Consider the following 143585-nt stretch of genomic DNA (forward strand, 5'->3'; position numbering starts at 1 on the left):
CAGTCATCATTTAATGGGACTGCTACCAATACCCTGCCTGACAGGGTGTCAGGTTGTACTCTGACTTTGTCAGGGTTTGGAGTTTGTTTCTTTGTAGTACTGTATTTCTATTTTAATTTCCCTAGTAAAGAACTGTTATTCCTAATTCCCATATTTTTGCCTGAAAGTCCCTTGATTTCAAAATTATAATAATTTGGAGGGAGGGGGTTTACATTCTCCATTTCAAAGAGAAGCTCCTGCCTTTCTTAGCAGACACCCGTCCTCCAAACTAAAACAGCAACTTTTCGTTCTTTGTCCATATATAAGCCGCACCAGATTATAAGCTGCACTTCGGGTTCAGACCAAAATTTTAGTCAAAATGGTGCAGTTTATAATCGTGAAATTACTGTACTTGTCTTTACATGTTAACTTAAAGCTGTATCACATTCTGTCTTAAGAAGTAATAGCCTTTTCTTCAAGTAGCAAAGTAATATTTTAGGCTAGATTTACATTATTCACAGTACAAATAGAGAATATGCTGTTGTCATTTTGATGACCTTAAAATACAGTAATATTGAAGACAGTAAACGTTCTATTACACCTTGTTTTGCTGAAAAAGTAAAATTCTGGCACCAAGTTCTCTTTATTGGATAGGATGCAGATTCTTATCACTGACATTCTTGCTGAATTTCATTTTTAGTAGGGGATGAAGTTTTCACCTCACAATAGCTAAAATCTTGTCCATAAACTAGGTCCTTCTGAGCATGTGGTTCATGAATTGCGACAGCATTCCACCTGTTGTCCTTCCTCAGGTATTTATGTAAGAGTTCTCTCATTCTCCTGTTTTCTTTGGCTGTGGATTCCCACATGATTTCAAGTTCTCCTTCTGTTTTCCTAGGAAAAAAATGAAGAGAAATCTTAATTTTACCAGTGTTTGAGCAGTACAGAATTACAGTATGTGGACAAGCAAATTAGAAATGGTCTCTATTTAGGTGCTCGAAATGATCTGATTGAAATTAATTCTGATTTTGCTTTTGAAAAGCTAATTAAATATAACGCTGAATAGGATATGACCAGAAAATTACCCATTATTGGACCCATGTAACAAGTAGGATTAAGTCTGCACACAGAGCAGTGCATGTGAGACACAAATACCATGATTAGCACTCTCCACTGACTGGGGCTCTGCTTCCTACATAACACTGCCCCTCCTGTCCAGAGCACTGCACTCTCCACTCAAAGGGTCTGATCAGAGTGTCACACTGTGCTCAGCTAATGCATCTCTGTGGGAGCCAAACTCAAGTGGTATAAACTTAGAAGGTAGACAAGCCTAAGAGCTCAGATTTCCTTTGACTCCTAGTGTATGTTGACTCCAAAATACAAAATAATAAGGAAATTAAGATCTATTGATGTGGAAAACATAGCTGTCATAGTTGTTGCATGGAAAATGAGCACACATATTTTAATACTATAGACTGATAGAGTCCCCTTGAGGGCAGTCCTGAAGCATTGAATAGAGCTAGCCTTCTATATCAATTGTCCCTAACACCAGTCTCTAAAAATGAGAAACTAATCAATGCAGAACATAAATATGTTGAGATGAAATGCTGTCAGTCTACATTGTGGGCAAAAGATATACAGTAATTTCACGACTATAAGGTGCACCAGATTATAAGGCGCACTTCCGGGTTTCGAGCAACATTTTAGTCAAAAGGGTGCGCCTTATAGTCATGAAATTACTGTACACTAGGAAATTTCAGTGCATCTTAGAGAATCCTGTGTGGTCAATAACACTGAGAACGACGTGATGAAAAGTGGTCCAGAATTTTTGTTTACCAGCCCACTTTGTGTTTCACCTTATGACTGGATATATAGATGGAAGATAAAACTTATGGAGAAAGGCTTAAAATAATTCTTATACATATTGCTTGGAAGGAACTTTTGTAGTGGAGATCAGTAACCATTGAGAATGGAATTAAAGCAAAAGGTGGAAGGTGAAAGCAGTACAGTTGGCTAATAGTTCAACACTCTGTCCAACAATGAGCAGCCACAATCTCTCATTTTGGAAACACCAAAACAGCAGATGACTTTGTTCTCACAAAGTATACTTCTCCTTGAGATGGGATAAAATTTTCTAATCCTACCAGTGCTCAGAATATGCTTCAAAATGTTTTGCACAATGGCATTTACCATTACCTTCAGCCTACATTTGGGGGAAATATGAGGAATATGTATTATTTCATGACTGAACTCCCCCAGCTGGCAGTTCTCAGTTTCACTCATTGGTTGAACTCTATATTGTGATCTTGGAACATTTTCAGCATCTTGTTTTTAAGTGAACTTGAATATCTTGATAGGTACACGTCCCTGCCCTCTGTTGTCCCTTTAGGAGTCTTCAGGCGCTATGCCAGCACTCTTTTTTTGACAATTAATAGAGGAGAGCTTAATCTGGCTTATCATTATTGTAGGACAGACCATTACCCAGGGTTTATTTCATCCACTATTTTCTGAAATTGAGACTTCTTTGGCTTTTTGAGGTTGTTTCTTTGTTAATGTTTGCATGAGCCTGAGGCATAGAATACTTGAAGTAAGATTATGAAACCAAAGATCAGCAAGCTCTGAATTATACTTCAGTGTTGTCAGCATGCCTGACAAATAGGATTGCCATTTTCAGTCCACAAATTCAGTTTAATGGCAACTGCTTATATTTTAGAAAAAAAAAATTAGTTCAAAGATGTTAGTTTAAAAGTGTCCTCATGGTTAAAATTACTTCAGCAGCAAGAAACCAGATGCCTTTACAGGTTTATCTGAACTCTCCTTGGAGAGCTGAGAGATGCAGAGCCAGAGAATGCTGACTGACTTGGCTTTGGAAAGAGCACTCAGAGCACACTGGTGTCAAAGTGCACGCTGCAGTCACATCTAAGGCTTTTCAGTGGGGCACAACTGCTTCACAGTCCAGCTGTTTCCCAGGTGAGCATCTGAGAAGCAGCAGTAGCATCCCACGTGTAGTTACACAAGGGGATTTTGTTTCAAAATTTTGACCTGGTTGAAATGTAAAAATGCATTCAGTGGAATGGGTTGGAGAGAGGATGTCTTCATTCTTGCTAGTCACAACCTCCCTTCCCCTAAGGAATTTGGATTACAGAGCAGCTTGGTTACTACAGCTGCTGATGCTCTGTATATTTTTCTCAACAACAAAATTTCCTTGCTTCTACAGCTGGTTTGCCTCTTAAAACACAAGAGGCAACTTGCCACCTGGGATTTAAAACTAGATACATGCTCAGTTTAGATACATATGCTGGTTCCAGGCGTCTTTAGATAAAAATCATTAAATTAATTTCTTATTAATGTAGGCTATGGCTACAGTAATTTCACGACTATAAGGCGCACCCTTTTGACTAAAATTTTCCCCGGAACCCGGAAGTGCACCTTATAGTCCAGTGTACCTTATGTGATGGACAAAGTTCAAAAACTTTGCCTACCCGAAAGTGAGAGCTGCGAGCCACAGGGGGAGCCGGCAGGGCCATGGTTGCCAGGTGGAGGCGGGGCGGAGCAGCAGCGGGCACGCCCCGGCCCTGTGCAGGCGGAGCCGCCCCTCTAGAGGCACCCCCCAGCCCCATGCAGGCGGCACGGCCCCATACAGGCATCCTTCGGCCCCGTGAAGGCGGAGCCGCCCCTCCAGAGGCACGCCCGGGCCCCGTGGAGGCGGAGCCGCCCCTACAGAGGCACCCCCCGGCCCCGTGCAGGTGGCACAGCCCCTCCAGAGGCACACCCGGGCCCCGTGCAGGCAGCACAGCCCCTCCAGAGGCATCCCCCGGCCCCGTGCAGGCGGCATGGAGGGGCGGTGGCCATAGCCTGGCCCCGGAGAAGCAGCACGGAGGGGTGGCGGCCATGCCCCAGCCCCGCCAGATACAGGCGGGCCTGGGGGCCCGCGGCACCGCCCTTGCTGGGTTCAGGCGGGCCCGGGGGCCAATGGCTGCCGGCTTGAGGCAGAGCCTCGGCCAGCAACAGTGCAGAGGGAGCTGGCGGCGGAGCCTCGCTGCAAAAAAAAAGTGCGCCCTATAGTCTGGTGCGCCTTATCTGATCTACAAAGTTGCCAATTTTGCCGACTCCCGGGGGTGCACCTTATAGTCCAGTGCGCCTTATGGTCGTGAAATTACTGTAATTAAGTAAAAATAAAAATTTCTGTCAACCCCTAACCTTGCCAAAATGTAGGATTTTATAACTTGTTGAGAGTAAGCAAAATGCCAGTGCCCCACTGATGTTTGAAGATGAAAAAATTACTAGAAGTAGGTTCTGAAAGCAGATGCTTCTTTTAAAAGGACAGTTTGCTGCCCTCATTGAACTAAATTGATTCAGCCTTAATCTCAGAATTTTATTTGGGCTGCCTCAAGAATTCATTTTTATCAATCCTGTAACAGTTTATTTAAATATTCCTTATCAAAAAGGTCAACAGTTTTTATTAGGATTATAATTTTGTATGTCACCTCACAGGTAAGAGAGCTCCTCCCCCTTGCCTATGCACAACTGCAAAGCTTTTCTGCTGTTGACCCTCTTCCAAGGACAGTTTAATGTACTTTCAAACTTACATTCTGCATCCAAAGCACAGCAGCTGTAACTACCTTGAGGTAGTTTCTCTGTTTCTCTGCAGAAGTCTTATGAAATCAGCTCTGACCTAGCAAACTCATAAAGGTAAGTGTCCTGTCATATAAGACTGGAAAAATTCATAAACATGGTTTTTTACCCTAGGATCACATCATAAACTTTGTTTATATCTCAAACATCTTATTTAAGGAAATGTATGGGATACTGATATCTCTTATCACTCAGTGACTAATAAAAATGTCATTATCAGCTGCCTGAAGAACAAAATCCTACTGCTTTTTGTCACAGTTGCTTTTGGTGAAAGGTTGCTGTGAATTTGCAACATTGCCTAGCAAAGGCCATAATTACTGAGAATGTTCTACAGAGCAGCTTCCAAGGAAAGGAAATCTGCATACCTTTAAAAGCTTTTATTTATCAAAAGTACAACTATATCTATATGTGTTTCTTTTTGAAAACCAAGTAGAAAATTTCTCATCCCTTGGATGCAATGGGTAAGCAGTGGAACTTCTGATTTTTGTTATGAGGTGAAAGAATGCAGGAGGGCAGAAAATTAGAAAATTTCAAAGGCAAGTCACTGAAAGCTAGTTTGGATGTAGACTTGTTAAAAACAGAATGAGAGAAACAGCACATGAATACATGTCTTTGTCTACACATTCCTTCTGATCATGCTGTGACTGCAGCAGCTCAGCCTCTGGGCACACAGGCGCAGCGCAATGTGCTTTGACCTGCCAGCACTCAGCTGTGCTGTGCTCCTGTTCACACTGATGAGGTGGGGCTGTTTATCCTGGGCAGGGTCTCACTGACACAATGCTGCTGTTTCCATCCAGATCTGCAGTGGGATTTTCCTGGTTTATCCTGTGCAGGGTCTCACTGACACAATGTTGCTGTTTCCATCCAGATCTGCAGTGGGATTTTTCTGCTTTATCCTGGGCAGGGTCTCACTGACACAACACTGCAGCTTCCATCCAGATTTGAATGGGATTTTCCTGGTTTATACTGTGCAGGGTCTCACTGACACAACACTGCTGTTTCCAGATCTGCAGTGGGATTTTTCTTTGCTTTACAAGAAAACTTACCAGCACAACAGGCATAGAATGCTTTTATGATAAAGAATTTCATAGTGGTAGCTGAGTCAGACTTGCCCAAATTTCCTAACTCTGTATTATTAAACTAAATGCAAGAGAAAAATAAATTATATTACAGTAATTTCACAATTACAAGCCGCACCTGATTATAAGCCGCACTTCCGGGGTGCCAGCAACGTTTCGTTTTTCCTTCATAAATAAGCCACACCGGATTGTAAGCCGCACTTTCGTTTGCAGCGAGGATCCGCATGCAACTTTCACAAAGTTGCCAATTAGTAACAGAATCGCGGGATCACGGGGTTTACTGGCTCGGCCCTGCTCGGGGCAGCCACCAGGGAGCGGCTCCAGCCCTGCTCGCCGCTGCCGCTGGGAGGCAGGGGAGCGGTGTGCCTGGTCAGTGCCACCGGGAAGAGGGAGAGGGGCATGCCCGGCTGCTGCCGCCGGGAAGAGGGAGAGGGGCATGCCCAGCCGGTGCCGCCAGGAAGAGGGAGAGGGGCATGCCCAGCCGGTGCCACACTGTGGCCCCCGGGGCCGGGCAGGCAGGCCGTCGCTGCCCCACTGCCCAGGGCCAGGCAGGCTCCACCTCGGCTCAGGGCTGCTGCTGGCTCGGACTTCCAGGTTGGGAAATTTCCAAAATTTGTTCATATACAAGCTGCTCCTGAATGTCAGCTGCACTTCCGGTTTGGGAGCAAAATTTTAGTCAAAATGATGCAGCTTATAATCATGAAATTACTGTAAATATTTTTCTGTCTTCACCTGCTTAGAGTGAGTCATCATACCTTCAGCTATATTTTAAAGTAAACTGGTTTTTCTGATTAAAATGTGGCACGCCAATCTCATTTCCATCATCCACAGTGAAATTAGAGAATAAATTAGAAATTAAATACTTACTGTATGCATTTATCTTAATGTCTATGTAGGCATTTTACACAGAAACATCAGCTAGACAATATTATGGACTAAAACTCTACTCCACAAACAGAGCTGGTTACAATAAATCTAAATGTTTGGTACTCTCCTGCCACTGACTTTGGTTGCCAAGCTACAGATAATGAGCAACACATGAACTACAAATAATTTACAGTAATTTCACAACCATAAGGCGCACTGGACTATAAGGCGCATCCCCCGGGAATCGGCAAAATTGGCAACTTTGTAGATCAGATAAGGCGCACTGGACTATAGGGTGCACTTTTTTTTTGCAGCAAGGCTCCGCCCCCAGCTCCCTCTGCGCGGTTGCTGGATGAGGCTCCGCCTCAACCTGGCAGCCATTGGCCCCCGGGCCCGCCTGTACCTGGCAGGGGCGGTGCTGCGGGCCCCCAGGCCCACCTGTATCCGGCGGGGCTGGGGCATGGCCGCCACCCCTCCGTGCTGCCTCTCCGGGACCAGGCTGTGGCCGCCACCCCTCCATGCTGCCTCCATGGGGCCAGGGGGTGCCTCTGGAGGGGCCATGCCGCCTCCACGGGGCCAGGGGGTGCCTCTGGAGGGGCGGCTCCGCCTCCACGGGGCTGGGGCGTGCTCGCCGCCGCTCTGCCCCCCCTCCACCTGGCAGCCATGGCTCTGCCGGCTCCCCCATGGCTCGTAGCTCTCACTTCCAGGTAGGCAAATTCCTGAACTTTGTCCATTATATAAGGTGCACCAGACTATATGGCACACTTCTGGGTTCCGGGGAAAATTTTAGTCAAAAGAGTGCACCTTATAGTCGTGAAATTACTTTAATCATTTTCCCTTCCTTACTCCTGTGACTGTGTGGAGGGAAGGGAGAGAGAAAATAACAAGCCTTGTAAAATCAGAAATAAATGGCCAAAATAAATGTGTCATTTCTGCCTGATAGGCAAAAAAGAGTAGATACAGATTTAGATTACCTTGGGGAACTACTTTATATTGCAGTACTTGAGAAGAATAATGGAATATGAAGAAATTAGTTCACAGAACAGTATCAGCCATGGTGCTACTTGGTTTTACTGAATTTGTTTCATAAGCATAAAAACTTATAATTTCTTATATAGGTGTAGAATTCAGCTGACTTCTCAGTAACATTTTATTTTTTTTTAAATCTACTTTTTTTATACAGTAATCAAAGGAAAATAGTGAATCATGAGGTTAACCAAAATACTACTTGGAAGATGACTGTAAAAATTAGTTTTTACTTTTAGAGTTGTGTTCATCATATAAGATCATAAGATTTAACTATCACCAGAAAAAAAGCTTGTTACACCATTCAGTGATGTTGGAGACCACAGAAATGAAAGCCATATCTTGATGGGGTTCATCTTGGGCTTGTTTCCATAAACTACACAGTTCAATGGACTACAATGATATAGAGTCACAGGTACAGATCTTGTTTCTTAAAAAGGTAGCTGCAAGTATTAATTGTGTGTGTTTACTGAAGAAAAATTAATTAATTTAGACTGAAAAGGTAAAAGTGATTTAATATACTGTATGAAAAGTGTAATTAATTATTTTACACATCTGTGTCACATCAACTAATTTACCTACTTTGGGGTTAAAGGGTAAATTTTGAATGATCCGTATTATGGGACTTCAAGCTATGCTCTATCCTATCTTGAAAAAACCCACCCTTTTTAATTGCTGTTCTCTACAGTAAAAAATTGTAACATGAGCCCGAGAGATGAAAGTCATTTAATTACAGTAATTTCATGAGTATAAGGCGCACTGGATTATAAGGCACACCTCTGGGTGTCGGCAAATTTCTGAACTTTGTCCATATATAAGGTGCACTTTTTTTTCCTCCCCCCCCACAGCGAGGATCCATGCACAACAAAGTAACGAATTAGTAACGAATCATGCTGAATTTCCAAACCTTTGCAACAGAAAAAGGATACAGAAAGAATCGCATGAACGTGGGTTTACGGGCAGGTGCTCAACTTGCAAACCTTTGCAACATATGGGCGTAGCCTTTAAACGCGGCCTAAAAGAACCAAAACACTAAAAAAAAATACAGAGAAAAATCACTCACTTCTATGAAACTTTTAAACAGCTTTATTTTTCAGTTGGCTCAATTCATTTTCCACGAAACCTTTGAACTCTTCATCCTCTGTATTGGAAATCATCAATTGGGTGATGGCAGCATCCAGCAAACCCGAACCCATATCACCCGTATCTTCATCCTCAGAGTCATCAGTTTTGGTACTTTCGATGCCGTCGCTGGTCAGTCCAGGAATGATGTCGGCCTTCGCGAACCCTTGGATGACAGTTCTGACGGATACTTCATGTCAGGCATCCACTATCCACTGGCACACAGTGAGATAACTTGCCTGGCGTTGCCTCCCGGTCTTTGTGAAGGAGTGCTCTCCTTCCACCATCCAGTTTTCCCACATAATTTGCAGTTTTGCCTTGAAGGAATGAATGACACTTATGTCCAGAGGTTGCACTTCTTTGGTCAAACTACCCGGTATTACAGCAAGCTCCGAGTTCATCTTTTCCACCAGGGTTTTCACACTTTCTGTTTTGTGGGCACACATGGAGTCGTAAACCAACAATGCCGGCAACGCACAAAAAAATCCACCCGGTCTCTGAACATAAACTACTGATAGCCAATTCTTCATTATCTCTTCATTCATCCAGCCTTTCAGATTCACTTCAGCAATTATTCCAGCTGGAAATGTTTCTTTAGGCAATGTTTTTCTTTTAAAAATTACTATTGGGGGTAATTTCTGCCCATTTGACAAAACACCGAGAACTACAGTGTGGTGGGAATTGATACCGAGGATGTTCTGGTTCTCTCGACAGCTCGGGTCGGCGGTGTATCAAAGGTGAGGGGGACTTCGTCTCCATGTTGATGATGTGGTCTGGTTGTATATTTTTTTCAGGGATCTTGCTTTTGAAGTAACTCCTGAAGGTGGCTAACTTTTCCTTGTAATCTGCTGGCAGCTGCTGATAAATCATCATCCTTGTATGGATAGAAAGCTGTCGTTGTTTCATGAAATGGAAGCACCAAGACAGCCCTGCTTCAAAGTCATTTATACTCATTTCATTTGCCATCACTTTGGCTTTTATCCAAATGGCAACAGTTGAGAGGCTTCTGCCAGCTGCTCTTTGTTTGGAAATCCATCGGTCGAGTCTGTCTTCTAGTTGCGGCCATCTCGCTTTATTTCCACGGAAACTTTTGTCTTCTTTGCAAGACATAGGTCATCTTCTTGCTTTCTCCACTCGCGCACCATGGACTTATTAATGTTGTATTCTCTAGCTGCAGATCTATTTCCATGTTCTTTCGCATGGTTGATTGCTTTCAATTTAAAATCTGCATTGTAAGCAAGCCTCCTCTGTGGAGCCATTTCGAAGTTACTCTCCCCGTTAACACCCACCCTCAGTAACACCTTCATCTACGGGTAAGCAAGAAGCTTTTCTCTGATTGGTTTATCGTGGTCAGAAACGTGGGATTCATCTAAATCACCACACTCAATACCCCAGTCTAAACAACACAAGTGACTCGACTTGGGAAAGGTGTGATACAGTGTCAGCTAATAGTAAATTCTCAAATTTTGTCCATGTAGAAGTAGCACTGGACTATAAGGCACATTTTTTTTTTACAGCAAGGATCTGCACACAACAAAGCAACAAATTAGTAACGGAATCGCACGATCACGGGGTTTACTGGCAGGTGCTTAATTTGCAAACATTTTTCACAGATTGACATAGCCTTGAAACGCAGCCCCAGGCGCCCCGCCCTCCCTGTGCCATGAGCCCCGGCGCTCCCGCCCGCCCCCGGCGCCAGCTGGCGCGGCACATGGCTCTTGTGGCTGGCACGGCATGTGGCTCGCACAGCTGGTACGGCACACGGCTCGCGGCGCGGTGCTCCCGGTTCGTGGTGCAGTGCTTGCGGCTCACGGTTCGCGGTGCCCGCAGCGCAGTGCTTGCAGCTTGCACTTTTGGGTTGGCAAATTTCCAAACTTTGTCCATATATATATGGCACACCAGATTATAAGGCGCACTTCCAGGTTTCGATCAAAATTTTAGTCAAAAGGGTGCACCTTATAGTCGTGAAATTACTGTAGTTAAAAATCCTGAATAACTATTTCCAGAGAAATGTGGACCAGTTCAATCTAGTTTTTAATGCAAATTTCAGAGACTACGGGAATGTTCATTGTACAACTTTGCTGCTTACACCTGCTTAATTGCACTGTATTAAGTAACTGAGAGGGATTGTGCTGATATAAGGTAGATGATGCCAAGCCCTGTCTTTCTACTGTCTGTTAAAATCTATTTAAACCTATTATTTCACAATGGTAGTGATGACTTGAGAAATTACTTTTCTTCAGTTGTTAACACTTTTTCTTTTACGCTGATAATGTGAATGGGCTACGAATCTTTCCACCAGCAGAGGGAAAAATACCTTTAAAGGACTCTCTCTATATTTAAAGGATATTTCAACACTGCAGTCACAATCTCCTATAAATCTGTTAAATTTTCTTCTCTTTATTTTGCACATAGCCAATCTAAGTCACTTATTAACAGATCAGTAAGATGGATTCAAAAGAAAACAGATCTTTGGTGTACTCATTAGATTCCCTTCATTTCCTACCATTCTGAAGACTGTTGAGGGGTGTGAATGGGAAAGTGGTCAGCCTTTAGCAGAAGATGCTATTTAGATAAATTAATATGTATCTCGATTCACAGAATCCTTTCAAATTCTCAAAGATTTGCTCAGACTGATATCCTGCTCAGACTGATACCCTTCTTAAGAAGTCGTAAGAACATCAACAGCCATACCAAATAAATTCCTCTTTCAAAAGATCTTTCCAGGAGCTGGGAATCATGAGCAAGGTTTCAGCATTTTCAGAATAGCCAAAATGAGCAAGAAAAGCAACCCAGATCACACCACAGGAGACTCTGCCGGAAAGGGAGCACTGGAGGCTGTGTCAGCTGCTTTCCCTTGTCCCTTTACCTGCCAGACCCACCTAGATTGCTCCTGCCTGTGCCCCACTCACCTGTTTTGCTCCAGCACTTCTTTGAGGGTTTCCTGTTTGTCTTGCAGCAGATGCTGCAGGTGCTTCTTTTCTTGCTCGTACTGAGCAGTTTTCCTTTCAAATTCTTTCTCCTGCTCAGTCATCTTGAGACTGATATCTCCAAGCTTCCCAGCTGCTTTCTTTTTATACATCTGTAAGGGATAAAGTTAATAAAAAAAAAGTGGGATGACAGGACAAATAAGGACAAGTTATTACCAACAAAAGAAACAGAGATAATGATTTTCAGTTGAATCTTTACAACAGCCCTGCCTTGCTTAATTATGTCAGGTAGGTTACAATATGGAATTTCTTTAACCTGTTTGTTAATTTGAAGGTATCACACTTCATTTTGTTCTGCACATAAAACTAGTATGTACAATCAATACCATACCATATGTTTGTTTGAAAGTCACAATTACCTGAAAAAAAAGCTTTTCCAAGATACAAAGCTACACTTTACAGAACATGTTGCTGAACAGTCATAATAATCAGTACATACCATGAAAAAGTGTATCTGTTTTGTTAGCTGTTTATTAACACTAAGAGAAGAAAAGAATTTGCTTGTTGCTTCACACAACAGTCCTCTTGTTCGGTGAAGCGCCAGTGATTTTTGATTAATGGTTATAATAACTAAATGATAACCAATGCGTGGTCTCATCTCAATAAGAAATTATTTTAGTACAAAGTAACTTTGCTTTCTGAAATAACATCCCCATTAAATTGCATAAACTGAAAACTAGTTTGTGTATTGTTACACATTTCTATATGCTGCTGCTCTTGACAATACCAAAATCCAGTGTCAACTTATTTTTCTCATTATTACAAATAGAATGCTAAAACTGTTATTTTCTCTGCAGACTGTGATGTTTCCTACAGGCTACAGAACAGAGTTTTGGGATGGAAACATCTCTTTTAATAAAATTGTAAACTAATTTAGTGAAGCTTTGAAAATACTGCTATTTATGTCTTGCTAATATAAAGTTTTATCTCAGGTGTTAGTCACTAACATCTGAATCAAGGCAGAAAGATTTGAGTTTGCCTTTTGGAGGAATTAGAAAAAAGGCATTTTTAGACATGCTGTATATAAGGCTATATAATCCTTTCCACAAACTGTTTCCTTTTTTGTTCCTGCAAAATGTGTCATTGTGAAATTTAATTTTCTAGAGGTAACAGGATAATAAGAGATAATATTTACCTGGAATATTAGTAATTCAATATTTAAAGCTGACTTACACAGGGTTTTTGTCTTAACTTTTCCCTGACAGTTCTAATAGAAGAATAAGAAGTTAACCAGTAACATCACTCAACTTTTCAGATTCCCAGAGAAGTCTTCAAAATGCAGAGTAATGTTATGGAAAGCTAAAAGTAAACAAGTTCCTCCTGAACAGAAGGTTGCTCAGAGCCAGCCTAGAGGAAGAGCACAGTATAAGGAAACAGCTGAACCCTCTCTGTCAGCAAAAGCTCCATCAGGTGCAGCCTGGGTGCCGGACCTGAAATGGCCTCTGTAAGTTAGATGCCCATAACTTCAAAGTACAAGTGAAAACTTCCTCTCTCCATTTTATCACAGAAAAGGCTGGTGAACTGTAGCATTGGTGAAAGCCTGTTTTCTATCACGTGGTCACTGACCAGCTACAGGGTGGTCTGTGTTTTAAGCTGAGGTTTGTATTTTAAGCTGCACTCTGCCTTGAGGCTTCAGAACTCTGGCTCCTCCATATCCACAGCTGCCTCTGTAGGCTCTGCAATCCCACGGTTGCAAAGTCAGAGGACAAAAGTGCACATTTTTCTTATGGCCATATGGCAGTCTGAAAATAGGTGTGAGTTATACATTGTTCTGATCTTGCCTCTACACAGAATTCAGTCTGTGTAAAGTGCAACCTGGGCAGGCTGGGATGGTTCTGGACACACTGATACATGCAGCTGCTGGCACTTAAAGATCTTTCACAGCAGGCTGCTACATTTTAATTGTTTGAGATAACCTATTAATGTTCTCTAAGTTAAGCACATAGCAGCAAGCAGACTGGTGGAGATGACAGTTTTCAGGAAGAGGATGTTAACACAGAGGTGGAAGTTGTAATATTTTCCTCTAGAGCTGGACAGAGTATGCCATGCCCAAGGTCATGGCATCCCATGTACACAATAAACAGGATGAGGAATGATCACGGATGCAGATGCTGGTACTGCAGAGGATGTACTGTTTACTCTCATCTGAAGTTGTTTCAGGAAGGTATCCTCTTCATCACCATATTTCTGTTACACCTTGCGTATTGAATTTTGCTGACAGTTGGAGAATTCTGAATAAAGAGCCAACCAAACATTATTTCTCCAAACATAGGCTTCTGGGTATGATATATGTATGATCTGGTCATTTGTTGAAATAACAAAGCTATTTTCTGTCAATTGTGTTTTCTCCCATCCTTAACCAGTAAAATTAGTATTGTCCCTTCCAAAAGAGAGGAAAGCACTATCTGAAGAAAACTGTCCCACTTCTCTAGAAAAAGTGTTATAAGTCTGATCCTCACAGAATAGCCCCGTAATGTGAGTACTGATGAAATTTTTACTACAGTGTGCTACAGAATACTGCCAATTTTCTCCCATGGCACCTAAAAACTTCTCAAATACTTTAATTAAGATCACTGCCAATTATGTTCACAGCTGTGTAAAAAAATTATATATGGGGGCTAGGGGAGGAAATTCCTTTTTAGTAGTAAATGATAACAGTGCTTGTACCTATAACCTTCCCAGTACAACTGGACTGTGACTGCAGAAAAGGGACAGTCTATTTATTCAGAAGGTTTGGTGAAAGTTTTGTCAGACAGTATTGTGGTGTTAATAGGAAATAAAATACTTCCTCTATTCTCAGTGAAAAAGATGCAGGCAAACTGCAGAAACTTTTTAATTCAAAGCCAACAAAATCAATGTTAATGGTTTGGGAAAAAGTTAATCTGTAGTATTATGGGCTATGGTTATGCTTTCTGTTTTCTACACAAACATGGTTGACTCTGGGAAATAAGCACTACCTAATACACAAAAAAAATAGTGATATACACCAAAATCATTTAGAGATTCTCCATATACATCATCTAACATAACAAAAGATTTTGACCACATGAACGAAGGGAATTAAGAGAATTAAAGGGAAGGGAATGAATGCAGGGGAAACAGGTGTTTGCAATATTATATGCTGTATTACATGGGCCCTTGAATTTCCTGATTGGTAACTTAGGACAAAAATAGAGGTGAATTCCTGCCCTGATAATTAGAAGATTTGGGGAAAAAATAGTCCATCATTAGGACTGACAAAACAATGGAAGTAGTTTCTGAAGTGGCTGCATTTAAAAAAAAAAGCAATGTTCCACGAATTTTCAAGGGGTCCCAGAGTGGAAAAATCTAGAGTCTAACAAAGCAGAATGAATACTCTTAACAGAAAAGCCATGTATGCAGCAAAATTTAAATCAACCTATGGTCTCCTGATTTCAGACACAAAACACCTTCCCCTAAGTCCAGATTAATGTTGATAGGAACATGGCAAAGAACACTGGTGATAGGAACATTGCCTTCTTCAAATGTGCTGCCATCAGCAGCTGGTTATACAACCAGGAAGCGGTGCAACGAGTACACCAAGTTATGAAATACACAGCTGCTCATGGAACCCTGAAGCCTGGGAGTTTTGAACTTTCTGTGCTTGTTGAGAATGACCCCCAAGGGAGCACTACTTTTGATTTGAGGCCTTGGAAAAGGCTTCAAATTTAAATGATGGAGCTGAACAAAAGTGTGTGGTGGCACATGGTGAAGGATTTGGAATTTGGGGATTTTTATAATACAGTAATAGGTATGGGACAAGATGGAGTTTCTTGGGAGTTGCCTCTTTCTGCCTTCTTTCTTCATAGTTTGAGGCAGTAGTTTTTGTTTGGACAGTTAGTGTTGCACTGAGGGTCATGAGTTTGGTTATTGGATCAAAAGTATAAATAATATAGATGTTGTTTCTTTAGTGGGCTGCTTAGCTTTAAAAACCTTGTGACTAGCTAGATCCACCTCCATTTTGCTCACTTTTAGCTGGTAGCTGGAAGTGTGGCAGAACTCTCTGTACTACAGGTAAGATTTAATGAACAACTGAGCCCAAACACAAGAAAATTCCTCTCTTGTGCATTCTATCCTGACTCTGAATGAAGGCAAAAGAAAAAGAAGACAAGCCACTAATAAAGTGGTGCAAGAACATACAATCAGGAAGTGGTAGGAACAAATCTTTACTGGTTTCTCTTCATCAATAACAATTTTGTACTCTAAATGCAATAGGTAGCAAGATGGCAGGAAGAAATTAAGGCTGAATTAGTAAACTTGCATGAAAATGAGGGCAGTGATAGTAAGACATGTTAGATATCTTCAATACAAAGGTTGTTTCTGTTTTTACTAAAACCTCATGACTAACAAAACTATAATAAAGATAAATAAAGATTCAGAATCAACCTGTAATCTAAGTTCTTTTTTTCAGTGTGTGCATAATCTGAAGATTAATTACACTTGCACGGAAGGAAAGGAAAAGGTGTCTAATAATGAACTGGAGTGCAAACTCTGTTAATCATAGATTTACTATTCACAGTTTTACGTCCAAAACCCTGGATTGTTTTCACAGAATTTGTACTACCTGCTTGAAATTAAATACTTTAAAAAAAGACGGATTGTCTCTTTTGCATGAAGCTGAAAGAGTCCCTGATGAGACAAACATTATGTCCAAGCTCATATTAAAAAGAGAAAACAGTGTGGAAGAATTTTTTCTTGAAGTATGTCTATCCTTTCTGCACTCCTTTGTTTCTAAGGGCTGCTTCTCAAGGAACTCTCCAAATCAGTCTCTTGAATAGGCTGAACTCTGCCCTCTGGAAATCCAGTGTGGAAGACTTGTTGATGCCCCTCCTTGTTTCACTGTATACTGAAAGCTGTTATTTCATGGTCACTGCCCCTGCAGCCCCCAACACCACATCTCCCACCAGCCCTTCTGTGTTTGCAAATAGCAGGTGTAGAAGGGCCCCAGCCCTGCTCAGCTGGCTCACCAGCTGTGACAAGCTATCCTCCAGACACTCTAAGAACCTCCCAGACTGCCTCTTTGCTGTGTTGAGTTCCCAGCAGATACCTGGCAGGTTAAAGTCACCAACAAGAACAAGGGTTGGTGATCTTCAAACATCCTCCAGCTGCTTAGAGTAACATACCCAGCTCTTCATCCTGGTTGGGTGCTCTGTAACAAACTCCCACCAGCATGTCAGCCTTGTTGGCCTCCCCCATGAATCTCACCCATAGGTACTTGACATTGCTGCCAGTACTCTCAAGTTCCATGGTGTTGAGAGCCTCTCTAATATGCAGAGGCACCCCTCCACCTCTTCTCCTTCTGCAGAGCTTGTACCCATCCATTGCAGACTCCAGTTATGCCAGTCATCCCACCCCACACCTTCACAGAGACTCTGCCATAGCTGTACCATGGCTCCCAGCTCCTCATGTTTGTTATGTGTGCTGCATGCATTAGTGTCCCTGCGCTTCAGCTGGGCTGACTCTGCCTCACCACCCTTGGGTTTGATCCAGGACTTGGTACATATTCTCTAAGGGCACCTGGGAAGGTGATGGAGATCAAGAGGGAACTTTATTACCCCTCTAAGTGTAGGCCCCTTTTCCTTCTCTCCATCTACTAGGTCCCCTACTTCTGCTTGATGGTAAGTGCCATGGGGCTCCTCTGATTCCTGCAGGGCTTCTCTCAGGGTTGGATGGGTGTAACTCCAACAGTCTATTTCTCTTTCACTTTTCCCAACACTCCTTAGCCTTTCCACTTCTTCCTCAAGCTCTGCCTGCAGAGCAAATCATTCACCTGCTCACACTGCACACAGGTGTCTTTTGCACTGTCCTCTGATATTAACACCAGGTTCAGCACTTCCTGCAGCCAGGGCTCTGGACAGCTGTGTCCTTCCTGGGGGATTCTGCTTGTTACTACACTTCAGCTAGCAATGGCTTTTGATCATTTGAAAACTATTGCTGTGAAAAAAAAGAGAAGAGGGGAAAAAAACCCCCACAACCCATCCCCAGGACAGCAGCTGCAACCCTAACTGTGCTAACTGCTGAGCAGGATTTGATGTAGGAATAGCAGTGGAGATCTTGACTGGCAAAGTATAATATGGAGACTCTCTGCTTCAGGATAAATTGAACAAACTTGACTTCATACAAAGTCAAGTAAAAAAGCAATTACTTGATATATTACTTGAAAGTAATATATGCATTACTTTCTAGATGTAGAAATCAATATACCAGGTATCTTTCTCCTTTCTTTTTTTTAAGATTACAGTAAAAACAATTATGGTAGCACCAAAGATGCTGAAACGTAAATGTTTCAAATTTATTTCACTGTTATATTGCAATTACATACTCTGCTTTTTATTTGCTTAGAGAGTTGTAAAGGTAACTTATAATGTATTCTCTAACTAGGCTGGATGTTTGAACATCCTCTGAGTTTCTCAACTTTCTACCTATGGTCACAAGAAAGTACTTGATGGTAACTTATACACTTGAGATAATGCTTTTAATTCTTCCAAATCTAACTGTAATGGACTTCAAGTTGAAGGAGTGGTACAGCTTCAAAAAAGTAGAAAAAAGAATACTTGGGTTATATTATAGAGCAAAAAATGAAATACAAATAATATTTAAATATTATTACAACTAGTCATAATTCTCCAGGTAATGATGTGAACATGATGATCTGGCAGAAATGCAATGCACAAATACAATGGAAGAGGACACTGGTGAAAATTATAATGATGATCAATTTTGGTTTTTCAAAGTTTTTAAAGACAATCTGTACATAAGTCTTTCATAAAAACATTGACACAGATTAACTACTTTTCTCATTAAAAACCCCAAACATTTCACAATAGATATTAGGTTAGAAACACTGCTTACCTTAACTTTTTCCTCCAATCTTCCTAGGCGTAGACTGCCTTCTACAATTTTCTTGAGAACACCATGATTCTCCTTTTCCAAACATCTGGCCTGCAACCATGCAGTAACAAACATGTAACCGTTCTGTTTGTTTGGCAGGGCAGACAAAATGCATACACTGAGGGAGACACAGTAATTCCAATTTGAACTCCAACAGTCTGAAGAACCAACACAATAAAGAGACCTGGAAATTAATCTCATATGGCTCGTTAATACAGTAATTTCATGACTATAAGGCGCACTCTTTTGACTAAAATTTTGGTCCGAATCCAGAAGTACACCTTATACTCCGGAGCGCCTTACGTATGAACAAAGTTCAGAAATTTGCCAACCTGGAAGTGCGAGCTGTGAGCTGCTACAAAGAAACAAACCTTAAACACTGACAAGGTGTCTTGGGTTACAATACAGGATGTGATCAAAGTATCTATTCTATCAATATCTGTTGTGATCAGGTGGGGCAGTGATCTTTATCTCCGTGGGAGATATTCTGCTAATGGGCCACCCCTTGAAACCAGTAGGGCATTGTTCTTTATCTTTGCACAATCCATCCTTCCTCCAGCGAGTCATTTTCTGCTAATGGCCCACTGAGTCCCACTGTGTGACTGATAAAATTACTGCATCTCTTTGTAAGTTGCTCCAGCCAGGGGGGAGAGCCAAGTCTATTTTACCTTGATAAAAACTGAAATTCTAGGACACCGAGTAGCCCTTTCTCTACTGGATTCTAGAAAAAAATGAGACTTCTCCATATCACTACTAGACTTCTGGAAGGAAACTGCACCTTCTACAAGACCACTGCTTCAACTAAACGAGATCTGTCACTGCAAGAGGATGCAGCCACCATTTAATCGAACTGCTACCAACACCTTGCCTGACGGGGTGTCAGGTTGTACTCTGACTTTGTCAGGGTTTGGAGTTTGTTTCTTTGTAGTACTGTAATTCTATTTTAATTTCCCTAGTAAAGAACTGTTATTCCTAATTCCCATATCTTTACCTGAGAGCCCCTTGATTTCAAAATTATAATAATCTGGAGAGAGGGTGTTTACTTCCTCCGTTTCAAAGAGAGGTCCCTGCCTTTCTTAGCAGACACCTGTCTTCCAAACTAGGACACAAAGTCAGAGCACAACCTGACACCCTGTCAAGTGACACCCATCAGTCAGGGTGTTGGTAGCAGTCCCATTCAATGGTGGCTATAGTTCTCCTGCAGTGACAGATGTGGTTCAGTTGAAGCAGTGGTCTTGTACAAGGGTGCAGCCTCCCTCCGAAGGTCCAGCGATGATATGGAAAAAAAGTCTGGTTTTCCGCTGGAGTCCAGGGAAAAGAGGGTGACTTGGTGTCCCAGAATTTCAGTTTTTATCAAGGTAGGAAAGGCTGGGCTCTCCTGCCTGGGTGGAGCAACTCTCAATGGCATTAAGTAATTTTATCAGTCACACAGTGGGACTCAGTGGGCCACTAGCAGAAGATAACTCCCTGGAGGAAGGATGGGGGGTGCAAAGATAAAGAACAATGCCCTACTGGTTTCAATGGATGGCCCACGAGCAGAATATCTCCCACGGAGATAAGGATCACTGCCCCACCTGGTCACAACAGATGGTGATAGAATAGATACTTTGATCACATCCTGTATTGTAACCCAAGACAGTACGGCTGGCGAGATTGTTACGAAGTCATTACTTTGTTGTGCGCAATCCTGGCTGCAAAAAAAGAAAGCGCACCTTATAGTCCAGTGCACTTTATACATGAACAAAGTTCAGAAATTTGCCGACTCCCAGAGGTGCGCCTTATAATCCGGTGTGCCTTATAGTCATGAAATTACCGTAATTTGTCAACTCACTGGGAATACTTTGAAGCAGTATTATTCTGAAATGAAACACACTGCAAACCCAGCCAATTCTGTGCTGTTTTTGACAGATACAGGGATGCCATTTTAATGCATGAGACATCCTTTGGGTCACATTTAGCAATCTGCTCTCAAACAAGCCCTTGAAACTGGCAGAGGTTCAGGCAAGGATATTTCTAACATGGTGTGCTTAATATTTAAAAGTAGATATCCCAGAGACTGAGATCTAGGAACCAGTTCTCTCAGTTTCTAGGAGCCATTTATTATAAACTGGCATTCACTGTCACTCTCACAATCCTGAAGTCCAGTTGTAGTGGACAAGGATTTGAGCTGTGTCACCAGACCTCCTCTTCTAGAATTAGGAATTAACTACTGTATGTTTTTATCCAATGCTGATGACAACCTGTCTACTACCTGAACAACAAGTAAAATAAGCTTTACTTCAACAAAGTGTTGTGAAATTATTTCAGATTCATTTTGAAGACAAGAATATGAATATGAAAAATTGAAATTGTGCTCAGTATCTTGTAAGAGAAACAAAATGGGCTTGCAAAAATCCCAGAAACCTGCATGTTAGGCACTTCCACTGAACAGAAGTTGTTCCAAAACTCTCAAGCAGCATGTCAAAATGCCTGCTAACCAATAAGGAGCAGTAATGTGCATATGCATCCACAGCAGAAGGTCCATAGAGATCACTTCAAGGATAACAATCTGCCTTTAAAACTCAAAACCAAGTATTACAATTTTATGATTGTGTGCTATTTTTAAATGCATGTTGCTCAACATCAACTTCTGAAACTAGGCTAAAAAAAATCTTTTAAACTTGGTAAGTGCCATTGCAGACCCTAATGCTCATGTGAATTAAGGTTTAATTATATGACCTCCAGAAGTAAGAGTAGTTGCTGTTAATTACTCCTCTAGAAAAAAAATCTTTCATTGCTCCTATCCTATTTGCTGAAGTCTACCTAAATAGAGCTAAATCCTTAAACTGGAATTACAGCTTTATTCTTTGATAATTCAGTTTAATAGTAACTTGTGCCAGGAGCATGATAATTGTGTGAAATATCAATTAAGTCATATTAATTACTTAAAGGTAATTACCAAAAACACAAGATGATCACGTTCCTTAGCTATCTTCTCCACCAGCCCAATAAGGTTTGTTAGATAGTGATGGGCTGCAACTTCTTTTTCCATTGCTTCCTCCAGCTGCAGTTGCAAAAGCCCTATTTTCTTCTTTAATCGTCTATAAAAGAGAAATAGAAAAAAAGGATTGAGAATTAGTAATGGCCTTAAAAACTTGTATCACATGTGCAAATCAACATATACAAGTCTCACATAATCATACACACTGCTAAAAATGCACTGGCTCAGAATATTTGCAGCGCCAGTATTATCATGTTTCTTTTTTACAAAATGTTATCTCAATAACAACAGTAACAATCATTCAAAAGAACAGTGTATATGAAATAGCTACAAGCTCATATTCCTTAAGTTATAGAACAATTAATATTGTCTTTATATTTAAAATACTGTGAACTCATCACTAAGCAACCAGGTGCATGAGATCTGCAAATAGTGTTAAGTCTTATCCTGTTCTAACTGCAAATAGTGTATGTCCACTCATTTTCAGCTGAGTATATCTAATGATTAATTGCTATAGCTAACTACTAACTACTAAATTAAAGATACATTCTTAATTTGCACAAAGACACAGAAAAGTGAGCATGAAAACATACAAAGGTTAGCAAAACTTGACAACCAGGCCTCTAGACATGACAAAGATATGTTTAGGAAATACAGTTTATTTTGCAGTAGGCAGAAAATACCTACTAGGAAGTTAAACAATATTTATATGTTGTTTTTAGAAATAAAAGTATTTCTGTAGAAGAAAATGAGACTGATAAGACCTGTTTGTCTTCTGAGTCATTTGCATCTCAGTTTGCAGGATCTTCTTGTCAGCCGTGAAGTTCTCTTTCTCTAAGAGCAGTTTCTTGTTTTCAGCTTGCAGTGATGCTATCTTTCCCACTGCAGCTTCCACCTCACAGCGCTTTTTCTCCTGCTCCTGTTGTAAACAGCTGCAAAAACCAACAGGGTAGAACAGGTTGTGTATAGATCCACATCAGTAAAATGCCAAGTTACAGGAAGATACCCGTGTTGAAGTTATGAATAAGATACTCCGAGAATGTTCAGTGTTCACTGGTGACATCAGACATACAAACTCATATCAAAATCATGAGTAAATTATTCAAGTAATTCCTTCTGACTGCACTTTATTTAACTCATAAAAATACATAGTCCAAATATAAACCCTGAGTGGTTTTTTTTTCAAAGAAATTACTATCTACACCAAAATACAAGGTCTGAGGACTTCTGAGGATGGCACTGTACCATGAAACAGTAACCTGCACTATCCAAAGGCTTGAAAGCACACAGATTTACAGGATGTCTTCATGGAAACATTGCTCTGCAGATTGTGCTGCACAGCAGCACTTTGGAGTTGTGTTGAGTAATTTCCACATTGTAACAACTGAAGGAACTTAGAACTTCTAGTTCAGAATTACAGGATTCTTTAGACATGTTCCAAAGATGTGAACACAAGAATGAGAACATTTTATATGTTGCATTGATAGAAGTAAATAAATTTGACAAAAACAGTAATTTTAATTATTTTTTTATTATTTAAAATGGCACAATTAGCAGTAGGTACTCTATGGTAAAAACGCTTCTACCAATGTTTCTAGAACAAGGATTTCCTTTCATGATTTTAAATGTCTCTCAAACTTAAAGACAGTCTTTTAAAAATACTTCTTTCCCTTTCTTTGTGCTCTGGTAGTTACTCTCCTGGATTACCAGTATAAGTTTCGACTGGACTCCTGCCTAAAGAGTGCAGCTCTGGTCACATGCAGGCTTTGCAACTGTGTTCCTCTGTGCACCATATGTGAACTCATACCTCTTTAATTCATTCACCAAAGCCAAGTGCTCCTCTGCTGTTATTCTGCTATCCAGCTTGGCTTTCAGCTCTTCACATGTAGAACACAAAGCTTCCAGCTGCTTCTGGTACTCTGCTATTTCTTCCTCTTGACTCTGCTTCTTGTCTTCTAAGACTACTATTTGTTTGGTTAACTTTGAAGCTTTTGGAAGGAGGAAAAGAGAAAGTCAACTGTATATAGCAAAACTAATTCAACCACTAAAGTGAAACTTTCAACAAAACTATTAATATGTTAATTCTTTGTTGTTTACAACGTTATGTACCAGAGGATTTGTCAGTTTGTGTTTTAACAGTTTGGACTTGAATTTTTGCTGTCTCAAGCAACTTGTTTCGGAAAAGTGCAGAAATGTCAGGAGTATTTCCTTTCAATGCTATAAGCTCATTGAAATGTCATTTTACCCAGAAAAATTCTGACTCAGTTTAATGTGCTCTTCAATTATGCAAATGAATGTTTTGCTGTTTAACATTTCTTCTCAACTTTTCAGAAGTAAATCAAAATTGAGTATTTTTTAAAATGTCAAAAATATTTTTTTAAAGTATCAGCTGACATCCAGAGTTTGATATCCTATTAACGTTACCTACATTCAAGAACACTTTTTAGGCACACATGAAGTTGCAAAAAAACCCCAGTTGACCAAAATCAAAACTCCACCAAGCTTGTCAAAAAAAAAAGTGACAACAGAAAACAAAAATCAAAACCTGCAGTACCATCTTTACTGTAATTCAGATTACTAGCAACAAATTTTACCTTCTTGAACATGCTGTCTGTGACTATCTTTTGCTTTAGCTTGTTGAATTTTGAGTTGTTCCATCAACAATCCATTTTCTTCCAAGACCAGTTTGGCCTGAGTTTGCAGCAGCTGCCTGCAATGATAACTGCCTTGTAAATAAAATGTAACTCAAATGTTAAGTTATGTTCAAAGAACGAACACAACTGATTTTCAACAGTGTAAACTTAGAAAATCATATTTTAACCTCTTTAAAAAACAGGTTAAAAATCCTCATTGAAAGCAATACTAAATCTGGGGTAACCAAATCTATAGATACTAAAACCTGCATTTCTGCCTCATTGAAAGCAGGTCTGTGCCAGTGGGCGAATCTGCAGAAAGATTTAAGATTATGATTAAGATGTGGATGCTGTTCCAAAACCTGTTACACTGATTGGGAATTATCTTCCATTTCCCACTTTAAGTTTGTTTATGGTGAATGAATACCCAGCTGTAGCTCTAGCAACACTACCCCAAGTATCACAATTGCAGCAGAAGAATTTTCTATATATGCCATGTCTCCTGTTCCTGCTGCACATACAGAGAGCAACACTGTCCTTTTTCAGCCTTCGCAATATCTAGGACAGAATTACATGGGCTTCCAGTGCAAAACTCCACATTTATATTGAATCTTTACTCCAAAACTATTTTCCAGGTACTGCACATCAGCATTGCTCCAACATGACAATCATGACTCGATTAATTCTTCAGAAAAACAACGTTAGAGGACAAAAAAAATTTTCCTTAAGATCTGTAATTTTAATAGTTTGCAAGAAATAACCAAAATAATTTTTAACTTCTAAATTAATTTTGAGTAAAATAACTTGCCATTCTGTAGGGGTAATGAAGTTATTTAATTGCTCATGCAGATCTTCATTCTCCTTCACCAACTCTTCAACTCGTGCTTTGAAATTCTTCATATCCTCCTGGGAGACAAAGGATTTAATATAAAATTCGTTATCACTATTTTGCTTTAATTTTTATACCAAGAAAAATTTTATAGGTACAGTAATTTTACGATTATAAGCTGCACATCCGGGTGTCAACAACTGTCTTGGGTTACAATACAGAGTGCAATAAAAGTATCTATTCTACCACCATCTGTTGAGGGTGGGGGCAGTGATCCTTATCTCCATGGGAGATATTCTGCTAATGGGCCACCCATTGAAACCAGGCAGGGCATTGTTCTTTAGCTTTCACAACCCATCCTTCCTCCAGCCAGTCATTTTCTGCTCATGGCCATTGAGTCCCACTGTGGGACTAATAAAATTACTTCATCCCGTTGGAAGTTGCTCCAGCCAGGGGGAAGAGCCCAACATTTCTTACCAAGATAAAAACAGAGGTTTTGGGACACTAAGGGAGCCCCTTTCTCCACTGGACTCCAGAGGAAAACCAGATTTCTCCACATCACCACTGGACCTCCAGAGGGAAACTGCACCTTCTGCAAGAGCACTGCTCCAACTGAATCACATCTGTCACTGCAGGAGAATGCAGCCACCATTTAATGGGACTGCTACCAACACCCTGCCTGACAGGGTGTCAGGCTGTACTCTGACTTTTGTCAGGGTTTGGAGTTTGTTCCTTTGTAGTACTGTATTTCTATTTTAATTTCCCTAGTAAAGAACTGTTATTCCTAATTCCCATATTTTTGCCTGAGAGCCCTTTGATTTCAAAATTATAATAATTTGGAGGGATGTGGTTTACATTCTCCATTTCAAAGAGAAGCTCCTGCTGACACCTGTCCTCCAACTAAAACAGCAACATTTTGTTCTTTTTCCATATATAAGCCGCACCTGATTATAAGCTGCACTTCTGGGTTCAGACCAACATTTTAGTCAAAATGGTGCGGCTTATAATCATAAAATTACTGTACACATGATTAGATGCCTTCTAGTTCTTGTTGTAATATAATAGAATAGTAGTCTCACTACTCACCCATCTCTAATTCGGGTGTGAATATTTGATTTCTAAATGGTTTCACTAATATAGTAATACTTGATTAAAAATAATACTAATATTGTGCCACATTTTTGCAAGTCATAGGCCCTTAGAAGATAGGTGTAAAAAGCTGAATTCTGGAAATTACTGGATGATACTATCCATTTTCAGTAAGTAGGAGTGACATGGATTTGAATATGGTAAGACAACACAGTGACAACAATAAATTCTTGCTGTTTTCTGCTTATTTCATGGTTTAATTTTTTGAAAAAATTTAATTTATTTTTAAAACCTAGGGAAGTTGTACTCTGAAGTAAGTAGCTATTTTTCAAAGATTCAGTAACAAAAAAAACTTTGAGAAAGCAAGAGTACCCATTCTTTTAATACCTAGAAGTAAGTACTCTTCTACAACAAAACCCACAAGCAGCTCCCAGAGCAGCCACACAGAGCGCTGAGTTTCCATTATGAATGACACTCAAATTATTTCTACCACTCACTAGTTTCTGGTTTGCTCTATTTTTACAGCACATCTTACATATCTCAGTGTAGTGCCTACTCCTAAAGGTGAACAGGCTGACAAAAACAAGCAAGCCAAGTAGGATAAGACAGCACAATAACTATGCATGGAAAAGTAAAACCAAGTCACTTTAAATGTTAGGAAGAAAACTAGCAAATCCCTTAAAAAATTCAGTAATTTATTTCTGCTTTAGTGCATATTTTTTATAAATGACAACTTGCCTCATGTTCAAGAATAAAATCTTCCTTTTCTCTTATTCTGTCTTCATATGCCAACAGAAGAGGTGACAAATACTTCATATCCAACTTAAAAAGAAAATTTTCAAATAAATACATGTAAATTAATGACAAGCCATAATTTCATCCGTATTCTTTACTTCAGCTATAGATTTTTAGTTGTGAAAGCTGTTAAAGGGGTTTCATATATGACTTGCAGACTGAAGTGCAGAAGTTAAACAAGCATGCAGACCACAATAAGCAGAACAAAGCTGCAGAAAGATTTTATTAGTGCTGTGCTAGCAGCAAGCTTTGGAAAGGAAAAGACTGCATGCTTCACTTGCATCTTTCTTCTAAAAAGCAGCTTTAAGTTACTGCTATATGTAACACAGCAGAATATCAATGCAAATGAATACAAAACAAGATTCAAACACTATAATGAGTACTACTGCTAAAAAAAATTATCACAGGTTCATTAGTAAGTGGGAAGGGAATTTTTTAACCCTCAAATCTGCATTTTAAGACTAAATACATACATATGTGATTATGGGCTATTTTGGCTAGAAGGAGAGCAGGAGAACTTTCCCATTCTGTACAGTTCTCAGTAACAGTGAAGAAGGAAAATGAAAGATCTAATTAGTATTTCAAGGAGAAATTGTTTTACATATTACAAATGCATTCCCTTTCACAGACTATTTGCCTTTCCCTTGCCAGAAATTCTCAGGCTACTACTGGATCCATGACCATTCCTACAATCAGATATATTCTGTTTTCTTTTAGAATAATCTTTTAAAAAGTAACAGCAGAAAATTGACAATTAAGATTAAGAATGAAGCAATAGATCTTGAAGCAAACTATACGCTAGACAATTCTAAGTGAAGATGGCATTTATGATTCTCAGTGTAACAATATTTTTCAATAGTTCAAAGTTGGTGACTATGTGCAGTTTGTAGCTTACTACACATTCAACTGGAATTGCACACGTTCATGACAAAGTTCTGACATACATATTTTTCTGCAACAAAAGTCATGTTTATAATATTCTGTTAGTATGTGATAGTTCAGCAGAGTAATATCTGAATACTTTGATTCTAGTAAAGAAATTCTACTACTTTACTTAGAGAGGAATGAACAGTTAGTGAAAATATTATTTCACTTACCAGCCAAGGTGGTTGTGGTCCTTTCATGGGCAAGCTTTTCAGCTTTGGAATCTAGAGGACATATTTTAAAAGATACCAACATTACTTCCTGCTTTTTGAAGCCCCAGCAACTGTCCACTGCAGTCAAAATCACCCCAAACAAGCCTATGCTTTTATTACAGTAATTTCAGGATTATAAGCCGCACCATTTTGACTAAAATTTTGCTCCCACCCCAGAAATGCGGCTTACACTCACAAGCGGCTAATATGTGAAAAATTTTCTGATATTTCCAACCCCAGAAGTGCAGCTGAGGTGCCAAACCAAGCACCTGCCAGTAAAATCCGGGATTTCGCGATTGTTACAAATTGGTTACTCTGTTGCACGGCGGGTGGAGGTGGGCTTAGTGCCAGCAGCGCGGAGTGGGGAGGGAGGGGGGTGCTCCGTGCTGCCATCCCTGTGGCTTGAGGGGGAGGCAGGGGCTCCATGCTGCCATCCCCATGGTTCAGGGGGGAGGCGGGGCCTCCGTGCTGCCATCCCCGCAGCCCGGGGGGGGAAGTGGGGGGCTCTCGCCCCTGCCTGCCGCCACAGGAGCAGGCAGGCTCCGCCCCCGTCTGCCACCACGGGAGCGTGGGGGCTCCTTCTCCTGCTGCTGCCGCCGCCGTGGTTGCTGGCACGCTCTGTCCCCGCCTGCCACCGCAGGGCAGCGCCGGGCTGGGGCGAGCGAGCCCGGCAGCAGCGGTGGCCGGCCCTGAGCAGCCCTGCCGAGCGGCAGCGCTAAGCTGGGCCACCTGGCCCCATCGGCAGCCCCAAGCGGGCCGAGCTCTCACGGCCCAAGCCGAGCCAGTAAACCCTGCCATCCCACAATTCTGTTACTACTTGGCAACTTTGTTGCATGCAGGTCCTCGCTGCAAATGACAGAGCGGCTTATAATCAGGTGTGGCTTATATATGGACAAAGAACGAAACGCTGTTGACACCTGGAGATGTGGCTTATAGTCAGTGCGGCTTGTAATCGTGAAGTTACTGTACACGTGTTGCATATGTAACACACACCCAGTAGAACTGAAAGTTCAGTATCTTACTGATACAAAACGATACTGAATTCATAATATTAAACTTAATGAGAAATGCTTATTTTAAATTCTTTTAAATTTCAGAAAAGCCCGTGCAAGTTGTAGACTTTATGGCAAATTTGGAGAAGTCATAAAAACTCAAAGATGAAATAACAGACAATGGGACACATCAGTAGAAGCTGCCTTGATAAGCAAGATTCTCACCTCTTCTTGGGACAATGACCTGAATTTCGTTTGATAGCGACTCAATTCTACATTTAAACGATGGACCGTCATTTTCAAAGCATCATTTTCATCTACCAGTTCTTGTGCTTGTTGTCTGAGAGAAAGTAATTCTGCTGCCTCCTCTGTTAAAACAAATATCCAACAAGTTCCATTAAAACTCAAGAAATGTTCACAACAATTTGTTAACTGTAATTTAAAAAGATAAATAAGCTAGAACAATAACCAGTAACTTCTGTCAAAATACTCTTATGGAAAAGTCCCATTAAAAAAACATATTTCAAATAACAAGTTGTTGGGGTTTTTTTTTCTTAACATGTACTTATTCACTGACAAAATTTCTATAAATATAAAAAATACTGTTTGGAAACTACTTCTGCATGCATACTTGCCTAAATCAATTACTAGAAATATACTGCTAGAGGAAAAGGTTGTAAAAATTAGAAAAATCAAAACAAGATAACTACAGAATAGCTTATATGTTTCTCCCACCTTCTCTATGTGAGTTCTCTGCAGCCTCTTTAAGTTTTCTGTTTTCTTTTTCCAGTTTCTTCAGCTTTAATTGCTGTTCTTCTAATTGTTGTTTTGTTCCCTCAAACTGTTGCACCACAGCTTGGTATGCCTTGTTCAGAGACCAGTTTTCTTGTTTCAGTTCTCTGAACTTTTCTTTGCTTATATTTTCCCATACCTGCCTTGCCCGAACTGACACATCTGTAACGCCACAGAACAAAGTATTTTAAATGGTATCCAGACTGGAATAGGAGTTTCAGCAAATTACAACCCATTTTTTAAAAAATTATCATTACATATGATTGATACTTTATACGATCTGAATCAGCTCATGGCTCCCAAAGATAAGACCAGAAGGAACAAAACAAGTGGATTTGTCAAGAGAGCTGTGGAGTGGCTGCAAGTTCCCATCTTTTCTCTCACACACTAAAAACATTCCTTCTTTTAATGGAAAAGATAGTGTCAGCAGATCTCTCTCTCCCAAACATCAGAGACTGGAGAGGTAAAACTGAAATGTCCACTGCAATAAGCAAAGTGTTTGTACCCTGCATGGACTAGTCACTATTCTCGATCCCTATAAATTTTAACCATCCACACAATGAAAGCTTTACATTCCTTCCCACTGAGCAGCTGCAGTGTTACTGAACAATTCTTACAAAAGTAAACTTTTAGATTATCTGCAAAACTGTGGTATATTTTGCATCCTGTAATAATGGATGTCACTTCCAAGTTTTCCTTTCCATCTGTATAGAGTGAATAGCTGAAGTGAAGACAGATTTTAACGTTACCAGCACAAGCTAATCTCATGTAGATTGAACTTAACGTATTGGAGAGGTCCAACATGATTAATTTCATTATATCATTTCACAATGTTTTATTATTGGAAAATAAAAACAAGTCTAAACCACCTAGTCTAAAAAGCCTGAAACTACTGTTTTTATACGTATCACTGAGCACTTCCTCATTTCCAGGAAAAAAACTTACACACACACATGCAAATTAGGCTTAGAGAATACAAGCAGAAAAATGTGTTTTCATACACTCATGCATATTAATAAAGTGAAAATGTGTAGTGAAGTCATGGAAAAATCAAAAGTACCTGGGGATGGAGGGGGTTTGTCATGTATCAGATTTTCAGCTATTAATTTTTCCTCCTAGCAGAGAAATAAAAAATTAGACAATTTGCTTTAACAGTATCACTGCTGGAGAATTTAAGAAATAAAAATGTTGAAGGAGTTTCTTTTATATCAACAAAATTGAAGGCTGGATTCACTGCTGACAATACGCAACATACCTCATCTAGACATCTTTTTGTGAATTATCACCACCATCAGTCATTTGTGGACACCTGAAAATTGCTATTATCTTTAGCAGTCAGAAATGTAGAGTTCTCAAAACAATGTTTTTATGGCTGACATAAAAATCACATAAACACAAAGCTTCCTGACAAAACAGGAAGGGAGTTCTTCCCACTTGTGTGGTTTACATAGAGTAAGGCTTTAGACCAGTCAATTATGTCAGTCCCTGGGTATCAGCAAACCAACTAAAATGTTTTTCAAAGTTGAAGAACTTTGTTCTTGCTTTGCTGGAAGAAAACACAATTATTTGTACATTTTCAGCAGTGTCATGACAGTGACAGTGTCATTTATGCTAATGTATTTACTTGTGGTGAAGGTGATATAAAGACTTTCTCCAGGTTTTTATGAGACAGCAGTGAAGTTTTCTAAGGATATGCTGTCATGTTATTTAAAACACTGATGCTACTGAGTCACACCAGTGACTAAGTAAGACAAAACTCATTAACAATTTCAAGGAAAAAGATATGTGGTTAAGAACTTGTAGAAAAAAGTTATGATAACAGTGGAAGAACTGACCATTTTTATAAACAATCTTCTGAGAAGTTGATCAGAGAAACTAAAATTTTGGGTATTCCTTTTCAAGCTTATCAAAGTAGTCAGATCAGCTCAAATAGAAAACTATAGAACAATGTGGTAAAGTCAGGTTCAGAATTTGAAAATTAACAGCATGAGTTATCTCACACTATAAAAAAACACTTTTGTATGGCCCATTACCTATGCAGTTGCATTTTTTTCAAAAGGAATGATTACCCATTCCTGTACCACAGAAGAAAAAGATTCCATAGCGGTAATAATTAGTTTTCTTAAATGCATTATAAATCAATCTTTATATAAGCCTTACCTTTAAATTCAAGCCCAGATTTTGGTCTTCTGTTAAAGAAAAACAGATCTTTCAGTCAATTGGAACAAAAATTACTTTAAGTCCATAAGCTATAAGGGTTCATAAGGATATGTATGCACACATATTATACATACAATAAATGTAAGAAAGTCCTCCCCAAACCACAGATCAGACCACTAAACTTTCCATTAATTCTTTCATGGTGTGTCTTACTGATGTGAGACCTCACTTTACCTTACACTGGATAGGTGCAAGTGTGGAAGAAATGAAGCTGTATTGTAATGAGTTTAGAATTTGACTGAAGAACAAATGAAATATCCCTATACAGTAATTTCATGACCATAAGGCACACCAGACTATAAGGCGGACTTTTTCTTTGCAGTGAGGATCCACCCCCAGCTCCCCCCGCGCGGTTGCTGGCAAAGGTCCCGCTTCAACCCGGCAGCCATGGGCCCCAGGCCCGCCTGTACCCGGCGGGGCCGGGGCATGCCTGCCGCCACTCAGCGTCACCTCCACGGGGCCGGGCTATGCCTGCCGCCCCTCCGTGCCACCTCCCAGGGGTGGGCTATGCCCACCGCCCCTCCGTGCCGCCTCCCCGGGGCCGGGTTATGCCCACCGCTGCTCAGCGCTGCCTCCATGGGGCCGGGGCATGCCTGCCAGGGCACCGCAGGTCCCTGGGCCCCCCTGCATGCAGCCCCACAGCCCCACCTCCACCCAGCAGCCGTGGCCCTGTCAGCTCCCCCCGCGGCTCATGGCTCACACTTCCAGGCTGGCAAATTTCCGAACTTTTGCCCATATATATAAGGTGCACCAGACTATAAGGCGCATTTCTGGCTTAAGGTCAAAATTTTAGTCAAAAGGGTGTGCCTCATAGTCGTGAAATTACTGTACTTTTTCAGTTTAATGCCTTTACTTCCCAAATGATTTTATCATAGCAACCATTCTTGCTGAATATTGTTCTCTACAAAAATTGTCAATTTACTCCACTGAAATAATACTGAAAAAATGCTGCGATCCAACATAAATAAAATTTTGAAAGACAGAATTTTTTCAAAATTGACTAAGTTTTGCTTCCTCTTTCCTATCCACTAGCTACAGAGTGCTACTATCTGTGGGAGATAAGAAAAATCTTATAGAATAAGGACCTTACAGGCCTCTGTCCACTTCTGTTCATTTGTCACTTCTGCTCACCACAAAGCACTTTGAGAAAGCTTCAGCTAACAGGATAGCAAAATACAAGTTCCACAACCTAAAAAACCAAGCTGTATTACCAGTGTGTGGTCACCTGGTGTTTGGGATTCCCAAGGTACACACAGACACTGCATGATCCAAAAGGAGATTGGGAAAAGGAAGGTGTGAGCAGCAACACCTGCAGTGCAAGGCACCAATGCATGTTTGTTTTAGTTCATGAGAATGTACACAGGTAAGAGTTTAGTGTCTGAATACAGCACAAAAACACCTGCTTTTCCACAAGAAATTATTTTCCTTTGCATCTGCCAAGGGGAGTCCATGTTTTTCATTCATCATTGTACAACCATCCTCTGTAAAAACTGCATTTCCCAGCTCTGAAACTAATTCTTATTTCCCAAAACCTGATTTTAAAATAACAGACAAGATAATTATGCAAGAAAACTGTTATACCAGTAGATTGGTCTTGCTCTATTGTTATTGTTACATTTTTCTCCACAATATTTTATTGTTATAAGAAAATAACCTAACAACAGATCCAGTAACAACCCAAATGTCCCTAATCTAATGAAATTACTTACTGAAAGAAAATTATTTGTGAAGCTTAACAATTCAGTGCTTAGGCTGATAACCTGAGACAGATGATCATGTTTACGTCTCTGTTCTGAAGAAACACCCTCACAGCAATAATGATGCAACTTTTGTAGAAGGTATAAACAACACTACTATCATGCCATTTCATTATTTAAAAACTCAAGAAGTTTTTAGTCTGTTTCTTAGACACGGCATTTGTTAATACAAGTAAAATATCGGATTAAAAATGTTTTCCTCTATCTCTGGCTTTTTTTTTTCCCAAACACTGCTAGTTTCTATACTTTCTACTTTTTTCCTTTTTTTGTTTTTTTTGAACACTCCCAAAAGTTTCAGATTATAAACCTGGCTGCTTCTGGCATACATATCAACACAGTCACAGTAGAGAATGACTGTACTTTACAAGACAAGAGTTCACAAAACCTTCCTCCCTGCCCTCTCATTTTACAGCGGCTGAGAGTTCGTTCCACAGTGAATATAGAGTAATCTTTCCTCTTTATGCAGGTTTTTAATTTTCTGTAACTATTAGAAATTGTGAAGTATTTAGTAGTTTTTCTTTGAGTGCCCTTTTAAAAAAGAAATGTAATATTACAATATAGTATTACATTAATTTTATTTAAAAAATTATTTTTCTCAATGGTATTAAAAGGCATGGCATTTTGACTTACTTTAAGTTTACTCACCTTCTGTTTGCACACTTGACTTATCCACCACCACCTGACACTCAGTTTCATGGGAAGAAACCTCTTTCTTGTCAGTATTAGGAATAGGAAAAGGTGGAAACTCTTCCTATGTAAAAATAAAAAGACAAACCTCTCTAAATCATGAGACCACTGTAAAAATAGCCCATGCACCTTGATATCTGTGTGACACATTTGACACACGTATGTCCGAGCCACATTCAGAATTGTTTCCTACTCAGGTACTTATTCCTGTTTGTTAAATTTTTGTATCATTTTTGATTTAACTTTAAATGTGCCTTAGGACTATTAAGTTCATTGCTGGTTAAGACAATCCAAAATTACAGCACACAAAAATTCCCTGGTCCTCAAGAAAAAGTTCATTTATTTTGTTAGATTCTGATTTTACCCATTGTGTTCATTAACACAATACTGAACCAATAATTAAGCTTTCATCATTTAACAGTAAAGTTACTAATGCTTTTAACAAATCATCTACCATGTAAGCACCAGGCTCAAGATAAATTATTGGACACTTTACAAGACTAAATTAGGCATGACAATTACATACAATCCCAGTGTGCTCCTAATAATCAAAGAGAAATGCTCTGTGACAACCAACAAACCTACCTAATTCATGTCAGAGTAAATGAATCACAAAAATTAGCATGTGAAATAAATATTATTCTGAATACACGTCTGAAGAGAAAGAAGAAAATACAAACATCCAAAATATGCATTAATATATTAAAACATGGTAAAGGTACTAATGCATTTAAAAATCTTACCTTTTTAGTTTTGCAGGGAACAGCATAAATAGCATTGGTGCTAAAGCTTCCTTCCCCTTCCTCACTGCTCTCACAGCTGGACTCTGCCTCTTTATCAGCATCTGAAAGATATGTATCCATGTCCTCATCTTCATCATAATTGGCTGATATTTGCAGGGTCTGTACAGGAGATCTCTCAATACCATCAAGTTTCCAGGTAGATCTGCAAAAAGTAATTTAATGCCTGTTTCAGCACTGCTTACTCTTCAAAAAAACCCAATTCTAGTAAAGTAGAATTATGAGTCTTAAAATATACACAAGTCCAAAGAGACAGACATCTAAGCTTCTGTTAGCTGCAAACAAGGAATGTACTTGTCTTGCTTTCAAGACAAATTTCAGGAGAAAAGGCCTTGGAATGAGTGTTTCCTCTAAAGAGAAAGGGTTTCAATAACTCCCATTTCTTCTGACAATGGATACCAGGGGGTGAAAGCAAAAAAAAAACCTGTTTATTAACAAAAAAAAAAGTATAGTGTTGAAATAGTTTTTAAGATCTAGTTTTCTTTAGAAGTAACATAAGCTAATAAAGTGTCTTCGTAGTAAGTAAACTAATTGCTTGTTAAATAACGCCCAATAAAAACACCTACTACTAATATACCAATTACCAGCATCAACTGTCTGTAAAAATTGAAAACCACAGCCCAAATTAAAACTAATAAAAAAATAAATTAATAAATTAAAACCACAGCCAAAAAACACATATGCTCTAAAAAAAAACAAACTAAAGAAGTAGCTATGCAAAACAGTTCCTAAAATATGGAAAATAGTTTATAGAAAAGTTTGAAAATGCGTAAGTCTATGAATACGCAACAGGTTGATGAATTTAAGGAGTGTCTCCAAAACAGTCAAGTGTGCTCTTAATTATGGGACATTTTACAAGACTAAACTATGCATAATTATATACAATCCCAGTGTGCTCCTAATAACCAAAAAGAAAGACTGTGTGACAACCAACAAACCTACCTAATTCATGTCAGAGTAAATTAATCACAAAAATTACCATGTGAAATAAATATTGAATACATGCCAGATTAGAGATAGAAAGTTCCTAAATCTACCAAAAAGACAGTTTGAAATAATCACTTTAGCACAAGAGAAATATCTTACATGCAATTCAAATGATTCCTCAGTTCATCACATTCTATTATTAAGTTGAACATGATGCGACAGAAATTGTGTGTCATTTAGCATAGCAGTATATATAGTAGTAGTATAGTAGTATATAATAGCATATGACTGTTGTACAATCCAAATCTGCCTCTCTGAAGATTGTAGGCGTGACATCACAAGAAATGGAATAAAGATTGTCAGACACTTCAGACTGAATTTATGGTCTGGTAAGAAAAAAGTACAGCAATTTCACGACCATAAGGCGCACTGGACTATAAGGCGCACTGGACTATAAGGTGCAGGTAAATTTCACAACTTTGTACATTATATAAGGCGCACCGGACTATAAGGTGTGCTTTTTTTTTTGCTGTGAAGATCCGTGACACATGCAACAAAGTAACAAATTAGTAATGGAATCCCACGATCATGGAGTTTACTGGCAAGGGCTCAATTTGCAAACATTTTTCACAGATTGGCATAGCCTTTAAACGCAGTCCCGACGCCCTCCCCATGCCGTGGGCCTCGGCACTCCCGCCCACCCCCAGCGCTGGCAGGCCAGGCGAGGCGCGGCTTGGAGCCGCCCATGGTCCGGGGTGGCTCAGGGCTGCTCGTGGTTCGGGGTGGTTCGGGGCTGCCGTGGCACGGCCGCGGCTCACACTTCCAGGTTGGCTCGGGTTGGCCACCGACTCCCTCCCAGAGCGGCGGCACAGCGGCAGGGTCCGCCACTCCCCTCATTCCCAGCGCAGCAGCAGGGGATGCCGCTCCCCTTGCTCCCGGTGCAGCGGCACGGCGGCGGGGTCCGCCACTCCCCTCCTTCCCGGCACGGCAGCAGGGGTTGCCACTCCTCTTGTTCCCGGCGCAGCAGCACGGTGTCAGGGTCCACCATTCCCCTCCTTCTCGGCATGGCGGTGTGGCATTGGGGTTCGCCGCTCCCCTCCTTCCCAGCGTGGTGGTGGGGTTCACCGCTCCCCTCGCTCCCGGCACGACAGCAGGGACCGCTGGGGTTCACCACTCCCCTCACTCCCGGCGTGGCGGTGGGGGCTGCCGGGGTTCACCACTCTCCTCACTCCCGGTGCGGCAGCATGGAGGCAGGGTCTGCCGCTCTCCTCCTTCCTGGTGCAGCGGCTGGGGCCGCCGCTCCCCTCCTTCCCGGTGCAGCAGTCGGGGCCACCGCTCCCCTTGCTCCCGGCGCAGCAGCAGGGGCTGCTGCTCCCCTTGCTCCTGGCATGGCGGCGGGGGCTGCCGCTCTCCTCCTTCCTGGCACGGCGGCGCAGGCTGCCCGCCTCCTTCCCCACGTGCCGCTCCTGCCGGGCCGGGGCTGCCCGCTCCTGCCCCCCATACAGCTCGGCGTTTCCGTGGCACCGGTCCCCCTCACGGCTCCCACTTCCAGATTGGAAAGTTTCGCAACTTTGTCCACTATATAAGGCGCACTAGACTATAAGGCGCACTTCCAGGTTCGGGCAAAAATTTTAGTCAAAAGGGGGCGCCTTATAGTCGTGAAATTACTGTAAGTAGCTGTAACAGCAGGAGTGCTGTCACTCTGGTAAAATTGCTCATTGAGATATTTCATTTCTAATTTAAGATATCAAACAAGAGAGCATACAGTACCCTATCCTGAGCTCTGAGACTGTTGCATATGGTTCAAAACATCCTTGCTCCAAGCAGGTGGAATCACCTTCAGAGAGCGATCGCTGCCGGGGTTGAGGAATAGCAACAGTACGCCCGGTCAGCGTTGTTGTAAGGATGGCTGCTGCCAGAGCAGACCTGCAAGAGACACAATAAACACTGAAACAACACTGATGGGTTCTCTGTGTTCCTCATTTTATATCTGTTCTTCTTTAATCAAAGCAAAATGTCCACTGTTAACAAGCATAAATACCACTGGATGCTGTGGGACTGGTTATTAGTTATTACCTCCCAAAGTAAAGCACAAAATGAGGCAAGCTATTGCAATGCAGCTATCCAAGAGGAAGGTACAACATCTACTGGTTTTCCCAAATCACCCTGGAATATGCTGAGTTACCTTCCCAAAATTCACATTGATAATTTACAGTATTTGGCATTTACTTTAGCCATAACAACACTACCTGGTGTTGTGTTGAAAAGCACTTCCACGTCTCCATTTTGTCTCCATTATTCCCTACTCTAAACTTTTCACTGATGACTCTGAGGTTGTTAATAAATGTTGGCACACTGCAAACCAGGACAAGCAAACAAAAGCGCCTATTTGTGTGATGCTGTGGAGTACAGAGAAGGGTATGATGAAGAGGAAAAATAAGCAGTAACTAACATTAAAGTAGTGAAATGGTGAGAAACGTAAAATGAATGACAAGAACTCGAGACCAAAAAGGAAAAAGAAAATAACTAGAATTAAGTAGGAATGTTACAGACACCAGAAAGAGCATGGAAAACAATCAGAATTGAACTACATGCAGAGAAAACATAGAATAAAAACTGTAAGTAACTACAGCTTAAAAGAAAAATAATTTGAATCTTTCTAATCCAGTGTGGTTTCACATGCCAGTTTTTAAAGTCCCTGGTATGGTAGCAAGGTTAATTTATGTTTTTCTAATGAGTTAATATTTCCTGACTCACAGCACTAGTGCTGATGCAGTCCTACCCTCTACTACAGTAGCCAAATTAAAAATTACACTAACTTTAAATAGTCCATTTAAATTGTCACATGTTCATAACAGTTACTGTCCTGAATATTTACCATGCTTAAGAGTGAGGAAACTGCCCCCCTTAAAAATATATTCTTTTTATGAAAAGTTTTGTAAATATTGTAAAGACATGCAATTCTTCTAATCAGGCTTTTCTAATATGCAACAATACCTGATGAAACAACAAAAAATTTCAAAATAAAAAAACAAAACATACCTGGGCCTTTCTGGAGAAGGGTTTGGACTACGAGGGGGAGGGGTGCGGGGAACTGCAGGTTTAGGAGCTATGGTAGCAGCAGGGACCAGGCCATGAGCTATGTGCTTCTAAATGATTTAAAATAAAATTAGTTGACAATGACTTTAAGGATCGCAATGAAAAAAACCACAGGACTGAATGTGCACAGAAACTAACAATGCAAAATAATATACAAAGGAAGAACAATTCAATGCAATTAATGTAAACAGAAGACTTGAAATGACATTTCATTCCTCTTAAAGTCAGAACACCACATAAAGTTGGAAAGCTCGTTTAACATTTATGAACAGTTGGTCTTGAAGGTTAGAAATGTAATTTACATGAGACCCATGCATGTATGTTTTCTACCCACTGTATCACAATTTGCAAAAACAGAATTTCAACTTATCTTTTTCCTAGATATATATATATATATATATAAATATATATATACAAGAAAAATTAGACTAGAAAATAACTTTTTCCAAAACATCTGAATGTTGCTTCAGAGTAACAATATTAGTCCCTTTCTTCTACAGTTTGTCAATCCTCAGTCATAGCAGTATGGGGGAAAAAAATTCCCTACCACTAAGCCTTGTAAGTCTTGCAGTCAAAGGTTCAACGTTTGTTTAAAAAAATTCAAAAAAACAACATATTTTCTCATCAGCAAGCACAGTAATTTTTTAAAATGGTATAATATTAAATACCAGCTCAGAAAAGCTGGAACCACAGCTCCTACAAAAGTTCTGTGAAGGAAACCATGTACTGGTTGAGGTTGGAAGAGAGCTCTGGAGATTGTCAAGTTCAAGCTCCTCCTCAAAGCCGGGTCAGCCATGAGAGGGTTCCCTGGTATCTGTCCAGTCATGCCTTGTGTCTCTCCAGTCTGGTCCAGTGCTGAATCACCCCACAGTATTTTATTATTATGTTTCACCTGAATTGTCTGTGTTTGAGTTTGTGCTCATTACCTCTTGTACTCTCTCGAGGTATCCGAAAATACTATGTCATAATAAAGTCCATCACCTTTGGGCAAATGTTACTCTTTTAGAGAGTGAAACAGGCTAAGTTCTTGCTATTTCTGCTACATATCTTTTTCCCAAATATTCTTTAATTCACTTCTCCAACAGGAAAATGAAGATCTGAAACTGAGAACTATTTCTGGTTTTACACGAAAGCATATCAAATAACTAAATGGTGCATCAAAAGACTGTCTTTTTACCCAGTCTTGCAAATGCACTACTCCCTAAAAAATTAGGGATGTATGTCTGTCTGGCATGCACCATTTCGTTTACTACAGGCTGTTGTAGATACGACTGTGAATGACGCTATTATTATTAGGGAATTGTAAAAATCACTCCACGGTAAAAGTATGACAATGGAAGATCACTACTTTTATTCTAGTAGTAAAAAACCCAAAAACATTTAGTTCAAGAACACTGGAAGAGAACACCCGCACACCTGCTGTCAACAGTACAGCCTTTGGCTGCTCTAAGCCTTGGATCGGAGCTTTTATCAGCTCACTTTCCAGCACTGGGCGGGTGTTTCGAGGATGGCTCGGCCGGCGCTGGGAGCAGCGAGCGGCCCTGCCCGGCCAGCCCTGGCAGCGCCGGAACTGAGGTCAAGAAACGCAGCAGCCCCCAGACATCATTCTGGCTTTGCTTGGGCTTCATCTTTCTCCCCGACTTTCCCTTCAAAGCGCTCACCGATCACCGGCATCAGCCTGCCCCGGAGACCACCCCTCATCCTACTCGCGCACAGAACCCCGCTGTCCTGCTGTCCCCGCTGTCGGTAATGCAGCCCCGCGCCAGGCGCAGCGATACTCACGAAGGGGCCCCTCCGGCCTCTCCTGAACAGGAACGCCATTAGGACAGCACGACTCCGAGCACCGCCTGAGGGCCGCTCCCTCGCCGCCTCGGACGCTTCACCCTCGCGACCCGCCCGGCAACAACGCGGCGGCGGATTCGCAGCGGGCTCGCACTCCTCCAATCAGCGCGCGTCTTACTCAGCCCTCGCTCGGCCCTAGCGACCAATCCGCGGCGAGCCCCGCGCTCCCGCTGCGCTCGGGCCTGCGGAGCTCTCGGTTCCCGTCCCGCTGCGCCGGGCCGTGTCTCCTGCGGAGCTCCCGGTTCCCGTCCCGCTGCGCCGGGCCGTGTCTCCTGCGGAGCTCTCGGTTCCCGTCCCGCTGCGCCGGGCCGTGTCTCCTGCGGAGCTCCCGGTTCCCGTTCCTCTATGCCGGGCCCTTTGCCGTGCCGTGGCACCGGCTTGTCTGTGCTGCTCGTCCTTGGATCACGCCTTAACCTCCGATTTCCCTTAAAGTCACAACAGCATAAAGCTGCCAAACCTGAAAATAATCTCCCAGCAGCTACCTTTCAATAATTGGTCTGGAGACTTACAGCAGCTGAGGGATGGAGGTGCCTCTGGAGTCAGATTTGCCATTCAGGAAGATTTTCTCGCAGCGTGGGTGGATGAAGGTATGGAAAAGGCAATGTGTGTTTTTTTTCACCATCTGCGTGTTTTAATTCAGGCGTTTATCAGACTGAGTGGTAAAGCTGAAAGTGGAATTTCCAAGCCAACACAACAACCTGTATTAAAGCAAACAGAGTTGCTGGCCGATTTTGATACGCTTACCTTAACTGTAAGGAAGCTTGAGGAAGAAAATCGTCTCTTGCAGAATATTGCATCCTAAGTCTATGATTAAAATGTATAAGCTTGGAACAGGTTTCTAAAATGTCTTGCTATTTTTCCACATTTCTTTCTAGAGTGTAACTGCTACTGAAGGAGGACTTTAAAGGCGATCTGATGACAACAAAAGCAAACTTTCCTGCGACAGCAGGATCTATAGTTGTCCCTTATGGGCACGTGATTGCAAATGAGAAGTGGAGAGGGTCAGAGGTAGCCCAAAGGCTACAAGGTAAGCACAGACAAATTGGAAGAGGGAAAGCAAATCAGTAAGGTTAAGAACTGCTGGACTATGCTTTACTCTGTGCCTGACTGGTCCCTTATTTGTGGCATGGACTATGTTAGCAGGCTGGAAGATCCCTGTCATGTATCTGTGTGAGCAGCTCAGTTTTCATAGCTGCAGAGCACTGTAGGGAAGCAGCAGAATCTGCTGTCGGGGGCTTTGTGGATGTGCATCTCCACTGAACTCCCTTGAATTTACATGTGCTGCTGAATTTACTCGGCTGCTTTGCTGGCACAACAAACTAAATTATGATGACCCCTCCAGAAAAGCATGGCATATTTTTGTTCAAGCCCAAAGTTTACTGAGCAGCTCTACTACTTTAAAATCTGTAGATTGGAGCTGCTAATAATTTGCATTATTAAAATATCACACAGTAGTTTATACTGCTTATAATAGAGTTACTGAAAAGGAAAAAACACTTTTTATAAAGTTCATTATGAAGTCAGTAGAATTATGGCACTTTAGGAAGGCTGTGCTGTGAAGTAATTGTTAGTATATTTTTAACTACTGTATTTTTTCTTCTAATAATCTCACCCTAAGGGAAAGTTAGACTCATCTTTGAAGATGGCTTGGGACTGGTGGACTTTCATCTTTCAAACAGAACTTGCATTTTACTTATTTCTGAAGCAGATTTGGTTGCAGGGGATGAATTCAAACGAAGATTGGTTAAGTTTAGAAATGTAAGTGCTATCAAAAGAGAAAAGTTTTCACTTGATATTTGCTTAGTCAATGCTCCTGAAAGCATTCTTCTTGTGTTCTTTAAAAATTTCATTGGCGCTGACCTTTTGGGATAATTTTCACTTGAAAACTGAAAAATTCTGCAGTTGTGTGATAATGCTGTATTAAACCTCAGACCTGTTGCTGCAACTTACATTCTTCCTCTGATTTGCTATTAGGCAGCTCATACTTGAAAGAATTTCTCTCTGTTACATTACATTAACAAGGTTTTTTCTAATATCTTTTTCCTTTCAATACAGGCCAGCAGTCTTAGGGGAATTGTAATTGTAGAGAAAACCCAAATCAGTGGTCAGTACTACTCAGGAGTACAAAAACTTGTTGTACTCGAACTTGGAATGGTATTGCTTCCTGTGGCAAATCAAGGAGAAGCTTCTCAGCTTATTATTCAACTAGTAAGTTTCTGTGTTATATTAAAAGTGTTATAATAAAATATGGGATGTATGGGAAAGCAGGTATTATTCAACTAGTGAGTTTCTGTGTTATATTAAAATATGGGATGTATGGGAAAGCAGGTAGATCTCAGTGATCATTTTAGAGAGAATACATTGGATCTTAAAGGAGTACAACATCATTTGAATGTCAGGAATAAATCTTCTGCAACAGTGATACAGTAGTTTAGTTCAGTGAAAGAAGGTTCATTTGGGAACAAAGAAAAAAGAATATGATTTTGGATTTTTTAAATGTCATCTTGTACTGAGGTAAATGTTACTGTCAAAATCAACTTGAGATTTTGCTTTCTCTAATGCTGGGGAAACTATTTTTAAGTTGCTTCTCTTTACCCTTTCTCAGACTGCATCAAAAAGGTGACAAAAATAATTGTTTTCATCTGTTGCTGCTATTAAGAAATTGTTTCCTAGTAAGATTTTGTCGAACTGCATCCAGTAAGGGAGCACACCTAAGGAGGGAGCTTGTTTTTAAGACTTCCTGGTGATTGCACGGAGCTGTTTAGAGATGAAACGCTGCTAAAGCTGGAGGCAGAGCTTTGCCAGCAGCGCTGGGTGTCGCTGACAGCTCTCTTTGGCCGCAGGTGCGGGAGCAGAGCAGGGACCGCGGCTCCAACCCGTTCGTTCGCAAGCAGCGCTCGCAGCTGGCAGAGCCCGCCGTGCTCCAGGCAGTGCAGCACATCCCCGGCGTCGGGAAAACAAAAGCGCTGCTTTTACTGCAGCGCTTCGGCAGCATCCACCGCCTCTGTAACACACCCATCCATGAGCTGGAGCAAGTAGTTGGACAAACGGTAGCACAACAAATCTATACTTTTTTACATTCCTGACACGCTTGTGCAGTGGTATTTTGCAAAATGAAAACTTGGGGTTTTTCTTCTGAATTGCAAAATTTTGGTTTTAATAATCACACATTATGCTAATTTCTGTAATCGTGGTTAGCAGTAACTGAACTCTGATGCTTCTTTTTTCCATCTGCTCTGTTAATATAAATTAAGTGGTGCAAATTGCCCTGGAAAGATGTGTGTAAGGCCCCCTAGAAAACTGTCTTTTTCAGCATCTGGGTTAAAAAATGGAAGAGCAATATGCTTGCTTACTTCAGTATGAATATGTGCATAGTAACTTCTCAGTAACTGGAAATATGTTACATGTGTTTAAAAAGTTAGCATATATTGCTTTATAGTAACATCTTTGATATATAAATTTTGGAGTTCCTTTGGAAAGTCCTACAGGTTTATCTTTACACTAACTTATTTCTCTGGCCACCCCTCCAGTTCACAGGCTATTAACAAATTTATTCCCCTGTGTCTGATATCCAAAATATTGGTTAATTCGTGTTGTCTTTTTGAATATAGGTTGGTATAATAACAATAAATTGCAAAATATTTTTATATAACCTTTAATATGTTAATTATGCTATCAATTATACTATAACATACACTAAAAAGGAAACAATATGGGAAGCTTTGAGCAGAATTCATAATTCATACTACTCTTCCAGTATTAATGTTTTGAAAATTTACTTATAAAGAGGACTGGTTTTCCTGACATCTTGCATTTTATTTTAAGTTACATTCTTATCCTATTTTCTAAGGGTAAAATTGCCTTTTTCCTTGAGGAGGTGTGTGAAAAGCACCCTTCATACCACTTGCAAATTTGGGTCACAGCAGCAAGGCAGCTGAGTAGGATTTTCCACTCCCTTTTGTGGGATCCTTGGCACTTCTGAAAGTCATCTCTTACACTGGTGAGCATGGACAGCAGGTGGACCTGTTATTTATATTGATTCTGTACTTGGGATGAAAATGTGTCTGTGACTTAGAATAACTATTTCATTTATTGAATAATAAACAACAGAATTTTCAAAAGTGCTGAAAAAATACTACTTTTTTATCAGGCAACTAGGGAGTAGTTTAAGCTTCTTTATACATGGGTTTGCTCAGATCTTATTCCCTCTAAGGTTCTGCCATTTGGCTGTGAAGACAGATTTCACATCTAAAGGCACAGGCTGTTACGCTGCAAGACACAGCATTTCCCTATGGCAAATGGCCATCTGCTCAGGGCATGAAAGAGTTCAGTTGAAGTAGTAACAATTAATATTAATGGAGTTACAGGCTAAACTACTCATCTATTGCTAGCCTTTTTTTTTAGGGCTTTACAGCAACCTTTTACATCCTTGTTACAAAAATTCCTGTGGTCTGAGCAACAGAAGGCACACGTTCATTTCACTGCAAGTTAAGTTAGCTGTTGGCTACCACTCAGTGTAAAATGAGTCTTTAGTTAGCTGACAGAGAACTAAGAGTATTTGTATGGCACCTGAGAGGTCCAAATTTTTACTTGAATTGAGGGGTGTGTTTTCAATTAAAAAAGCTAAGCTTTCCATCCAAGTGTGATGATGGGAAGGGAAAGACAGTTCCTCAGGAACTAAGAGGGAAAGTGTTTCCAGGGACTGTCACAGTGGATCAAGAGAAATGAAGAGCTGGAAGGGTGATTGGTGTGACTTTGCTGAAGGTTTTGTTACTTGGATAGCAATTTCAGCACCCAGGTAAAGTAAATCTCATCTGCATGGAATGCTGTATGGCAGGGCTGTGCACATCAGTGTCTGGCTGCTGCTGCTTGTGTGTGAAAGAAGACTCTTGCACCAATACGTGTAAAAAGTAACTACTAAGGCTAGGCAAGTCACATGTATTTTACAACTTATTTTTTTTTATGGGGAAACTAGAAATATGTTTACTCTTTGTAAGGAAGTTGGTATTGCACAATACTGGAATTTTTCTTAAAACTTTCTTATATCTCAACATTAGAGAAACACAGAGGTATGGCAACAGTAACCAGCAAAAACCTGTAAATTATGCTTTGTCATCCAAGCTGCAGCGCAATCAAAGAGCCACTACTAAATGGCAGTATCTGATTTTTATTCTTAAATAAGAGTATAAGGGTCATCAAGATATTTACACCTACTACATAAGAAATTAAAAACAAACAACTTCAAGGTTTATAGCAAGATGCAGATTTCCATGTAAATTTTAAGCATCTATCTACTCTGTAGATGGCAATGTTAATTAACACTACAGTGTTAGCAATTTTTTATTAATTTCAGGAAATAGAAGAATGTCAAAGAAATGTTCACCAGTTATTTTTTGTCCCTCTCCTTACTACAGATGTAGTTTGCTCATGAATTTTTCCAAGGGCAGAAGAATTTTTTTTTCTTTGCTTGATGTGATAGTAAATAAATATCTTGCCACTTAGTACAAGCACTTTTTTCATATTTTACAGCATCACTGCAATTTATGTGCCCTTGAATCAATATATTATATGTCCATTTTGAGTTTGTTTCACAGCTATCCATTTTATCAAGACTAGTGAGTACAAGTCTTAAGGTAAGTAGGTTAAATAATGTTTGGAAAAAAGCCTGTTTTTAACAATTGAGTCAGCAGGAATTTAAAATGTTATCTAAATCAGAAAGAGAACAGATAAAAAAGCCTTTTGGAGTTCAAAAACCTTTTAAATTTTAAGCCTTCTTATTCTCTTCCAGAATTAAATTACCTATTCAGCAGGCTACACCTAGTACTCTGAGGAAGCATCTCTGCATAAAAACAGAACTCTATGACACCACCCCTTGGCACAAGACTAGTTTCTCTGAATAGTATTATTCTTTCTCTTAAGATAATTCTTTAAAGTAGTGTTAAGTGATTTATTGACTCTAAGCTTTAAGACCAAAATCATTCTTTAATGTGTCCCCTAATATTTTGCATTCAGCATCAAGTTTGTAATAAATAGCTCCCATCTAGCATAGTTATGACTATTTTAATGAAAAATCAGTCCTGACTATATTTTGAAATTCCAAAGGAATCCAGTCCTCATGTAAGCAATTCTATAATCTACATCTTGCTATTGCATACCTGCCAAACCACTTCATTCTAACCTTCAAACACTTCAGTTTTACAGTTTGTGCCAGCTTCTGACCATAAATGGCTCAATGCACAACAAACAAAGTCAGTGGTATTTGTCTGAGTTTACACATACAGTTATGAAGATAAAATTGATCAGTATTTTTATCTACATTTTAAACAAAAGTCACATTAACAGATACTTCTGAAAGATTCAGTACAACGAACTTTCTGAATTCAAAAGTGTGAAGGGAGAAAGCTTCTTCTTAATGTGAGAACTTCCAGCCACAGCTGAAGGCAGGCAGAGTGTACTTGCAGCTTTCTGTCTGTTTTTAGTTCCCCAGCTTAGAAAAGGGAGTTTTAGTGGGGCTTTCTTGGTATGATCCATTTTATCCTCATCCATGGCTAAACAGATTAAGGAGTATGTCTTCTGCATTCCCATAGAGTAAGTTGCACTCTTGCTATGCTGTAGGAAAAAGAGGAGCAGTGTAAGAATCAGTCATCCAAAATGGGTCACAATTTTGACAATAACAAAAGGTTACTGTCCAAATACTTTTCCAGGGCAGACTGCAGCAATCTTTCTGTGCTACTGCCATTACTAAGTGAGCACAAGGCCCTTCAGAGTGCTGTGATCCTGCTATTTTGCACATGCAGACTCAAGGGTATACTCTGCAAAGCATAAAGGAACTTGTGAATCTTTTCTTAGGTTATTGAACATTTACTAGCTTCTAGCACAACTATTTAATATACACACTAACCTCCCTACAAAGCTCAAGTATGTAGTTCTTGCACAGATGGGGAGTCCTTTTGCTGTCTTTGGACAGGTTCTGTGTTGATCACGACTGTAAAAGCTCCTGTGTGACATTCTCTTGGGATACCTGAAAGGCACAGCCTTCTCTGTCTTCTCTAAGCTTTGCCCTGAAGCAATCTGATTATATTCTAGCCTTTTCTTTCCAGTTGCAACTTGGAATGGTAGATGTGTAATTCCTTATTTTCAATTAGGAAAACCAATTTTAAAAAACCAAGAAAACCTAACAGCAGCAGGGGCACCTTAATAGCTTCTCAGGCAACACTGCTTGAATGTCTAAGCTTGCCAGGGAATGTTAAAAGCATGAAGCAGTGGATTTAGCTGAGCTGCAGGTTCTTTCACACAACTAGTAAGTTATTTAGAGCTTAGTATTTTTTAATCTTGTGATGACTTTCCCTTAGTCTAAAGCTTCTTCAGTAGCTTAGTAACTGACTAGACTTAAAAGTTCACCAAAAAAACCCACATACAATAATCCATTATTTAATACAAAAGTCACAGATCATTTAGAATAACAGTGCATAGAAAATAAACATGCGGTGTTGGATGTTCTGTTTCATTCCATTATTGTTTCATTGTGTTTTCTTCAGTGCTGGGCAGGATGCCTTCATCCTCTGGGACATGTTAGGGGATATAAACTAGGTCTTGAAATTTCTCATGCAATTAGAATCTACAGTAATTTCACGACTATAAGGCGCCCCCTATAGTCCGGTGCACCTTATCTGATGTACAAAGTTTCAAAATTTGCCAAACTGGAAGTGTGAGCTGTGAGACATGGGGGGAGCTGGCAGTGCCACGGCAGCCAGCTGGAGGCGGGCCTGGGGACCTGCGGCACCGCCCCTGCTGGGTGAAGGCGGGCCCAGGGGCCCGTGGCACTGCCCCTCCCGGGTCCAGGCAGTCCCAGGGGCCCATGGCTGCCGGGTGAAGGTGGGTCCGGTGGCTCGCGGCACCACCCCTGCCGGGTACAGGCGGGCCCGGGGGCCCATGGCTGCCGGCTTGAGGCAGGGCATCGGCCAGCAAATGCGCGGGGGGAGCTGGGGGCGGAGCCTCGCTGCAAAAAAAAAGTGCGTCTTATAGTCCGGTGCACCTTATCTGATCTACAAAGTTGCGAATTTTGCTGACTCCCAGGGGGTGCGCCTTATAGTCCGGTGCGCCTTATAGTCGTGAAATTACTGTAAGTAGTTCCACCACAAAAAAAAAGCCCACCATCCAACCATTCTTATGCAGACAGACTGTTTTAGCTTGCTAGGTCACCGTGGTTTAACAGATGGTTTAAAACTGAGCACACATCTGAAGCTATTATATTCACAGATTGAGATACATGACTACATGAAAGTAAACATTAAGCAGGGACTGAAGGCAGGCAAGTAAAAAAACTCTAGCATACCAAATCTGCAAAACCTATTTGCCTCATTACATACCAAAGATGCCGCTGTATCCTGGCAACTGATAACCTCAAGCTCCATGGGCTCCTTTCCCACACTTTTCAATTTTTCCAGCACCTCATTCACACCAAGCCACTTGCAATCCATGCCACCAACTGAAACAATGTAATCACCTTCTTTCAGGCCTGCTGACTGTCAAAAAATTGGGCACAGGTTATTATCTGGAATTATAAAGACACGTAAAATGTTTTTGTCATCATACCGTATCTGCCCCAAAGGCATTTCACTCTTAGATGCTACAAACCCATTCTCTAGCCACACAGGTGCAACTTCCTCAAGTACACAAATTACCTCTTGAGTTACCATTGATGTGATTCTGCTATACTCAGAGGTTGGCTCTTTTAATGCTCTTTTCACTTTTCTCCTTAAGTACAGTAATTTCACAAATACAAGCCGCACCATTTTGACTAAGATTTTGCTCCCAAACCAGAAATGCGGCTAATACTCAGGAGTGGCCAATATGTGAATAATTTTCTGACATTTACAACCTCAGAAGTACCAGCCAGGGTGCCGAGCCGAGCAGCTGCCAGTAAAAGCCAGCATTTCGCGATTGTTACAAATCGTTACTCTGTTGCGCCGCGAGTGGAGCCTGGTTCCCAGCAGGCAGCACGGGGGGCAGGGAGAGAGGCGGGAGAGCTCTCTCCTTCCCTCCTCTGCCGCAGCCCGGGGGAGAGACGGGGGAGCCCCATGCCGCCATCACCGCGGCTCGGGGAGGCGGCAGGGGCCCTGTGCCGCCATTGCCGCGGCTTGGGGAGGAGACGGGGGGCTCCGTCCCTGCCTGCCACCACAGGGCAGCGCCGGGCCAGGGCAAGCGAGCCCAGAGGCGGAGGCTGGCCCCGAGCGACCCCACCGAGCTGGGCCACCTGGCCCCGTCGGCAGCCCCGAGCGGGCTGAGCCTGCACAGCCTGAGCCGAACCAGTAAACCCCGCCCTGCCGCAGTTCTGTTACTAATTGGCAACTTTGTTGCACGCGGGTCCTTGCTGCGAACGACAGAGCGGCTTATACTCAGGTGTGGCTTATTTATGGACAAAGAACGAAATATTTGCCAACACCCAGAGATCTGGCTTATACTCAGTGCCGCTTGTATTCGTGAAATTACTGTAAATGAAACCTGAGTTTTGCTACACTATTGTCCTCCAGAAGACATTTTCTATAGTATTTAATTCTTTTTCTTCTTTATTTTTATTTGTACTTCTGTGGTTACTTCTGCCTTTTCCAGAAGTAAACTGCTTATCACTACAAGCTGCTTTATCCCTTTGGAGTTTCCCTGAAATATCAACATCCCAAGCCAATAAAACATTCTTGCCCCTCTTTCCTTAGGCAGACATTACACCTTGCATTCCGTTCCTGATCCTTATTCTTCTTGCTACTTTTTAAAGCATTTATTCCTTCTAACTTCCTGAATAAGACAGGAAGTAACATTTGCTTTTATTATTTGTGACTTTTTAACTGCTAAGAATGAACAAGAGAAAGAAATCAACTCTAGTTTCATGTGATGTTGGGGATATGGGTACTTTATCAATCTGCAACATATAAAGCTCAAAATGCATTCAAGTTATATGAATTGACTACAGTAACTCTATAAATACTCTATACATGAGTATGAGCAAGCTAAAGGTACATTTTAATGCTAGAGTCTGCAGAGAAATTGTTAATCACACCAATATACTTACTGCTGCAGAACAAGCTGGATCAAGACAATAAACCTGTACTGGAGCACCTCCTTTTAGACTGAATCCAAGCCCTCCTGCTTCAGGGTGAAGGCAGATGGTACGAGGAGCTGTCCACCTCTGCTTGGCTGAGAACACTGTCAGTGGGCCCTGGAGGTAACACAAAGCAGGCACACATGGTTTACTGTCACTTCTATGTAAGCATTTCTGGTTTTATAAGTCAAAATGCTTTAAGTTCATCTATTGTAGATTTTACTCAGGTTAACTTCCAGCTAATTCCCTGGAAATGCAAAGTCCTATTTCTCAATAGTTCAGTTGATACTTCAAACAGAGTGGGATAAAGGCAACTGCCAAGTTGTTCCAGGATGTCTGTTAGGGTGTGCAGAATCTTTTGGGTGCACAGGCTGTAAGGTCCTGTATTGCTGCATTTCAGAGGAGATAAACTGATTAATGAAACATTGCACATTCTTATCCTAACCGTAACTCCCAGCTCCTTTTGCTCGCTGACACATACAGAGCCACCTGAAACACTGGCTGTGTCTCATGTAAGTCACATGTTCTGCATGCTTGTCTCCACCTACCAGGTGTTTCTCCCAGCCTTTAAACTGTGTGTAATGATCTGGTGAGACTTCATGGGACTTTGATGAAGGTTTTCAAGACTGAATGCTGTGCAAGCCATACAGAAAGGGCAGTTAATTCTTTGCTTCTCTCAAGTTGACTTACACCTCTAAAGCTAGTACTGATTTCTCCAATAGCTTCTGAAAAAAACCTCAATTACTACAGTATTATTTCTTCAGGCTAAAATACTTGTGTCCCCTCCCTCCCATAACAGGGAATTTATAGTTGTTATCATATGGCAGAGGTTGATCAGCATTACTATGTTACATACCAGCTTGTGAAAGAAGTCTTTAACTTTCACCTTGGAAAACTGAGGAGCAATTGTTTCTATTTTATGTTCTGTTTTAGCTAAAATTAAAAGAAAACAAAAGTTAATTTTAAGTATTAGTTAGAAGACATCAAAATTTATTTTTATTGCATTATAAGCTAGATAGGAATTTGTCCTAAATTCTACTGGGCTGTGGAAAAATTAATTTTTTGTGGAAGCATGATAGATACGAGAACTGTCTAAAAACATCTTCAGAGCTCACAGTATCAATGTGGAAAAGTTAAAAAAATCGGTCTGAACAAAATTAGGCTGTTTCTCGTCTTTAAATTTATTTTTCTTTGACAAGTTTTTAAAACCAGCACTCATAGTCTCCGACTGCATCCAAAGAAGAAAAAGTTGTATGAGCTGGACTATGGGCAGAAACAAAAAAGCAGTCAAATTGAGTTAACAGCCCAGTCTAGTACAAGAGTTGGGCTCAAGAAATAGGTACTGTAGTTTTCCCCCATATAATTTTAACTTTTTAAGTTTCCCCATTTTTTTTCTAGCTCACAAAAAAAGCTGCATTCTGACTAACCACCATTGTCATCTACCCCCAAAACCAGTGCTGCTAGAGACAGAAATACTGTAAAACAGTTCTAACAAAATATCTGTGATTGAGGAAACCCGTAAGGAATCGGAACTCTACAAATGTACAGCATATACATTATTTATGCTATGTATGGAAGCCCATTCTATATGTATTCATCTCTCTAAATTAAAGGCCCAGCCCCATGAAAGCTGTTTGGTTAGATAACCTTCATGTCTGGCTGGGAACACTCACAGAGTATATCTGGAGCCTGAATTAGACTCAGGAAGTCATCTTCTGTCTCCTGCTGAGCATATTTGAGAAGGGAACGCTTGTGTGCAGCTGTCAGAACCTCCTGAAGAACCTCAATGTTCCGAAGCTTTTTGCACAGCCCACAGACTCTCAGAGCTTCTTCATGGTAAACAATGGCTTTGCGCAAATGTGCTTTCCCTGCAAACATTCAAAGCCATTGGTTGGCATCCACGCACAAGAAATCCAAGGTAATATTCAAATTGTAGCTGTGTGAAACTGGCAGTTACCCAATTGTTTTCTCTGAACTTTGTCCTTTAAAACAGCAAGAACCATCAGCCCTTCAGGTATGTGGTCATAGAGCTGGGACAAGGCTTTCTCCTGCTGATCTTCATCATCACCAGGCTGCACTGTAATCATGGAGAAAAAACATGAACCAGACACATCTCTAGGTCTCCTCTATTGTGTAGTTATTTCTACATTCTCCCCCAATGCAGTGAAATACTTATCTATGTATATAAATATATAAATAATAATTTCAAGTTTTTGATTTTAACATCTACAATATGCAAGTAATACTTCCATGCCAGAACATATTGATGAAATCTGAACTATTTAGTAGCATACAATGGATATGTAACTTTTCTTTTGCTTCTGTAAAAGTTAGTTTACTGAATTTTCACATTTTTCTCAAATCTGAGTGGGGAAAATGACCGCAATTTAACATATATTGAAGCACCAAAGTTCCTGGCTCCAAGACTTATTCCCAGACCACATTATAACTGTTGGTCTATTTAATAATTCGTATTTATTTATTTTTTAAAATATATTTTATTTATACAAACATATAAAGAAGTATGGTTCTTACATTCATGGTCACACAGAATGGTAGCAATGAAGTAATGGGCCAGAGCTTTGTAATGGTCTGATTTTATTTGTGCCAGCTTAGACCAGGAATAGGGAATATTCTCTTTCACTGGTTCCTGATTCATTGCAGTGTTAACCAGCATGTAAACCTCTCCCACCTAAAATAAAGCAAATAATTGAAGTATGAGAACTTAATATGAGGTACTAGGAACTCAAGAAATGGATATCATAGTAAGGCTTAAGATAATTTCATGTACAAACACATCAAAAAAGGGGAAAATATGGTTAGGATGGGTTGGAATTAAGCTTGGGAAAAAATTTAAATGTCTTTTCTGATTTTTCCCTCACAAGAAAGGTAAATAAATTTCGTACAAGAATAGATGGACTAAGTCAGTCCATCTATAGGGCTTCATAGTTAAATAAAAACACCATGTAATAAACATGTCTTCAAATATATCTCATTCATTCAGTTAAAAAAAGTGAAGCATATTCAAGCAGTAGGTTTGTGCTACACTTTGAAACTGTGGAGTCATACATAGCCTTAAGTTTGTGTGGTCTAGTTAAAACTGGGATATTACCCTTTATACAGAGGAAATAAAATAGTTTTTCATGCAGTGAATGCTCTTTAATGGATCAAACTACTTCAACTGACAGAATCAACAAATCTTTCCCCTGCAGCTGATCAATCCTACAGACATGTCATGGTGGCTTTACAGGGCTGGTATGAAAGGCTTTGCCTGTTTTTCTACTACAGAACCACTTATGTACCTGCTACTCTGAAACAACAGAAAGCACAGCAGTATCTTCATGGCACACTGATTTTTTGGTACATACCTCAATCAAGTATTAACACTACCTTCTGGGGCAAGCCTATCTCACCATTTCTTGGCAAGTCCCATGAAAGATCTGCAGGTACCAATTTAACTCTATTTGTCAAGGTCCTTCCCTCAGTTACAATTTAGCTGTTCTTTTGGATTAAGCTTTTTAGGTTTGCATGCCCTTCAGCAGCTGGGAAACAAGACAGGTTGTGTTCAATACTTAACAGGGAACCACACAAACAACCCATAGCCTTTACATGTAATTCTGTGGATGAAATCTGTACTGTTTGAAAGACAACAAAAATAGCTTGTAAAAATCCTTCAGCAAGTTCATTGCCTGTTTCTGTTAATCTCTATTAATTATGAATTAAATAAATTGTAACAACTCTAAAATAATATTTAAACGTCATCTGTTCACATTTTAATCTTCTGAAAGGTTGTGTTTCTCACTGTAGTTTGTGACCTGCCCCATGTTATTTTTGGTTTCCAGTAATGGTTGTTAACATTTGCATTCAATAAATTTAGTTAGTATTACTAAAAGCTGTAGGTAGTAAGCACTGTAAAGAGTCGCTGTAAAGACTAGATTGAAAGTCCCATATTTTACCTTGGCAACTTCCTGTGTCATTTTTATTAGTGTGAAAAACTCATTGCGTATTCCAGAAAGACCAATCTGCTCAAAAACACACTCTCGAGCTTGGGCAAGCATCATTTTCACCAGCACATTCAGCATTGCTGGGCTCATGTCGTAGCTTGGGGTGTGAGTAAAGGTCTCCTTCAAGTAGCTTAAAACTCCTGCAATTACAAAATGGTTTTGTCAGCATTACAAAGATAAATAAGTGAACTTAATTCCAGTATGTACCATAATTAGGATTTAAAGGATATTTTCTAGTATTGCACTACAGCCATCTGAAGGAATTCTTGGTGCATAAGATGTTAGACTGACCTACAGGTTTTGCTTTGCAGTGCAATCAATCATCCCCAAGTACAGTTGTAAAATTACACTTCAGAGGAGCAATAGAAACTGCAAGTTTTGAGGGCACTGCCTTCTGATTTGCATGTAAAAGTTCTTGTGATTGACCATAAGACTGTGCTGAACTAAACGTGACTTTTATGTGGGAGTGGCAGACTATGGCTTCTACAGGGGACAAAAAAGACAAAAATCTGCACACGTATAAGGAGATGACAGTAGTAGAACCTCTGGAAAGAAGGGAAAGATACAAACATATAAACTTAATTAAATATTAATTTTTTTTTCAGATGCTGCTAAGTGCATTGTGTGTCCCAATGAAAGCTCCGTTCCATGCCTGTAAACCACTTTATTTGTAATTATATTTAATAGGGTAAAAATAAGATTATTCTCTAGATCTTTGGTGCCACCAAAATATTAGCAATTTCCATCATATATCAAATTTCAAACACTAACTGTAGTGCAATACTAAGTAACAGTTTCATGGATGGAAGTATAACCTTCAGCAGGCATGTCACCCAACTGGTTTAGTGAGTTCAGCCAGCTTGCTAATGCTGACAGTCCTGCAGCAGGGTAACAGTAAGACCTCTGCCTCTGAAGTATTTCAGCTTCTGTAATCTGACTTTTTGCCACTACACTCAGTTCTGGCCATGTTGTGCAGTATTTTCCTACTAAATGTTGTCTGTGATTTTTTACTTCCCATGTTACACTCATATCTGAACTTTTAATAAGCCATTAAACAAATTTGAAACATGGCCATCCCTACCTTTATGCACTAAAAAAATTAATCTCAAATTTACCAGGCATATCCCAAGTATACTGATGGAGTTTCAGTGTTCCTACGGAAAGGAACAAACCCAAACATGGGGTTTTTTGTTCTCAACATTTTCTGCTTATGTTAAGGATAAATTCTGTGCAACACCTTCCATTCAGCACTGGGAAACAGTTAATACAGACTCTATCCTACCTCTGCCAACGTAATGAAGTGTTACAGCACTGTGCACAGGTACAATGAAATGCCTCCTGAGCTTGCTGCTTTGGGGCCCTGCAAAGGTAACTCTGGTAGCAAGTAACACCTTTCCAGTTTTGCATTCATTCTGAAGTGAAAAGCAGTGATTTTTTTGTTTAATTTGCAAAATGGAAGGAGCAGCAGTAAAATGGAGAAATTTCTCAACTACTGAAATTTCTTTCAGATGAAATATAAAGGTTGAAAAATAATTTATTGTTTTAAATATGGATGAAGAAATAATACACTTTTTTGACAGCTGTGTACTCAAATGAGGGGATTTATGAAAATTCAACTCTGTGCTCCACAGCTTTTAGCTGATAAAACTACCCATACAGTGCAAACCAATAGTCACAGATGTTAATGCAGAAATAAATCTTGCAGTACATATTGATTACAAAGGACATGTCTTTAAATACTCCATGTAGCAGAGATGATACTTACAAAACAAAGTAGAAAATCTATTTGGAAGCCTCCAGTGAAAACAAAAGACTTTATATTATGTTAGTTCAAGGGATAAGATTCCCTTTATAAGAATTTCTATTTCTCTATGCTTGGGACAGATTGGTTATTTTGAACCTGCTGGCCTTGGGAATTTATGGAAAACAGGTAGTCAACTTCCAAAGAATTGCAACTTTCACCAGAGGGAAAAGCAAGATTAATTTAAAGAGGCTCATATGGAAAACAAGGTTACAGGGTTTATATCAAACCTGTCAATTGTCTCTAATACAGATTTGACACCCATGTGCTATCACTGAGGTAAAAGCAGTTACGTCAGTGAAAGAAAGAATGAAGCAGTTAATGCTAGTGCTGTAACTTTGACCTTTGAACTGCAGTTCAGTAATGATTAACCACAGTATTCACTGTCTTATGTCCATGTTCAGACTGCAGTTCCAGGTTGTGAATTAAAGCTCCATCTGAGCTCTTCACTAGGCTTTTTGAATGTCTCTATTCCTCCTTTCTTTGTGTAATCAGGCCAGTAGAAAATGCATAATGACATCAGAATGACAATGGGGACATTTGCATGAAGATCTTTCCAATATTTTAAGGTGTGTACCTGCAGCTTTCTGAAAAGCATCAACAGCATTTTCAAGTCCAGCCTGGGTCTGACGATTGCATCTTGTTCCAATCTGTGTGTAGAGAGCTCCAATGTTGAATAAAATACTAGCTTTTTCAAGCAACAGATTTTGCTGGCACACTGGGACACCTGTGAAGGAATCATACCTTGGGAAACAAATATTAGAAGTGTTAAGATCAGCAGAGTCCATTGAAAAAAACAAGTACAGTAATTTCACGATTACAAACCGCACTGACTATAAGCCGCATCACTGGGTGTCGGCAACATTTTGTTCTTTGTCCATACACAAGCCGCACCTGATTATAAGCCTCTCTGTCATTCACAGCGAGGACCCATGTGCAACAAAGTTGCCAAATAGTAACAGAATCGCGGGATTGTGGGGTTTACTGGCTTGGCTCGGCCCGCTCGGGGCTGCCAATGGGGCCAGGTGGCCCAGCCCAGCCCTGCCTCGCCGCAGGGCTGGCAGGAGGGAGCCCCTGCCTCCCTCTTGGGCCGTGGGGATGGCAGCATGCAGTCCCCCGCCTCTCCCCCGGGCTGTGCTGCCTGAAGGAGGGAGCCCCCGCCTCCCCCCACCCCCCGCCCCGCTGGCACAGAGCCCAGCTCCACCCGCCGCACAACAGAGTAACCAATTTGTAACAATCATGCAATGCCGGGTTTTACTGGCAGGTGCTCGGCTCGGCACCTTGGCTGCATTTCCGGAGTTGGAAATTTCAGAAATTTTTTCACATATTAGTCGCTCCTGAGTGTAAGCCGCATTTCCAGGGCGGAATCAAAATTTTAGTAAAAATGGTGCGGCTTATAATCCTGAAATTACTGTACTTTTATTCTGTTTTTCTGAATGAATAGTGGAATTCTTAACTGTCCTGCTACAGTGAAAATGAAGGTGGACAGACACACCATAATGTTTTGCAAGGATAATCCACATAATTAACGTAAGTCAGGGAACACCTTTATTTGAGACAGTTTTCAGCAGGGTTTATAGTACTGCCTCCATAAGGTCATTACATTTAACTCAGAAGAGCCCATAAAACATCACAGGGCTGAAGAGCATATCAGGGAAGGATCCATATGTGCTGCCACACTCTCCTGCTTAGATGTTGCCAAAGATCAACCACTGGCAGGTGAGATCCTCTACTGCTTAAGTTTAAAGTTTTCCATTTGCAGTTCTGACTAGAAATTTAACAGTTCCTCTTGGCTACATGGTAATCATCTTTTTCCATCACAAAAATTTTGAATTCAGAGTCAAATTTTGCTCACAGAATCAGCAAATACTCCCTTATTGAAAATTATGTTGCTCCTTTCTCTCTTCTGGCCCAAGTGGTCTTCTTAACAAATTGAAGGAAGGGAATTAAGGTCTGAACCCATTCTTGTACTCATTTTGTACACCTGGGCTCAGAATTCAGAAACACCTGTAGCTGTCCAAAATGAAGATTATTTTTTCTCTTTCTCCCTTGTGCTAACCTGTCACCCAAATCATAATCTAGCCAATGTTTTCACTCTAAGCATGTGAAGGGTGTATTGTATTCAGGCTTACTCTTAACTAAGAAAAAAAAAAATTGACAACGCACACTGTAGGGATTCAAGAGGAGACACACTGACATACATCGATTAAAAAGAAAAGTCAATGATTAACCAGTGTTCTGGGAGGGGAAAAAAAGAGAAACGCGAACTACACACTTACCATGTAAATAAAACTCCAATGTGCCTGGTGGGTGGGAAAAATCTGTTTTCTACATAACCAAGTTGCAGGAAATAACTTATCAACATCTCAATGCCAGCTTCATCTCGGCTAGGAGTGCGGCAGGCCTTGAAACACAATGGATTAAAATTAAGTTAATTCTGTTGAGTTACAGGATGGGTACTGAAACCCCAAAGATAAAGCTCTGCTTCCCTTGGACTTTTGCATACCATAGAAATATGTGGAACCTGAGAACAGTAAGCTTAAAGCAACATGGATTCATGACAGAAGTTTTTCAGTAGCACATTTTTTTTTAAAAGCAAACAAAATCTGTTTGGCAAGTCTCAAGGTTAATTAAATAAAGATTGTAGGTATTTCATGAACGCTACAGAGAAGGCTTGTGTTTCTAGCATAGCACAGGGAATAAACTGTAGTTAGAAATAGCCACCATTCTACTACAATATTTTGCCAGATTAATTCACTTCAACACTCTTCCTGCTAAATTTTAAATACAGTAATTTCACTACTATAAGGCGCACCGGATTATAAGGCACACTTCCGGGTTTCAGCAAATTTCCAAAATTTTGCCGATATGTAAGGTGCACCGGACTATAAGGCCAGCTCCCCCCGCGCAGTTGCTGGCCGAGGCCCCGCCTCAACCCGGCAGCCGCAGCACCACAGGCCCCCCTGCACCCGCGGCCCCGCCTCCACCCGCCAGCTCCCCCCACGACTCGCACTTCTGGGTTGGCAAATTTCCAAACTCTGTCCATATACAAGGCGCACTGGACTATAAGCTGCACTTCTGGGTTCGGGCCAAAATTTTAGTCAAAAGGGTGCACCTTATAGTCATGAAATTACTGTCTTTTAAAATAAAAAACAATAGGCAAGACAAGTCTTAGATTTACAAAATTTACAGTTACATCAATAGCTCAATCATTTTGCATGACTTCATCTGTTTCTTCACTTTTTCTTCACTCAGATTGCAAAGGTCTTGGACAATGGAAATTCATGCACCATGTCTCAGAAACGAACTCAATAAGAGTACAGTAAGCTCTAAGTAAAAATTTCATGTTTTGATTCCATACAAAAGTTATTTACAACTGTATATTAAAAGACCTCAGAGTATACCATACTTAAACTTACTTGTCTCAGATCCATGAGATCTGCTATTTCGTCTTCATACTCTGAACTGTCTTGACTATAATGTTCCAGAATAAAGTCCTAACAAAAGAAAAAAAAGATAAAACCTGGAATATCTAAAATTAGCCTAAACTATTTTTCCTACAGTTACAAACAGTACGAAATGGATTCAGTTGTGATTTGAACATCTACTCCCTTTTAGTCAATAGTACATTAGCACATAGCAATGAGATTACAGTAAGACAGAAGAATTTGATATCTTAGACAAATTTCACTGGAATCAAACATCTGCTACATTAGTTCCAATTGGTTTTAAAACAACACTACTTAGTGGTTTGAAAGGGACAAACAAACCCTGTTATCTAAAATGACAATGGGATCAAGTGACCATAAAAACTTGCTAACAGAGACTGCCAACTTCTTGTGAGCTACACTAGGGCAATTCCACTTAAAATAACAAAGCTGCAATGACATGAAGTGGTACCATGATCTGACCATGGACTTTAACCCACAGAAGTAAAAATAGAGACAAATGCTACAGTGATACCAGATGGATTACTGTGAGATAAAAATCTATATTGCACAATACACAGAAGTTCAGAAAATACAGAAGATGGCTCAAGTAGCCAGCAAAGTATATTAGCCAGCAAACAAGCAGTGTTAATGCTGCAACACTGCTCCCCAGCTGAGCTGTCTTGGTTAGTGTAAGTTGGTGTATCACTACATTACTCCAAGTAAAATCTTCATTACTACTTCCTTTCACACCTAAATCAGCCATCAATACTCTTATCAGAAACAAAACCATGGAAGGAATTTTTATTCTTTGTATTAACTCCATCTTCAAAGTAGAATTTCTTGTAACATCTTTGGACTTCTTGTCCTAACTAGATAGGAGCAACGACCCAAATAATTGGTGGCTAATTTTTAACATGTCATGACATTGATTTTAGGGCAAAACAAAAAATAATTTGTACCTAAATTACTTCTGTTTCTTTAAACAAATCTGACATGGAGGTTATTTCTGTTAACTATTCATTCTGAAATGTGCATGTAAAATTTACCTTGAGGGGGAGTGTAAAGTCTACGTCTTTGGTTTCCTTTAGGCCAAGAGGTACCAAGGGAATACTGAAAGTCTCTCTATGGAAAAAAAAACCAAAAATATTCAGACTTTTTTTTTCTGTTGCAATTACTTTTATTTGTTTCATTTCATGACAGGAAGTTCATACACTGATGGAATAAAGAGAAAAGTATATAGTTCCTTCCTGAACAAGAAAATCTGCCTAATGGCCTGTATTCAAGAAAGCTACTTACCTGCACTATTTTTTTTTTTTTTTCATTTAAGCCTATTTTTCCTTCAGGCAAAGGAAAAGAGTCTCAAAGGCTGCCTTACTGCAATTCAGCTCCACAGCTGCCAGGAGATGTGCCACAGTAAGAGCCATGATAAGTATCAGTATCAATAATTATAATGAGTATTTACATGCTACCAATGATTTCATATGTAGTAATGTGTGTAACACAGGGAGAAGCAGGGTACAAAGTACTCCAGATTTCACAGGGAAAGGTCTAGCAGTAGGAAGTCCAAGAACTACTTAGTTTCTAGACAATGCTAGGTGTTAACCTCTAGACAAGTCAACCTCTAGAATAGCAAAGGGCAGTAAGGATGAGAACCAAGTTAAAAAAAGATCAGAATTGCTTCCACATACATAGTTTGTTGTGTATATTTAATAGATCAGTATGAAGCAATTATAAAGTTCATTTAATATTTTCATTTTTCCTGAAAACTTTTTGACTTTCTAATCATTGCTTAGAGCATTCCATTACCAACTACAAAATCTCACATGCATTTATGCTCTTTTCAGCTAAACCAACTTTCTTGTTGGTGAAAATTCCATCTTGAGAGGGTAGCAGTAGGAATGCAGTTGCCTAAGCAGAGGAAGAGTCCTTCATGATCCAGAAAGTGGCTCTGCTATGTTGAAAAGGACCTCCAGGATACAGAACCAAAACATCATTTCAAGTGGTGCAAATGATCTGATTTCTGATGAGGCTTTTAGAAGAAACCTCGACATTTTTACTACAGATTATATCAAGACTTTTTCCTCAAAAAGAAGTGAGACACATGGAAAAAATCCCAACTTACTGATTTAATCCATTCTAACACCATCCATAGTCCCTGTAGATATCAGCATTGTTCATTCAAAGTGAATAATTTATTTCCACAGCCAAGGTGCCACACCCATGAGCATACATCATGAGAGTATTGAACAGCTAGGGAAGTGATCCTGGATTTCCAGAAATGAGCAGAAATAGCATCATGCTTCTCAGTCCAGCTGAGATGTGTGCAAGTACTGGAAGGGCCAACCCCTGAGATTGTTCAAACACAATACTGGCTAATCCAGTAAACCATGGGTGTGACCTTATGCAGACAACTCTATGCACAATAGTCAGAGAGCAACTATTAATAGCTATTTGCTGTTAAAGGCTGGAGAGCAGTTACAGGGAAATGAATTCTTTTAGCTAATGAAACATAGAAAGCATTTAGAGCTTAGAATGAAAAGGATAAGAAAGGCAAAACACCATTCAAAATAGACTGGGTAAGTAGGATCAGGAGAGAATAACAAGCATACTGCTGTCCAGCCTCCTCAAGGTTTCTGCCTGCCCTGGGGCCTGACCTTCAGTGAGAATCCAAATACTTTTAATATTCTTTAGCTAGAAGAAGAAATACTTGTGGAGCTGCTCTCATTTCCACAGCCATAACTGCTCTCTGTTCTCACATGCATTTATCTATGAAGACCAGTAAAATCTTGAACAAGAAACCCAAATCTCAAAAAAAAAAAAAAGACCAACCAAAAAAACCCCAAATATTTTTGTATTTTTGCATCAAATAGTTGTCAAAGTTTGCCATGGGGGTGGAGGGTAAGAAATGTAGCATAAGTTGCTGTTTGAGAACACTACAGCACAGATACTATGCATCAAGTCAGCATTCAGTTGGAAGTTAGCTCTCTGGAAATGTGCTTCATCCTTTTACATTAAGAATTCCTTGTAATCCACCTGGAAGTTTAACACCTAACTGAGAACAGTGCTAAGAGGGACCCAAAATTATACCTCCATCACATTAAGCATTTCAATTTGTACCTTGAGCTACTGTTAATCAAATAGTAAATACTTAGTTTTAGGAACAACAAGACATATAACTGATACAGAAATAATTTCAGTATGCAGCAATGAATATTCCTTAACTTTGAAGTTTTATCTTTGAGGAATCCATTGCAATTTAAAAATTAGTATGCTCTTCAAAGTGGAGAAAAACATCTCAGGAAAAATCCAATTTCATCTACTAAAAATTCCTCTCCATTAGCCAAGGAATTTGTGTTTTTCTGTCACTGAAGGGCACACATTCAAGATTACCTGGTCTGCTCTAAACATCAAATCAGCATTGTTGCTGTTCTCCAGCTGAAGACAGGACTGTTGTATGCACCACACCTGAGAGGAGGTATTACTGTATCACTGAGTTTGTTCACTCCAGAATGCAGGAAGCCATTCCAGTACTGGAAATTCTGCTACGTGCCAACTGTGCACTATAGCCCCGAGAGCTTTCAATTCTCAGGATACTTTTCTCTTCAAAGGAACTCCATATCCAAGGATTAGTGGCACATACATTTCCCAAGAGAAGGTCAAATATGCAGACTAACCCTTAGTCAACAAATCCACCATCAAGTATGTTCTCTTCCTATCAAGCTCTCTGCTCTTTCACACGATTAGTGTCCAACATCCACACTTACCTAGAAACAATTTTGTTTTCAAGGGTAAACAGAAGAACTGTTAATAATTGAATAACTTAGCTTTGTACTTACTCTGCATTTTGATAAACCTCCACTGAGATATTAAGTCCTTCCAATTCTTCCTTTAAGATCTGCAGGTCTGAGTTTACAAAACTCAATTCCAGTAGTACCTGCTCTCGTACTTTGTTGTTGGTGGTTGCTCTGCAGAGACACGGACATAGCCATTTTTTATTGCTGAGGAAAAGGTTTGCTGCAAGCTTGCTTGACCCCCTTCAACTTTCAATGCTAGCATTCTTAGCATTTTTAAGATTTCTTTTTCTCCTTTGAGAGATGATACAAGACCTCATGTTTCAGAATTTATTAAGTTTTTCTCTCAAGAGAATGCCTGGGAGAGGTTCCAGATAATAGCATGCAGCCACAGAAGATTTCCTATATGCCAAATTTTCCATGTATCACTAAGGGTCAAGCTTATTTTCAGATACATTAATCAATAAAACTAAAGCATCTTAAACAGAATCACTATCCTATTTTCAGATTACGTGATTTTTTTTTTTCATTTTAGAAGACAGGTGGATGGAGTTGTGAGGAGTAAGGAGACATTCTTCAACTGAGACTAAAGATCTGTTGAGACTTCTGATCTTAAGAATAAAAGAAAATAACTTTCCCCCAGAAATTATCACAGAAAGAAATTTCTGTATATACAATTTTCTCTATAATTTTATTTTTTGGATGTAAATATGATTTTGTTTGCTTGTTTCCTTTGCCCTTTATGTCTTTAAATGGCAACACTTTGAACTGCAAACGCAATAGATGTTAGTATTTAACACCCCCTAAGCATTTCTTATGTCTTATTTCTTATTTCTGTGATTACTTATTTGTATATTTATATCTCAAATTTCTAACCTGATTCTCCATACTGACAATTTTATTAGAGCATTACTCTTTTCAATATACTTAAATCATCTGTATCTATAAATCCACAGGGTATGATGTTAAGATAAAAGGTATCCATGTTTAAGATATTGTACCCTTATTTTAGATTCTGAATCTTAAGACAGTAACAAACTTAAATTTGCAGCATTTTGCATTTACCTTTATTTTAGAACAAAATTCACCTTCATAAATATTTATGAACAATCATCTCATAAATCTATGAACAACCATCTCATAAATCGGGCTCCACTTGGAGCAGAGTTCTCCAATTTTATGGAACACCTTGATGAAAAATTAATTATTCCAAGACTTAAATTCTAAGCTTGTTTTTCATATTATAAATGAGTTATCTGTGATTTTTCTATGCTGTACTTCATTGAATAGCTTGGATTGCTTAAATTAAGCAATGTAGCACATCTGTTGCCTTCGTAAGCCAAACTGGATACAAACATATGGTGGGGTGGATCTTCTTTGATAAAGGCAGCACCACACAGATAAATAAACAAGTTTTGATCCTACAAGCACTTTAATTATGATATATTAAGGCTCCATGTTTGGGCTGGCTTACCATCCTCCACAGGAGGGATTCTAATATCTTCTTCAGAAACCCCAAAGTTTCATCCAGATTGACTTCTCTATTTGCTCTATTGCTATGAACATCCATGTCAAATTAATTTGATTACCTTTTCATGTGTTTTACACACATGAAAGTAGAAATACTTTTTAGTAACAACCAGCAAATGACAGCTACAGGGGCAATGTGGTATTGTCAAGATTCACGTAACACATACACTGAATTTCATTTTAACTCAACTACCAGAGCAAAAGACAATAAAAAGGAGAGGGTGACTTTTGGAAATTCTAAGTACAAAAGTCTTTGCACTATATGGATCATGTGCTTCAAGCCTAGCACTTACTTTCAGCCAAAAGTAAAGAAGCCTGCATTTCCAGTTTTTTCTCAAATCCTACTCCAAGAGGCTTCTTGTGAACAGCAATTGGTTTGTTTTTTTTAGAACTTAATGAAATTCAAATAGAATCTGCAAACATAAAGCTTGTTTACATTTTTTCCTTAGGAGATTGTAGATACAACTAGTCATGTGAACTATCCAGGGGTCAGGTTACATTTAAAATTGTTTCTTTCAAAGAACTAGCAAGTTTTAATAGTTTAACAAGTGCAAATTCATTTTAGATTTCTAGAATCTTAAAAATAAGTCTGTTCCTCTACTCTTAAGTTGATTCAGTTCCCACTCCTGTAAATAGCGCCTTCAGTATTTCAGCAGTTAATACTGGCATCAGAAACCGAATTTTTGGATATCTAGGTTAAACATTACAAATTTTCACATTAGGTATTGCTCATGTCTTTAGCCCTTCCAAAACACTCCTGAACTGACAAGCAGAAACTGAATGAAGCATTCAATTTCAAAAACAGGTATAATAATTATATAATAATAATATAATATATATATTATATATTATATATATTATATAGATATAATAATAAACATGGGGGAAAGTAGTAAAATTCTAAATCTCACTTCTTAGGTCAATTACCAGAAAACAAAGCAAAGTTAAGTCAGTCACAGAGGCTGAAATTACCTATGTTTTCAACCTGTCACACCTCTTGCAAGAGTAGAGAGAAAAGCAGGTAACAGACAACAGGCAACCTACTGACTGATGACAAGTTTAAGAAAATTTAATTTATCGAAGCGCTATCACTTCTGTAAGTATATTTACTAGATTTTGTTTTTGAAGACCCATTGTTGCTCCAGTTACAGGGAAACAGACATTACAGGAAACTACTACAGATGAGAACTGGGATAATTTTCAGATCTTCTGTGTAAGATTGGAAATCTACAGGCTGTTTTTCAAATAGTAAATCACAGGATGTAACAGCCTTAAGGGAGGGTCAGCATAAGGCTGTTCCTATGGGGACAGCCATATATGAAAACATATTCTAAAAAATGTAATAGATTAAGTTACCTCACACTGTAGGAGAATTTGCTGGCAACTGGGGTTAACAGCCCAAATTACATGTGTGCTACCTTGCTACTCCTATGTCATTATTACATGGAGTAAAGAAGGCAATGGACAGTCCTTTCTGCTACACAGCACAGAACTAAAGGATCTTGGAAAAAGCCAGCAGCATAGTGGTGATACCTTGATTTAATTTGAGGAGTAAAAGGGACTTACTACAATATTCTAGCAATAAAGCTGAACAAAGAGAGCAACCGAAGAAAGTCTAACATTCAGCTCATTTACTGTAACACAGCAGTACTGAAAGTGCACTTGAAACCAAGTAATGACTCTGTAGAGCTTGAATAAAAGTCAGGGAGATTCACAAATCATTCTACAGTAAGAGATGCAGCATGTCTGGGGAAAGAAAAAGGAGAAAATACAATAGCTAAGAGAATTCTACAAAATTAAAGGAAATTAAACAACTGTTGCTTGGGCAAGAAAACTAAGAAATCATGACATATACCTTAGAAGATTTTCAGCACCAGCTCTCATTCTCACTGCTTTTAAGATCTGTTGGTTCAGAACAGCTCTTTGATTTTGCAGTTTGCTTCGTCCAGTCTCGGCAAGAGGATTACATCCCTAGAATTAAGAAAACAAGTTTTTTGTTGCTGTTGGGAGAAACTTAAGAGTGACTAACATTGAATTTAAATGAACTCTAAAGGTTCATTTAAATTCAATGTTAAAGGCATGGGTTCTGTATGAATACAAATTAGATACCTTGACATAAGTGATGATCTGACATCAATTACAGCATTTCTTGTCTCAAACTTGGTCATGAAAACCAAGAGACCATGACCACAGTACATTTTAACATCAAATTCCAGACAGAAAATATTTGTTTGAAATATTAAGTACAGTAGTTTCACGAATACAAGCCGCACGCATTATAAGCCGCACCCCCGGTGCCTCGACAATGTTGCTGTCTTTGTCAATACATAAGCCGCACCCCGAATATTAGCCGCACTTTCGTTCGTCGCGAGAATCCGTGCGCAGCTTTCACAAATTGGCCAATTAGTAACAGGATCGCGGCATAGCGGGCTTTACTGGCTCGGGGCGGGGCCAGGCAGGCTCGGCCCGCTCATGGTTGCCGACGGGGCCGGGTGGCCCAGCTCAGCGCCACGGCTCGGCGGGGCTGGCCGGGTGGTGCTGCCGCCGCCGCCGGGCTCGCTGGCCCCCCTCTCCCGTCAGCACCGCCCCGCTGCCGCGTTCGCTCGCCCGGCTGGCGGGGCTGCCGCCGCCGCCAGGCTCGCCGCTCGCCCCGCGCCTCGCTCGCCCCGCGCCGCTTTCGCTCGCGCCGCGTTCGCTCGCGCCGCTCCTGCCCCGCGCCGCTTTCGCTCGCGCCGCGCCTCGCGCCGCGTTCGCCCCGCGCCGCTTTCGCTCGCGCCGCTTTCACTCGCGCCGCGCCCGCCCCGCGCCGCTTTCGCTCGCGCCGCTTTCACTCGCGCCGCGCCCGCCCCGCGCCGCTTTCGCTCGCGCCGCGCCTCGCGCCGCATTCGCCCCGCGCCGCTTTCGCTCGCGCCGCGCCCGCCCCGCGCCGCGTTCGCCCCGCGCCGCGTTCGCTCGCGCCGCGCCTCGCGCCGCGTTCGCCCCGCGCCGCGTTCGCTCGCGCCGCGCCTCGCGCCGCGTTCGCCCCGCGCCGCTTTCGCTCGCGCCGCGTTCGCCCCGCGCCGCTTTCGCTCGCGCCGCGTTCGCTCGCCCCGCGCCGCGCTCGCCCTGCGCCGCGTTCGCTCGCCCCGCCGGCAGGGCTGCTGCCGCCGCTGCCAGGCTCGCCGGCCGCCCCCTCCCGTCTGCACCGCCGCCGCGTTTCCTCGCCCTGACCGGCACTGCAGGCCCCCGCACCGCCGGGCTCCCCCACGCTGCTGGCCCCGATTCTGCTGGGCTTCCCCCGCTGCCAGGCAGCCCCACCCGCCGGCCTTCCTGCTTCTGCCATGCTCCCCTGCACTGCTAGCCCCAGTTCTCCCGGGCTCCCCCGCCCTGCTGGCTCAGGCTCTGCCGCCCTCCCTGCCCCGCCCTGCTGGCTCAGGCTCTGCCACCCGCCCCCCACACTGCTGGCCCCACCTCTGCCAGGCTTTCCCACCTCAGCCGGGGCCGGCCGGGCTCCAGCTTGGCTTTCGGCTGCCGCGGGCTCTCACTTCCATGTTGGCAGCTTTTAGAATTTTGTTAATGTATTAGCCGCCCCGGAATATTGGCCGCACTTGCGGGTTTCCACCAAAATTTTGGTCAAATTGGTGCGGCTTGTATTCGTGAAATTACTGTACACATGTGAGCCAGTCTCTTCTACCCTGAAAATATTTTCAAGATATTTTGCAAATGCAACTGAATTTGACAAAATATTATTAAGTTTCTAGGATTTTATGAAAACAGTATCTGGCAATACAGCAACTCCCATCAAAGTTTCTGCTTAACTCTTGTAAAATACCAGAGTTCCATACTGGAATATATGCAGCCACAAAATAAAATATGCTATCCAAAACAGACTGTGGTGCTCAAAGTTTGGGGCTCCAAAACCTGCTCCCAGTTTTAGGATCTCTGATCTTTCTTTCCGGTTGCTTAAACCTTCAGTACAATTCCCACCCCTCCTTCCCTATCTCAAATCTACCAAAATAGAGCTTAACAGGGTAAAATGATTATACTGTCAGACTCTTGTCAAACTAGGCATTTCAAAAGTAAAGTGTGAAATCTGGAACTCACAAGAATGCTCCCATATATGTGCATGCCTTACACAAGTACAAGACACAAACTGCGGAAACCTATGTTTGAGCAGGACTTGAGCCATTGTATTCTGAGCACTGATAAGCTAAAACTGCTACAGATGAATAGGACTGAAGTTTGTCTTTTTTGTGTTTAAGGGAAACACAATTTTAACAACTTTTAAAATATGCTAGAAATTTCCCTCCCAAATTTATTCTTTGCTCCTGCCATCTCTTTGCTAAAAAGTATCAAATGCCTTTGAATCTTAATACTCAAGAGTCCACCAGCACAACCCTGCAGCCTTAACTAATAATTCTGAAGCAAATAAAATCATTGTTTTAAGGCTTACCCTTAAAGGAAGAATGGCCTTTTGAGTGGCCTCACTGGGTATCATTACAATGCTTATCAGTCCTATTGTACTGTCACTACACAAGAAGGAGGCTCAGACCTCTTTTACTCTTCTTTCAACTACTCCAGCCACTAAATTATGTGCTATTTTGGACCTCTCCCTCTCAGTTTTGACTAGAAAATTTTGATTTTGCTACAAGAGCATTTAAAAGTCCATTAACAAGCCCTACTTGAGTAGTCAAGCAATGACAAGCCAAAAGTGAGTATTTAAATAGAACATGAAATTCTGATCATGTATTTGAAGTTTAGTTCTTGTTTTTGTTGTCAAATGAAAGCAAATTGATTTCACAACAGAGAAATAAGCTGATCAAAAAAGATTACACTAATTCAACTGAGAAGGCACATAGCCCAGTAACATTAATTTTACATATCTAGTTTGAAAAGTTTGTAATAAATAGGTAAAGTGACAGGAAGCTTGCACAAACAACTTCAGAAGCACCATTTGCCACGTAACTTCAAAAAACACAGCACACTGAATTACTGCTTGAAATCCCACTCACAGCATGAACCCACAAGCTTGACACTTGGTGTTGATTTGGCACTGCCGGGTTCTTCAGAAGCGGGGAAGGGTCACAGAAGTGGCTTCTGTGGCAAGCTGCTAGAAGCTTCCACCAGTCCCACAGAGCCTTTCTGAGGGCTCTGAAGATGGACACGCTGCTGGCCCTATTAGAGAGGCTGGTAATACCTCTGTGCTGACACATTTAAGAAGAAAATCAAAGCAGCATACACAAAGTTTTATTCCAGGGTGGTGAGGTGTCATGGCCATCCTGATGTGGCCTTGCCTGCCTGGCCACCCCAGCCAGCCATGCTGAGGGTGGAAGGGCAGGGGAGCAGAGGTAGCTTCTCCCTCCTGGCACCCACCTTCAGGAGAGGCATTAAATAATACATTAAATACTACCAACATTAAATACTACCAGCACCACGGTCGCCACTACCCGCACAATGCCAGCAGGGCCGCCTGGCCAGCAGCAGGCCCAGAGAACATGGCGAGCAATTGTGATGGAGAACCTACACAAAAAATCAACCTCTCAGTGCTGTGGGATCCGGTAAGAATCTTTGAATCAGTGGAACTTGTTGACAATGGTACTTAGGAGCAGCAGTTTTTCTTCTAGTCACAGAAGAGGAAGTAGTGACGATGTGAGGGAAAACAACATTGGCGGCATCAAGGTCAGTGGAAAAAAAAAGGGGGGAGAAGATGGAAGGTGCTTCAAGCGTTGGATATGAGATTGCTCTGTAGGCCATGGTGGGGACCATGGTGAAACAAACTTGTAATACATGATGTGCACAGGGGATGCAGAGATCCACTGGCAGCCCATGGGAGAAGTGCTCACACCAGAGCTGGTGGATGCCAGAGAAAAGCTGTGGACTAGTGGGAGACCCGAACAGAGAGAGAAGGCCCCTGCTTCCAGAGACAGAGCCCTTGCTCCCCAACTAGAGCAGCCTGCCTACAGAACTGCACCCTGTGGATTAGCAACCCACGCCACAACAGTTTTGGGATGACTGTTCGGCCATGGGAGGGATCCCACGGCACAGCAGAGGAAAGACTCCTCTCCCTGAAGGAACAGAAAAAGATCTCGAGTGATGAACTGACCAAATCTCGCCTGCCCTGTTGGTGGGAAGGAGGGAGGGGGTGTGGGGAAAAGGTGTTATAAAGGCTTATTTTACTTCTCATTATCCTCCTCTGACTTTGTTAGTAACAAATTTATTTTATACCTTTAAATTTGAACCTGTTTTGCCCTTAGATTGTTTTCTCCCAGTCCTCATCTCAACTCATGAGCCCTTGGTTAATTTTTTCCCTCCCCTCTGTCCTGCTGATAGCAAGGGAGGGTGAGCAAAGGACATTCCTGGGTACCTGGTGTTTGGCCAGTGCCAAACCATGACACACATAGAAGATGAACTTTTCACTGGAGGGAATACACACATGCAGCAAAGTCATTCATTCATCTCATATGCTGCATTACACACAATTATACCCAAAGACATAAGCAAGGTACACTTTAGTGTATAACACTGTGTTGTAACCACAAGCTGCTTTCTGCTTAGGCTGGTTCTTTCTCTAGGATTCAGCTGTTCTTCCCCACTTCGCTTTTTCTTCATTTTGTGTTGTATAGTCTCTTCTACTACTGTTATTCAAAGCCTTATCTCCTTCCATTCTATCCATGCCATTTTTCATTTGAACCTCACCAATTATTTCCTCTTGCTCTTACATTCATTTTGAGTATTCAATTCTCATCTCCATATTTATGCACAAGTATTTCCTTCCAGCTTCTGTCTTGACCACTTAGTTCAAGCATCCTTCTAAAATGTATCCTCGCCTTGCCTTTCATTTTTTTGTGTAAAGCTGCAGCTTCCTGTGTGTCAAACATGTTTGATGACATTATTCAAATGCTTCTTTACAGCTTCACTACCAGGAATTTTTTCAGGAAGATCAACTGCCTGATTCCCAAGCCCATGAAGCTCGTAGAAGTGATCTCTCCATTTTAATTAACTTTTGATCAAGCTCCCACTGAACAATGAGTACAAAACTGCAGTGATCTGAAACTCTCTGCAAAGAGAAAAAGCATGAGATGTTTCCCTGCATTTCAGGTCCACAGGCACTATTCTCTATAGGAAGGAACACCAGCTCTGGGCCCTAGCAGGACAAAGCACTGACAGACTGAGGTATCTGTATAACCCCAGTGTGCCTGCAAGTGTGACAATTTTGATAAGAGGCTTCTTATGGATAGAGGAGTCTGTTTTCAGGATACACTCACCTGTTGCAAACATACGGCTCCCATTAACTTCACAAAGCCTATAAGGAATTAATATTTTACTTTTTGGAAAATGTTGCTTTTTACATCGCCTGCACAGGGGATGAGGACACTCAGCTAGTTTGTGTTCATTTGCAGGCTTAAACTCTTTATTGTAATCAAGACGCCATAAAAGTGATGGGTAGGAGTCTGCATAGAAGACAGCAAAAATAACCAATATCTGAAAAAAAACCTCAAGAAATACACAGTCTGGGAAAGATACCCCCTTATGTAATGCACAAATTCTGTGTACTAAAAAGCTATTTAGCAAACAGGTCCAAGCAAGTGCTTAGTTTTATTTTCCTCCATGTAGAAGATCCCTTTCACAAACAACATTTCTACATGGTTCACATCAGAAGTCCAGTCATGATGAACACAAAAATCATGACTGTTTGCCAAACAATGAGTAAAGGCAGTAAGTATTCAAAATTAACATAAATATGATTTACAAAGTAGTGGTTTGAACTTTTAAGATGAGCCACACTGTCTGAAGGTGACATAGAGTTGAAACTGGGTGTGCCTCCTTACCTGAAGGAGAACAGTCCTTTCCAGCCAGTGCAGCTTGTCAAGCCCAACAGTGTACACAAATGGCCATATCCTCCAGGTATTTAAACATGCATGTTTAAATAACAAGTATGTATGGAACTTACGCACACAACTTCTTTGGTTCTGACTGCAATCGTAGCAAACAGCGTATTTCACAAGAGTATTTCTAGAACTGATCCCAAGTCCTGCTAAACTGTCATTTCCTTACCTTCCTGCAGTACTGTAATAAATGTTTCTTCTTGCATGTTACCACTAGCTCAGTTTTGAAAATCTGGCTATATACTGCTAGCTAGATGTTTCAGAAGCACAGGTGTTATATAATCGTTTTGTTGTTGTTTTTTGTTTTAATAAAGAGGTGGCAAAGATCTGGTCTGAAAAAAATTAATAAATGCAAAGATTAATATAAAGAACTAATCATTGTTTTGTACTCCAAATATGTATTTCCTACACAAACTCCATCTTGTCACAGCACTCACTAAGCAAAATTTAACATTCGTATTTCATCAGAGACATCTGTCTCTTGACTAACCAAGTCTCAGATGATTCTTAGTTTCACATGAAGGCCTACTTTCTGTTTTAGGTTTTATGAATTTGTATATAATGAGTGGATTTTTGATGACAAGGGTTATGAATCATTGTTATGTGGTTTCTGTCCTGCCAGACAAGCGGAAAGAGAATAAATAGCCAAATAAATATTCCTGTGTCAATGCTAATGTTGATGGTTGCCTGGCTACTAATGACTCAAAAAGAACCCCATGAGCTAAGCCCCAGTGGAAGGACAGGTGTGGCAGGTTGGTAAGCTGATACATTAACAACAGGTGGGGGGAAGCCCTGCAGAAAAAAAGCCCAAAAAGAGGGGAAGGACAAAGAGTTAATTAGGGTAGTGCTGATTCATGAGCTAGTTACCATACCCATCATCATTTTCAGTCTGCTGCTTCACTTATGGAGCTGCTTGCTTCTGCTTTTAGCCTTCTTCCCTGACACAGGAGACTAATCTACAGTCATTCCTTCTGAATCAGCTTGGTCTATATGATAAGTATCTAGCCTAACAGACGGAAACAAAGCTTTAAGAAAGGGAAAAAAATTACACATCTTTGTTCAACTGATCAGAATCTAAAGATTCATTAAGCTAGCTGTCCTACTGCTCTGCCTCTGTGTAGCACAGTGCTCTGCTATCCAGAACGACCAAATTGAAGCCAGGATGCTTCACACTGAGCCAGTCAATTCCTAGAGAGCTGCAGAAATGCTAACCCTGGAAAATTAACCACGGCTTTTTCTTACCATTTATTGCAACTTTCTGAGTGGTGAGAGAAATTTGAAAATATGGCCAGTGTAAGGTGCTACCAAGCAGTAAGCCAAGGTGGGAAAAATAGAGGAGAAAGAACTTGCTAGGCGTCCCTTTGCTGCTCTGCTCCTACCCACCAAAAAAGCAAACAAGAAAAACAAAAAAAAAAAACCACCCCCAAACAAAAAATAAGGCAAGCATAGCCCTACTGATAGGTCACTACAAAAGCACTGGATCCCGTGACTGAATGAGTACTATATTATAAATATCCTGAGTTGTGTACATTGATGTGTCTCAGGGATATTTACTTTGCAAAAGCTCACTGGTTAAGTGGAGTGGTGTGCTGTAAAAAAAAAGAAAAAAAAAAAAAAGGGGAGAACTCCTTGAAAAAGGAAGCTGTTTCCCTCATAAGAATTCAATGGTACCAAAAAAAACCCCAGGAAGACATTTGAGAGGCCAAGCAAGCCACACAGACCCATGGCAGGTGTAAAAAATAACCACTGCTGTGAGAGGCATCTCATGTAGGCAAAGCACACGACAACAAACCTGCTTTAATTATTATTGGTGTGCTGAAAAATACTTCCTGTCTAAATGCTTTGCTCTACTTTTAAAACAAATTGTTCTTCGCTCTTATCATTAGTTTTGTCATTATTTTCATAGAGAAGAAAGCCTGGGGGCAGAATTTGGATGGATGTGTGGGATATGCATTGTTGATTCACAGATTCCTGTCAGTAACAGCGAAAGAATGTGAAACTCCATGCAGAATAGGTCAAGTTATGAGGCTCGTGGTCCAAGAGCACTCGCACCATCTAGGAGAACAGGTACAGTGTGCCCTGGCAATGTACACTGAACTAAGCCAAGATAAACAGAACAGTAGCAGAACCAGTTCCTGGTACATTATCTCCCCAGAAATTAAAAAGTTCCAGGCAGAAGCTCCATCTTCTTTTTTGATGGAAAGTAAGGTGCTTCTTCCATTTCGCCATACCCTCCACAGGACACCAGCAAGGACATTTTTTGTTGTTGTTTGTTTTGCTTTTGGAAGTAGAATTCTTCTCACAAATTTGGTTGCAGCTTAAACAGGTCAAGAGGGGCAATATAAGAGGAAGTGAACAGAGGAACAGTGATAGTTATGCATATCCTGTGTGGCTGCACAGGTAATTTCCTTAAAATCAGATTATTAAAAAAGAAAAAACACCAATAAAAGACACACCAGCACTGAGGCAGCTCAAAGCATCTTACAGGTTTAAGGAAAATTTAATTTTGCATATATACATGATAGGTGTTTGCCATGGGGAAAAAGGAAATAATGGAAAAAGACAGGGTGAGGGAAAGGGGAAAAGGTCCATCCGGAGCAGTTCTGACATCATTGGAAGGGAATGGGGAGGGTAAACCTGAGAAAGGGTGCAAGTGGACTTCACACCCATCAATCACATCTGAGACTCACATGGCAGAGTCACCTTTTAGTGTAACAACAGAAGTCAAAGCAGAAAACAAGTCTGTGCATCTGTTTCCCCATTTCTGGCCAGTCATAGTTTTACAGGGCCCCCTCCCTGCACAAAAAAAAAAAAAAAGAAACAACAAAAAAAAACCCACTAAACAAAAATTAAGTAAATTAGTTGTTTTGCATACTGCATCTTGGGGATACTGAGGACTGCTTTCTGGTATGCTGCATTTAAAAACTTCAAAAAGCGTAATTCACAAAAGAGCAAGACAGGCTTTGAGCACACTTCCCATAGTAATCCATTGATGAAAAGAAATTATCAAGAGTCTAAAACAACTGGATACTGAGTGACTTGGCCAATTTTTCTCAATTATACAATTTCATTGTGCACAATATTCTTGGAAAGCACGGGAAGCAACCTCCCTGTGTAAGTAGTGCTTGGAAGCCGTGTTTGAGCAGGGCTGATGCAAAGCAAGTGTTTTCTCCTTGCTACACAGCTTACAGAATAAATTAAAAAGTCATTTAATTAAGTGTCTTTTGACCTAAAAACACAAGGACTGTTTTTGGAAATTGATGTGATTCTGCACCACAAAAGTGGTAAACCAGCCCTCAAATCCTTTCAGGAAAACAAATAGTGTGATTTAGATAGGAACGAGAAAACAATACCGAGGTAATTCAGGGGGGAAGGGGGGAAAGGAAAACCCAGGGACAAAAGTTCTGTCACGATTTTCGGTCACGTGAGATCACCAAGGATACCATTCACAGGGACATGCAGATACCACATTTAAAGTATCTCCTTGGGTTTACAGCTTGTACCTGTTAAAGATTCCAGGAGAGGGACTGTTTCAGTGCATTTCTTGGTGTTTTGTTTTTCCTCCCCCTTCACACAGAACTTCTAAGTCAGAATCAAAGCTCTGACTTTTGAGACCATTCAACTGACATAAAACAAGATATACTATTCTCCTTCCTACTTTTAGGGACCAAAGACTTTGAGCAGCTAGCCTCATCTGGAGTTCATAACTTTTATTAAAGACACTTATGAGCTGGCTGAACCTTTTCAGGATCTGAGGGAACAGAGGGAATGTTTCATTGTATCATGTGCTTCATTCAGATTTTATCAGATTCCCACTTTTTCATTACTTATGTCTTAGAGCAGTAAGTAATAGGTAAGATGCTCATGATTAGGTATTAAATTGATCTTACAGTATTTTCATATATGAGAAAAACTTCATTCCTGTCCAAAAGGCTTTACACTGATCTAATATTGTTTCAGCGACCTAAACTGTAACAAAAACCAACTTAATTTAAAATAAACTCAGTCGTTTAGCAATTCTGAGTGTAGATCTACACTAATGACCTGAGGTGCAACTTGGCTACTAAACCTCAGTTAGCCATTATCAATAAGAGCAGATAGGTGGAAGAGTTGATTTATTTAACTTAAGTTCATGAAAAGTCAACTTTTTTACTAACATGCCTCAAGGCAGCCTATGAGCTTCCTATAGTGTTGAAAATACAGCTACAAAAACTAAGAAATCACAACTTGGCCACATGGTACGATTGGGACAGACTGCTAGAGACTAAAAGTCCTGCTAAAGACTGTTAAGAAAAAAGTGATTAACTCACCAAATATTATGGTAGGATTACTCAAATGAGGAAGCCAGACAAGATTTGGTCCAAGTATTTGTCTCTATTTATTTAGCAGGTGGTAAATAAATAGAGGTGGTGATTCCTTGCAGCATAGCTGGCACAGGTAAAGCCTAGCTCTTTTCAGCTAGAAACCGTTCCTCTGCTAAAAGGCAGTGTTGTTGTTTAAGCTTTTGCAGGCTTATTAATTCGATAAATACCATGGCAAAAAAATCCAACAGCCTGTAAAGAGGGCAACAGAGCAAAGCATATGTGCCCTTCCACCACGTAATGCAGGGGGTTGCTTTAATGCGTAATGGGGCTGCTTTTGTGCAGAGGCGAGCAGCCACAACCCGATGTACGCAGCTTTTTTTACACCCTGCATAGACTAGACAGTTCATGGTCTTGGATTGGAATCTACACCAAAATCCATGTGTACCTACACGGTAGGTAGGTACTTGAAACCTTGAAAATGGAATACAGGTGCTGAGAACTTACAAACAGCAAGGGAAGGCCGAATGAGAGCCCTCTGCAAGCGGCACTTAGTACCCTTTACCTCCAGTGAAGTTCACAGGACCCCACAGGGCTGCAATACAGGCAGCACTTAACTATAATTACTGTTGTGAAGAAAGAACTCAGGTGCAGGTTATGGCATAAGCCGCCCAGTCAGTCTGCAAAGTAATTAGGGCAGATGTTCATTAGGAACTTCCTAATGAATCTGTTAACTTCGTTACCTTACTCCAGTAAACTTTCTTACAGGTACACAAGGCAATTTACTAGAGAGCGCGCGAGAAGATACAGCGAGTAGCAAATGGGGAGGACAGCAAGAGAAGCAGGAGGAGAAAAAAAATAAAGACAGCGAGAAGAAGGTCGACAAGTGCAATTTGACTCATTTTGGGAAGTTGTGAGGGCTCCTGTCCGGCAGGGTGACGCCCAGCTCAGCAGCAGGGGAGGGCCGCCAGGGTCCCCGCGCAGCTCCAGGCTGTGCCCTGGCCGGAGTCCGCGCCGGGCAGTCCCCATGGCCGGGCGGGCAGGCAGGCACCCCCGCGGCTGATCTGTGCTCCAAAACACCGGCTGTCCCCGCGGCCGGTCTCACCCAGGGCCAGGTCCCCGTCTCGCCTCCCTGCCCCGTCGCAGCCCAAGGCTGTTCCCCACCCCCGTGCGCTGCCGCAGGACGGAGCCCACGACGCTCCGCCGGGACAATGCAGACCGTGAGAGACCCCCCAGCCCTGAGCCGCCCTCGGGAGGCGCTGCCCCGGGCGCACAGCCCACTGAGCACACAGCCCACTGTACACGCAACCCACCCGCCCCATGCTGGGCACCGAGCCTCCCACCTTCCGAAAGTAGCCGTCCCCCGCCGGCTCCGCCGCCTGGGGCAGCAGGGCGTCTGTCATCTTCGGGCGGCCCAGCCAGCCGTCCTTCGGCACTGCTACGAGACGAGCACCGCTCCACCAAGCCACGACCCTGCGGAAATGCCACCGCTGCCCCACGGCACCGCCCGGCCCCACCTCCGCTGGTGGCGGGGAGGAGCTGCCCCGCCCCACGGCAGCTCCTCCGCCGCCCAGTGGGCCTGTGGAGGTCCCTGCAGCGACCCCCGGGGCTGTTCCTGTGGTAGCCCTGGCGGTGTGGCTGAGGTGTCCCTCGTGCAGGGAGCCGCGGTGGCCGTGGCCGCCTGAGAGCTGAGAGCAGAGCTCAGCTCGCCCCTCCTCGGCCGCCTCGCTCTCCGCTGCAGCGTGCCGAGCCTGGCTGGCCGCCCCGTGGGCACTGCTCGCCCCCCGGCGCTCCCCGCCGCCTCCCGCGCCGCCGAGCCTGGCGACAGCCCCTGGGGTGGGCACCCGGAGCGGCCACTCCCGGCACCGCGGGGCCAGCGGCTTTCCCGGGGGACCGCCTGGGGCAGACGCGGTTCCCGCGGGTGGCTGCCCTCGGAGCGGGTTCCTTCCTCCGGGAGGGGCGCTGCCAAGCCCGCAGTGTCACCACAGCGAGGAGGGGCCGCTGTGCCCGGGGCCCACACGTCCGCTTGGCGCTGCAGCCAAGGCTTTGGGGTGCGTATGGAGCTGCCGGCACGGTCCGCAGCACTGGCCTCTCTCCCGCACCCTGATGTGTGTGAAGGCAGAAGCCTGGCAGTGCTCCCGGCGACCTGCGGCTGCTCCAGCCCGGACCCCTGAAGAGGGCAGCGGTATCTCAGTGACAGGCAGGGCTGGCTCTGCTCCAGGGAACTGCTGCGGGACCCACCTCCACACTGGGAGCTCTGCAGTTGGTGCTGCAGAGACCACCTGTTCGAAACGCTGCGTGACCGGTTTCACAAATGTTATTGGACACCTGTGTGAGAAATTCGCCAATACTGGCTCCTATTCCTAGCCATGCCTAACCCACACAGCTTGCTGCGCGTTTAGCATTAAAAGATGCAATACTTCTATCGGTATTACCAAACTTACCTTCCTCTCTTGGCCTTATTTCTCGTTTTTTAGCTTTCTTTGAATTATGGTGTAGTTGTGGTAGGCAAAAAAAAAATTTGAAGAGACAACATTTTATTTTTAATTAAAAAAAAACAAAACAAAACAAAAAAACAAACCTTGGAATTATATCCTTAATGGAAACGGTTCTTTGAAAACACTGGGGTATCCAAAGGGTTCTCAAGGCAGGCTGGTTAAACTGTGTCTACTGCATGTTTTTAAGGAAGAATACCAGAGTCAGCTACTCAGAAATTGAGATCCAAAGATTTGCTGTCTTGAAAGCAGCTGAATTTTGTTCGTTGTGATTTTGCTCACTCTGACCTCGCTATTTTTCCCCCAATAATTCTAAAGATACTGGATGAATGTATCAAAATATGTATTAAATATAAATAGGTGAAAGTAGGAAACTTACTCCAATTTCTGATTTGAGTGTGTAAAAATGTTTTAAATGTCATGCTATTAGAAAAGATACTTATCTGACAAAAAGGATTTTGAAATTTAAATTTTGCAAATCAGTGCAATACATAGAAACTAGTTTAAGGTAAATGAGTAATTTGCCAGCACAGGCTGTGTTGATACAATCTGCTAATTAAAGTAACATTAATGTAATCTTCTTTTGAGTTTGCACTGCTGTCACTGGCTTTTTTAAAAACTCATCTCATTGAAAGACAACAGCTATTACTCCAAATAAAGTCCTAAGAGCCTGTAGTCAGGCCAAAAGCTCAGTTAACAACGATGATTGTCATGGTTATGTGTAAAACACAAATTTGCAGAAATCTCTGCCTGGTACAACATCCAAGACACTTTCTAACCTATGCTGGTGATAAAGTGCGGCCTTTCTTCGTTGCTGATGGATTCTTTGAAAAAAGTCAGCACATCTAGTAAGTGTCTGCAGTAAAAGCAGGAGTGCAAGATTGTTAGTGCCTGGGATATATCACCCAGCACTCCCACTTCTGCCAGATTAGCCTGTGCCTTCCCCTTGCTCCAATAAAGGCTATTTCATCATGACTGCTTTAGCACTGCTGGTGTGTTCCTTAACTAAGGCTCCTTAACACTACAGGTTCTGTGTGCAAATAGTAAACATGCTTTTTTGGCAAAAAGCACATATTGATTGTATGGTCTCAGTACTCAGTAGTGCTCAGCTGGGTAATGACTGAGTAGCAGTGCTCTCTGACCCTGGAATGAAAATTGCCGCTTAGAACATTCCAAAACCTGATTTAAGTTAAAAAAAAAAAAAAAAAAAAAAAAAAAAAAAAAAGCCCCACGTTCAAGCTCTTCTCAGCATCTTGTCTCCAGTAGTTTTTTGGTTGCTGTTAGAATTCCTAAATAGAGCTGGGTTCATACCACAAACTTCCTCATAATTACTGCCTGAATCAGAAGGCTTGGCTGCTGCATAGTAAAGATTGAGAAATATAGGCTAGAAATAGAGATTAATGCATTCAGAAATGGGTTGTGTAGATACAGATGTTTGCTTGACATTTATTTTTCATATTAGCAGAGAGTGAATTCTGTGAGCTGGTGCACTGGACTCGCACTATCTGTAAGAAAGCATTAAATGCTTAAGAACTTGCATCTAGAGAGTATCAGTGTGCTCTTCATGTGCTGAGGCCTGAGCAACAGGCCTAAGCCAGAGTTTACTTGCAATCCTGGGCATTGTGTGACTAACACCATCAGTATTACTTAGCTAAAAATAAATGACCAAGACGCTTATGCCAGCTCCTTAACACCAAATGAGGCTGTTTTTAAAACTTTCACATAATCTTGTGTAGCTATCTGCAAGAAATGTAGCATTTTAAGAAACTTTCCCAACTGGCATTAATAGAGGTTTATTTGTGTGATATTTTAGGGAAAACCCACCCAGCCGAGGCCCAGGGTCTGGCCTGGTATGCCATCAGATCCAGGTGATTCTGTGCTTTGACTGGCTGATTTGGGCCTAGAAAAACTGGACCTCTTCTTTCAGGGCGAATTCAGAAACCTCACCTGTGGGTGGATGCGCCCTGTGGGGTTTTCCCAATTGTCAGGAACAGTTCTCCAGGTCCTCTCTTCGAAATGGGGCTTACCAATTGCAATTGAGGACTCTGGATGATGGAAAAGTATTTAGGCACTTGGTGATTCACCTTTCTCAATCACTATTCTCTTTCTTGTGATGATTAGGTGCATTACTTGCTTATTTTTGCTTGTTGTTTACGAGGAGTTGTAAAGCTTATTGTTTTAAAATTAAATGTATAATTTTACTTTTGTGTTGCCTTACTATTCATAGTAAAATAGGATCATTCTCTCCCTTGGTGTCTGTGTTCTTTAAGTTGTCCTGTAAATTGGCAAAACAGTTCTGCATGAAGTGTTGAATCTGAAAACAATGATTCCTATCTCTGCACCATCTCTCTTAGTTTTGCAGAACTAGGTGCTAACTGGCTTTGTGCATTTTCAGAGATAGAGCAGTCAGGTGATCTGGACAATGACCATGCTGGGAACAGGCAGATAATGGCAGACCTTGAGTTGTCCCATGTTTTGCCCCAAAATAGTAAAGGTACGAGAGATGAGATTTGGGACCAGAATCTGAACACCCTCACAGCAGACACACATACATGATATATATCTATGTATTTCATATACGTTTGTATCACTCTACTCGTGCTCCTCCTTCTCCATATGAAAAAATATGTGAATATAAGAAATTCCATCAATAGTCTTTGTTTTGGCCGCTAGGAAATAGTCCCAGTTTGGAAAATTAATTTCCTGCTGGGGTACCGGTTGATGTATCATTCCATACCCAAGACAGGAATCTGGCTGCCCTCTGGAGAGACAATGTTTCTTATCTCTGATTTTACAGAATATGGTGGTAGCAGATGCCTACAAGACATCTCCTGTCCCAGAGAGACCCAGAGGCTTACCAGCAAAAGTACATACTTTAAAATTATACTGTATGAAGGGAGAAGTATGCATCAACTCCTACTGTTTCTCAAGGTAGGTTTTTGAATTTTGAAACTGACACATGGTTACACATTTCTGTACCTACTGTTGATGGCTTTGAATATTAAACTTAAATTCTGATCAGAAAGACAGAAAGATTTTGTCAGTAATCCTGACAGCCTGTAGCTTTATGTCATTAAATTCCACAGCAGTGATTTACTTGAGTTAGTATCATCCTTTATTTCTGAAGATTGCAGTTCTTAATGAGCAAATGTCTGCCTACTGTAAGCAAGTACTAGATGAGGAGTGAGGAAACATGAACATAGGTAGATTTTTTCCCACTTCTTTCCAAATAGTATTTGCAGGAAGGGAAAAAAAAAATAAAAATTGCAGATTGCAAAAACAGGGCATGAGTTACAGCAGCAGCAGTGACCTGAATCTCCTCTGAGACTGTTACAAACTTACAAGATGGAATAGAAGATTTCCTTACCAAGAAATTTACTGAGCAACAATAAAATGAGTTGAAAATAGTGCAAAAACTCAGCATCGGGGCTTTGGATAAGCACGGTATGATTTGCTGTAGGTGCAGTGCTCCACTGCTGCTTCTTCACCTTAGAGGTATTAACTGGTACGTTATCTTCACTGGAAAAAAAATCCCATTTACTATTAAATAATTAACATGCTTTGCCTATTCTGCTGTGAAATCACATTGGAAACAAGACATTGTCGACCAAACATGGGCAAAATCACCACTTTTCCCAGCTAATGCTTGCCTTTAACTGAGATCCACAGATAAAAGTCTGGGTATTTAAGAGCAAGATGTGTTATCTCTTTTTATTTTCCAGCCCTTTAAAAAATGAAAAGTAGCACTTTGAAGAAGCTAAAGCAATGCCTCAGGGCTGCCCTTCAGGTGTCTGTTTGTTCAACTGATACAACAACCCTGAGTTGGCAGGATGAACAGTCAGGAAAACATTCCCATTGCATGCAAGGCAAGGCAGAGATGAGTTTGTCTATTTTTGTTGTTTGTAAAATATGGGATTTTTATAATTCCTGTACTTAGGATTGTTTTTTCCCTTAATGTGATTTTAAAAGCCTTTAAATGAATCAAGTTTTTACTTTTTTCCTTTTATATATCGATTATACCAATTTTAGTCTGAAGTTCCAGTGTCTCCACATGACTTAAAACTAATCAACAAATCTATTTGAAGAAGTGGTTTTAAATAATACGACAAAAGACATAATAAGATACTTCTGTGCCTGATCTTCTTGAAGAACCATGAAGAGCCAGATATTGAATACTATGTATTGGAAAACAAAAGCCTGAAGTCAACCTATGGCTTTAGAGCTCAATTTCATCCTCACATCCACTGTATGTAAGTGAATGTGAATATGCGAACTTCCATTCAAAAATGCAGATTGTTTAATTTTTTCACCAAATTTCTTTTTAAAAATATTTGAAATGTAAGCTATTCAGTTCTACTAATATTTTAGTTTCATTGCAATTTTTAAACAAAGACATTGGAATTATTCTTATGTAACAGCTACAAATAGAGATTGTCACCTGGTTTAATAATTGTAATCGAGAGAGTTGACCATGGAGAAGGAAATACCACTGGGATGCAAAAGTAATTCTAATCTGAGAAAAACCTTACCGGGGAAAAAAAACCTTCAGTATTCGATTACGTCAACTTTTTAATTGATCAGACAAAACCAAAAGATTTTCTGTTAGCATTGTGCAAAAAAAAAGGCTTATTTAAGCCGATGTGTTAAGTCAAAGTCACATAGTATCAACTACTCAGGAACAATTATTTCCTAAATGAAGAGAAATAGCAAATGTGCTAACAACCCGTTTTGCCACTGTATGATCCAGCTAAATGCTTAGTAACGATTGGAAAAGATAATGCACGTAGATAGTGTCTTGTGGCTTCCACTATATTGTTTTTAAGTGAATTAGAGACTTAAATGAAGCAGAGTACTCCCTCTTTGCATGGAACTGTTTAAATATTTCCTATGGAAACCTGAAATCACATCAACTCCGGCAGTTTCACTTTGAAATGATCCAGTTCCGTGTAAACAAATGAAGAGAAATACTGAGATAGAGAACACACAGAAGTCTTACCTGTTACAGAAAGGAATCTCTGAAGACTGTTTTGATTTCTTTTCAAGGATTTCAGAGAAACTGGTGATATTTTAAAAAGTTGTGAACTGCTAGAATCTTCAGGGCAAATCGAAGCTTTTGGGGTTTTGTGGGGGGGAGAGGGGGGTTCCACTGGAAAGCAAAATCCGAATTTTGAACGCTTGGGTCCTACTGGTCCATACTGGTCTTTGTACAAAATACATTCATTAAATGTTTGTTTCGATACAGGACTTCCAAGGAGGTACAGAGATACCTCCAAGCGTTCAGGGATGAAGCTCTTTGAGGGAAGGTTTGAACACCCAGGCTTCTGCCCTGATTTCCGTGCAAATTCTTCTTGAATAGCACGTAAGAAAACATAGGTAGACAGTTTCCCATGTATTTGCTTCAGAGTACAATGAAATCTGCAACTCTGATTTTGATTCGGGGTGGAGTCCGCTTTACACCTCGATTTATATGAAATCTATTTGTCAGACAGAGTCGTTGCTGCCCTTTTGCTAGCCCTGAGTCTGAGGGGGCCTGATCTGGTGCACTCCATGATTCGAGGGAGTTCTACCCTGGCTGCTAATGACCGCGAGTTTGACATTAAGTGGCGTTGGTAATTTTTAACGCCACCAGTCAGTACTTCAGGCCGTGCCGCACACGGCAGCTCCGCAGAGCTCCTGGACCGCTGGGGTTGGGGCTTTTTCAAACCAACACGACTGCGCTGGAGCGACCCGTGCCCGGGACAGGCTGCGGCCCACGCTGTGCCCTCCCCGCTTTACCGCTGCTCCCGGCAGGTCCGGGACCGGGAGGACCGCGCTGTGCCCAAAGCCGCAATGAGGCGGAGGGGCGCTGAAGGGCTCCGGGGTGGCCGGCGATGCCGCCGGCGGAGTCCCGGCCGTGAAGGGTGCCGGTCCCTCACAGAGCGCTCCGCTCCCGGAGGCGGGAGCTGACGGGCAGGGTCCGGCCTGTGAGGGGTGCCGGTCCCTCACAGATCTCTCCGGGAGATGCCGGTCCCTCCCAGATCTCTCCCGGAGGCGGGAGGTGCCGGGCGCCGGGCGGGGCCGGCCGCTCCGCCTCCCCCTTGTGACGCCGCCATGTCCCGCGCGGCCACCGTCGTGTAAGATGGCGGCGGCGGAGAGCAGCGATAGCGAGGAGGAGGACTTGGTGAGCTATGGAAGCGCGCTGCAGCCCCTGCAGGAGGGTAAGGGACCCCCGGGAGGGAGGTTTGCCTGTCAATGCGTTGTGGCGAGCGCCCGAGAGCGGTCCGGCGTGAGGGGCTGGGGCCGAGGTATCCCCAAGGGCCTGCGTGGTCCGGTCCCTTCCTTTGGGGAGCTGTGGCGTGTGGGCGCAGAGCAGAGCTGCTTCCCTTCCTGCTGCTGCCGTGGGGTCTTTCCCCGCAGCCGTGCTGTCCTGCGAGAGGATGTGGCCCAGCACAGGCCCTGGGGGCGGAGTGCGGAAAGGCCTTCGCGGCACTGCACCTGTTTGCGGCTGCGGCTGCGATACCCCGGCCTTGTGGCTGAGTGGAGCTGGGTGTTGGTCTTTGCTTCTGTCCTTTCCTCCAACCCCTCAAAAAAAAAAGTACAGTTCAAGTATAACAGTTCAGGTGTACGCAGTTATGCTAATCTGACTGCCCGATGTTTATATTGACATCCTTTATATTGAAATCAAGGACTAATGTACGGTTGTGACTCCCTAGTCTGTGTCACTTTATTCAAGAAATATTGTTTAAAATAGGTAAATGTTTTGTTTGTGTTTTGTTTCAGTTTAGACACTTTTGATGTGTAATTTCTCAAGCAATTAGTGAAGAAATCCTGCCAGAGGTCTTGCATACTTAAAAACTAAAAGTTTCTTTTCACAAGAAAAAATCAAATGTTCTCAGACGTTAGTAGAATTAAGGATTTTTATGTGAACACCTCACGCTTTTCCTTCACCAATGTGCATCAGCGATGTATACAAATAGTTACAATGGAGTGGAAATAAATGTAAACTGCTGATGATTTCCATGTCAGGGTGGCTGGTGTTTGATCCTGTTCTTGCTTGCAAGGAAGAAACAGCTTCTGGAGGAAGTAGGAATTTGCGTATTCGTGTAAAGTTGTGTCTTACTTTCTAATCTATTTGACTGCAGGTGAACGAATTAAAAAGCCAGTTCCTCTTCAAGAACAGACTGTTAAAGATGCAAAGGGACGATACCAGCGTTTCCATGGCGCATTTACTGGTGGCTTTTCTGCTGGATACTTTAACACAGTTGGTACAAAGGAAGGTTAGATATTTTCCTGTCTTCTGGGAATGGTTAAATTGAGAACTATATTGTCATGTTAGTGAAAACAAATTAACATTAAATTGAGAGCCATATTGTCATGTTAGTGAAAAAAAATTAACGTTTAATTGAGAGCTGTATTGTCGTGTTAGTGAAAGAACATTAGCTGTCATTAAGCGTTTTTGTTCATGCTGTTCCTGTGAATAGTTGAAACAGTATTGCTGAAGCTATTCTCCTTGAGTTTTTGGACTAATTTTACAGATATTCCTTTGATGTATCCTTATGATACAAGGTTGAAATGTTGAATTGTTTTTGAATGCAATGTTGCCTTAAGTACCTTACTTAAATGTTTAACTTGTCCAAAGGATGGACACCTTCAGCTTTTGTGTCATCACGGCAGAAGAGAGCAGATAGAACTACTCTTGGACCAGAAGACTTCATGGATGAAGAGGTACATTTAGAAAGGAATTGAAAACTTGTGTAAATAGTTGCCATGGCAACAAAATTTGAAGTAACCTTGAAATTCCTTCTTGTATACAGTGTTATCCTACTAGGTTATATAGACTATTTCATAGGTTCACTTAAGAAACTTCTGTAATGTCAGTATTAAAAAATAAAACCAGAACTTAAATCTTTTTACTTTATCAGAAAATGCAAATACTTTTGAAACTGTGTAAGATATTTACACTAAAGTTCTTGTAAAAACAGCTGTATAAGTGGCTTGAGAAAATTAGCAAATATGAAGGTCATATGCCATTTTCATTATTTTACTATTACAGTAAGTGAGAATTTGAAGGATGAAGGATTTGAAGGATGTTCAAGCTAAATGTTTTCATTTTGTGTATGTTTCCAGGATCTTAGTGAATTTGGGATAGCACCAAAAGATATTACCACTACAGATGATTTTGCATCTAAAGCTAAAGACAGAATAAAGGAGAAAGCTAGACAGATTGCAGGAGTAATTGCTCCCATTCCAGGAACCACTGCATTTGATGATTTAATAGGACCATCTAAGTAAGTAAACTCACATAAAAGTTTGCCAAACCATTCCTTTCACTTAGAAGTGTTGTGTTGCTTAGAAAAGTAACATTTGACTGCTGTAATTCTGATACTGGAAGATCCTGCAGTGTTACATTTCCTAAGTGGATTTTTGTTTTGAATGTGCAGACTTGTACCAAGTAAACATTTATGAACTGGAAGGTGGTGTGTATGCAAATACTGACACATTCAGATTTTATTTTAAAGCAGGATGTAAAACCAGAAGTTCAAATATTATACATGTACATTATTTATCAACAAATAATAAAGGTGTGGTTTGAAGTAATTTGGGGTTTTGTTTTCTTTTTAGAATAACGGTTGGGGTTGAACTGTTACGAAAAATGGGCTGGAAAGAAGGACAAGGAATTGGACCACGAGTCAAAAGAAAGCCATGCAGACAGAAACCTGGTGAGTTCAGGGAAGTTCCTGAGCTAATTAACTTTCCTGTTAGTGGAAAGTAGACTGATTAGAAAGTTGATTTTAAACCCTCTTTTTATGAATGTAATATGATGTTATGATGTCTCTTACAGATCCTACAGTGAAAATATATGGCTGTGCATTACCACCTGGACTGTCTGAGGGTTCTGAGGTACTGAACAGGCAAAAGGGGTCTGTTGATTTATGCAAGAATATGTGATAACAGATAAAAAATCCCCAAACATTAAATTCTTTAATGTCCTCGAGCAGTACATTAAAATGAAATTTCAAATCTTAAAAGTGTTTATAATTACTGTCTATGCTTAATGTGAAGAAAGGTTTTAATATCTAAATTTCTATTTTTGCTATGTAAGCAGGTATAGTTCGTACATAATTCAGGAAATGCAAACTTGCTCGTGCTAACTTGATGTTGTAAAAGCCCAGCATACAGAACTTTTAGTCATATTTGCTCTTAGAAGCTTTTATTTTGTCCAAGGATGAAGAAGATGAATACCAGCCAGAGAATGTGACGTTTGCACCAAAGGATGTAATGCCTGTAGACTTGACTCCCAAAGAGAATGTCCATGGGCTTGGCTACAAGGGTTTGGACCCCTCACAAGCTCTGTTTGGTGCATCTGGAAGAGAACACCTGAATCTTTTCACAGGTGGTTCTGAAGAAACAAGCAATTTACTTGGTGATCTGAGACACAGTAAAGGAAGAAAACTAGGTATTACAGGTCAGGTAAGGACATTTTAAAATGCGTTTTATGATTAGTGCAGAAAAATCCACATACATTTTGTTTTCTCTTAAGTGAAAAGCTCCTAGTCATTGCAGTATTATTGTAAGAAATGTTAAGTGTGGTTTGAGAATAGGATTTTTTAAAAACTTATTTTGAAGATGTGGAAAAATCCTTAGAACATTCAAATGCCTTCACTTACTGAAACTATAAAAGACAACTATAAAAACTACCTGACTGAGTAGCTGGATGGAAAAATATTCTGTGTTACTTTGATTAGATAAAGTTAATATTCATTATGTTTTTAGTTTATGTCTTTTGTCTACAATACTTTCAGTAATGCCGTATCTGTCAACTAGAGAGGTTTTGTGTTGCTCCGAGGTATTTGTAGTTCTGATCTAGAAGAATTGTCAATGTATATTTTCTGGAAATTGTTTAATTTCCCTTTTAACTTGACTTTTTTTTTTTCCTTTTGAGAACCTAACCTGCTCTTAGTCAGATTGCACAAGTTATTTTGGTGCAACTAGTCTGCTGTCCTTGCCTTGTGCACACCCAACTTGCTGTCCCTCCCTGCCAAGGGAATGCAATGTGTTTGATTTGTGCTCACTGAGGTGTGGGGTTTCTTTTCTCCCTCAGTTTCTGTGGTGGAACTGTACAGTTTTCCCAGTGTGTGGGTAAATAAATATATATATATACACATATGTATACACACACACATATATGTGTAGATATATATATATATACACATACATATATATGTATATATATTTAGTAGGTTTTATACAGATGAATAGATAGCCATGTAGGTGTGTTCTGATACCTGACTTAAATGTATTTTTACACTTTTGAGTTCTCATTTAAAAATGTGTATTTTAGGCTTTCGGTGTAGGAGCTTTAGAGGAAGAGGATGATGATATTTACGCAACTGACACACTATCAAAATATGATACAGTTCTAAAGGATGAGGAGCCTGGGGATGGCTTGTATGGCTGGACAGCACCAAAACAGTACAAATCCAAAAAAAGTAAGAACTGTGGTTCTCTTTAAAGAGTGACTGTAATATGGGCGGGTGGCAGGTGGGAAATAGTCTCTATTTGCCATATATTTTTATTTTTAGCCTTGATATCTGAAAATTCAACTAACCCTCCTTCTGTATTGAAGTGTTCAATTATGGAAATATTTTCCAAAGTCCTCCACTAATCCCAGTGTATATTAAACCCTCACAAAAGGACAATATGTGCTGCTTTGTGAGATAGAGTTCAGTTTCACTGAAGAGAGCAAGTGGTTGTGAATCATCGTTACAAAATATGACCCAGCACTTAAAAATGACTTTTTTTTTTAGATAAACCTCTGTATTTTTAAGATAATTTTTGTAAATTTTATCTATCTTGGTACCACTTTATTTTTACTACACTGTGTAAGTGCGTGGAATGTTGTCGTAATTTCTGGAGTACCTGTTCACATTAGTTGTGCACATTAATGACACTGATGGTGTTAGCTGTGCACAGTATGGATACTCTTATTTCACTAGAAGCCATATTCAGCCTGCAGCAATCACTCTGCTAGCAGTTCTCACTTGTACAATACTAATCCAGAATCAGAACTTTTCATTTGAAATGAAAGATGGTGAAGACGAACTACAATTATGATTCATAATAAACAGTGACATATGGAAAATATTCAGAAAAAAAATTGCCTAACATGCATGTTTTAAGTATTGACCAGCTCTGCAATCATTTTGTAGGGCCTGAAAGAGATTTTAAATATATAGGCAAAGTCCTGGCTGGTTTTTCCTTGGCATCAAAATCATCAGCTCCAGTCAAGGTAAGCAGACAACAATATTTCATGTATTAATAACATAATTAATCATGTGAACTGTGCAGACTCTACTGCTTCTCAGTGTTTTTCTGTTCTTAGAAGTAAATGTTTTGGTCAGCAGTAAAAATTGCTGAATGAACAAAATTACAGCACTAGGGGTTGTTCAGTAGAAACCTAAAATTTTTCAGATTCCTGAAGGTATTTAAACTTTGCATGAGTACTAGATTTGAACAAATGTCTTCTACACTATCCACTGCTATTTGCCATAAAGTTGGAGAAATGGTTTAATTTACTTAAAAAGAAAAAAAGTTACATATATTGGTTTTAGATCTTTCGTACGTAACATTCAGTTTTCTTTAAAAAACATGCTTTGTCCACTTTGCTATTTTGGTGACAGTTTAATTTCTTAATTCTGTGTTCAGGTTAACATAATTCATACCATATATGTTTGCATAAATTAGAATGACAGACAATTGTATGACAGGGCCCTCTTTCTAAGGAAGAATATTTGTGTGGTATAGAAGATTGCATCATATAGGGAGCACAGAGAACATTTTAAGTAATAGTTTGAATTAAGAACTTGGGAAAAGCACTTTGAAGGACATTGAAATACAGTAAGCAGAGAAGTACTCAGTAGTCCAATTAATTGATTAAAGTATTTGACTTCAGTTTAAAAAAAACAGTTACTAAATAATATTAAGAGGTATTTTCTCAAAAGCAGTGCATTCTAAGACTCTTGTTAATTTTTCTGTCACTTAATGTGCACATTTTCCCATTTTTTTATAGTTGTAAATATGTTGTCAATGTATTTGTTCCCAGAGTTTATTTACAATGCCACTTACTGGTTTGGTTTTAAAGGAATTGGTACCTTGTACTGTCTGTTTCTGCTGCTAAGATGTAAATTGAGGAATTCTTAGGCTGAGCTGATTTTTTCTGAAACACATTTATAAGTGTTGCATACAAAGTTCTCTTTCTCAGTGGGTTTTTTGTTTTGTTGCCCCTTTCCCCCCACAGATTTATCCACCACCCAGCCTACCACGAAATTACAGACCATTTCATTACTTTCGACCTGTGCTAGTAGCTGGGAATGAAAACTGCCATCTACAAAAGGCATTGCAGGAGTCAACTGGGAAACTTGAGAGTGGTCCAGCACACCAAAGCAGGCATGCTTTGAATGCAGCTCAGAGGAGGGAACAGCTAGGAGAGACTGAGTTGAAAGGTACCAAGATTCCTCACTCTGCTTGTGTTTCAAGCATGTTTGTATGTTTATTTACAGAACAGTAAGAATTTTCTCTGGCCTTGAGTGCTTATTTTCTAACATAAACATATCAAATCTATTTACAGTAGCCAGTTACAATTTCATTGTTCAGTTTCATCTCAGCAGTTGAATTTTTACATAACTGTCTGTATTTTAATTTACTTAAATATTTTAAAATATGCACAAAAAGTATGTGTTGGATTGTGTTTTGTTGGGGGGGTGTGACCTTTTATGAATATAGTAGACTGTAATGATTTTCTCTGTGAAATGATGTTTCACTGAGATACATTCAAATATACTAAAAAGGTAATTTGTAACTGTGCCTCAGTTTTGTATCTACAGTAGTAAACTTCATAGATTTATATGTAAATACCATAAAAGATGTAATAGTGGCCAAATTTTTATTTGCCATGTTTGCCATTTCATTGTTAATTTCTGCTTAAAAGCATTTTATCTGAAAGTATAGGCTTGTGTTTGGGATTTTTTCTCTACTAAAGTGGAAGAAATTGTTGTAGTAATTTTTCATTTCTCTTCATCTTTTACTTTTTTTTTTCTGCTTTAGGTCCAGCTCCTTCTATTTTGGAATATCTGTGTGAGAAAGATAGAGAAAGACTCAAAGAAGTGAAACAAGCATCTGAACAACAAATGAAGGCAAAGATGGAGTCTCAGCAGGCAGCAAACAGCAGATTGCAGTCAGCCTCCCCAGAAGATGCTGCTCTCAAATGGCGAACACTGCTGGAGGGACAGCTAGCAGATGCTGGTTCTAGTGACTTCAAACCATTTGCAAAAAATCCAGAGAAACAAAAAAGATATGAAAATTTTGTGAAGAGTCTTAAACAAGGAGAAAAAGGTAAAATGTTTCTTGATTAATTTTTTCTCCTCCGTTTTTTTTGTTCCAATGCATTTTATATTCGCTCTGAGTTCTCTTTCTGGATTCCACAGCATTTCTCCTTTTACTTCTTTTCAGGACCAATGTTAACAGAAATCTTTACTGACACTTAGTCGTGTTGATTTCAGGAAAACTGCTCAGTTACACAATTATCAGCAAGTCTTGATTTTAGGTGTTACATTTCGTACTTCTATGATGTAGCAGAAGTGAAGTTCTACTTCATTTTCTGGATTTCCCTTCTTTCATTTGCCAAGGTACACTTCAGCTTTGGTCAGTGGAACAAGCCTTTTAATTAAACTATTAATTAGCTTGTTTCTCTTCGAAGAGTTAAACTGGCAGATCATACAAAGGCAGAAAGATGGTTGGGTAACAGTAGAATCAAAAGAAACCCCATACCCTCTCCAGCAGAGGAAGATAAGAACTCTGAAGTGAGTGAAGTATTTCACACTTGTCAAAGCTTGTATTGTATGTCCTTTGGATACTCAAACTTCTGCTGTCACTTATGTTCTTCTCAGAAAAATTTATGACTGTAAAAACACAACATACATGCAGAGGTCTTACTCAAAGCCAAAAAACATCCAACCTCCTTCATCATCTCTTTTCATGCTGTTTCAGTCTCCTTCCATTCTGTTCAGAGTTTTGCTATTAAATGATAATGTGGTGTATCTTTAGATTAAACTAGATGCCTTGTGGGGAGTTCTCCAGTACTGTGATTTTTCTGTAGGACCTAAAAAGCTGAAATTGATCTATGGAGTTCATCATCAGCCTGTGACTTTAAATTGACTTGAAAAAAACTTTTAAAAAAAGAGTTGGTTTTTTTTCAATATTTGAAGTACACTGGGTCTATTGGGGAAGAAGAAAATGGGTACCAGGGAACCTTGACAGAGGAAAGCATGTAGTGACAGGTAGAAAACCTGGGTTTGTTGTTTAATTGTGGTTTGGCGGGGGGTGTTTTTTTAACTCCTTTTCATTATATAAAATAAATATTTTCTGGTCAGTAGCCTCTTTTGGATACCACATTGGGACAGACTACTTGATCTTTGAACTGATAGTCCCTCTGTTCAGAGCTGGATTTTCCCTGTGTAAAACTGAGTATTCTCAATTATGACTGTAAGTGCCTCCCTAGTCACAATGATGAAAATGTAGAAATGTATAAACAACTGGAATGGTTCAAGGTCTGTTTTACTGTATTTGCTTTGCTGGTGTTACTTCCTCTTCCTTTTGGGACAAAAAGTGAACCAGTTGCTATAAACCTGTGTGCAAACTCCGTATTTTTCACTGGACACTATAGACCAGAAAGCAAGTTATGAAAGCCTAGCCAGGCTTAAACTCTGTGTTTTATTTGATAAAGCTTTGGGTTATACTTTTTGTTTTAATCACATGTTTAAATCCATTAAGTATTCTGTACATTCTTTAAAGGGCAATGAGTAAGGAATCAGTTTTATAAGTAAAATTATTTAAAATATCCATTTAGCATTTGGCAAATGCTGTCATTCTTGCTATGTTGAAACACTACCTCCATTTATCAGGGATTAACACAGTTGAGATTAATACTACCCTTAGTATTCATTAAATGCTTGCAAGAACACTTGCTTATTACCTAATTTTTGGTTTGAAAAGTGTTGACCCAAAGTAAACTGTCATCTCTGCTGAGCATTTCTCTCCTTATCTCACAGTAGAGACATTGGAGCGTTTTTTAGACCCAAACATGACAGAATGGGAGCGAGGAAGGGAGCAGGAGGAGTTCTGCCGTGCAGCCATGTTCTACAGATCCTCCAATTCAACACTGTCATCCAGATTTACCCGGGCCAAATATGAAGATGATGTTGACAAAGTTGAAGTTCCTCGAGACCAAGAGGTACATGTTACCTGCAGTCTTTTCATGCATTGGAGCTGCAGTTGTTAGCCCTGAGATCCTTTTTCTTTTAAACTCTTCTGAAGATAATGTCACTCTTTTGTTGCCCTTTTGTTTAGCAGCTTTTGAAACACACTTGGTGCATCCAGAGTAGTGATTTGTTAAACAGCATTTAAGTATTGATGGATCTGTCTTACTCATCAATCTTACAGCAATTCAGTAAGTTGTTGCTTATTTATCAGCTATAAACGTTTGACTTTTTCAGAATGATATTGACGATAAGGAAACAGCTGTGAAGATGAAGATGTTTGGCAAACTCACAAGAGACACATTTGAATGGCATCCTGATAAGCTGCTGTGTAAAAGATTTAATGTTCGTGATCCATATCCTGAGTAAGAGAATTGAGACTTCTCTTCCTAAAACTTTTTATAAATTCTGAGTTTTTCGTTTGCTTGTGGAAAATATGGCTCGATGTTTTCTTTTGTCATAAGGTGATACAGAACTGCCCAAAATTTTTGTGTCACTAAATCTGGTGCCCTCTGCTGAAATAGCATGCATTTGAAGGACTACTGTAGGGGCTTCAGCTTGTTGTAGCTAATTTGAGGACTTTTCTGTATTGAAAACAATAATCAGCAAACAATTTTATTTCCCTCTAGTTCTTCTGTAGTGGGTTTACCAAAAGTGAAACGAGACAAGTATTCTGTTTTTAATTTCCTAACTGTGCCTGAGCCAACCACATCTGTAACTCAAGCAACAACCAAAAAGATCCAAGAGAGTAACAGTGTCAACAGTAAGTTTGTTGTTATTTTATTAATTTAACTATACATTAGATAATAGGACAAAAAAGCATCTTTTTCACTGATAACCTAGCCACATGATTTTTTTCATTTAAAAAACCCAAACAAAGGAATTGAAAATAAAAATTCAGTGACATAAGAACTGACATTAGTGATATAAAGCTAATTTCTTTAACCTAAAAGACGTTTATAGGTCAAGTATTCATTAGAAAGATTTTTAAAATGTCAAACTGAAGAAGCAGAGTAATTTAAAATCAAGTAGGCCATGAAATGCAGAACAATGTGGCATGCAGGTGATTTGAATATTTTGGATGTTTTAGAACCAAAGAAATCTTCAAGGTGGGATGTGTCAGATAAAGAGAAGGAGAAGAAAGATTCTATCAGTGAATTCATTAGTCTTGCTAGATCAAAAGCTGAAAATCAGCAGCAACCACCAGTGCCAGCAACAGAACAATGTGGAACTGGGACAACTGAAAGTCTTCCCACTGTGGTGAGTTTACAACAAGGTTTGATCTTAAAGGGAGGAGCTGTAAACCTTGACAACCCAGAAATAAGATGGGTTAACATATGAATTGTTCTAATACCATCAGTTTGCACAAGAACCAACTCAGGATGACAAAGGCATGAGATGGCACTTTGAAGAATTTTGAGGTTATAACTCTGAGATGCAAGATGTATGCAGGTTAGCTCTGGTTATACTTGAAGTAGAACTTAAGAAAAAATGCAGCTCAGTTGTCTGGGAACTAAATTCAGTAACTTTACCACCGCTCTGCTCACAGGCATAGAATATATTTATTTCTCCTTTCCATAGAAGGGAGTGCATATTTTGTTTTCCTTTTGCTTAAATTTAGTATTATATAAATGAAGTTTTAATTAATGAATTAGAATTTATAATACCTGGGGATCTACTTTCACAAACTGCACTACTCTTTCTAGGACACTGGCTTAGTTCCTTTCTTCAGTGTTTCGGAGCTTTACTATTTGGGACCAAGATTGTTTATTTCACAGCTATTGTACTATCCAAATGTTTTGTAAATGCCTTGAAGTTATTCCTTATCAGAGAGAGATTGTTCATTTCTTTAGTGTTTAAATATAGTTTATGATGCTGTTTAGCAGGTAGCTGATGAAGATAAGAATCGGGAGGAAGAAAGTGGACGACCACCCATGGACTTATTTAAGGCCATCTTTGTGAGCTCCTCAGATGAAAAATCATCTTCCTCTGAAGAAGAGAGTGATGAAGAACAGCAACCAACTACTTCAGAAAGACAGTCAGAAACCACCAAGCAAGTTGACATGCCAGACAGTTCTTCCTCTAATTTACAAGGTAGTACTTAATGGATAATTTTAATGCAGCATAAAATAAATACCTTGTGAATCACACATTCTTGGACTGTTAGGACAATGCTTTGCTCCTGTGGAGATTATCTGAGATTGGTGGAGCTGGTCATGTAGAAAATGCAAATACAGCACTGAACAAGGCTTTGCATGTTACAGTGTTATTAGCATTGCCCTGTACCTTTTGTGTAGATTTTACAAACAAACTGCTGTATGGAACATGCTTATTATGCAGTGAGGGGGAACAAAACATCTAGTGTAAAAACATACTTGCAATGAAAATACTTACTGTCATAGTTGGTTCTATTAACATTTAATTTTTAGTGTTTATGAACCTTATACATCTCATGGAGTTTTTATTCCTTCTAAGTAATGGAAAAATAGTACTGTTACAAAAGGCAAGCAAACAAATGCACTGATAGTAATTTAATTAATAATTTGATAGTTTAAAATGTAAATTTTGATTTAACGGGAAAAAACCCTGCAAGTATGTTGACATATTTCAGAATTGCCAAAGCAGTCTGTGGAGATAGAGGACGCTGATCACTTTGCTTTCTTAAAGGTTTTTAGAAAGCCTCCTTGAACTTTCTTCAATACTTCTTGGAAAAAGTATTTTCTTATTTTCCTTTCAAATATAGCAGTTTTTGTTTGTTTCATAGGGACTGTGACTGCCACAACTGATCCTGGCATTTCTTCCTTGCCTGCTTCAAAGCGAGAACTGGATGCAACAGAGGAATTTGGACCAAAGTTGCCACCAGCTTTTTCTTCTGGTAGGTTCTGTAAGCATCTAGTGTAAATTCTGAATGTTGAAATTGTATATAAAATACTTGATTTCTCTCTTTAAAAAAAGTATTTGTGAATAGGCCATTTATCTCTTAAATGTGTGTTATGTAAACAGGCATCAGCAAATGTTTTGTTGCCACCCTATCACCCACCAAGAGGAACCTCTTTCCCTGTGTTCCAGTTTTGTTTTAAGTCTATAGAGGTGATGATAAAAAATGGATGTGAAAATACAGGACAGCCTTGCAATTTCATTCTTTAACAGATTGCAAAGGTATTTAATTACAGTGGGGATGGTGCAGGCAGGAGTTTTAGACATGTACAGTAAATTCATGAATACAAGCCGCATGGACTATAAGCTGCATCCCTGGGTGTTGGCAAATATTTCCTTCTTTGTCCATATATAAGCCGCACCTGAGTATAAGCCACTCTGTCGTTCCGCAGCGAGGACCCGCGTGCAACAAAGTAGCCAAATAGTAACAGAACCGCAGCAGGGCAGGGTTTACTGGCTCAGCTAAGGCTGTGCAGGCTCAGCCCGCTAGGGGCTGCTGACGGGGCCAGGTGGCCCAGCCTGGCGCTGCTGCTCGGCGGGGCCTCTCAGGGCCAACCACCGCTGCCAGTGGGCTCGGTCACCCCGACCCGGCGCTTCCCCGCTCCCGCGGCGGCGGGCGGGGACGGAGCTTCCCCGCTCCTGCTGTGGCGGCCAGGGACAGGAGCCCCCTGCTTACCCCACAGGCCCGGGGATGGCAGCACAGAGCCCCTGCCTTCCCCCCAGGCTGCGGTGACGGCAGCACGGGGCCCCCCCGTCTCTCCGCTGGGCTGCAGCAGAGAAGGGAAGGAGAGAGCTCTCCCTCCTCTCTCCCCACCCCCCCCCCCAGTGTCTCCCTCCTCTCTCCCCCCGCCCCCCCCCCCCCTTCCGTGCTGCTGCTGCCTGCAGGGAGCCAGGCTCCACCTGCGGCACAACAGAGTAACAATTTGTAACAATCGTGAAATGCCGGCTTTTACTGGCAAGTTGCTCAACTCAGCACCTTGATTTCCGCTTCTGGGGGTGGAAATGTCAGAAAATTATTCACATATTGGCCGCTCCTGAGTATTAGCCGCATTTCCGGTGTGGGAGCCAAATTTTAGTCAAAATGGTGCAGCTTGTATTCGTGAAATAACTGTAATTTCCTTTTTAAAATTAGGGGTTTTCTTTGTTTAATTATCATTAGGTTATTCTTCATACATTTTTATTCTTCATGCATTTGCTTCATACTTTAGGCACTACTTGGCAACAACAAACAGTGGTGCCAGCAACTTTTCCTGGGCCTAGTAGGAAAGAAAAACACAGGAAAATCAGAGAGAGGCACAAGACTAAGAAAGAACGCAAACGGAAAAAGGAAAAGGTATTCAATTTAAATACTGATTTTTTATTTCTTGATTCTTTGATCTGCCTTTCCAAATTTTTTATTATTTATGCTTGGTTGTAGAAAAAATATATACTGGGACTAGAATTTAAGCAACAGAATTTCTCTGATGTTTTGAAACTAGAAAATTATCGTGTTATGATGCTGCTTTTTCCATATACACATATGTGACTACAGGCACAATATTGTGGGTAGTTTCATGTTCTGTGTAGAATATATCAGATACATTCTGGGAATTGCATTCATGGCTTATATACAAATAACTGTAATGAAACATCTATTTTAGGGGAGAAAAGAATGCTTGGATTAAACGAATTTTGGTTTATAGGTTTTTTTTAAGCTTAGTCTGAGTAGTGGAAAAGAGTAATTGATAAGTGTTCTGTTTCAGTTAAGCTTTGAGTCCATACTGAAATTAACTTCTTTCTTTTGTTGACATTCAGAAAAGTCCAAGTCTTTCACAAGGAGATAAAGGATTATTTCTGTTCTTTTTTACAGAAAAAGAAGCATAAGAAGCAGAAGAACAAAGGAAAACACAAGAATAAAAAGTCAGAAAAAGACAGCAGCTCAGATACTACAGATAGCAGTGACAGCCTTAGTGATATGGATACCACAGGCTTGTCACCTAAAGAACTTCTAAGAAGGTAAGCAGAAAGGTTACTTAACCACTTGCAAATTTTACAGTGAATAACTAAAACATGAGTTGTCATTCTAGTGAACCTATTTGCAGCAAATGTGAATAAACCAGTTTCTTTATGAAGATAAAATACTGCTCATTTTGGTGAGGAATTTTAGGATAGAAACCTCTTAAGGTAAAGACCACTAAACACACAGGCCTAGCAAAGCTGATGGACATTACAATTAAAGATGACTGATATTTTTGGAAGGTATTTTGAATTGGAATTAAAAATTTAACTAGTACAGGTGGAATTCATGTTTTCATTCATCTGCTTCTCTTTACTTGAGAACATTGGAAGAAACATAGTCTGCTAAGATCCCATTCAGATAGATCTGTTGTGTGGCAGCCATGCTTAAGCTAGTCTGTGCTTCAGCAAGGGACAGTGAAGCAAGCAGAACAATACTGGTCATGTACATGTCTTCTAAATTTAAGACTGTGCTGTTATTGCATTTTTCTTAACTAGAGACTTGAAGATAGTGCTGACGTAAATGTGAGAATCAGAAAAGCACATTTCACAATATTTTGCACACTCTTGAAGTAGGAACAAATGTAACTGTCTCTAGTGGAGAGCACAGTCAGCTTCAGATATGTCCCATGTGCAACAGTCATTGCATTGTCTTCTGTACAGTGTCTGTTAGTAGCTGAAGAAATCTCAAGGCATTTGTTAAAGACCACATCCATCTGGTCTAATGGCAGAGTGATTGGGGTCCAGGTGTGGAGTGGAATGGGCAGGCACCAGCTGGCATTTGAAAGGACTCTGCCTTCCATTCCTTTGGAACTGAGTGTCAGTTATGTATTGGTGTTTTCATATTAAAAACCAAACTACTACTTGGAATTCTGTATAGCTAAAATCTGGTTTTATGCATTTTGCACAGAATAGATTTCTTTGTGCAAGCAGTTATTTTGGAATCTTCACATTTGCATGTCTATCATCAGTGAGAAGATGTTTTTATCTAATACAGCTCAGATCTCACTGTGTAACTAAGGTTTAAGAATGTGATGTGTGACTGTTTAGTGTGACATTTTTCCTTTTTTCCTCCCTTTTAGATTAAAACAACTTCAGCATTGAAGAGCTCTCTTGTGTTCTTCAGTATTGTGTGACTTGATCTCAATTTTTTGATCTCCTCTATGATGGTAGATCAGTGGTGTATAATGTGAAGCACTATAGATACAGTATTCATATTGAATTTCTTTGAAAGTAAATGTGCATATGTTTATTTTATGATGTTTCATGAGTTCAAAATGTATGGATTATAGAATATTGAAAAGACCCCTTTCGGAGCATAATAGTCTGAAATACTGTAGGCTCTGTTTTAATTAATTAAAAAAGAAATTTAATAAACTTTATTATTACAAATAAATTTTGTATAGTGACAATTTTTATGCCAAGGACCTCTAAAACACTGGAGAGTAAGTTTCAACCTGGGTTAAGTTAGGAAGTTAAAACTAAAGCAGTGTAAAATTTTTATTGGGTGCAAGTATTTTTATTGAATCTAATGCAGAATTTCACATTGCAGTTTTTGAGTATCCAGCTGTTATTTTGCCTTTCCAAACTGTATAGCATTTACTTTAACAGCTTCAAACCAATAACCTTTGATGGAGTCACAGAATCTGCTGAGTTGGAAGGGACCCATCAGGATTATCAAACCAAAGTCCCAGCCCTGCACTGTTCATTTCACATAAATTATTGTGGCTAATGAGCTACAACATTATATATGGTTATAAACAGCCTCATTTTGTGCAGCTACAAAGAAAACTACTGTTCATGCTACTTTTTCTCTGCAGTTGTCATATTGTAGAATAATTCCAGTGTGAACCATGAAATAATACTGAGCTGCCTGGAGGTGCTGGAGAGCAGCTCTGGAGCCAGCCTGGAGCCCTGGCAGGAGCTGCAGGTTCAGGTGTCTGGGAAGGGCAAGGCCACGTGCCCATGGGGACTTGGGGGACTGCTGGCAGCACAGGCATGGAGAGCTCTCTGCCACTTTGTATGTGCTTAATGCTCATGGCACCTGCTCTTAGTTCTGTTCACACAAATACGTGCTTGACCATCATCAGCAACGTCCCAAATCAGTGAAAAAAAGACTTTTCAAAATATCTGCCAAAATTTGTAACAGTCCTGGCTAAAACAGAGCTTGATGTGCTGCATTTTGATGGGCCAGAATCAAGGAAACAAGTGTTTGAAAGACTTGAGAGACTTCATGAGGTTTAACAATTTTTTTTTTTAGAGGAAGAAGAGTTTGAAACCAAACTTCCATAAAAATAAAAACACAGTCCCTATCCATCAGCATTTTTTTTTCTCAACCAGCTGCAGTAAATCTGCTCCAAAGTAAAGTACCAAAGATGTGAACTTTGCTCAGGCAAGTAGAATTTGGAACTTAGGATACATTCTCCTATGTATCCTTCTTTCATACTCCCCCTTGTGGACTAAATTGCCAGGTTCTGTGAACCTGTGAGTGCTGTGCAAGCAAATGAGTGTGCCTGTGCTGAACAGCTGCAGGCACTGAGATCTGGCATACAATAAACAGTCATGACTTAACCTAAGGATTGCTAATGAGTAGTAATGCATTAATGTCATAGGAATTCAGATGAAATAATTTAATAAAATATCTAAATGTTAATTTCCTGTGTGCAGTGCTAGCTTCTACAATAACCAGAAGTTTTCCAGGCATACTGAAAAGGCCTAAGAAGCCCAAAAGCATAAAAAATCCAGACAAGGTGCAGCTCAGCAGCATTATGTTAGCCAAGACCTGTGGATGGCTAGCTCCAAGAAACCAGGAAATGTAGAAGGAAAAAGACATCTTTCAGTGATAAGTAAACAAACTCATGGCAATTGTAAGCATATATTGTAGATGGGAAATATAAAAATGTCTCAATGTGTTAGTCATGACATGTACAGTTCAATAACTGTCAGATTGACAGTTCCAAACTTTCTTGCTTTGTCTGAACTTGGAACTGGAACTTTTATTTTTCTGTCTTCAGTAAAAGCTGTTCTCTTAAGTACAAGTAAACTGATATAAAGACCAGGAAATAAGAAGATAATCCATTAACTTTTTTTTAATGTATAGATAAAGTATAGATCCTTGAATGTTCTTTTTGCTGCAAAGGCTATAATGTGCCGCTTGCCCAAAGTGTCTAATTTCTATTTAAGAAATTTTATCTCTGTAATTTTTATCTAATGCAGTTTTCTTTAACACTCGTTGAGCAATACTTATTTTTCAGAATCTGTCTAAAAGTATTTCCCTGAGTATTGGAAATTTTCTGACAGCAATGTAGAGGCAAGATTATGTAAAATATATGAAGACAAGCCTTATTTCCTCCTCTATAGGAGCAGCTGGAGCAATTCGAATTCAGGAGAGTATGGTGGATTTGGATCATGGGGCACTAGGCCAACCCTGACTATTTTCACTCTGGAGTTCTCTTTTTTTCCCTTTGAAAGAGTAGATACCAAATGACTGGCTGTACTGAGAAATGATCTGAAGTTCTTGTTGACAACAAACAGTGTCTCTGTGAATTGACAGTCTACATACCTTCTGTAAAACAAAGATTAATTGTGCATGCAGCAGACAAAGACTTGGTAAGTCTAGAAGGGCACTTTTGACTGCAAGACTTTTATGACTCAACAGAACAAGAACATAAAGTGGCTTTGGTCTTTTTTTTTTCTTTCATCTTAGAGACATTCCTAATAATTCAGGTGTCAGTTAGTACATTGACACACACTGAGAAAATAAGTGAAAAATAAATTTACTTGCAAGTTATCAGGATAGCTCCTTCCGTGAAAGTCCTTGTGAGGGAGCAGCTCTAGGTCTGACACTTGGTGTCAAAAAGGGCAATTACAGTCAGAGGTACACGATTTTACTCTCATATTGAAGACCAATGAAAGAACACATCATGAAGGGTGTTTATGTTGCCTACTTTCTGATTCTAAAACCTCTTTTTACTTACCAAACAAAAATCTGATTGAAGTAATTGGGTTAATCATGGAAATGTAAGATGGTTTACCTGGGTGAAGATAGGATGACTGATCCTGTGATACTCTGAAATGTGAGTTACTCTGCATGTCAGCAGTCCTTATGGGATTTTGTGGTAGATGCTTACAGTCAAGTAGGTACCACAATCCATTTGTAAATTTTGATTCATGTTTTTATTTGTTTTACTAAAGAACTTCATAGAAACATAGAATTGTTTGGGTTGGAAGGAGCCTTAAAGATCATCCAGTTCCAACCCCCCTGCCATGGGCAGAGACACCTTCCACTATCCCAGGTTTATCCAAGTCCTGTCCAACCTGACCTTGGACACTTCCAGGGATGCAGCAGCCACAGTTCTCTGGGCAACCTGAGGGCCAGGGCCTCAGCACCCTAACAGCAGAGAACTTCCTCCTAATATCCAATCTAAACTTACCCTCTGTTAATTTGAAACTATTTTCCCTTTTCCTGTAAATAATCTCTCTCAATCTTTCTTGCAAACTCACTTCAAGTACTGGAAAGGCACAATTAGGTCACCCCAAAGCTTCTCTTCTCCAGGCTGAACAATCCCAATTATCTCAGTCTTTCCACCTAACAGAGCTGCCCCAGCCCTCTGATCATCTTGGTGGCTTCCTCTGGACCTGATCCAACAGCTTCATGCCTCTCCTGTGCTGAGGACCCCAGAGCTGGAGGCAGTACTCCAGCTGCGATCTCACCAGAGCAGAGCAGAGGGGCAGGATCACCTTCCTTGACCTGCTGGTCATGCCTCTTTAGATGCTTTACTTCAAAGCTTTATTTATGGGTTAGGACTACCTTATGTTTTGAGTATCATACAGATACAACAGAAGATAACCCTTTTCCTGAGATCACTTAAAACTGTGTGTGTAACAGGGTAAGCAGATAGAAGGTGATGGAGAAGTACAGTGGCCTCAGGTCTCCCCATGGGAAGCTTATTTTCGATATTTGAAAAAAATTCCTCATGGAAAGGCTTGTAACAGGCTTCCCAGGGCAGTGACAGTGCCATCATCCCAGAGGGGTCTAAAGGGAGGGATTGTGAATGTGGCACTAAGGGACGTGGTTGGGTGCTGGACCTGGCAGCAGTAGGTCATTGGTTGAACTTCATCACCTTAGAGGTCTTTTCCAACCAAAATGATTCCATGGTAAATGAGCCGGGAATTCAGTATGGGTTATCATCATCTCAGCACTTCAGCAGTGTGTTGATTGCTGCTGCATCAAAACAAAATGACCTTTAAGTGGCAATGCCTTAAGTTTCAGCTTTTGTATTTTTCAGATAGTGTGTAACTATGAACTCCTATAAAGTGTTATTGGAGAATTACTTTGGATGGGAAATTCAATCTGAAACACCGCAAGGTTTCTTTTAAATTGCAGCGACTACAGCATTGTTTCCTGTAAGAGATGCTCCTGTAAGAGATAATCTTTTCTCCCTCTGTAGATTTCAGGAAGCACTAGAGTTCTGGAACATCCAGATTTCTTTTCTGACTGCAGGGATTGAATTAAAGCCTTTGGATGGGTTAAAGTATGTTAAGCCACTCACGCGTAAAGTAGAACGTAAGTTTAAGTTTTAGGATAAGTAAGTGAATCAGTAGCAAGTTTTAAAATGAGGTTAAGTACTTTTAGTGAATAAAAGGTCTTAGGTGCCAGAGTAAAAGTATGAGTTCTAGTGAAGGTTGAAAAACATGGTCTTAAATACTAGTGTTTTCTATGGAGGCTCCAGGAACATAGTTTTAGGCATAATAGAACTATAGCACAAATAGTGCTTACATTTTTCAGATAGCTCAAGATAGACCATTTGTGGAGTTTATACGTAACCTGGCGTGTTAAGAAACCAAAATTCTGATAAGTTAAAGAGTGGTGATCTAAGTTTGTGTCTTGGTTTGTTGGGAAGAATCTATATAAGAGCATGCATTGGGGACAGCTGATGCTTTTACCATTGCTTTTGCCTTTTTCTTTTGCTTTGCTCACCACCATCAACAGCCAAGAAGAAGACAGGAGCTGCTGCAGCAATATCAGCTTCCCAGGACCTTGACAGGAGCAGCTTCTGCTTCTGTTTGGGACTCTAACCCAAAACTTAGCATGGACTTTAACATCTGGGTCTTTGCTTTTGAGACTGATGTGCCTTTGTAATAAACAGCTTTATAGCAACTATTAGCTGCTTGCTCATTTAAGATAACCGGACAAAGTTGGTGCCCAGAGCACCAGAGATTTAACCTTTCATTCAAGTACATATTCTAGTAAAGAACTGTTCTTCCTTTTCCTTTATCTTGGCCTGAAAGCCCAGGGATTTCAGAGTTATAATAATTCAGAGGGAAGGGGATCAAATTTTCCATTCCAAGGGAGGTTGCTGCCTTCCTTGGCAGACATCTGTCTTTAGAACTGAGACATTGTGTGTCTGGTAAATGTATGTGTTAATATTTACAAAACTGAGAATATTAAGAAGTAACCAAAAGGAACAACTACTCTCTTGATAAGGCATGACTAATAGCTCATGATTTAATTTTTTTTTTGTAAATTCTTGACTTAACTTTTCATAATTCTTGATATGTTGGAAGGAGCCTTTTTTATTAGTCTGTATGACAAAGCAAAGCTGAAAGATGGTGTTCTGAGTTTATATGTAAGCATCAATTACATCTGGCATATATGACAAAATCATAGCTATATAGCTTTTTAGATATGGGCAGGAATGTATCCTGGATTTGTGCGATTTAATTTCCTAGAAAATATATTCTTATGCAATTATCTATAGAGGTATTATCATTGTCAAGTCAGTTGTTAGTAAGTTTTTACATGTCTCTTTTGAGGAACAAGTTTATTTAAGGATTACATTGGATGGAGTTGTACCTATGATTTAGGAGAGAGCTTCTTCTCAGCAAGTAACAAGAGCCTGGATAGCACATAGTATTCATTTTGAAATGCTAAATTCTTGTGTATCTGATTGTTTACATGCTTACTTCTGTCCACAGAAACAGAACATTAAAAAGCAAACATGCAAAGAAAAAGTAAATATTGAGGTTTTCAAGTTTAGACCAGTTCCCTAGTGCTTAGTTACACAGTGCTTGAAGTGACAGGGTCATGTTACAGCACTTTTTCAGGTGGACAGTTCTGTAAATGAGGTAGCTGTGTTTAGTTATCCCTCTTCAGAGCAAGGCCTCCTGATTTCTTCTATAACCATAGCAATACTACCCAGAATTTGAGGTGGTAAGTAATACCTGCATTAAAAAAAGTCTATACTCCTCAGGTTGCTTTCTTTTTTTTTTTTAAGCAGATCACATAAAAATGCCTTTTTAATTGATTAATTAATTTGGCTTTAATGTAGTTAGTAATACAGAAGTAATTTCTGTATGTTAGAATAGATTGTCCTAAAATAATAAATCTTATATGAGAATTGGAAGTGTTCTTTCTTTCTTTATTCTTTTCAGATGTAAAAATCAAAGTTCCATTTTTCCCATTGAAGCAGGAAAAAAAGCAGTATCATTTTAGATGTTTGGTTCATTTTGAATCAGTGGTGGGACTGGTTTGGAAGTTTTCTTTTGAGTAATTTTCTATTTCCCAAATTGAGAGAAAAAAACAGAGAAATGCTAATTCTTACATTCTGGTTTTAATAAAAGCAGGAATTTTATTTATTGCTGTTTTTTGTCCATTACCATCACCTGTTTAATTTTCCAGTGACTAAATTCTCCAAGTGATAAGATAACTGTGACACAAACCAGAGCACTGGAGGATGATTAGAAAATACCAGGTTAAATTTAAAGAGGTCATACTAAATCCTTATCAGAAGATATAAAATAATAGGATGGAGACACAAGGAGGAACAAAATACATTAACTTGACACACAGGATGTCATGCAGATAAGCCAGAGTATGAAGAAACCAAACAGAAGAATTCCATAACATCCAACAGTTCACAAGAATGTTTGACTAATGTATGGACTGTGTGAATATGCATGTACCTCAGTAATGTAACAGTATAAAGGTAACAGTGTGGGGACTACTGATGTGTTCTTTGGCTGTTTCCCAGTGTGATAATTGATAAAAAATTTATGTTAATCATAAAAGTTTTGGGGGTTTGTATAAACCAGAATACTAAGGTCTGAAGTGAAGCACGGACACTTGATAGAGGAAAATATATTATTAAATCATTCTGTTTTAAATCCCCCTGTTATGAATATTATGTTTCTAAATAATTTGTAACTACTACCAGTTTGTAAAATCAGACTTTCCAATAGTCCGATAGATTTTGCAAAATCAGACTTCCTGCCTTTGTTTTATCAATGACTGCCTGTCTACAAACACCAGAACTTCCCGATTTCTGCCGGTTTTATCTACCAAGACCCGATGGTATCTATGGGACTGACTCCTAGAGACTTTACACAAATGTTTATTTCGGCCACCACGGCTTGCCTGGCAAAATTATGTCAACAAGAAAACAAAAATTATTGATTACCACAAGAGACCACACTATAAGAAGAAGCTGCAAACCAAGATTCGATGGAGTGTGGAGTGGGCAGTGACCCCTCATGCCTCCCCAGCGCTGCTTTGCTCCGTCTATATAAAATAAAGCAATCTAAATTTTGCTGACTATCGAGACTTTTTGTTTCTCATTTATAACACTAGGAGCACCCCAGCGCTGAACTTTTGTCTCTGATTTTATTCCCTATTAAACTTCCTTTTAAAAATTCTGTGGTGTTATCCCATTGTTGACGCTGGGAGCAGCAGCGCGTCTGTGCCTGCGCTCCTCCCCAGCCCCGCAAGAACCGCCCAAACCGCATTTCTGGCTATCGAGCTTGTATGAGCACACACGTTCGGTTCGCGCCGCAGCGGGCACGAAGCACACGGCAGGGTGCCCTTGTGTTTATCGTGCTTTCATTTGCCGTCATTACAGACCATTGAACCCGAGCTTCCCTTTGTATCCCGTGCCGAGAACCGCGGCCAGCCGCGGCATTGCAGGAGGAGGCAGCGCTCAGCAGTTTCGCCCATAAATGTCTGGAAGGCCGGCATTTATGTATTTTGCGCATTCTTTACGTGTGTTGTGCCGAGGCCAAACCTCGTGTGCGGTTCACGGTCAGGCCGAGGGCCGGGCCGGGCGGGGCATGAAGCTCCATTAAAGGCACTCTGCGGCGGCATTAAGCGCACGGCGCCGTGGCTTAGTTGGTTAAAGCGCCTGTCTAGTAAACAGGAGATCCTGGGTTCGAATCCCAGCGGTGCCTGCGCCGCGAGCGCGGCTTTTTGTGCCTGCCGCTGTTTTAGCACCGCGCGGGGCGAGCGGAGCCCGAGTGGGGGCGAGTGGAGCCAGCAGGGCCCGGCTCGGAGCCAGGGAACGGGGCTTGGGGCGAGCGGTGCCTGCACACAGAAACATCCGCTGCCTGGCTGCCTTGGCTTTATAGCGGGGAAAACGAGCTTCACTTTCGTGCTGGACTTTAAAAGATTGAATGAGAGACAAACAATAAAGCAGAAGGTTATAACAGCCGGGTGCTGGCATTCAGCCAAGCTGTTTTAGAGACACCGCTTACATCCTTCAGCCTGGTGCATGTTCATACACCTCTCCTGCATTTTCAAACTTTTCTATAAACTCTTTTCCATATTCCAGGAACTGTTTTACATGGCCACTCCTTGAGTCTGCCTTTTCTTCTGGCTGTGGTTTTAACTTATTTTACTTATCAGTCTTAATTTGGGCTGTGGTCTTCAATTTCTGCAGTCAGTGCTGGTACTGGTGCATCAGCAGCAGTGTCTTCACTGGGTGTTATCCAACCAAGCAGGCAGTTCACTCACTGCAAAGACACTTTATCAGCCTGTGTTACTGCTAAAGAAAACTGTATCTTAAAAACCATTTCAACACCACACATACAGTATCCACTCTAATATTTGCAAAAAGCCAATACCATAATATGTATCTATAACAATAGGGAAGTTTTTTTCCAGGAGTGTTTATTCACACAGAGTCAGGAAAATGCCTTTCACATTTTTTTCTTCTTACTGCCACATCTTCAATAAAACTTTTAAAATTATTAAATATGAGAGACTTCATTGCAAATTTAGCATGTAGGACTATTTCAGCCCTCTTGTTGAAGGTGCTTATTAACTCTTCAGATTATTTATATTTATCCATGGAAATATATGTAATACACGTTTTTGCACACCAGTATTTTTCTGACAAGATACTTATCCTACTTTAATGTCTCAAAATATTGCAACATTTTCCATGAAAGTGTGTGATTATGATATCAATATATGATTGATATTACCTGAGGAGGGTTCAGTGTGATATATAGGTTATGATGGGTATTTAAGAAGCACTTTAGAATCTTTCCAATTGTAATATTTATGGATGCCAAATGTAAACCAAATGGCCACAGCCTGTAAGAAAGTAGGATGAATTCCCAGTTTCTTAGGACATGTTTGCATTATGACTGCCTCCTCCATAAGGAAGCTTAAAATGCTCTCCATTATCTGTTAGTCCTGGCTTAGCAGGGAGCTCCCAGAGGACTGGAGGTGCCAGTGTGACCCCACCCCCAGGAAGGGATGGAAGGAGGATCTGGGGAACTCCAGACCTGTCAGCCTGACCACAGTGCCTGGCAAGGTGATGGAACAGCTCATCCTGAGAGATCACACAGCAGCTGCAGCACGCCAGGGGAGCAGAGCCAGCCAGCGTGGGGTTAGGAAAGGCAAGGCCTCCCTGATCAGTCTGAGCTTCTTTTATGACCAGGATGTTAGCATAGAAACACAGAATCACAGGATGAGTATATGCAGGTGCTTTTATTGAAGAGCTCTGGGAATCAGGGATACGAACCCAAATCTGACTCCCACATGGATTCCAGAGGGACCTGTTTTTATACCCTTTTCCTTATGTACAGTAATTTCACGATTATAAGCTGCACCATTTTGACTAAAAGTTTGCTCCCACCCCGGAAATGCAGCTTACACTCAGGAGCGGCTAATATGTGAAAAATTTTCTGAAATTTCCAACCCCGGAATTGCAACCGAGGTGCCGAGCCAAGCACCTGCCAGTAAAACCTAGGATTTTGCGATTGTTACAAATTGGTTACTCTGTTGTACAGCGGGTGCAGGCGGGCTCTGTGCCGGAGACGGAGGCTCCCTCCTTCAGGCAGCGCAGCCTGGGGGAGAGGCAGGGGGCTCCGTGCTGCCATCCCCGCGGCCCGGGGGGAAGGCGGGGGCTCCATCCCCGCCTGCCGCTGCAGTAGCGGGGGGGCTCCTTCCCCTCCTGCCGTCGCCGCCGCCGTGGGTGCCGGCGGGCTCCGTCCCTGCCTACCACCACGGGGCAGCGCCAGGCCAGGGCAAGCGAGCCCCTAGTGGCCCCGCTGAGCGGCAGCGCTGAGCTGGGCCACCTGGCCCCATTGGAAGCCCCAAGCGGGCCGAGACCGCACGGCCCGAGCCGAGCCAGTAAACCCCGCCATCCCGCGATTCTGTTACTATTTGGCAGCTTTGTTGCACGTGGGTCCTCGCTGCGAACGACAGAGCGGCTTATAATTGGGTGCAGCTTGTGTATGGACAAAGAACAAAATGTTGCCGACATCCAGAGATGCGACTTATATTCAGTGCGGCTCGTAATTGTGAAATTACTGTAACTATATTATAACTGTTAAACCCATATTGTTCTATTGTATACATTGATCTTATCCAAGCATGGATTCTTGTGATTTTCATCAGGTCCCCCAACATCCTTTCTCATGATTCTTGTTACCATTACATCGCTTCTCATGATTCTTATTACGATTAAACAATAATATATTCAATTTGCCAAACAATTTAACATTTAACAATCATATTATTTATCACATGATGACTACACAGGTGCAGTTTCACACGATCTCATAAAGACAAAGCTCAACATTAATTCCCAGGGCCTGGTTCCCTTTCCCAGCGCTACCAGACCCAACCTTTCTTTCCACTCCCTGAATCTATTGTATACAATTCCCATCATTTTAGAAGCATTTTTAACCCTACACTATCAAGGGGACCTGCCAAATAGATGAGAGAAGGGCTGTGGATGTGTCTACCTGGACTTCAGCAGAGCCTTTGATCCTGTCACAGCATTCTCTGGAGAAGCTCTGGAGAAGCTGGACAGGTGCATCTTCACTTATTAAAAACTGTCTGGTGGCCTGGTGGTGAATGGAGCGAAATCCAGTTGGCAGCTGGTCAGTCCTGGAATCCTCCAGGGCTCACTGCTGGGGGCAGGGCTGTTTATTGTCTTTATTGATGACCTGGATGAGGGAACCAAGTGTAACCATGGATGGTGCCAAGCTGGTCAGAGGGTGGATCTGCTGCAGGGCAGGAAGGCTGCAGAGGCTGGACAGGCTGGATCCATGGGCATGGATCCATGGGCTGACGCCCCTGGCACAGGTGACACAGGACCAAGTGCCAGGTTGCATCCTTTGGCCACACTAACCCCCTGCAGCTCCCAGCTGGGGAAAGAGTGGCTGGGAAGTTGAATGACAGCAGCAGAACCTGAGCCCAGCTGTACCCAGGTGGCCAAGAAGGCCAACGGCTCCTGGCCTGGATCAGCAGCAGTGTGGCTATCAGGAGCAGGGCAGTGATTGTCCCTCTGTGCTGGGCACTGCTGAGACCACATCTCAAGGGCTGTGTCTGTTTCTGGGCCCCTCAATTCCAGAAGGACATTGAGGGGCTGGAGCAAGCCCAGAGAAGAGAAAGTTGATTAAGGGTCTGATTAACAGAATAAGTGTGATGAGAAGTGGCTGAGAGAGCTGAGGAGCTGGGGAGGGCTCAGTCTGGAGCAAAGGAGGCCGTGGGGAATGTTGTCACTGCCCACAGTGACAGCAGGCTGGTGTAAGGTGGGCATCAGGCTCTTCTCACAGACAGCCAGGGACAGGACAAGAGGACACAGTCTTAAACTGCACCAGAGAGGTTAAGTTGGACATCAGGAGGAAGTTCTTCACAGAAACGATTCTTAGACATTGGAAGGCACTGCCCAGGGAGGTGGAGCCACCATCTCTGAATGGTTCAAGGACCAGCTGGACGTGACACTCAGTGCTCTGGTCTGGTTGACAAGGTGGCTTGGTCCAACGTTTGGTCCAAAGTTTGGCACAGTGATCTCAGAGATCTCTTACCACCTAATTGATTCTGTGATTCTTTGAAATCAACACCTGGTAAAGACAGGGAATCCTTTCAGGTTAAGTATGATAAACTATAACCTTTTGTAAAAGGATTTTACAGGAGCTCATGGTTTATGGTAGACACAAATCCCTAGAACTGTTAGCTCTTGTCTGGTCTTTTTATCCACAAAGCACACAGTGTTCTAGAGATTTAGAGCTATAATGAATCCCTGAAATCATATTAAGGTAGAACCAAATAATAATTTAATTGCCAGTAGCAAGAATCCTGTTAAATTATTTGCCTTTGAAAATTTGTAAAGAAGTTAATGGTGTAAGTTCTTCAGCAGCAATTGTTTGGGTTGTCTCTGGATATAACACACAGGTAATTTAACCATGATTTTCTTGAATGGTTCCTAAATTGCACTGTGTTTTCTTAATAATTGTGCATGTTTTCCTTAATTTTCTAGCTTGTGTGGGCAAGGACAAAATACATGAGATAAAAAATCATGAAGAAGTCAGGAGGTTCTGGATTGTTCACACATAATCTGTGACCACAGCCTCATGTCAGTCATGCAGCACAGTCTCAAACTCAGCAAAAAGATATTCAGCCTAGAAAAGTAGAGTTTTTATAATCAAATATGTTACTGTTATGTATTTAGTGGCTGTTTCTATGATGCCTGCCTGTGATTTGCTCTTGCATGGTTAAATGCAAGACACTCAAAGTACATGGCAAAAGAACTCAGGTGACTGCAGCCTGAACCATGTACACCAGTGCTCTGGCCAGAATCTTTTTCATGTTTTCATGTTTTCATGTGACATTCTCATCTGTTATGAGATGAAAGTAAAGTCTTATCTTGAATGAGTCTAATAAAACATTTTTCTTCTGGAATAGAAAAGACTGTAATTCCAATCTTTTAGGAAAGCCTTACAAATTAACTTGGTAAGAACAAATAAAATATCTTTTCATGTATGCAACTGGAAGAGAATTTTGTGTTCTAGCAGCTTTTCATGATTTATCCTAATGTTGGCAAATTTATTGAGATGAGAAAGAGAGACGTGAGGAATCTGCCTGCCTATATGTTTCTTCTTCTTGTCTAACAGCAGCTGCATCACTGGAAAATGTGTTCTAATGAGAATATTTGTTTTTTTCTATAGGACTAAACTGCTTTATAGAGTTCTGGATTGAGCCAAATGACTTTTAAAGCCCAGAAATTAAATTTTGAAATGTGTCATCTTAGCTTCTAGCTTTGTTTTCAGCTGCTGCAGGTTTTCTCTTTTGGTGTCCAACTGTCATGCTGTGTGTACACTTAATAAATAAGTTGTACATAAGGTGGTGGAAAAAAGATGACATATTGCCATGCTTTCTTTGACTTAATCACAGCCTATGCAGTACCTCTAAGGATCTGTAGGGAATAAATTTAAGCTATCCTGATAGGTATATTTTTAATAAGCTTTTACCCTAGACAGTTGTCAGAATGTGATCTGTATCTGGTATTGATTAATAGCTGAATTAGGAGCACTGAACTAACCTGTTCTTGACAATCAGCTCCTGGGTTTCTATCAAGCTGCTAAGGAGGAATACCATGTGAAATAATATTTAAGCAGCTTAGTATTTATATAAAAAAATTGAAATGGTGAAATAGAAAGCCAGTAACTGACAATTTAAAGAATTCTTCAAGTGCCAGAATTGCTGCAGAAGATCTTTAACTCCTGTGCTAAATAATTAATTAATCCTGTGATTAATAATTTTCTTAAGCATTTCATAGCCAGCTTGCTCTGTGAAATTGTATCCAGAAGTTACCACAATAACAGTATTACTTAACATCAGAAAGTATCTAGACTCAAGTGTAATCAGACTGACAGTGTATCTGGCCCAGTGTTCTCTCTAATAATCGTGGCCAGCAGCACATGTCTGGGGCAGAACATGAGCACAGGGCAAACAGGCAGCAATATTTTGCCAGAGTACCCTACCAGCCTCTGGGGATTTCCAGCTCAGGGTCTTGAACTTTCAAATACAGACCTGATCAAATTTAATTTTTCATTCTTCCGTGTCTGTGAATAGGAAACAGTGAAGTGACTCCTGCAGGCAGATTTGCTTATTGGAGATATCTTTTATCAAAGTGGCAGTTGCCTAAAGAAGGGAAGCATTAGAGGCTGTTTAATGGCTGTTTATTGCAACACTGACTAAAAGCTTGGGGGAAGATATCTCCAGTTTGCCTGGGAGCTGGCATTGCTGTCTGCACATTATTCACAAGGTTTTGGGTGAAAACATTTGATAAAAACATGGAGTGAAGCCCTTTGCCTGTTAACCTCAGTTTTGAGGGCTGCTTTTCGTCTTTCCTGACACGCTGTGCTGTGATGTGTCATTCCTCAACAGGAATGTTCAGCTCCATGGTGTCATGGCTGTAAAATGTGATTGTATGTGTCATGGAAGGATTTGCCACAGTGTCAGCTCTGACTTTTGGGGGAGAGGCAGGGGGAGAACTCTTTGGGATACTGCAGTCTTTCATCCTGCAGATATTTTCCAGTTATTCTTTTGCTGCTTGTAGAAAATACTGATATGGATAGTTTAATCTGTAAGCAATTTGCACAACTTATACCTGTTGCTTGTAGGCTTGTTTTAAGGTTTTCATTGTCTGTTCTTACAAAGTAAGCAATGACATCAGAGTGTCTTATTGAGAAAAATTGCGACTTGCCTCCATCACCCAGCAGAGAAGTCCCTGGTGCATTTTGCTATTGATATTTACAACCTGATATGAAACTGGCCTGTGAACTTGGAGATAGATATGGTAAATATCCCATAGTGTCACTCAAAAAATAAAAAATCCAACAGAGGCCAGGAGGAGAGAGAGAGCAAGGGGACACTGAGCAGATTCTTTAGGACCTGTGCTGCTCAATTCTCCAGGTAGCCCAGCTCATAAGTACACCAGACTAAAAGAAAGAGTTTTTGAAAGCTGGACTGTATTTTGGTTCATAATGAAACACAAGTTTGTTCAAGCAGGGAGCATAGCTGGCTAGTAAATTGCAAGTTGTGTGCCTTCCTGCAGCAAAATAGAAAATTTTTCATCCAAAAGGCTGAAATCCATAAAAACACAAAGCCACAAAACATGAGTATCTGTGGGACTCATGGGAGAAGTGAGGTGGTTTTGGAGCTGTTCTTTGACGTCTTTGAAAAATGTTTTTTCATTAGCTGTGCTTGGCTCATGTGCAGAATTTTGTCATTGTGTAGGTGTGGTCACTTCTTACATTTTAAATGTCTATTACTCTACCTTGGCAATTTGTATTTTTTTAATGGTGAAGCCATCACACTTCAGTTTATTTTCAGTTTACCCTTCTCCTTTAGTTCCAACAGGGAAGAAGTCTATAGGGATTCCAATAACAAGCAGTCCCCTATAGATCCAGATGAAGTCCAGTGCCACATCTCATGTGGCACAAGTTTCTCTGGAGTGCACCATTGTCACATGCCAGACATTGCAGTGATGGCATGCACAGAAAGAGAACAAACTGCAGATAATTTGGCTGCCTGCCTCTGGTGAGATGAATAAAGTTTCTCTTGTCCTATGGGCCTGCATCTCAGCTCTGAAAACACTGTCCGAGTTTGTCCAGCAATGTAAAGAAGTGCCCTTCCAGTACAGACCAATTTGGGACTCTGGTGTTGGGAGTAAGTGCTCCCCTGCTCAAGGGAGAGAGGTGTCTCAGTTTAGAGACAAATTTTAGGAGAAAATGCCCTGGAATGAACATTTCCTCTAAAGACTAGGGCTCCAATAATCCCTTTCTGCCAATGAGAGGAATGAATAGTGGACGTGTGGGAAGGTAGGTTGAAAGGATAGTGCAGAATAGTGCAGAAGGGAATCTCTCCCAATGAATCACAGCTGTACTGATCTCTGAGGAGTGGAAACATCTGTGCCTACCCAATGAGTTGGGGTGTTATAAAAAGTGGGGTAGCTGGCTACAGTTGCAGCTTTAGAATGTGCTGTAGTTTGGGATGGAGTGTGCTGGCTGTGCTGTGAGAAGGAAGGGACGTGTGGTGGTGCAAGGCACAGGTAAGGTAGGAAGATGCTGTGTGAGGGACAGACAGGGGCAGGTGGCTGGGTAACGGACAGCTTGGGTTTAGCCAGTCATGCAGAGAGGAGAGAGAGTCAGAGCTGTGTGGAGCTGCCTGTAAGAAAAGAAGTCAGTGCTGTGTGAAGCTGCCCGTGAAGGAAAGAGTCAAGCTTTTTAGAAAGAAGTACATGGAAAGAAGGCATTAAAAGTTTTCTAATAAAGGACTACTGGTGATTCCAGTCCATCTTGATATAATTGCAATATGGATGAAAGTAAAAAAAAATACAACTGCTTAATAACAAAGCAAGAAACCCACAGAGCCCAGGAGAAGAAATGGAACCTTACACCCCAGCCCTATGCTGCTCATGGCTGGGATGTTGGCTGCCCTGCTTGTCTCAAGGCATGGGAGGAACAGTGTGTGCATCAGCTGTTTGGGCAGAACACATGGGAACTTCTCTGCTCTTTGTCTCTTCCCTGCAGCAGGAAATCTGACTGTAGGTTTTAGGGTGCTTCCTCATGCTGGTTCAACTTCTCTGAGATTGGTTCAGGGCAGCCCTCCACGGGCTCCCTGGATGGGCTGAAAAGAAAAATAAGCCAAACTGAAACAGTTCAAGGGGAAAAAAAACAAACTCAGAAACTGAAAAAAGAAAGCTAAGATGATTCCCTGTACTGCCTGGTGAGGGGAGGGGAAGGAAAAAAACCCCAACTTCTTGCTTCAAGCTAGCAAAAAACCTACTCCAACAAAAGGAACAATGTAGTGTCCCAGTCTGTGCTGCCAGACAGAGAAGGTTTGAAGACAGCCTGCCCAGCTCTCAGGCTCCAGCCCCTGCCCTGGCTCATCTCAGAGCTGCAGCAGCCTTTCTGGGCATAAAGCAGATGCTTAGGGAATAGAGTACCATCATAAAATCACCCTAGACAAGAGGGCACACCATGAGGTAAGCTGTGGTTTCACCTGCATGATCACAGAGAGGACAGGAGGAGGTGACACAGGGAGCACAGGGGTGGAAGTTGAGAGGAGGAACAACCACCACAGGAAATTCTTCAAGGATGCCATCAAGACCTGCAGGGGCAGAATCCATCTATCTCTGGGCTGACAGGGGTATCCCCACAGTACTGCAAACTGAAGTGAGCCTGATGAGGAAGGAGTGGTTAAAACCCCTCTTCGCGGCTCTCCAGAGGCCAGTGTGTATCCTTGGCACAGATTACCTCAGGAGAGGGCACAAAAGGGCACCACTGGGGTTTGGGGAGAGACAGAGGAAATTAAACAGCTGGATCCTTTGACTGCTATGGGACTGATGAAGCTTGAAGGACAACATGTACTGATGGCCACCCCAACAGTCCCCTGTCAGCAGTATGGCACTGACAGGGATTTTGGGACACCATGCATGGGATGATCCATGAACTGGAGAGCTGGGAGTGCTCAGCAAGACTTGCATAAATCCAGTGGAGATTGATAGTGGACTGTCGTGGCCTGAATGAAGTCATAAACCAAAGTAAGTTAAGGAAACTGCCCAGGAAATTCAGTTTCTAGGAATGAACTAGCAACATGGATATTGTCAGATTCCAATGGATGTGATTAATAAAACTTCAGTTGTGTCCCCACAAACCATCAGGAAGGAAACAAAGCCTCTGTGGTGTGGGGGGCAATGGTGGAATTATAATTAAGGGGAGATAAATAATAAATAAATAAATAAATGGCAAATTGGTGACATCATGCTCCTGCCAGCCCCACCAAGGCAAGCACTGTGTGCTGACAGTGATGGAAACAACCACTGGATGTCTGGAGATTAATCCAGTCCTGGGCCCTGATAAAGAAGTCCTGTGGTGACATGGCACCCCAGAGAGAGCCGAGTCAGACAGCAGGACTCATTTCTGAACAGACCCATGGTCACTTTGGCCAGAGAGCGCAGGACTGAGTGGGTGTTTCATACTCCCTGTCACAGACCCACCTCTGGGAGAGTCAAATGCTGCAGTGGTGTTCAAAACCACTCTGAAAGCAATAGGTGCTGCGACCTTTGGACATTGGGATCTACATTTAGTGAAGGGCACCTGGTTAGTTTTCACTAGAGCTCTGCCAATGGAGCTGGCCCTGGTCAGGCCACTGGCAGGGAATGAGGTCCCTGTGGTGCATACTGGAAATGTGTTGGGCGAGGCAGTGTGGATTCATCCTGCCCCAGGCAAAGGCAAACCCATGTGTGGGATTGCTTTTGCTCAAGGACCTGGGTACACTTGGTGGGTGAGACAGAGGGATGGGAGAACAAGATATCCACCTTAGGGGATTTGATTTTTGGGTGAGAAGAGTTTGTAATGTTGAATTGTATAATACTGGTTGCTGAAGGACACTGCCACTGTGTGCCATTGCTACCATGGACACTGAGTATGGATTGCTCAGGCACCACTTGTGAGCTGCTGCAGCAACCAGCAGACAGCACAGCAGCTCTCTGACCTGGGTGACATCTAGAGCAGATAGATCACACAGCCATGGACCCAGATGTTGTTTACAACCCTTCATGTCATTGCTGGGGCCAGGAGGAAAGGACCCTCTTGCTTTGGAAAAGAAGGGTGTTTCTCTCCTGTTGAAAACCACTTTAGGCTGAACAGTCTGGTGTTTTGTTTTTTTGGTTTTTTTCCAAGTTGTTTCTTTGTCTTATACCTTTTGCTATTAATATTATTGCTGTTACTGTATGTTTTCTTATCTCATTGCTGTTTCCAGTAAATTTGTCTTACCTCAACCTATGATCTTCGCATTTTGTGCTTCCAGCTGGAGGGGAAGGGGGCAAGTGAGGGGCAGTGATGCAGTGGTTTTAGTGAGAGCACTGAATTGGAGAATACTATCTCTAAAGACAGTCCATGGACAGTGAATATGGATTACTCAGATAGTCCTTGTGAGCTCCTGGTACAACTTGCAAACACCAGACAGCACACATTGTCCCCCCCGCCTCCCTCTCCCTTTCTCTTTACATATATATACGTATCATATGTACAGTAATTTCACAACTATAAGGCGCACCTCCGGGAGTCGGCAAATTTCGCAACTTTGCCCATATATAAGGCGCACCGGACTATAAGGCGCACTTCCGGGTTTCGACCAAAATTTTAGTCAAAAGAGTGCGCCTTACAGTCGTGAAATTACTGTATATCCATGCATGGAAGTCCATAACTGCGCACGCGCACACACACGTATATAGTTGGAAGGTGTAGCAGCTGGGCATGATGTAGATGCTGTAGAAAAAGTCCTGGTTCCTGCCAGAATGGCCTAACTTTTGCAGTCGTCTGAGGGGCATGGCCAGGACACTGGGGTTCCCCAACACCATCCCACAGCGCCTGTGTTGTGTCTCTGGTTTTCTGGAGTGTGCACTTGGCACAAGGTTCTGTAACAGATTGTGTGTGAATAGTTCATCTGTTTTGTGCTCTTACTGGTATTCTTGTTAATGTGAATTTTCTTATTTCATTGTTTCTTCTAGGAAATAGTTCTTACCTCAACTCATGACCTTTACATTTCTGTGCCTGCAATTCTCCTCTCTGTCCCACTGCAGGGGGAGAGAGAAGTGAGGGGGTGGCATGTGTTCTGGGGTGTTTCATTGGGAACACTGAATCATTCCTGAACCATGACATGGGGTCTCCTTATTGTAGCATTCCTGTTTGGCCAAAAAACCTTTCAATCCACAAATAAGTTTAAATTTAGTATATCTTGAAGGCATTTATTAATGGCTATGGTCTCTCTGTACACCTTTTTCATTATGATAGAGGTGCAGACAGACCTGAAGCACAACTCTTGCAGGTTCAGGGCTTTTTTCTAATCCTGGAGATGTGAGATTGCACAGATTGCAGGGGTGTGCATGTGCTGCTCGAGTGGTTGTGGGAAGCTGTTTCATATGCTGAAGGGCCAGCATGCATGTTACATTCAAAACTATCCAGCAGCTTCTCTCTGCTCTACATCATTTAATGGAAATATGACAACTGGGGGAGGCATCTGTCTCTTTTTTTTTTTTTTTTTTTGCAGCAGGATTTTTCTTTCCTTCAAAAAACTGTAGTTAAGCTATGATTAAAGTTTAAATAGACAAGGTTGTTTTTAATATTATTTGGAGAGGTAATCAAGCAGTGAGCTCACTTGATGACAAAACTCCCACTGACTGTGCCATAGTGAGGTTTTCATTCAATAAAAAGGCAATAAAGAATCTGATTCATGATGAAGGGAGGAAAAGATGAATCAATTTGAGCTGTGTGGGCATATTCTTTCCTGTGCTGTCAACTGTGCAATGCCATCAAAACAACAAGGTCTGTCCTTATCTCCTGTACTATTTATGGTTATTCTTTACTTACAAATGGCTAAACACAATTAGCCCCTATAAATAGCTGTTTGTTGTCTATGGAAACTGTTGAGTGATGGCTTTTTCTAAAAGACTCCTTGTTAATACTTTCCCATGAGAAATATTTTGAAATTGTCTGAATTACAGCTTTTAAAAAATGATGTAAGGGTTCACCAGGTACTGTTTGTAGACTTTTTTTAAGCAAATATGTTTTTAGTATGTATACTATATACATCAGAAATCTTTCTCTTTTTGTCCAGTGCTAACAGTTTAAAATATCATAATAGTTATAACCATCATATAAGCAAATAATATGACCATTTATACATATTATTTCATTTGACATATCTTGCTGAATGAACATGCTAGAAGGTCAGAGCTCAGCAGTAATTTATTACAGTGTCCCTAATTACCAAGTATGGCTTAATTTTTGAAAAAATTACTGATATAAACTATTCAATTAACTCTGCATATTTATTTCTGGCTAATTATACTATAGTACTGCTCTGTTAAAATAAATACTATCAGTTACAAGAATTGTCAAATAATCAGATCTGTTTGGCCAGCCCTAAGCTTTTAGGTTTTTCAGTACTAGACTTATTTTTTTAATTAACATTTTAATTTGCATATCATTTTCAGGCAGAACAGAATCATTCTGTTTTTTTCCTTCTTGTGGGTTATGCCCTTTTATTATGCACTTCTCAAGGTAATTTGAGTTGTCTACATGTAATAAATATGTATTGATGCACTATCTTAGATAATTTTCCTACCTTTATAGCAAACCAAACCCAATCCTTATTCAGTACTATCTATGCTGGCTGAGTCCTAAAGTTTGCATATTGAATGAAAAAAAAAACCTTCATGACTTTTACTTCTTGACTCTAACCAGCTGAAAAGACACTCAGGTCTCTGGTCTGCAGTTTTTTGACTACAACCTCTGAAAACTAAGGAGTTGGGTGAATAGTTAAATTGGGATATTTAGTCAAAATGAGTAAAGTGCCTTGGTTGCCATGGCCAGAACCTGCCACCCTTCTAAGACCACAGTGAACTTCATATTGAACTTCATATTGCTCCTTAATATTGTTTCCCATGAGGTCAATTGATTTCTTCTGGCATTATCTCTGGCTGTGGTCTGTGGAAACAAAACCCAGGATATTAAGGGAGAATTAATGAATTAGTAGTTACAAACACAAATTTGGAATTACTGGAGCCCAAAGCTGTTATGAGAGAGCACATCTCTGAAAAAAGCTGCTAGTGAGACACATAACACTGTTGTTCAGATACTGTGATCCAAATTCAGTGTCACATCACTATAAGTAAGAGAAGGATTTAGTCTCTTCTTTTGATACTTTCTTGTTGAATCTCTGACTTACTAGTTTCTAAGTGTTTTCACATAAACTGATTATGCAGCTGCTGCTGGTTTCTGTATTTCAGCAGCTCTAAATGTGGGATCCTTAGGAGAACATAAAAATAGATTTGGGCCTGCCTGCCAGTGATCATAGCTAATGTGGCTGCAGAGCTCTTGGTTGGTACTGTACAATCTAAAACTGATCCACAAATTTGCTCTGCATCTGCTCTTCCCTGTGAAGAACTTCAGGAAGAATATTAGTAATGACCATGGGAGTGAAAATTGCCCATAAGGAAGAAGAGCATATGTTACGCAGTAAATACAAATATTTCTGAAACAAAGTCACATTGTGGGAATATTAAGATGGCAAGGCTTGCTTATCAAGATTTGCATATCACTGATGGGTTTTGTGTTAACTTTTTGTGCCCTTAACCATAAATAGAGCTTTGCAGAAATCCAAGCCCTTCTGTGCTAGGATGCCTCAAGCAAATTACCAGCAAAAATAGTGAGACTGATGCCAAGCTAAATGTGGGCCCTGCAATGAATATTTGTAATTGTTTCCAGCTGGGATTAATACACTTACAGTAGGTGTATAGACACCGGATGAAATATTTAAAATTGCTTTACAGTTTTTGCTAGCAAGGCTTGCTTTTGAGAAGTAGGAACCCTCTGTGATTTTTCTTTCTGTGTCACTGTAATAAATGGACGCTGCCTTGCCATTGAGTTCAGCAAATGCAGGATTGAGAACAAATTAACTCATCACTACACACCAGTTCTTTACAATAGGGGAGGCAACAAGAGTTGAATTTGTGGTTGCTGTACGTGTGGCTGTGGAAAAGGATCAATGCCATGTTGGCTAATTAAATAATGGTATTAAATATTATCTCTTTGAATCACTATCTTTGTTCAAGTTAGTACAATGCCATTTTTATAGACATAACTAGTAGTTAGAGCAGAAGAGCATGGAATAAGTACAAGTAAAAATAACAATTGTTGTAATTACTGCCATTTATGAAAGCTGGCAAATTACTATAGTAAAGGGGTATTTTAAAAGGAGTAGTTTTTCCTAAGTTGCATGACAATTTTTGGTAGTCAACAACACAAATGCATACACATATTTTTGTTCATTTGTTCCAAGAGGGTCTGTGAATAATGATAGATTCAAAAAGCTAATTAAGTTAACTTCCAAAACAATTGGTTGTGTGGGATAGTAACTGAAAAATCTATAACCACCTCAAACCTGTAAGTGAGTCTGGCAAAGTGAATACAAATTTAAGTAGGAATGAATACTTGGGTATTTTATTCAAATAGGTTTTAAAAGTGGTTTAATCTTTACAGCACCTCCTCAGACACGGACAAAACAAACACTCTACTGCCATGGGAGAAAGTGCTCTAATGAAGCACTAATTTGAACACTGATCACTGTATCCACCAATCTGGGGATCATGGGCTTTTCTGTGCTATGTATACTGTGTTACCCTGGAGTCCCTTCAAATCTGTACAAGATCAAAGAACTTTTCTGTTAGCTACTTTTAATTTAGAATTTGTGACCCCAGTGGTTCTATCAGCTTGACTGCTTTCTGTTTAAAATAATTCATAAATGTGTAATATATAAGTATAGAGCAACATATGTACAAATTGATTTTATTATTGTTGCCTGCTGCAGGATTTTCCCCTGTGCCCCTGAAATATGATTGGCACTGAGATTTCCTGGAGTGAGAACTCTGTAAAGAAATTATTTATTTAGAAAAGTTGTAATTTCCTTCATGTAATTCTGATTTTAAGTAGGTACCCTTTTACAACATTCCTGTTCATTTGCCACTACAGGCACTGGTGGGTACTCCTAAGTGCTTTCACTGCAGTTTTCTTTGATTTTTAACTCCAAATTTGTATTAAAATAATATTTTTCATTAATTTAGTTGGCTTCCCTATCTGGCACCTTTATCTTCAAGTGAGGAAATACTGGAATGCACTGACAGCCACATGGATATTCTGGGAAGGGATGCCCTCCTGGGGAGCACTGCATGCAGCCCTGGCACTGCTGCCCTCAAGGAGAAATGAATGAAAGGCAGCTCAGGGGAGCACCACTGACCCCTCCTGAGAGGTTGATGCATATGAAAGAGGATCTCACATAATTCAACCTTCAAAAACATGGAAGTGCAAGGGCACTTTCTCAATTTTGTCTTTCAGTTTTTGACAAATATCTCAGTGCCTCAGGCACTGGGTTTACCTATGATGTTGTATCCTAACAATATCTACGGTTAAAGCTTTGAGAAAACAGGTACCAGTGCTCTCTTAAAAGTTTTGATCATCTAAACCACTGATTATCCTCATACTCAACGTTTTTTTTTTTTTTTCTTCTCTCTAGGTACACTTACAGCCTATGTGTACATGAGTCCACAGGGCTGCTAGTCTTGTTCACTCATTGTTTGGTTGTTGAAATGATTTTCCCTTCTCATTCCTCAACCCATTTATCACAGGCTTCCTTTTATTTTCATGCTTTGGTTGGAACATACAAACTAGAATCCACAGCTCTGCTGCACAGACTGTGTCATAGTTAAAGGGAATATTGGATTACAGGGTTTTCTTTATGCACAAGAAAATCTGACTTTTCATGGTTTTAAACTCCATTGAACGTTGAAGCAGCTTCAATTATTCTACAAATCTCTGACAGTAGTTTTGGTCCATGGTTTATGCTTATCCTTTTTTTTAAATCCTCTCTGTAATGTGGACTGAATTAGCTGATTTATGAAAACATTACTTTTATATTAATCAGATTTCAATTGTATGCTTCAGACGTATATTACTTTTAAGAAATTTTGTACAATGTGCAATAATAAAAACAGCCCAAGCAGCATGGAACAGAGATGAAAACATGACACCTTCCTGTCCCCAGCTGAGAGCCCACCATCCTTGATGACGCGCTACCAGTTTTTTACCACTCTAGCTGGCAGAATCAATGAGGATCCAGAAATGCAGTGTTTATCAGTGTTTATCACACTTTATCCAGTGTGATAAACCAAAGAGAGCAGAGCATTTTATGTAATGGAAATCCATCTCTTGACTTAGGAGCAATGGACTTTGTCATGTTCTGTGTCCTGTTCCTGGTAGGTGTTGGCTCACAGCCCATGTAAAGATCTGACATCCGCACTTCAGCACAGGCTGGTATTTCTTCTTTCCTAGACCTTTAAACTTATTTTGTCTTTTAGTGAAATAGTTAAACAGATTATTGTCCTGATGCATCAACACATTGTAACTGTTATGTCCTTTTTAATGCAATACTAAGAGCAGACTTTTTTAGGTGAGCTCATGTGTTTGTTTCTATCCTTTTTCACTCTTTCTGTGAAACATTTTCACTGAGGCACAGTTCCAAGTTCTTGCTGTGCTATCAGTCTACTCATGTTAAGCAGAGCTTTGGGAAATAAGCTGTAATTTTCTCTTTTATGAACACAAAAACCACTGTGCTATGAACATACATTGAGAACATCGAGAAGAAAATTTAGAATTGTCAGTAATAATTATTCTAGTTGATTCCAAGGATACCTTCATACTGTAAAATCATTAGGACTTAAAACTGTGTGGGGTATTGCAGTGAATCAGAAGTGCAACACTTCATGCAGAACGGGTATAAGAGAAATTTCTACTTGAAAACATACCACTGAAACTTTAAAAATATAACCATAGTAGACAATTAAGGGAAACAAAGCCATATATCAGTTTTTGTGACAACTTCTGAGGTGAAACACAAATTGCATTTTCTAGGACCAAACAAAGCCCTTAAGTAAGTATCTGGGGCAAATTTTAATGAAGACTAGCCAGAGATGCTAAAGTTTAGTTATTGGTAACACAAGTAGAAAAAAATATTCAATTGTCAATGAAGCAGAAGAAGCCTGATTATCCTTACCCTCTACTGTGCTTTTCCTGCTGAACTGGTAATTGGGTGCAAGTAAAATGGCAGTTAATAGTAAGTATACTGTAAGTAAGTGTAATAAGAGTGTAAGTATACTGTAAGTATAGACTGTAACTATTATTCACTTTAAAAGGGAATTACTGCAGTGCATGCATCTGGTTCAGAACTGTACTGGCAGTATTGGTGTGATTGGTGCTCCCTGGTGAAATGGCAGAGCACCAGCTCTGAGTTACTTACTGCACCATTCCTCAGACAATAGCTGCTGAACACCATGCTCTGGCTAACTTGCAAGGCTTTGCACAAGTTTCCCAGTTCTAAGAATGGATGGAAGACAGCTCTGAAAATGATTAGTGTTCCCTGCTAATGGGTAAAATTACACAAAAGAGCATCTTCTGGGCTGGTAGGCGTAACAGCACAGGGAGGTGTGCCAGGGGAGCTGCTCTTCAGCCTCTGCATCTGCACTGCAGTAGTTTACAACCCTTCTCCATAGTACAAAAACCAGTCCCTGAACTAATTGGAAGGTGTCAATCAGTCCTAATTATGTTTTGCTTTTCTGTGCATGCTCCATTTTAGATAAGCCTGATTGTATGCAACACTTTAATTAATTTCCAATTTTTTTTTTCTTTCTTTTGAACAGAATTGGAGGCTGGGAGCACACTGCTGACCAACCTCAGGTGGTTATTTTCATCTGCTCTGATAACAACATGCATTCTGAGCAAAGGTATTTGTTCTCTCCCTAGGAGATAGCTTTAATACACATTCACTGTGTTCATTCTGTGAGTTGAAGGAGCTTTCATGCTTCCAATTCCAATCTGTTTGATCTCCTACTTAAATTCTAAAATAAGTCTAGTAACTCATGCAGTTAGTTTATGTTGACTAAGAATGTATTGATAGTTTGCTCCATTTCCTTCTGTAGAAAAGAAGTAATATAATAAAAACAACCTCAGGCCCTGCTGAGCTTGTTATTTCTCTGAATTTTTGTAGGTGAAGGGGAATCTGAAAACACATTAATTCACCTAAAATGCGATTCAGCCTTATTTTGGTACTACTCTTTTATAATTTACAAGCAGAAGATTTACTTGTCAAGTTACTTTAGCCCTCATTTACCAAACATTTTGTATGTCAAGGAGAAGAGTAAATCCTTTAAGACTCCAGCTACCAGAGACAGTAAGCCCTTAATATAACCAAAGCACAAAAGGATTTATCATAAACTAAATTAAATCATCCAAACTCAACTCATCAATATATATAAAGGAACAGCCAGAAGAGAGAAATCAGTTTAGCACCTTAGCAGGTATGGGGGCTCACAATTGTCTTGCAGTGTTTTGCTACTGTGTAGATAATAAAACCTAGCATCACAACAGTTTAAATCAATCCAGATGCAGTTATTAAAAGATAAAGCCACCAGGGAGGTAGGAGATGTGATGTTGAAACAGCCTTGCACTGTGGCATCACAAGTGAAAAAAATGTGTAGAAAGTCACTGTGCTTGTGTAAAGTGCAGAATCCCTGTGCTGTGCAGGGGCACTGCAAGGTGCTCAGGACAGGCAGGGCACAGAGCTGAGTGTGCTGCAGGAAATGAGTGTGTGCTGGCCTGTGATGGATGGCAGCCTCCTGAACAGCTGGCATAACTGCTGACATAAAGCAGCAACTTGGTATTATACTTTAAAAATGGAATCACACTGAAAATATTTAAAGCCAAAAAGAAGAGAGAAATAAAACAGTGCTGGCTGTTGCCTGGCTTTTTCTTTCAGGAATGACTTGTCCAGTGGAGCTTATTGATAAAGTGCAGCTTTAAAAATTTGTTAAGGAACCCTGATAAATTTCCTCCAATTATTTCTGTAAGTATTTGAAATGCAGACAATTCTAATCCTCTTCTGTAATTATGCTGCATGTTTCAAAAATCTGATCTCAGTAACACAAACAAAAATGAGACATAATTTACTAAATGGAGCAGGTTGTGTGGACCTTCAGTTTTGTTAAGAGAGCTAAGTTACAAGTGTAAAAAAACCTAACATGCAATTAATGCTGCCTTGATAGTAGTTACAAAGGTAACGGAACCCTTTCAAGAGAGAGTAATTTTATTTTGTTTTTCAAGCAATTACCCTAATGTAATTGCTGCTCATAATCTGGTCTGTTGATACAAACTCAGGATTTCATAAAATGTTCAGAGTGTCATAAAGGAATATCACATCTTTTCGCTCTCTTTGGAAAAATGCCTATTCATTGGTGATGTTCTTAAAGTATTTCTCCATCAAACAATTTGGATTTGTCTTCCTGTGATACCAAATTGCTCATATTTATTCCCATCACATTTCATAAAATGAATGTGAATTACAAGAGGGTTTTTCCAGCTCTACACAGAATTCATGAATAACAAATTCCTAAAGAAGAGGAAGAAAAATAGATGACTGCGAAGTTTAGTAATGATCTATAATGGATCAAGGCAGAAATAGTGTTAAAGTTGGTGCAGCAAAGTACCCTTGAGAATTTTCTTCTCTTTCGGGGAGAATGTAGTTGTCACCAAATGTAAACCTTATTAAATGCAGCTAGACAGTGCTGTGCAGTGATGCAATAAAACAAGAGATGAACAGTGTGAGGCTGAGACAAATAATGTGTTACAACATCCTATGTTTTCTACCTAACTTTTCTTTAATGCTGGCTGTCAAAAGAGAACAGTGGTGATTATATGGGACTGCAGTCTTGCTGATCTGCACAAATCTGTACACACATTGAAACTGATATATGCTGAAAAAGAGATAAATGCATATAAACTACTTGTGGAACTAGTAAAATTATAGTCTTAGTTTAAAGAAATCTTAACCAAATTAATCCACAGACAGAGATGCTTGTAAAAGGAGCATAAGCTTTTATGAGTTACAAGTAGATACAGGGGGAAGCAATGTGAATAAAGTAATAGAATGACATGTAATCAGAATAAGACAGATATTACACACATGGACAGGCTGAGCTTCCAAGTTATTTTATTAGTACTAATATTGACAGAATCCATAATCTTTGTCAACACTGCTGTATCATCCTGTGTCTTCGTTTCTCTACTGCATATTTTAAAAAATTGTAGTATCTTTTGATTACATTCAGTAAAACTTTATCAAAACACTATTTTGGTGGTGTTACATGACTTTTTTGTGATCCAGTTCTGTCAAAACCATTAAAACAAACATATATAATATATAATGTCTACTCCTAGAGCCATCTCTGTATATGTTTTGAAATGGGATATGAAGGCTTGACACTTGGCTTGAGTGATGGTTTAGTTTGGTCTTAGTCTTTTCAAGTGATTTTAAAACAATCTGCAAATCATCCTGCAGCAGAGCACCTAGGATGGGTTCTGCTGGTTATGTTTTCAAGGTGGATGTTGTGATAATTAATTCCCCCTGGCCAGTAGATGCTGGAGCATACACATATTTACCTTCATATATAGTTTTCTATTATATACATATATTTATGTGAACACAAAAGTGTGTGACTGAAATTTTAAATTAGTCCTACGAGTACATCAAAGTATATCTCTAAACTGAGTGGATTTAATCTTAAACTAGTGCATGGCCACAATCTGTTATAAAAAGAGTGTGCATCCATAATTTTGCCTTCAATCCTATAGAGTCTACAGTTTTGGTGAGATGCAAGGGTGTTATTTAATGGAAATGAGAGATGCAATTTAGTCACAATTATCATAAAAAGGGTTAATGCAGAATGTAGAAGTGCCTAGACATATTTTTTTAAATTACAATAATAGACTCACTGAGGAAGCACTATTTTATGAAACATTCGATTATTGCTTTTGCAGACCCATAATTTGAGGATTAGTGCCCAAAAACCCAGATGAAATTATTTTATAATCAAGGGTTCACTAAACATTTAAAAATTGTCTGGTTAGATTAGGAAGAATTAAGTTGTGAAAAAATGTTGTGTGATTTACTATGCTATTTAAAATTGCACAGACACGTGTGAAATCGGCAGTATCTGCAGAGCAGGTAGGTCACTGCTGTGCTGAATGTGGGGGCCCTCTCACCTCCAGGTCAACTTTCGTTGTACTGACCCACTTACTATTTCTCCATCTTTAGCACAGAAGAAGTATTTATTATGACATTCATTTCTCTCATTCCAGGTACACTTGAGATTATACTATTGATCCTCAGGCCAATCATCCATCAGGCGTTCAATGAGAGCCAGAGTGACAGGCAAATGCGAATTTAATTGTAATTATTCCAGCAGTTATAATAATTTCAGCAAAGGAATTGATAAGCAGAAGATAAGGCACAAGTCTGTAGCTCAGCAAGGATAGGAATCTCCTCAACCCCTGATGTACTACTACAGCCACATTTTATATTGTTGAAATATAAAGGCCTAAAGCACTGGTAGTGGTTCTCGGGGACAGTATGTGACCATCTACAAATGGGAAAACAAGGAAATATCCAGCAAACATGAGGTAGAGCTGTTACAGGCGAACTGTGGATGAATTGTTTGTTGTTTGTGTATGTTTACCCAGTTAAAGGTAATTGTTGTTATTATTTACCATATGCTGCTTATGTTTTCGTCCCCAATTGTCTCGTCTATATGCCCTTTCCCTTCTGGGTAATGCCTGTGCTGCTCCCCTAAAACGCGTCTGTGAGGAGGGTAATGTTATCGAGCTGTAGGCCAATGAAAGGAGTGCAAAGGACACTGAGACACTATTTGGCGCTAAAAACCCCTTAAAACAACGAGCCCAAAATATATCTGGAACTGAAAATAGTGTTTCCAGGTTGAGAAAACAGCGCAGAACACAAATTTATCATCTCGAGCTGCTTTGTTCCGTCGCTATGACCTGAAGAGCACCCTACCAACATGACCTCCCCCTTGACTACGAGCCAGAACAATCTTCCTACAGACGCCGTGAGGACGGAAGGCCCGCCTCCGCCTTAGGGCAAAGCTGCACTCCTCCTCCTTCGAATCGTCCAAAGGGAACAGCAGTGGTGTACGCAGCCCCTCGGGTTCCCCACCCAAAGCTGACCTCTAGTAAAGGCCTTACAAAGGAGCAGGGCTCCTAGCCCGTTTGTAACAGAGCTGGTTCATTGTAGCTGTTCAGGGCAACCTGAGCAGGGATACTGTCACCTTGTGATATTTTGCAATTCTCTTCATGAAGTTCCCAGTTAACTTCTCTCGTCTTGCTGCTTACAAACATTGAGCTTTGTCCGTTTGCAGTGGGACAGGATGGGTTTACATCGTTTATACTAATCCAGTTAGGCTGCCTTGCAGTGGATACGTTACCTGTTTGATCACCAGGCGAGCTCTTTCACGGTCGGCAGGGCCTGCAGGGGTCCGGGCCTGGGTCCCAACACTTGCTACGGGTGAAGGGACTGAGAGCTCTAAGGACAGCCGGGTTCCTGGGGAGGTTTTTTTCCGATCACGGCGTTCGCTTTCGGGAGCTACAGCGGAGCCAACTCAGCGTAGCTCCGGAGGAAACTCTGCTGGGAAAAGCCATCCGGGTGAGTGACCCGCTGGGCCGAGGCAGCTCCCGGCTGGCGGCCGGCCCGGGCCCGCGGCTCCCGACCCCCTGGGGGGGCTGCGCTGGGCCCGGCCAGGCCCGGCGGGCGCCAGGGCTGCCTGCGCCATGGCCGCGGGCGCAGGGGCGCGGCGAGAGCCGAGCTTCACAGGAAGCCCGGCGGCCAGCGCTGCGCGGGCGGGCTCGGCCCTCGCCTTCCCTTCCGCCCCCGGCCGCGCTCCGCCCGCCCGCTCCGGCGGCCCCTCAGGTGTGCACGGAGCGGAGCGGGGCGGCGCTCGCTGCCTGGCCTGGCCCGGCCGCCGCAGCTGCTCGGCGGGTCCGTCACGTGGGGCGGCGGCGCTGCGGTCTGCTCTGTGCCACCTGCCCCGGAGCGGGAGCGCGGGCCGGCCATGGGGCTACTGCCGGCCATGGGGCCACTCCCGGCTCCCCGGCGGGCGGGGGCACCGCGGGCCGGCGGCGCCGCCGGCTACTGCGGCTCGGCGTAGCGGCTCGGCGGATGCGGAGCCGCCGCGGTTCCCCCCGCTCTGAAGGGCAGGCGACAGCGGCCCGCCATGGAGAAGGCAGCGGCCGCGGAGCTCCGTCAGGGCGCGCTGGCGCCGCTCACTGCCATCTGCCTGGGTGAGTGCGGCCCGGCCGCTCCCTGCCGGCGGGGCATGTCCGGGCACGGCGGGCATCGGCTGCGGGGACTGCCGGGCCCCCTCCTCCCCTACGGGAAGTGACCGGGATGGGACGAGGCCGCTACACACCGAGTGGTGGTGGCGGAACCCCCCCTCCCGTCAGCCCGCTTCCGAGCTGCCCTGCCTGGCGGTGCGGGGCCGTGCAGAGCGCTGCCAGATCCAGCGGAACCTAGCGCCTTGCCCTTGGCTCTGGAAGCGCTGCCATAACCTCGTATAGCGCTGGAAAAAAAAAAAGTTCAGGAGGCATCACCGGTTCTTCCCGTGCTGTGAGCCTGTGCGGGGCTCGCTTAGGGACTGCCCGGCGCTTCTCTGGAGTGGCAGCGGGAAGGAACATTTTCTCTCCCTCCGTGTCTCTGCCGTGTTCTGCTCTCATCCCTCCCTTCTGCTTGAAGCCGTTGCTCTCCGCTCTGCTTCTCAGCAGGTGTTAAGTTATGGCAGCGTGATGGAGCGCGTTCCTGGTTTCCAGTCTGTCAGCCCGTTCTGTCCGGAGAGATGGTTTTTGTTAGGCTGAGGCGTTGGCGCCTAGTTGTGACTAGAACGAGCGAACGATAGGCCCCGCTATTATTTAACAGGGCACGTTAAATCATTTTAACATTTAACAGGAGCACGTTAAATGTTTTTAACAGGGGCACGTGAAGTTAGGAGTTACCAGAGATGACTGCGTTCCTGCGCCCTGCCAGAGCATTCTGGTGGGGCAGCGTGGTCGGGAGCACCTCATGCAGCTCAGCAGTGCTGGGGCTGCACTGAGCCCTCCTGACACTTGGTGAACTGTTACAGCTCCTTGACGCAGAGTGTTTTAACCCATATCTCTTTGCTAATGAAGTGGATTAGAGTTAATTTTTAATAATCCCAAGTGACAGTTACTATTCGTTATGTAAACGATCAGAAAGGGATATCTGCTTGTTCTGTTCTTGTAGAAGTGCTTCCTTAACATCAGTGCTTACCTAGAAAAAGGAAGTAGGAAGTTGTAAGGTTGCTGGGGTTAGTTCAAATGTAATTTTAATTAACATAAGTACAATATAAAAAGCTAGCTAAACTACAAAACAATTTGAACATCCAGGTCATACAACTCTTTTTTTCTACAGTCTTAACAGGATTTCAGAGATGTGCGCAGCATGAGAACAATGTGCTTATTTAAAGTTAGTGAAAGATACTTTCCCTGTATCTATGAATTTCTTACTGGTTTTGGGGAATGTTTTGGGGTTTTTTTTACCTTGTTTAGGTTTTGTTGTTTTTTTGTTTTGTTTTGGGTTTTTTTTGTGGCCCAGTCAGACATTTGGTAAATTTTTTATTAGTTGACATAAATAGCTTGGTTATTGTTACAGTGACTAATGAGATAATAAAAGATTATGTAAACTCCAGAGCTGAATTGAGAACACTTCTTGTGTTTAGGTGTGGGTGATGTCAGGTTGGAAGTTTAGTAGATTTCTGCTTTCTATGACTTCTAGAATTTCACTGTCTGGCTCTTCTTTTCAGCTGGAATATTTTATTCCTATTCCTTGCACAACTGACAGTAGTGGAAGTTGAGAAACATGAGAGATGGGAAGCTTGTAAGGTATTTTACTTCAGTGGACCAATCAGAATATAATACTGCTACTTTAACTATATTGGTATTTTACTTCCTGCTTGTCTGTCCTTTCCTTTCATCCTTGTTTTTGGTTTTTGTTTCCTGCCATTCTTTTCTTGTTTTCCCATGGCCTGTGTGTGGGTGTTTGGTGTCTGTATCAATGCACTGCCGCTGACCATTCCTGTGTGACTTCATCTGTAAACCGCTACTCCAAAGACTGCAATTGGGTTTGTTTCAACTGTCCTGTTGTGAAGCCATTTTACTTCTCATTCTTGAGAAATTCTGGAGGACATAGAAAGTTATCAGATAAGAAGGAATCAGTGAAGCTGATGTCTCTCCTTCTAGCTGTGGGGAAAGCCTGGTAGCTGTCATTTGGTTTGGAGGTGCCAAGATGTAAACTTCCCTTTTGATCCAAATACCTGCTTTCCAAACTGTAAACCTCATCCCAAGATTTATTTAGCAATCCAAGAAAATGGCACAGTAAGTTTCTTACATGGAGTTCAAACCAGCTGAAGCACTTCTGGGATCTTTTTCTTGCTTTTCTATAACTGCTCAACAGTTAAGGAAAAGGGCATCTAGAAAACTTTATAATACTCTAGTCTCTCACCTGTTTTTATTTTGACAAGGCTTTTTTTTGACAAGAGACAAGAAAATCAACAGGGAATGCCTATTCTTTTTTATGGGCCTCTGACAGTTGAGATCTGTGTGCTGGTTTAACAGTGCTCTTGTGGTTTGATTTGATGGTCTTGAGTGAGGAAAATGGATATTGGAAACTGTAAGCTTATTCAGTTGCTTGGGGAAGTAACTGGTGTGGTTAGATTTTCTTTTAAAGAACTATTTTTGCTAACTTCTTGGTATAAAAGCGTTTGAAAATGAGAGCAAAGAACTTGCAACTGCAGCCAGTAAAATTTTTTTTCAGAGATAAATGACTATTTTTGGGGGTTCTCTTTCTTAGGTATCTGCCAAGTGTGGTGTACAAGGCTGCCTATAACTGCATTTGCGGTAGTAAATCAGCGCTTCTGTTAAACAGTCCTCAGTAATGTAGCTCTGAGTTGGCTGATTCCACCTATTGTGCCCCTTGTCTTTATCCTGCTTATTTCCATTTAAAGGACATAGGGTCCTCTTACAATCCATGTGAGGAAACCTCTGCTTCAGAGCTCATTTCTCTTATGGCTGTTGGGAGAATTCGGCAGGAAACACATAAAGAAAGGTTATAATGGTAGTACAGATACAGACTCTTCCATACAGTGTATCTTCAAACACTGCTTTCAACTGTGCTGGTACTAGTTATGCAGAGTATATTCATGTACTTTCTTTGCAGCAAAACCAAATATTTTAATTCTCATGAATATAAATTTGTGACATAATCATGGATTAATTTCATCTCAGTCTTTAGGACTATATTACTATGGTTACAGAAATAGTGGCACTTTAACATTGTATGAGGAAATGTTGTGTTGCTGTTGCTGCTGCAATCCAGAGTTTGTCACAAGCGGATGTGCTGCTGTGCCAGAGTTAACAGAGCTGTGTTGTTTCCTGGTGCAGGATTGTATTATTGCTCCTAGGTAGGCTTACTCACCAAACAGAGCAAGCTAGCACTGTGAAAGAAGAAATAGTTACATGGCACATTTTTATTATCATATAACAATATTACTAATGTTAGCTAATTATGTAATAAAATCAGTGCTGTTAGGGACCTTTGAACATCATAATAATGCTTATTAAATCTGACTCAGGTGTGTTTCTCCTCAAGTTGTGGCATTACATACACTGCCATTTAGTTGCCCTCCTTGTTCTGGGTCTTTCTAAAAGCTTAGTCCCAAGACTGCTTAGAAGGAGGGAGAAGTCACTGCCCTTGTCCCTGTGGGAGAGCCCTGAATTCTGTGATGAGTGACACCAGGAACAATCTTCCTCTGTTTTGCAGGGTCTGGCCTCAGTTTGAGGTCTGTAGCAGGCCTCCCAAAAGGAGAAAATCCAAACTGTGATAGCCAGATAAAAGTCAGGGAAGGACAGCTGTGGGTACCTGGGCTGCTGCAGTGTGGTGACTGAAAAACATGACTGGACCTGAACTGGAAAGCTAAGGGATTAGTTTTTATTTCCATCCCTTTAGTGTCTGGTACTTTTTGTACCTTTTGTGCTGGTTTAAGTTATAGCAGAAGGTAGTCAGGACAAGGGTTATTGTTTTGTGATGTATTTAGACAGTGTAGAAGACAATGGGGGCCCACACTCTGAGCCATAAATAGTGTTAATTGTCAGCTGCTTCCTAAGTGACTGTTGGAAACAGGGACGGTTTCTCTTCCTCTCTTCTCCTATTGTTGATTTCTAAATGACGTTTTTAGCTAAATTCTTGCCAAGAGATTACCTATTAAAAGATTCAGGTCTTAAGCCAAAGTGAATACTTGGGCTGGGATGTTGTAAATTAAGTTTTTGGTAACATTTTAAACCTTTCTAATTCTTTCAAGCATTTGTCATTTTACTGATAGGATGTCTTTGTAGATTATAGATTACTGTTGAAATGAGAGCAGTCAGTGGAACATGCTGTAATTTTTAAAGAAATGCCTAAAGAATGTGTGGGGAAACTAATAGGGAACTACAGTAATTTCACGATTACAAGCTGCACCGTTTTGACTAAAATTTTGCTCCCACCCCGAAAATGCGGCTTAAACTCAGGGGTAGCTAATATGTGAATAATTTTCTGACATTTCCAACCCCGGAAGTGCCAGCCAGGGTGCCAAGCCGAGCACCTGCCGGTAAAACTCGGCTTTGCACGATTGTTCCAAATTGGTTACTCTGTTTTGCGGTGGGTGGAGCCGGACTCCGTGCCGGCGGGGAGGGGTGAGGGGGAAGGTGGGGGACTCCCTCCTTCAGGCAGCGCAGCCCGGGGGGATGCGGGGGCTCCCTCCTGCTGACCCAGCGGCCCGGGGGAAGGCGGGGGGCTCCGTGCTGCCATCCCCGCGGCTGGGGGGAAGGCGGGACGCTCCCGTCCTCGCCTGCCACCGCTGCCGCAGGAACAGGCAGGCTCCCGTCCCTGCCTGCTGTGGGAGCCGGCAGACTCCGTGCCCCCCTGCCACTGCGGGGCAGCGCCGGGCCAGGCTGAGTGAGCCCAGCGGCGGCGGCAGCCGGCCCCGAGCGGCCCTGCCGAGCGGCAGCGCCGAGCTGGGCCACCTGGCCCCGTCGGCAGCCCCGAGCGGGCCAAGCCCTCACGGCCCAAGCCGAGCCAGTAAACCCCGCCATCCCGCGATTCTGTTACTATTTGGCAACTTTGTTGCACATGGGTCCTCACTGCAAACGACAGAGAGGCTTATACTCAGGTGCGGCTTGTGTATGGACAAAGAACAAAATGTTGCCGACACCCAGAGATGCGGCTTATATTCAGTGTGACTTGTAATCGTGAAATTACTGTACATGGTAATGCTGACTTCTGGAGCAACAATGACACAGAACAAATTTGCTTTGGCAATAACTACTCTTTCCAGATCACTTTAGTGATATACACTGTGAGAGAAGACTTTTGAGAAAGTGAAGAGTCTTTGGAACTTAATTTGCAAGTCAGATATGTATTGCAAGTACTGCCTCATCCTGTTTTGATTGTATTAGTGGACCTTGTTGAAAACTTCATTGCTTTTGCTTAGTCAAGGCAATCATGTTAGCTTTAGCAGCTGATTTTCAAGGTGACATTCACCTGAGGGGAACAAACTTTACTTTATTCAGAGGAGAAGTATTTAAGGATAATCATCGAGTTAGTTATTCAGCATTTAAGCAGGTAAAGTCACTAACTGTGACAGTAAATGTTTTAGCACGATTGTTCTTCTGTGTTCTGCAATTAAAACTAATCCTATGGAAGATAATTTAGAATAGATTGGCAGTTTCTTTTGGTAGTATGTTTCAGAGATACTAAACTTACATTGTGTAGTGACTTGTTTTAGCTACAGTGAAGGATAATAGTTGATTACAGTAATTTCATGACTATAAGGCGCACCGGGTTATTAGGTGCATCTCCGGGAGTCGGCAAATTTCGCAACTTTGTACATTACTTAAGATGCAACGGACTATAAGGCGCACTTGTTTTTTTACTGCGAGGATCCGCATGCAATAAAGTAATGAATTAGTAACAGAATCCTGCGATCGTGGAGTTTACAGGCAGGTGCTCAATTTGCAAACATTTTTCACAGATTGGTGTAGCCTTTAAATGCAGCCCCAAGCATCCTCCCCGTGTGCAGACCCCGGCACTTCTGCCCAATCCCAGCTGGCGAGGTGGGGCTCAGGGCGGCCGCGGCTTGCAGCTACTGTGGTTTGGGGCGGCCACGGTTCGCACCTCGGGGTTGCTGCGACTCAGGGTGGCTCGGGTCTGCCTGCAGCTCAGGGCGGCTCGGATCCGCCTGCGGTGCAGGGCCACCTGTGGCTTGGGGCAGCTCGGGGCTGTCTGCTCCCTCTCTCCCGTGTGGCTCCTGCTGGGGCTGCCCAGTCCTACCCCCCGTCACGGCTCACACTTCCGGGTTGGCAAATTTCACAACTTTGTACATCATATAAGGCGCACCGGACTATAAGGCGCACTTCTGGGTTCGGACCAAAAGTTTAGTCAAAAGGGTGCACCTTATAGTCGTGAAATTACTTTACTTGACTTGCCTGTGCAGATAAGCAAAGTTCTTGTTGGAGAGCTGCAATGCATTTATGCTAACACCCTGGCAAACAATTATTGACTGCCAGCCTAGGCATTGTCTAGAATTTGACTGAACATTATTTTTCTGTCTTTTCACAGTGAATCTGTTCCTGACTGGGAAAATAGAAAGTGCTGTTACCTCGTTAGGTAAGACATACCTGTATTTACTGTTCATTTGAGCTGTTAGTTTCTTCCCTGTACAAAGAGTTGTTCTAATGAAACAGTGACTTTTTAAATGACATTTAAGACAGGCTAACTATGGCATCTTAGGAAGTTTAGGACTTTTAAGTCTTCTGAGCTTTGTTCTGGTGCCAGGCAAGGCTGGGGATTGCTGTCCCCAAGGCCCAGACCCCTGTCCCCATGCCCGGGCCACTGTCCCTCTGTCCCCAAGGCCCGGATCACTGTCCCCATGCCCAGATCTCTGTCCCCAAAGCCTAGGTCTCTGTCCCCAAGGCCGGGATTGCTGTCCCCGTGCCCGGATCCCTGTCCCTGTGCCCGGGTCGCTGCCCCTCTGTCCCCAAGGCCGGGATCCCTGTCCCTGTTCCCAGGTCCCTGTCCCTGTATCCAGGTCCCTATCCCTGTGCTGGGACGGAGCCAGCGCTGGGCAGAGGCCTAGGTGCTGCCCTGAGGCAGCGCCCATTTCCGTCCCTTCTGTTCTGTCCTGGGCCCAGGGCACTCGGAGTGGCTTTGCCTCTGTCCCCCTCGCCTCTGTCCCCCTTGCCTCTGTCACCACTGTGGCATCAGCACTGCTGCTGTCACTGCATGCTGTCTCAACTGGGTGCTGTTCAATTGGAAATTGTCACAGGACCAGAAAACTGTTATCTCAACCCGGAATCTGCGTTTTGTCTCTCACCTGAGGGGATGGGGGACAGGAGTGGCTGCCTGGGGTTTATTTTCCACTTGGACCTAAACCACAACAGGATTATAGACTGCATCATTGTCATTGTGATAGATAAAAATGGTGAGCTTGAGGCTAAGGTCATAGCTCATGCTGATATGTTTAGGGGAAAACTCTGTGTTTAGGAAATGTGCCTGGGAGCATCAAGCTGGGGAGAGTGTCTCATTCCTGAAGAAGCTAAAGCAAGAATATTAAAAATGTCTCATGAATGTCAGCGGAAAATGTCAGTGGAAATCCAACCAGAATTGCAGCACTTAGTGTAATTTCCTTCTCTCTAGCAGTGCTGTCACTTACTGACATTACAGAGATATTGCAGCCAGGGTCCTCTTAGTGATGAGGACCCCCTTGTGACTGTCAATATAACATAACACGTGTAGATTTATTCCCAAAGAGGCTGCAACTTGTATTAAAACCAAAAATGGCATATATGGGAGGAAAAGATATTGAAACACAGAAAAATAATCCTAGGACAGTAGATTGAATGATGTGGGAGCTTGAGTGTTCAAGTCAAAATTGGGGGTTGAGAGAAAGTTTGAATCAAGAGAAGGTTGTAATTTTATGGTTAGGTAACCTGCTTAAATTAAGCTTAGAGGAAATGTGGATAAACCATGTGGACAAATGTGTTGTTTGCAACACACTATTTTCCGTTTTTTCCTTGGAAAAAGTACAGTGTAATTTATATGCCAGTGTGTTCTACCTGGATGGTTCTTTAGCTTTTGATGGAGTTTGGCATCTGTTTGGTGTATGGTACGTGAGTTTACAAAGTATAATTTAAGTAATTAAACAGTTACTTACTTAGAGTGGTGATAGTGCCTCAGCCTAAAATATGTAGAGCTTCTTCCAGTTGATTTTACTGCTTTCTAACGCTTTTTTTCACTAGAAATAGAGTTGTAATATCTGGCTTTTATTCTGCAAATATGCTGAAAACCTCCAAGTATTGTAGCTTTCATGTTTTCTTGTCTTCATACAGTTTTCAGTTACCTTCTCTCAGTTACTGTTTAACTGGCAGAGGGAATCTACTGCTGTTTACAGTAGAAGATATCCATTTGATTGTCACAGAAAACCTCATTAAGATTTATGCCCTCTTGACAGAAACTCTCTGAACTCACATCTCTTCTGGCATTTGTTTATAGTGTGGGGTTTTCTTTTTGCTTGTTTTTTTGTTGTTGTTTAGGGTGGTTTTTTTTTTAAATGTGCAAGATTTATTATTGTCTGTCTTTATAATTTATATTTTCTTTTAAAAGCACCATCTCAGTAAGATTTTTGGTTGAGTTGATTTGCCAGTCCAGCATTGGTATTCTTATGTTTTTTCAGTAATGTTAAATGTGGGAAATTTAAGAGGTTTGGAGGTTTTAGTGAATTGAGATTTCACTTTTCTTCTAGGTTTGTGCAGAAAGGCTGTGGAAAGACACAGAATTATTGGAAAAGTGTTATCACTGCTATTCTTATTTATTGTCACTGATGATAAAGTCTTCAGAATCCAGGATTGTACCTTTCTATTTAGGAACTTCCCTTTCCTTTAGATGTTTTGGCAGCTTGAACAGGCTTTTGTTTATTTTCCTTTAGGAATTACAGTGTCACCATGAAGCCCATCTTAATAAAACAGTACTTAAGCATGTTTGTGATTTTGCAGATTTCACGGTCAGGAGCTGAGTAGGGAAGTGGGACCTTTTATTGATATTGAAGCCCCAACAGTATAAAATTCTGCCCTTGTGTGGTTTTACCATTTTGTTGTTAGCACTGAAGGCTGTGTTTAGTCAAGGTTTTTCTTTCAAAATTTATGTGTGTGTAGAAAGAGCTGCTGAAGGCTGTGCTTGGGTACTTCACCTTTTCTGCCTTGCAGCAGTCTATGCACCAGGAGTGGAAGCAACTGCTGGAGACTGTTTCCTTACACGTTGACTGCAGGTCGGGTACCAAGCCAGCCCTCCCCAAATGGCCTGGCTGCCCCAGCTATCCCATGGCCACAGTCCAGGGAGGAGGAGAAGAGGAGTAGGGGAGATATATTATACATCCACAAAACTTATCTTAACATACACACACTATTCATCCTTCAGTTGTGAGAGCCAACCATCACAGTACTCATCTGTAACTCTGCCAGGCAATTTTTGTTTGGGGTCTCTTTTTGTTTTGGGGAGTCCACAGGACTGAGCAGTTTTGTAGTTAGTCATTATTTGCTGTTGTTTCTGACTGTTGCTGTTCTGCTTGTTAGTAAAGGGTTGTTTTTTCCACTTAATCTATTTGTACTCATTACTTACTTGGATCCCTGGGGGAGATAGCTAGACCAGGTTTAAAGGCTTCTCTTTTAAATTGTCTTAAACCAAAACAAATATTAATTCAGATTTGTGGTCCATTCAAATCAGGACCCTTTGCAAGAGCCAAACCATTTTCCTTTTGATTTTGAGTAGGACAAGTCTGAAATGCTTGATATGTGTCAGGGGGGATAATGCCATGGTAAAATACTGGCAACAACAGCTATTGTCAAATGAACTGCCAAAAATGGCATGTAGTTTCAGTGCAGCCTTTAACTCACTATGTCCTTAGATTTGCACAGCTACAGTTCTGTTAAAAGGAAGAATCTGTTTCTTTTGTCGCTTGTTTTTTTCTTACCTCACATTTATATCAAATGTACAGTGTGAATAAGAAAAAACATTTCTCTCTGAAGACCTGAACTGTGATGTTACAGCAGATCCTCTACGTTAGGAAACTACAGTAAGTTCACGACTATAAGGTGCACCCTTTTGACTGAAATTTTGACCCGCAGCACGGGGAGGGCGCCTGGGGCTGCATTTAAAGGCTACACCAATCTGTGAAAAATGTTTGCAAATTAAGCACCTGCTAGTAAACCCCCTGATCGCGCAAT

General features: G+C 41.2%; 5 protein-coding genes and 1 non-coding gene across 9 annotated transcripts in view; 4 read left to right on the forward strand and 2 right to left on the reverse strand.

Moving 5' to 3' along the window:
• Positions 1-477: 477 nt before the first annotated feature.
• Positions 478-41245, reverse strand: CEP89 (centrosomal protein 89). Its single transcript, XM_033069731.1, has 19 exons — positions 41126-41245; positions 39287-39393; positions 38015-38170; positions 35261-35462; positions 34476-34581; positions 32014-32042; positions 30914-30968; positions 29797-30015; positions 29287-29429; positions 28031-28081; positions 26877-26960; positions 25029-25126; positions 24182-24297; positions 23395-23575; positions 22352-22519; positions 21546-21687; positions 18569-18658; positions 11621-11790; positions 478-873 (listed from the first exon to the last, which is right to left on the reverse strand). Exons 1-19 carry the CDS (start codon positions 41162-41164, stop codon positions 648-650), a joined length of 2382 nt encoding a protein of 793 aa, XP_032925622.1. The 5' UTR covers positions 41165-41245; the 3' UTR covers positions 478-647.
• A 146-nt stretch (positions 41246-41391) lies between these two features.
• Positions 41392-45308, forward strand: FAAP24 (FA core complex associated protein 24). Its single transcript, XM_033069734.2, has 5 exons — positions 41392-41772; positions 42061-42212; positions 42804-42943; positions 43241-43393; positions 44029-45308. The coding sequence occupies exons 2-5, from the start codon at positions 42101-42103 to the stop codon at positions 44269-44271; spliced, it is 648 nt and encodes a 215-aa protein (XP_032925625.1). The 5' UTR covers positions 41392-41772; positions 42061-42100; the 3' UTR covers positions 44272-45308.
• Positions 45309-46336: 1028 nt separating this feature from the next.
• On the reverse strand, positions 46337-86511 carry RHPN2 (rhophilin Rho GTPase binding protein 2). Of its 2 annotated transcripts, none has more exons than XM_033069733.2 (15): positions 85496-86511; positions 67694-67809; positions 64354-64482; positions 61564-61639; positions 60506-60583; positions 59366-59490; positions 57664-57830; positions 55238-55425; positions 53817-53973; positions 53239-53358; positions 52955-53149; positions 52138-52214; positions 51252-51398; positions 49555-49710; positions 46337-47794 (listed from the first exon to the last, which is right to left on the reverse strand). In XM_033069733.2, exons 2-15 carry the CDS (start codon positions 67720-67722, stop codon positions 47543-47545), a joined length of 1896 nt encoding a protein of 631 aa, XP_032925624.1. In that variant the 5' UTR covers positions 67723-67809; positions 85496-86511; the 3' UTR covers positions 46337-47542. The 2 variants fall into 2 exon arrangements, with proteins under 2 accessions (XP_032925624.1, XP_032925623.1); XM_033069732.1 differs by lacking the exon at positions 85496-86511 and adding an exon at positions 79348-79753.
• A 68-nt stretch (positions 86512-86579) lies between these two features.
• On the forward strand, positions 86580-102092 carry GPATCH1 (G-patch domain containing 1). 3 transcript variants are annotated; one of them, XM_033069728.2, is made up of 20 exons: positions 86580-86696; positions 87621-87755; positions 88118-88203; positions 88606-88766; positions 89101-89198; positions 89321-89379; positions 89704-89949; positions 90821-90968; positions 91689-91768; positions 92777-92981; positions 93583-93870; positions 95586-95767; positions 96030-96157; positions 96422-96555; positions 96883-97052; positions 97679-97886; positions 98557-98667; positions 99938-100062; positions 100579-100724; positions 101807-102092. In XM_033069728.2, the coding sequence occupies exons 1-20, from the start codon at positions 86618-86620 to the stop codon at positions 101826-101828; spliced, it is 2811 nt and encodes a 936-aa protein (XP_032925619.1). In that variant the 5' UTR covers positions 86580-86617; the 3' UTR covers positions 101829-102092. The 3 variants fall into 3 exon arrangements, with proteins under 3 accessions (XP_032925619.1, XP_032925618.1, XP_032925621.1); XM_033069727.2 differs by having other exon boundaries at positions 97676-97886; positions 101807-102091; XM_033069730.2 differs by having other exon boundaries at positions 86581-86659; positions 97676-97886; positions 101807-102084.
• A 7780-nt stretch (positions 102093-109872) lies between these two features.
• TRNAT-AGU lies at positions 109873-109946 on the forward strand. Its single transcript has one exon. It is a non-coding gene; the product is annotated as a tRNA-Thr (tRNA).
• A 23467-nt stretch (positions 109947-133413) lies between these two features.
• The window catches only part of LRP3 (LDL receptor related protein 3), a 25274-nt gene continuing 15102 nt past the window's right edge, over positions 133414-143585 (forward strand). Inside the window, exons 1-2 of the mRNA XM_033069836.1 lie at positions 133414-133541; positions 139927-139974. Coding sequence (XP_032925727.1) covers positions 133475-133541; positions 139927-139974 — 115 coding nt within the window. The 5' untranslated portion in view covers positions 133414-133474. The remainder of the gene's footprint in view (positions 133542-139926; positions 139975-143585) is intronic.

The sequence above is a fragment of the Catharus ustulatus genome, chromosome 11 (assembly GCF_009819885.2).
Source record: "Catharus ustulatus isolate bCatUst1 chromosome 11, bCatUst1.pri.v2, whole genome shotgun sequence".
NCBI classification, from domain to species: Eukaryota; Metazoa; Chordata; class Aves; order Passeriformes; family Turdidae; genus Catharus; species Catharus ustulatus.

Excerpts from the sequence above, each read along its gene's own strand:
- RHPN2 (XM_033069732.1), bottom strand. The coding sequence starts at position 79,407 with ATGACAGACGCCCTGCTGCCCCAGGCGGCGGAGCCGGCGGGGGACGGC. Across the intron at positions 61,640-64,353 it reads GAGGTTTATCAAAATGCAGA|AGAGACTTTCAGTATTCCCT; the intron begins GTAAGTACAAAG and ends TTTTTTCCATAG. Across the intron at positions 53,359-53,816 it reads CATTCTGTGTGACCATGAAT|TGCAGCCTGGTGATGATGAA; the intron begins GTAAGAACCATA and ends CCATGATTACAG.
- GPATCH1 (XM_033069727.2), top strand. The coding sequence starts at position 86,618 with ATGGCGGCGGCGGAGAGCAGCGATAGCGAGGAGGAGGACTTGGTGAGC. Across the intron at positions 88,767-89,100 it reads GATTTAATAGGACCATCTAA|AATAACGGTTGGGGTTGAAC; the intron begins GTAAGTAAACTC and ends TTTTCTTTTTAG. Across the intron at positions 100,063-100,578 it reads GCAAACGGAAAAAGGAAAAG|AAAAAGAAGCATAAGAAGCA; the intron begins GTATTCAATTTA and ends TCTTTTTTACAG.
- FAAP24 (XM_033069734.2), top strand. The coding sequence starts at position 42,101 with ATGACAACAAAAGCAAACTTTCCTGCGACAGCAGGATCTATAGTTGTC. Across the intron at positions 42,213-42,803 it reads GGTAGCCCAAAGGCTACAAG|GGAAAGTTAGACTCATCTTT; the intron begins GTAAGCACAGAC and ends TCTCACCCTAAG. Across the intron at positions 43,394-44,028 it reads CTCAGCTTATTATTCAACTA|GTGCGGGAGCAGAGCAGGGA; the intron begins GTAAGTTTCTGT and ends CTTTGGCCGCAG.
- CEP89 (XM_033069731.1), bottom strand. The coding sequence starts at position 41,164 with ATGGCGTTCCTGTTCAGGAGAGGCCGGAGGGGCCCCTTC. Across the intron at positions 22,520-23,394 it reads TTGGTGAATGAATTAAAGAG|CTGTTTACAACAGGAGCAGG; the intron begins GTATGAGTTCAC and ends TGGTTTTTGCAG. Across the intron at positions 874-11,620 it reads GAAGTGCTGGAGCAAAACAG|GAAAACAGAAGGAGAACTTG; the intron begins GTGAGTGGGGCA and ends TTTTTTTCCTAG.